At 33.8% G+C, this 142,545-nt stretch overlaps 2 protein-coding genes and 1 long non-coding RNA gene across 4 annotated transcripts; 1 reads left to right on the top strand and 2 right to left on the bottom strand.

Annotated features, from left to right (window-relative positions):
* Positions 1 to 15,843: 15,843 nt before the first annotated feature.
* On the bottom strand, positions 15,844 to 58,499 carry LOC136275023 (uncharacterized). The gene is made up of 2 exons (XM_066083272.1): positions 57,974 to 58,499; positions 15,844 to 16,100 (listed from the first exon to the last, which is right to left on the bottom strand). Exons 1-2 carry the CDS (start codon positions 58,197 to 58,199, stop codon positions 15,844 to 15,846), a joined length of 483 nt encoding a protein of 160 aa, XP_065939344.1. The 5' UTR covers positions 58,200 to 58,499.
* Positions 58,500 to 61,667: 3,168 nt separating this feature from the next.
* LOC136274550 (uncharacterized) lies at positions 61,668 to 77,114 on the top strand. Of its 2 annotated transcripts, none has more exons than XR_010712964.1 (3): positions 61,668 to 62,074; positions 75,606 to 75,672; positions 76,936 to 77,114. It is a non-coding gene; the product is annotated as an uncharacterized lncRNA (long non-coding RNA). The 2 variants fall into 2 exon arrangements; XR_010712963.1 differs by lacking the exon at positions 61,668 to 62,074 and adding an exon at positions 74,799 to 74,889.
* A 31,058-nt stretch (positions 77,115 to 108,172) lies between these two features.
* On the bottom strand, positions 108,173 to 122,511 carry LOC105343632 (MAM domain-containing protein 2). The gene is made up of 8 exons (XM_066083464.1): positions 122,372 to 122,511; positions 122,181 to 122,256; positions 121,655 to 121,796; positions 120,896 to 121,083; positions 120,389 to 120,768; positions 120,068 to 120,208; positions 113,312 to 113,559; positions 108,173 to 108,402 (listed from the first exon to the last, which is right to left on the bottom strand). The coding sequence occupies exons 5-8, from the start codon at positions 120,414 to 120,416 to the stop codon at positions 108,301 to 108,303; spliced, it is 519 nt and encodes a 172-aa protein (XP_065939536.1). The 5' UTR covers positions 120,417 to 120,768; positions 120,896 to 121,083; positions 121,655 to 121,796; positions 122,181 to 122,256; positions 122,372 to 122,511; the 3' UTR covers positions 108,173 to 108,300.
* Positions 122,512 to 142,545: the final 20,034 nt, after the last annotated feature.

Below are 142,545 nucleotides of genomic sequence, written 5' to 3' on the forward strand. Positions count from 1 at the left end.
TAAACCTTTTTTACATTACATGTTTTAACAAAATATTTTCCAGAAAAGAGATAAAGAGAGAAAAACACAAAAATTCACGACGCTTTTTTAATGTCAATTTTCGAGCCATAGCGAGCTTTGGCGCCAGTAGTGCTAAACATACAAAACAACAATCATGCAAAACTTCAATCTTTCCTTTACCTACCGTAAAAATTTGAGCTAAATATCTCTTATAGTTTAGGAGAACAACAGAAGACAAAATACCCATATAAAAATTAAAAAAATCTCAATATCTCAAAAACGGATGTGACGTCATCAATACAAAAAATTTCCAATCAAGTTCAGACCACTATCTATCACATCCTAAAATTTCATTGAGATAGGCCGATCCGTTTCTGAGAAATCGCGTGCACAAAAAAAGGGGAAAAAATAATAATAATAAGAATAGGGAAAAAGAAACCGAAGAATAACAAGAAGGTCTTCCGTTGGAAACGGAAGACCTTAATAATAAGAAACATTACAATCACTATAAGGTCTTCCGTTGGAAACGGAAGACCTTAACTAGAACCGATCTCGTTACGAGTAACGAGTAGGTCTTCCGTTCAATTTTTTAAACGATACCATTAAAATATCAATGAAATTTCAGAATTTCCACTCAACCCCTCCCTTTCAGATAATGTATACGATTGTCGATATCCTTTCATATGCTTAACAAAAAGTTTTGCTTTTTCACAAACAACACATTAAAGATTTAAGATTTTAGTCCCCTAGAATCTGTAATTACATCATCAATGGGTGTGGCAATGAGTATTACAAACTGATATTATTACGATCAACAACTTTACTTCTATAATGCATTACAAAATCTTGATCGTTTTTAAGGTATGTGTACGAGACTTTACGAGTCTCTAGGCCCCTAATTACAGAGGTCAGCCCCTTTTTTTTTAGTTCATTCCAAAGGTCCTACGATTACTAACATTTTTTGTTCTTACAACCATCTAAAATTGTTGTATATTTTTAAGATACAAATGATTGAATATTTGAGGGGTTAGCCCTCTAGATCCTTAATGAGGTCAGACATTGGTGTTTTGATTAATGAAATCGATTAGAATCATCAAAGCAAACATTTTCTCTTCTACAATGCTAAACAAAATATGTCTCGTTTTCTAGATATATTGCGTCATAGTTTAAGTACTTTGGCCCCTAAAAATCCCTAATTGCGTAATAAATGGGCGTGGCAATGATTTTACCTGATAGATATTGTTACGATCAACAACTTTGCCTCTATAATGCATTACAAAATCTTTATCGTATTTAAGTTATTTGTAATAGAGTTTACGAGTGTCTTGGCCCCTAATTTAAGGGACCAGCACCAATTTCTTGGTTATGTTGTAAAGAACTTTAAATTCTTTACCACTTTTATTATATATGTCTAAAAGGCCGAACATTTTTACCGGGTGGTATATCTCAGGTGAGGGCGGGGCTTAATTATTAGAGGTGTGAAAGCCTCCGGGGCTTGCAGTCTACCTGTGGTCGTGAACGCTGCTAATCGCTATACACAGGAGGCAAATTAATACACAGGAAATAAAGAATTAGTCAGAATTGGTCTTAGTTTAAATATCTCATTGTTCTAATGACCATACAAAGCGATTTTATACGGAAATGGTATGTGTCGTCCGAATTTTCTCTAAGCACACGTGTGTAAAGCACAATTGAAAAAATGCAGTAAATTAATTCTGCTATAAAAGTATAGCTCAGTACATTGTGTTTAGCACTTGACATTGTTTAAAAGTAAATTTTAACAATTAAAATAGTACAAGAAAACCATACGATCACTAAGAATGTGGAATGTAAGGACGTCGACAATTAATGGAGTTCGTTTTCCATGGAGTGACGTTTACATGCACAAACTTCCAACTGAGTGAATTGCCAGTAAATATAGCTTTAGTAGCATAGTGGACGTTTGTTGTAAAAATTTTTTTTTATATATTTTGTAGCTGTCCATGCATTTTCGTGGAATTTATTAGGTCACACACATTCAACATAATTCAAATATAAGTTGTGCGTATTTCAATCACTGAATAATTATTTTTCATAATCAATTTTAATACTGGTAATGTTTATAAATCAATTTTCAATTCCCCCTTTTTCATACATGACGGAAGATATCAAAGATAACGTTGTTATTTGCTAGTAAACAGAAATCCGCGGACCTGGCAAGATCACGCTCGGACGATCACGTCAATCAAACTGGGTGCTATTGTTTCAAACTTGATTGACAAGCGGCATCATTTTGAAGTTTGTACAGGTAAAAAAGGGGGCGTTTGTAAAATTAAGAAAATATCAACTCATAAAAAGATACAGATCAAAACGTATGAAAATTTTGATTCAAAATTCGTATCCAATTTTCGAGCCAAGGCGAGCTCCTAAACTTTGCGCCACTGGCGTAAGAAAAATGCATTGTGCACAACTTCAAACTATGGTCTACCTATCCTAAAATTTTTATATTCACATCTCTGATATTCTCTGAGTTTATGTCTGCACAAAATTGGTCGTAAAAATTTACAAAATCGGCCATAAATGGGAACCGGAAGTGACGATTTCAAAATTTCAAAAAAATTCTAGAATTATGACCGCTGGCAATCATCTGTGAAAAAATGGTTGAAATCGGCCGAATAGTTAGTTTTTGAGATATCGCGTGCACATATTTTGTGGAAAAAAAACTAGATACGACCTCGTTACGAGTAACGAGTAGGTCTTCCGTCCGATTTTTTTTTTGAATGATACCATGAAATATCGCTACAATTTAAAACTTAACACCCCCCTCCCAATTTTAAGATAATGAATAAAAATCTTTAACTACGTCAAACATTGGCCTGATGATGACTTTTTCAAACAGATATTGTAGCGATCAACAATTTTGATTCGATAATGCATAACAAATTATTTATAGTTTTCAAGTTATTCGTATATATATGTTTTAACAAAATATCAACCGATCAAAAGATGCTGATCAAAACGTATGAAAATTTTGATTCAAAATTTGTTCCCATTTTCGTGCCTAAGCGACCTCCAAGGAATAGCGCCATTGGTGCAAAACAACTATATAGTGCACAACTTCAAACGGAATCCTTAATAATACTGTATTGCCAATTTCATAATATGTCAGTCAAAAATGATTTCTATGAAGTCAAATTAAAGGTTTTAGCTAACAATTTTAATTTATTTTATTTTCTGCAAACTGTCATTTTTTTCGCTCACTGTGAGCTTTTCTGATCACATTTTGTCTGTCGTCCGTCTGTCCGTCCGTCTGCCCGTAAACTTTTAACATTTTCAACATCTTCTCAAGATCTACTGGGCCAATTTCAACCAATCTTGCCACAAATGATCCTTAGGCAAAGAGAATTCAAAGTTGTGAAAATTCAGGGCCACAGGGAGATAATTGGAAACTAATGAAAAATGTTGAGAATTTGTTTCAAAATCTTCTGAAGAACCATAAAGCTATGAAAGCTGAATCTAGTGTGGAAGCACCCTCAGGTAGTGTAAATTCAAATTTGTGAAAATCATGACCACCCGGGGGTAGGGTGGGGCCACAATGGGGGGTCGAAAATAACATAGGAATATATAGAGTAAATCTTTCAAAATCTTCTTCTCAAGAACCATAAAGCCAGGAAATCTGACACTTGTGTGGAAGCATCCTCAGATAGTGTAGATTCAAAGTTGTGAAAATCATGACCCCTGGGGGTAGGGTGGGCCACAATGGGGGGGGGGGGTCGAAGTTTTACATAAGAATATATAGAGTAAATCTTTAAAAATCTTCTACTCAGAAACTAATCAGCCAGGAAAGCCACAATTAGGGGTTGCATTTTTACATAGGAATATGTAGAGTAAATCTTTTTAAAAAATCTTCTTCTCAAGAACCATTTAGCAAGGTTAGCTGTAATTTGTGTGGAAGCATTGTCATGTAGTGTAGATTCAAAGTTTTTACATTATAATGAATATATTGACTAAATCTTTAAAATCTTCTATTCAGAAACCATTAGGTCAGGAAAGTAGGCCACATTAAAGGGTTCAGTTGTACAAAGGAAAACATTTTAATTATTCACAAAAAATGAAATATTGTTATATATGCTTTCATTTATATGCAAGCATTTATGTATAATGCTGATTCTTTAAAATTGTTTAAACTTTGGACCCTGGACGTTTCAGGTTCAGAGTTTGATGTAGGTTTATATCCTTTTAATAAACAATTTTAAGGGTCTTTTTGAGAACTGCAATGCTGAATGTGATATGACTATAAAGTCATCAGGTTAGAAAAGGGACCTGATTATAGATATACGAATAGCCATGTGGAGACAGATTTTTTTGTATAGGATCTACATGTATTACATCACACTGTCCAGATATTTTGTATTATTACTCCATGAAACTGATTTTATCATACCTATTGTTGCTCAGGTGAGCAATGTGGCTCGTGGGCCTCTTGTTTATTTTAAGCAAAAATGAATGTAAGTTTTTTTTAAATTAAAAAAAAAACCGTCGTTTTATTTACAGTTTAAGGGGGAATAAATGATCATTTTCTGCTACTTTTTGACTACCAGGATCAAAGGACTATATTTGGTATGGTTTAATATCTGCCCCCAATTTTAACCAATTTTTAGATAGTATTTTATAAAAATAAAATTTCCATAAATAATGTGTACAAAGGATGCTTATCACTTTTATATTGATTTTAGTCGTCATTACTCATTCGTTATTTATCTATGGCGTCACCTAAATGAACCAAATCCCGCCATTTTGCAAAAAATGAAAATATTGTAATTTTTTCTTTGTATTTTGCATTCGGAAGTATAGAGCGCAAGTCTGCTTAAGTTCAATTTTAACGTATGTTTTTCATCCTATAATTATACACATTATATAAAAGATGGTACTTGAGCAAGCCTGCGCTCGATGTTTCCTAGTCAAAAAACCATCATAAAACACCCATATTTTGCTTTATGAAAGTGAAACCAACTTCATGAAGTTATTTCTACATTATGACGTCACTGTGGCGATAACTTTTTACACACTAATTTTCAATATGATTTCAACTATCTGCAAGTTTTTAAAAAGTTCTACAAAAAACGTTTGGGGCAAAAAATGCATAATATCGAAAATAGCCCTTTTTACTCCTGAGATTGCTACTTAATTGTTTTTACTCAATAGTTTTACATAGGAATATATAGAGTAAATCTTTCAAAATCTTCGTATCACGAACCATAAAGCCAGGAAATCTGAAACTTGTGTGGAAGCATTCTCAGGTATTGTAGATTCAAAGTTGTGAAAATCATGACACCCAGGGGTAGGGTGGGGCCACAATGGGGGTGGAAGTTTTACATAGGAATATATCTAAAGAGTAAATCTTTCAAAATCTTCCTCACAGAAACTAATCAGCCAGGAAAGCTGAAACATGTGTGAAAGCATCCTCAGGTAGTGTAGATTCTAAGTTGTGAAAATCATGATCCCTGGGTGTAGAGTGGGTCACAATGGAGGGGGGTCGATGTTTTACATAGGAATCAATAGAGTTAATCTTTCAAAATCTTCTTCCCAGAAACTAATCAGCCAGGAAAGTTGAAACTTGTGTGAAATCATCCTTAGGTAGTGTGAAAATCATGACCCCTGGGGTAGGGTGGGCTACAATGGGGGGGGGGGGGTTGAAGTTTTACATAGGAATATATAGAGTTAATCTTTAAAAATCTTCATCTCAGAAACAAATCAGCCAGGAAAGCTGACACTTATGTGGAAGCATCCTCAAGTATTGTAGATTCAAAGTTGTGAAAATCATGACCCCCGGGGGTAGGGTGATGCACAATGGAGGGCCGAAGTTTTACATAGGAATATATTGAGTAAATCTTTCAAAATCTTCTTTTCAGAAACTATTGAGCCAGGAAAGCTGAAACTTGTGTAAAAGTATCCTCAGTAGTTTAGATATAAAGTTGTGAAAATCAGGATCCCTGGGGGTAGGGTGGGCCACATTGGGGGGGGGGGGGGGGGGGGGTGTTAAAGTTTTACATAGGAAATTATAGAGTGAATCTCAGAAACTAATCAGCCAGATGATTCTTTATAATTTTTAAGACTTTGGCTCCAGAACAATTCTTTGGGCTCACAAGAAAGTTCAGAGTTTGATGTAGCTTTATATCTCAAATATAAACAATTGTTAAGGATCTTTTTGAGAACTGCTATACTCAACATGTGATATGACTATAAAATCTTCCTGTTAGAAAAGGGACTAATGATTACGCGGGTATGATAAGGCAACTTACAGCGATCAAATTCCTCTGATCGATATGACGTCACAATAAGCAGCATGATGTCATATTTTACTCAGAAACATGTCGATTTTAACTTTATCTTTGGTTTAAATTATAAAAACTACAGACATAAAATATCACTAGAAACTCTTCTAACTGAATATATCTTCGATTTCTCTCTATAACGTATAATTATCATTGATGACGTCACAAGCATGTTTAAAAGAGAAGATCATGTCGGGAGACAAATTATCGGGACGCAGTGTAAACAATGCCGAAATAAGACTTATTTAATACAGATACCTAAGATTTAGATGAGTGTCAGTTAGAATATAATCAGGATAATACAGGCATGGATATTTTGTTTAATCAGCGAGTGTTATAAGGTACGCGGATCGACATTTATATGGCTTGACCAGCCTTTCCTCTGTCAGTGTGTACAAAAAATGGCAAAAGTGTAACACTACCCCGGATATTAGGAAAGATGATTTTGGTAAATATCAACTGTATATGACCTAAACTACCTGAAAAGTGCTGCTAGAATCCTGTGATTTGTTGTTTTAAACGAAAAATACGTAGTATTTTCAATGAAATTTTAGAAGTTGAGAGGGTTTCCGATAAATATTTACAATATTTATTTTATGCGATGTACAATATGATTCTAGCAGTAATACTAATAAACATGAACTAATTGCCAATCGAATTATTATAACAAACATACAAATGAACGTCGGGGTAGTGTTACACTTTTTGATTTTTTGTTAAGGTAAAAAAGTGATCTATTTTTAACTGTCACGTGATACCATGGCTCGGCAGCTTCAAAAATTGAGTCGATTCCGAAGTAGAAAAATAATATCTTTTTGAACTCTTTCACTTGGTATTAATATCCCGCGCTGTTTTTATAAAAATAAACATTTTTTAAATCGATCATAATTTTGACGGTCATTAAACTCGGAGTTGCCTTAACCTACCCGCGTATAAACATAAGAATATCTAGGGGGAAAAATGGATTTTATTTATACAGGATCTACATGTATAATTGTACATTGTCCAGATAGTTTGTATTATGACTCCATTTAGCTGATTTTATCAAAGCTATTGTTCTTCAGGTGAGCGATGTGGCCCAAAGGCCTCTTATTTTATTTTTTATTTTATAAAACCGTATAGGCCTAATAGTTTTTATAAAACCCATGAACAAACCAACTCAGGACAATTTAATGAGGGCATATCATTAGATACTAAATTAAGGAATAATACTCTATACAGATTTTAGTTATGAAGTAATCATTACCTTAAGTGGAAAATATACACGACAAATAATATAAAAATCCAAAAAACATACATGGTAACTTCTTCATTTGATTGCAGAAATAAAATCGAAACAATTATCAAAAAGGAAATTTGATTTACCTTCCGACGGAAAGAAAGTATAAACTTGCAAAATGGTCTTCTTCCTTTTCCTTTACTAATTCTACTCCAACAACTAATCTCTAAAGCCGAGATAAATGGAATGTGGGAAAAAGAAAAATTGACTTGATGATATAGATAATTTTTTCTGTGCTCATTGTGCTTTGCACACGGCTTACTAAATGTATGTATTTGGGCCAGCCAGATGTTTAAAACGTATTATATTTCTTTCAAATTCGGAACAAATTTAGCTCAAATAACAAAAGGGTGAAACATTGTAAGATATTAAGGCGCCATAATAAAAAAATCCTTTCAAAAAGTCTGTAACACGATATAGTAATATTAAGAATCTACTCCGTAATTTTATCAACACCTAAATTGTTTACATTTCCATCTGTAATGTGACGCAACATATCCAATTGTAATGTGAATAGATCAAGTTTTATGATAAATTTATGAAACTTTTTCTTGTGAGAATTTGTTTTTTTTAATACCATATTTTAAACACAATATTCTTTCACTTTCATTATCATTGATCCAGTTTTTTTTCCTACCTGTACTATATGCTTAAGTGAGCTTTTCCGATCTCTTATTGCTATGCATACGTCTGTCTGTCGATCTGTATGTAAACTTTTAACATTTTTGGAATCTTCCTCAGAATCACTGAATCGGTTTTAATCAAACAATGCACGAAGTAACCTTAGGGAAGAGAACCTGCAGTTTGTTATGATAAAAGTATAACTTAAACAATAGCATCCATGACCATTGTGTGGATAACTTAATTTGCGTCAAATAAAAAACCAGGTAAACAGTGTCATTTTCATACATTGTTGAAAAAATACAAGCAGTTCAAGCATATCTTTTTTCTACATACACAATGGCATAGCATTGTAATTTCATAGCATAGCACTGGAATCTCATACCATTGCATACAATCTCATTCGGTATAGCAAACAACATGAGTTTAAATCGATTTAAATATTCTTTTTAATTAAAAGAATGTTGGCATTGCAGATGGCTTCGTATCATTTTTCTTTGAAATAACTCCAGTGTATCCAGGCGTTTTTGTTAAATCTCATAGCATGCTATGCAAAAAAAAATGATAAGAAATCATAGCATACCATTAATCTGCAATATTAACATTTATTCTTTAAATTCTTTAAATAAAAGCATTTTAAACCGAGTTAAAATCATGGTGTATGCTATGCTTTTGTATGATATGACGAATGAGAATATATGAGATTGTATGTTATGGTATGAGATTCCAATGCTATGGTATGAGATTCTAATATTATACTATGAGATGTCAATGGTTTGTTATGCTATGGCGTATGTTGTAAAAGATATGCTTGAATTTATTGTACATAATATAAGTATGTATCGGGATATATTGTGGCACATTATTTGATAAAGATTTGAGATTCTATCAAATGTTATATGTCTTACCCATTATAAACTAATTGAAAAATTCGGGTGTAAATCATAAGTGTCGTACGAGTTACATGTAACAACGGGGGTTCAAATTTTCATCTGTTAACTCGAACGTCATTTTTAATTATCTATCAATACAATCGGGCGTGTACTGACAGTCGATTGATTACTTTAGAGCGATCGGCCGCATTGTCAACCCCTTCTTTAAGAATGTGAACTAAAACTGTTTGTAATGTAGTTGTTTTTATACCTGCACTTTCTAAAGAAAGTTCGGGTATATTGTTGTTACCCTGTTCCGTCCGTCCGTCCGTCTGTCACGTTTTACTTTCTCAAACTGCTCTTACATCTTATAAACCAGCAAACTGAACTCTTGGAGTTTGATTTGGGGTATCATGTTGTTTTGTAAAAAGGTTTCAAAAATTCTCTGTTAGTCCTGGGGGTCAAATAATTGGTAAAAAATGACGTTTTTTCACAAAAAACCTTCTTCCTCTAACTCCTCCCACATTTTCAACAGTAGACAAATCATTTCTTGGAAAATGTTTTAGGGTACCCTATAGATGCGCAATAAGGTTTCGGAATTTTCAATTATGTCCTGGGGGTCATTAAATGGCTGAAAAAGGACGGTTTTTTGTTTTTGTTTGTTTTTTTTTTTTTAACAAAAAAACTGGTTTCAAAAACGTCATTTTTTTTTGGCAGTAGCTAAATGATCTTCTAGAATATGATTGGGGGTGTCATATTGAAGTGTGATCAGATTCCAGAATTTGTTTCTATTAAGGGGATCAGTGGGCAACAAAAAATGACGTTTTTTTGCAAAAAAGTATGGTTCCGAGAACTCCTCTTACAACTTTTGGAGTAGCTACGTCATCTTTTGGGATATAATTGGGGCTGTCCTATAGATGTGCAATAAGGTTTTAAAAATTTAAATTTCATCCAGGGAGTCAAAAAGTAGCAGAAAATTGACATTTATCACTAAAAAAACAACATAGATCCAAGAGCTCCTCTTATGATTTAATGGATAGACACATCATATCTTGGGATATGATAGGGACTGTGCTATGGATGTGCAGTAAGGTTTTAAAATTTTAAATTTCATCCAGGGAGTCAAATAGTAGCAAAAAATTGACGTTTATTACTTAAAAAAAACCCCATAGATCATAGAACTGCTTTTATGATTTAATGGATAGACACATCACATCTTGGGATATGATAGGAACTGTTCCATAGATGCGCATTACGGTTTTGAAAAATTAAATTTAACCCTGAGGCCCATTACCTACCAGTACATACCTTTTGATGCCTTTTAAGGATCAAGAATATATGGTTAAGGGGTAGGGATTTCAACCGTTTTCGAGATATTCGTGCACTTCCTGTTCGAGGGGGGTCATGACCACTCCCGGGGCCCATGACCTACATACCGTTTGATGCCCCTAGACACAAGGAACAAGAATATATATGGTTTAAGGGTAGGGATCTCAACTGTTTTGAAGATATTAAGGGACTTGCTGTTTGAGGGGGTCAGGACCACCCACAGGGCCCATGACCTACAAAACATTTGATGCCCCTTGACATCGGAAACATGAATATATATGGTTTAGGGGTCATGATGATAACAGTTTCTGTGATATATGGTAATTTCAAATTCCTGGGGGGTGGGGGGTGACCCCAGGAGTCAGATCTAATAAACCCTATATATTGCCAGTAACAGTCAATATATGATTATATTTACATCCACCAAGCATAATTTCCTCTATTTCTTACGGAAACTTTAATTAAATCATAGCTCTATAGAAAGAGCCAGACTGAAATCTACACGCCCTATTTATCCTATTTATCGATTGGTTTTAATCTACAGCGTGGCTGAAAAAGACAGGACTGAAATTGACACGCCCTGTTTATCGATTGGTCTGAACCTACAGCGACCTTAGTAAAATCCCGGACTGCACGAACTAATCATGACTATGCCAGACTCAAAGTCTCACAGGAGACGATTTGGCTGTTTCTCTTAGCTAACGTACTTTTTTACATTAACAGTAATTTAGTGAATTTTACTAACTTTTCATAATCAGTTTATTAATTAGTTAAAGAAAGATGTTAATATAAACAATAAAATGCTTTCTTTGATGATTCATGCGGGTTATGAAATTTATCATTGCAGGAAAAATTTACATAACCTGCTAACGCAGGTTATGCATTTTTCAATGTCGCTACCTTCATATCCCAAATGAATCACCAAAGAAAGCATTTTATTGTTTAAATGAACACCCTTTTATTATTATCTTTGTCCGTTTTCAGTTACCATTTACAATAGAGTCTACGATTCTTCCTACAAGGTTCAATGTTAGACCCCCCACCTTTTTAACTCCCCGTTTTGACAACCCCTCCCCCCACACCCCCCCCCCCCTCGAAAAGTGGTTGTCTAACCCAAAATGAGAAAAATCAAACCAGGGTGCACATCTACATATGCAGGCCTATCATATCCTAGAGTTTTGTAAATTCTGTTCAGCCATCTCTGAGAAACAAGTTCAGAGCGGGAAAGAAGAAAAAGATGAAGAATAATAATACATGTATTAAGAACTGTACAAAAACAATAAGTATCCAAATTTCATTCGGAAAACTTAGTAATAAAGATTGAATAGAGATAGGATCATCAAACATCAATAATTTAAAGATAATTGACAATTTCTGAATCTAAGGGGGTCAGGGTGACCCCTTAGGGTCATGACTTACATGCCATAATGATCTGATGCGCCATCACCTAAGGAGGAATAATATCTTTGGATCAAGGTTGGGATCACAATGGTTATTATGATATTTGATAATTTCAGGAAGAGCACTTGGGATCATGACCTACATACCATCTGAAATGCCTTGAACAAAGAAACAATAATATAATATGTACACGATATATGATTCAATCTAAGAACCCAGATATAGATCAATCATCTATGTTTTGTAATACTTCCTATGTATATATACATGTATTAGTTTGTGTTTTGTTCTATACTATTCATATTCATGACTGTAGTAGGGCTTAGTTTTATTTTAAATTACATTAAAAAATTGTCAAGTATATGACTTGGAACCCCCGCCCCAAACAAACTCAAATATAAATTGTTCTCCCCCCCCCCCTTAATTGTCAAATAATCTATTAAAATAAAAATATAATTTGGGTGTCTAAAAATTTTTATAAACTGGTAAACAATGTTATTCTTTAAAAAAAATTACATTACACTTTGCATAATTAACAAATGATCTATTGAGATATGATCAGAGGTCATATTTCTACCTTGGGATCAATGACTAGTATTCATTGACAAGTTAAAATTAATAACAATAAATGATTCAAATTATAAATGTTTATACTCCACATTCACCCCCCCCCCCCATCTAACCTTGTTCTAGAAATTCAGTCTTCTTAATACAGTCTTACATGTGTACAGTAGCAAATTTTAAATCATTTCTTAATTGCTTTTTCTCTCCTGATGCACATTAACATTTTGGAAATTGCTTAGTTCAATTTTTAAGATTTATAAACAAAATGTTATATGCATGTGTATTCGCCTATTTGGGGCAAATGTAAAGTCTCCTAAACAAAGCAGTGTCATCATTAGGCTAGGCATTACCCACATGGATCAAACACTACATATGAATATGGGGGGAGGGGGGGGGGTTAAAGACAACACCTGGGGGTCATTAATGTACTTTACACCATTTGATGCATCATAATGACATTAAAAGATATTTTGTATTTTCCTGTTTCGTGGGGTCATAAAAGTCCCATAAGGTCCTAACCTATATTGTATTTGATGCATTATAATACATTAAGAAAGAAATACTGTTTCCTTCCTATTATAACTCATATAAAAATGATAAGTTCCACACTTACATGTAATACACAAATTTAATACGAAATTGTTTATACAGGGTCAAAAGGGGGTCAACTCAATAGTGCAAGTCTGACAAATGAAAAAAATAACTTTTGCAATTAAAATGACAGAAACTCTACAAATGCGATAGGATAGGTAACGATGATAAGCTTATTTAAATATTAAAAGATTATGATACAGTATGCTGTCAAAGGGAGATTTCATTTAGAAAGTCAAAGTAGAACTTAAGTATGCTGGCATCTCATTATATTGTGCTACTGCTACTACATGTATTATGCTTACCTATATTTGTCAACATCATAATGATAATCCAATTAAAACACAATAATGGATTTCTTTAGATGACCTTAACTAATCCTTTTCTGCATATGGAAAACACATACATGTATGTATATACACGTGAAACCTTCTAATCGATGAGCTGGGTAAAACTACGGTAGTACCCACTAATGAGACCTGCAGACCTGAGTTACGTACGTAACTTCAGACAAAGATCAGTTATTTGTAATATGCATGTATTTTTATGACCTATTCTTCAAATCCACTTGCACTATTTCATTAGGTAAATAACAGCTTTAAGGTGGTGCAGGACACCTGCATATTGTGATGTATACTTCCTATTGAGATAAACAATAAAGTATATTAAATATTAATTAAATATTTACCCCCCAAATAATGTTACCTAAGATTGAAGCGCAATGGGTTAGAGCGTTTACATGTCTGTAAGAGCATTGGGCTCCAAGGTGTATTTTTGGTAATAAATGAATTTTCATGGGGGGGGGGGGGGTCTGGACCCCTCACTCACTGGAACATTTTGAAATTATTTTGGCACTTCTTGTTTGAGGGGGCCAGGACCATCCCCGGGTCCCATGACCTACATACCATTTGATGCCTCTTAACACATGGAACAAGACTATATATGGTTTAGGGGTCAGGATTCTAACAGTTTCTGAGATATATGGTCATTTACAATTCCTGGGGGATGGGGATGACCCCAGGGGTCAGATGTAATAAACCATATATATTGCCTGTAACAGTGTATGATTCTGAAAACCCTATATTATCATCTTTGTCCGTTTTCAAGTTATAACCATTTTTAATAGAGTCTACAGTTTTTCCCATAAGGATCAATGTTAGACCCCACGACCTTTTGACCACCTAGAAAAGTGGTTGGCCAACCTTAAATGAGAAAAATCAAACCAGTTCGCACATCTAGATATGCAGGCCTATTGTATCCTAGAGTTTTGTACAATTTTGTGTAGCCATCTCTGAGAAACGCGACGGACAATTTCAGAGCGGGAAAGAAGAAGAAGAAGAAGAAGAAGAAGAAGAAGAAGAAGAAGAAGAAGAACCGTATAAAAACAATTAGTCTCCCAACTTCGTAAGGGATACCTAATATAGTCCATTCCCCCCTCCCCCTTAATATTCTTATGTTTATAATCATTAGTCCCTTTTCTAACAAGATTTTAGTCATATTTAATGTTGAGTATTGCAGTTCTCAAAAAGATCCTTAACAATTGTTTATATATGAGATATAAACCTACATAAAACTCTGAACTTTCTAGTGAGGCCGCAGAATTGTCCTGGGGCCAAAGTCTTAACAATTATAAAGAATATTTTTGCTGATTACTCTCTGAGAAGAAGAATTTTAAAGATTCACTCTACATATTCCTAAGTAAAACATTGACCAACCCCCCATTGTTGGCCCACCATATCCCCGGGGGTCATGATTTTCCCAAATTTGAATCTACACTTCCTGAGGATGCCTCCACACAAGTTTCAGCTCTCCTGGCTGATTAGTATTTGAAAAGAAGATTTTCAAATATTATCTCTATATATAGTCCTATGTAAAATTTTCAATCCCCATTTTGGCCCCACCGACCCCCGGGAATCATGTTTTTTGCAAATGTGAGTAAACATTACCTGAGGTTGCTCCCACACAAGTTTAAGCTTTTCTAGCTGATTAGCTTCTGAGATGAAGATTTTGAAAAATTTACTCTATATATTGCTATGTTAAACTTCTACCCCCATCCCCGTTGTAGGCCCCAACCAACCCCCAAGGGTCATGATTTTCAAAACTTTGAATCTACACTACCTTAGGATGCTTCTACACAAATTTAAGTTTTCCTGGTTGTTTAGTTTCTAAGAAGATGATTTTTAAAGTTTTACTCTATATATTCTTATTAAAAACTTCGACCCCCCATTGTGGCCCCACCATGGCCGTTCTTGGTTCAGAACACAGACAAGGGATATCAATTGTGTTGTGATAACAATTATAGCCCGTCTGTCAATTAATTGAGATTTACCTGTATTTTTATAGGAGTGTTATATTGCATGTAATTAATTCCCACAGATCTAAAGGTGGGGATAATTTAATTAAATAACTTTTATGCCTTTAAAGGCTTTACATTACCGCCCTTGCATCCACCATAATTAAATATCATTTTTACTACTCTTGAATGAAAGTTTTACGTGATATTGTTTGATATTTTCCATTCTCATATATTCATGAAGTAATGATAATGCTTTAATAGAAACCATACTTCATGACCAAATATTCATATACGAAACACCAACTTAATGTTTTTCCCATTGAAACAAAAACTTTGATCGCAATTTCTACTTTATTTCAATCCTTTTTATGTCAACAAAATCACATCTTAAAACAAAGAAAACATTTTTGTCAACTGTATTACATGTTATCACTAATATCACACATACAAATTCACTAGACATAAATGTTTTTAGTCACACGGCAAAACCACATTAGTTATATATTATCACAACAACGAAGAAATCATATCACAGAGTCAATCGGTCCATACAGTATCACTACCACAACCGAAAAATTACTCGAACGGAGCAGCATGAATGGATCCACAAATCGTCAAGTACGCTCCAGATGAGATTTCCTGAGCCATGTAGCGGTCTGCTGCTGCTGTGATTTTCTGCTGCGTCAGGTGGCTGGTTCTTCTGACGTCGCGCTCTAGATCCGATGCAGCAATCCTGGTTTTTACAATGTCAGCCTCTCTCTGAAGAAGGGGGACCAGCTGGTAGAAGGACAATGATATACCTCTTGTCTTAGAGTTCATTTTGTGGTGCCAACCTGTTAAAGATAACATTAACTAGACTCTTGTTGCTATAGCAACAAAAAGGTCTTCCGTTCCTCATGTATTAATCTGCACAAAAAATCCAGTTATCTTGTAAACAGAAAATGGATATAATATATAAATAAGTTTTGTGTCTTGATCTATCACAGTTTCTGAGATCTTATTCATACTTTGTTTTTAAAAAAGAAGGCTATCTGAGATATATGAGATGTCTCACCGGAAGTAGAACTTTTTTTTACCATGTGTAGATGACTTTTTGTATTTCTATAGCTAAACTGTTACTTCAATGCTAAATAACCAAAATATTTTTAAAAATATCAAAATTGGAGTACTTCCTGTGACGACCGGAAGTTACGCCGGATTAAACAAAATAGTGTTAACACATGTAGATACATAGGTCTATCATCCCACAAAGTTTGGTTGTTCAAGTCGTTCCCGTTTTTGAGATCTCGTCGAAATAAGATTGTTGGTCTCTGGACAGGAAACGGGCAAACGGAAGTGTTCAATGTAAATTGTATTAAATATTTCTTGTATACTTGCCTTTTGTACATTATTTTTCATTTATCTAACTAAAATATGAAAGGAAAATAGTTAAACTGATAAACAGCTCGATTTGTTTGACCTCTTCCGGTGTGGACCGGAAGTGACGGAAGACAAAATGAAACCGGTTAAACACATCTTCAATCAAATGTCTATCATCCATCAAAGTTTCGTGTCTTGATCACTTATAGTTTCTGAGATCTCGCGGGTACAAAATGTGTTTTAAAAAACCTACCTGAGATGATTGAGATGTCTCACCGGAAGTAGAATTTTTTTGTTGATTTAACATCGCATAGATGACATATGTAAGGATCTATACTAATATCTTTATTTTACGGAAAATTAATTAAATACGTAAAAACAAAAAAAATTCAAGAGCTTCCGGTGACGACCGGAAGTTACGCCGAACAAAACAAAAATGTTTAAGCACATCTACAACTATAGGTCTATCATCCCACAAAGTTTGGATGTTCAAGTCTTTACCGTTTCTGAGATCTCGTTGGTACAAGCTTTTTCAACGCGGGACAGGAAACGGACGACCAGAAACGATTTTTGACAAAATGAAAAAAAACGCCTCGAGATATTGTCATTTTCTTCCATTCCAGAAATGTTCACATAAATCTATCCAGTCATTTCTGAGAAATCTTGTGGACAAAAACTTGGAAAAAAATAATTATAACTAGACTCTTGTTGCTATAGCAACAAAAAGGTCTTCCGTTCCTCATGTATTAATCTGCACAAAAAATCCAGTTATCTTGTAAACAGAAAATGTATACATGTACATTTTGTCTTTCCTCAAAGTTTGGATGTTCAAGTTTTCGTTAGTTATAATATCTCGTTGAAAAAAGGTTTTTATCTAGGGACCGGAAACGAACAAACGGAAGTGATTAAAAAAAGGAAAGTAGATACATTAGTTCATTTACCTATGTACGTTACTGTTCATCAGATTAAGTTAAATGTTTTTAAAAAAGTTAAAAGTTTTAAAAAAAGTTCTATTGCTTTTGAACATTTCAAGTATTAACCGGAAGTGACGTAGGACCCAATGAAACCCGTTAAACACATGTTCAATCAATGTCCATTATCTATATAAGTCTTGATCTATCACAGTTTCTTGTGGGTACTTTGTTTTTAAAAAAGAAGGCTACCTGAGATATTTGAGATGTCTCAGCGGAAGTAGATCTTTTTTTTACCATGTGTAGATGACTTTTTGTATTTCTATAGCTAAAATGTTACTTCAATGCTAAATAACCAAAATATTTTTAAACATATCGAAATTGGGTGTACGGTCCGGTGACGACCGGAAGTTACGCCGGATAAAACAAAATAGTTTTAACACATGTACATACATAGGTCTATCATCCCACAAAGTTTGGTTGTTCAAGTCGTTACTGTTTTTGAGATCTCGTCGAAATCAGGTTTCGGGCAAACGGAAGTGTTCAATGTAAATTGTATTCAATATTTCTTGTATACTTGCCTTTTGTACATCTAACTAAAATATATCAAAGGAAAACAGTTAAATGATTAACAGCTCGATTTTTTAACTCTTCCGGTATGGACCGGAAGTGACGGAAGACAAAATGAAACCGGTTAAACACATCTTCAATCAAATGTCTATCATCCATGAAAGTTTCGTGTCTTGATCGCTTATAGTTTCTGAGATCTCGCGGGTACAAAATGTGTTTTAAAAAAGCTACCTGAGATAATTGAGATATCTCACCGGAAATAGAAATTTTTGGTTGATATTACATCGCAGAGATTTCCTATGTATAGATTTATTCTTATATATTTATTCTATTGACCAAAAATTTGATGCGTAAAAAAATTATTTTTTAAGTGCTTCCGGTGACGACCGGAAGTTATGACGAACAAAACAAAAGTGTTTAAACACATCTACAGCTATAGGTCTATCATCCCACAAAGTTTGAATGTTTAAGTCTTTACCGTTTTTTAGATCTCGAGGTGACAAGCTTTTTGTGGCGGGACGGGAAACGGACGACCGGAAGTGAATTTAGAACATTTGTAATTAAAATCCTCTAGATCTTTTTATTTTCTGTCATTCCTGAAAATTTTATAAAAATCCATCAAGACATCTCTGAGAAATTCACGAGAGAAAAAGGGGAAAAAAATAATAATAATAAGAAAGAAAGAAAAAACCTAACAATCACTATAAGGTCTTCCGTTGGAAACGGAAGACCTTAACTAGACTCTTGTTGCAAAAGCAACAAAAAGGTCTTCCCTTTTGATTTACATGTATCAATTTAACTGTAAGACATTACTTCTCTCACATAGAAAAAATAGTGGATGTGATAATTATTGTGAATGATATATCCAGACGTTACTTCTATGTAAAACAACCGGAATAAAAAAGAAATCAGTTTTTGCAGTACTTTCTGTGACGACCGGAAGTAGCGACGAACTAAACAAAACATGTTAACCAGTTTTACTATCATAAGTCAATCTTTCGTCAAAGTTTGGTTGTTCGCATCTCTGCCAAATTTGAGATATCTTTGAAACAATGTTTTCTGTCTCGGGACCGGAAACGGACGAACGGAAGTTTTTAAAAAGGGGCTCGTATTTCGCATACATTTGCTTAGCGTGCATCACTGTTTATGGGGCTAGATAAAACACACAAGAAGGTTAGTTAAACTTGTTAAAAACATGATTTGTTTGAACCCTTACGGTGGGAACCGGAAGTGACAGTTGACAAAATAAAACCCGTAAAACACATTTTCAATTAAATGTCTATCATTCACGAAAGCTTTGTGTCTCAATCACTTACAGTGACAAAAATCTCGCGGGCATCACATTTGGAAAAGCTACATAGAGACATTTGAGATATCTCAACGGAAGTAAAATTTATTTGCTAATTTAACATTATATATATGTAATAACTAAGAGTGTATACTGATATATTCATTCTATGTCTTATATATAAATTAAGAAAAAAAATTTGATGAGCTTCCGATGACGACTGGAAGTTACGCCGAACCAAACAAAATAGTGTAAACACATGTACATACATAGGTATATTATCCCACAAAGTTTGATTGTTCAAGTCAATACTGTTTCTGGGATCTCGTCGAAATAAGGTTTTTTTGTCTCGGAACAGGAAACAGACAAACGCAAGTGCTCAAAGTTAATTGTATTAAATATTATTTGTATACTTGTCCTTTGTACTTTATTGTTCATCGAGCACACTACAGATGTCAGAAGAATTATGTTAATTTGATTAACAGCTCGATTTGTTTGAAGTCTTTCTGTGTGGACCGGAAGCGACGGAAAACAAAATGAAACCAGTTAAATACATTTTCAATCAAATGTCTATCATCCATGAAAGTTTTGTGCTTTGATCACATTTAGTTTCTGAGATCTCGTTTGTACAAAATGTGTTTTAAAAAAGCTACCTGAAATATTTGAGATCTCTCACCGGAAGTAGATTTTTGTTGTTGATATAACATCGCATAGATAACTTATGCTTAAAATCTATACTTATATATTTATTTTATGAAAAAGGAATTAAATGCGTAAAAGAAGTTATTTTTTTATGTGCTTCCGGTGACGACCGGAAGTTACGCCGAACAAAACAAAATAGTGGGAACACATCTACATACATTGGTCTATCATCCCACTTAGCTTGATCGTTTAAGTCGTTACCGTTTTTGAGATCTCGTCGAAACAAGGTTTTTTGTCTCGGGACAGGAAACGGACGACCGGAAGTGCTCAATGTAAATTGTATTTAATATTTTTGTTGTACTTGCGTTTTCTACTTAATTGTTCATCGACTTCACTACAAATATAAAAGAAAAACAGTTTAACGGATAAACGGCTCTATTTGTTTGAACTCTTTCTGTGTGGACCGGAAGTGACGGAAGATAAAACAAAACCGGTTAAACACATCTTCAATCAAATGTCTATCATCCATTAAAGTTTTGTGCTTTGATCACTTACAGTTTCTGAGATCTCGTTTATACAAAATGTGTTTAAAAAAAGCTACCTGAGATATTTAAGATATCTCACCGGAAGTAGAATTTTGTTGTTGATATAACATCGCATAGATAACTTAAGCATAAAATTTATACTTATATATTTATTTTATGATAATGGAATTAAATGCGTAATAGTAGTTATTTTTTATGTGCTTCCGGTGACGACCGGAAGTTACGCCGAGCAAAACAAAATAGTGGGAACACATCTACATACATTGGTCTATCATCCCACTAAGTTTGATTGTTTAAGTCGTTACCGTTTTTGAGATCCCGTCGAAACAAGGTTTTTTGTCTCGGGACAGGAAACGGACGACCGGAAGTGCTCAATGTAAATTGTATTTAAAATTTCATTTGTACTTGCGTTTTCTACTTAATTGTTCATCGACTTCACTACAAATATAAAAGAAAAACAGTTTTATGGATAAACGGCTCTATTTGTTTGAACTCTTTCTGTGTGGACCGGAAGTGACGGAAGAGAAAACGAAACCGGTTAAACACATCTTCAATCAAATGTCTATCATCCATGAAAGTTTTGTGCTTTGATCACTTATAGTTTCTGAGATCTCGTTTGTACAAAATGTGTTTCAAAAAAGGTACCTGAGATATTTGAGATATCTCACCGGAAGTAGATTTTTTTTGTTAATATAACATCGCATAGATAAGCTATGCATAGATTTATACTTAAATATTTTCTTTTTATTGAAAAGGAATTTTATGCGAAAAAGTAGTTATTTTTGAAGTTCTTCCGGTGACGTCCGGAAGTTACGACGAACAAAACAAAAATGTTTAAGCACATCTACAGCTATAGGTCTATCATCCCACAAAGTTTTGATGTTGAAGTTTTTACCGTTTCTGAGATCTCGTTGATACAAGCTTTTTCAATGCGGGACAGGAAACGGACGACCGGAAATGATTTTTGACAAAATGAAAAAAACGCCTCGAGATATTGTCATTCTCTTTCATTCTAGAAAATTTCATATAAATCTATTCACCCAACTCTGAGAAATCTTGTGGACAAAAAAAGGAAAAAAAAAATAATAACTAGACTCTTGTTGCAAAAGCAACAAAAAGGTCTTCCGTTTTGATATACATGTATCAATTTAACTGTAAGACATTGCTTCTCTCACATAGAAAAAAAGTGGATATGATAATTATTGTGAATGATATATCCAGACGTTACTTCCAATAAAAACAACGAGAATAAAAAAGAAATCAATTTTTAAGTACTTTCTGTGACGACCGGAAGTAACGCCGAACTTAACATCAATGTTAATCATATGTACAATCACAAGTCAATCTTTCCTCAAAGTTTGGTTGTTCATGTCTCTGCCAAATCTAAGATTTCTATGAAACAATATTTTTGTCTCGGGACCGGAAACGGACAATCGGAAGTGATTAATAATAACAAAAGCTAGTATTTCTCATACATTTGCTTAGCGTACATCACTGTTTATCAGGCTAGATGAAACACCCAAGAAAGTCAGTTAAACTTGTCAAAAACATGATTTATTTGAATCCCTCCGGTGAAAACCGGATATGACAGTTGACAAAATAAAACCCTCTAAACATATCATCAATCAAATGTCTATTATTCATGAAAGCTTCGTGTCTCAATCACTTACAGTGACAAAATTCTTGCGGGCATCAAATTTGTAAAAAGGAAAGCTACATAGAGATACTTAAGATATATCACCGGAAGTAACAGTTATTTGAATATTTAACATTATAAGGATGACACATCTAAGATTGTATACCGATATATTCATTCCATGTAAACGAAATAAATCAAGAAAAAACAAAATGGTTGTAGTGCTTCCGGTGATGACCGGAAGTTACGCCGAACAAATTAAAAGAGCGTAAAAACATGTACATTAATAGGTCTATCATCCCACAAAGTTTAATTGTTCATGTCGACACTGTTTTTGAGATCTCGTCGAAATAAGGTTTTTTGTCTCGGGACAGGAAACGGACAAACGGAAGTGCTCAATGTAAATTGTATTAAATATTTTTTGTATACTTGCCTTTTGAACATAATTGTTCATAGACAACCTATGCATACATTTATACTTATATATCTATTTTATGGAAAAGGAGTTTTATGCGAAAAAGTAGTTATTTTTTAAGTGCTTCCGGTGACGACCGGAAGTTACGACGAACAAAAAACAAAATAGTGTGAACACATCTACAGCTATATGTTTATCATCCCACAAAGTTTGGATGTTCAAGTCTGAACCGTTTCTGAGATCTCGTTGATACAAGCTTTTTCAACGCGGGACAGGAAACGGACAAACGGAAGTGCTCAATCTAAATTGTATTTAATATTTATTGTATACTTGCCCTTTGTACTTCATTTCTCATTCAGCACACTACAAATATCAATGGAAAACAGTTAAACTGATAAACAGCTTTATTTGTTTGAACTCTTCCTGTGTGGACCGGAAGTGACGGAAGACAAAACGAAACCAATTAAACACATCTTCAATCAAATGTTTATCATCCATGAAAGTTTTGTGCTTTGATCACTTATAGTTTCTGAGATCTCGTTTGTACAAAATGTGTTTCAAAAAAGCTACATGAGATACTTGAGATATCTCACCGGAAGTAGATTTTTTTTGTTGAGTTAACATCGCATAGATAACCTATGTATGTATTTATACTTATATATTTATTTTATGGAAAAGGAATTTTATGCGAAAAAGTAGTATTTTGACGAACAAAACAAAATAGTTTAAACACATCTACAACTATAGGTCTATCATCCCTCAAAGTTTGGAGGTTCAAGTCTTTATCGTTTCTGAGATCTCATTGTCCATAGCTTTTTTTCGCGGGACAGGAAACGGACGACAGGAAGTGAATTTTTAAAAAATGAAAAAAACGCCTGGAGATATTATCATTTTCTATCAGTCCTGAAAATATCAAGAGAATCTATCCAGCCATCTCTGAGAAATCTTGTGGACAAAAAACGGACAAAAAAAAATAATAACTAGACTCTTGTTGCTATAGCAACAAAAAGGTCTTCCGTTCCTCATGTATTAATCTGCACAAGAAATCCAGTTATCTTGTAAACAGAAAATGAATATAATATATATAAGTTTTGTGTCTTGATCTATCATAGTTTCTGAGATCTTATTTATTCTTTGTTTTTAAAAAAGAAGGCTATCTGAGATATATGAGATGTCTCACCGGAAGTAGAACATTTTTTTACCATGTGTAGATGACTTTTTGTATTTCTATAGATAAAATGTTACTTATACGCTAAATAACCAAAATATTTTTAAAAATATCAAAATTGGGTGTACTTCCTGTGAAGACCGGAAGTTACGCCGGATGAAATAAAATAGTGTAAACACGTGTCCATACACAGGTCTATAATCCTACAAAGTTTGGTTGTTGAAGTCGTTACCGTTTTTGAGATCTCGTCGATATAAAGTTTTTTGTCTCGGGACAGGAAACGGACAAACGGAAGTGCTTAATGAAATTTAAATTTTTTATATCTTGTTACTTTCCTCTATTACATTATTATTCATCGAAGTAGCTAAAACTATCAAATTAAAACAGTTTAACGGATAAACAGTTTGATTTGTTTGAACTCTTCCGCTGTGGACCGGAAGTGACGGAAGACAAAATGAAACTGTTTAAACACATCTTCAATCAAATGTCTATGTTTAGTGAAAGTTTCGTGTCTTGGTCACGTACAGTACCTGAGAACTTGCGGGTACAAAATATGTTTTAAAAAAGCTTCCTGAGATAATCGAGATATCTCACCGGAAGTAGAATTTTTTTGTTTATTCAACATTGTATAGATGGCATATGTAAGGATCTATACTAATATCTTTATTCTATGGAAAATAAATTAAATACGTAAAAACAAAAAAAATTGATGAGTTTCCGGTGACGACCGGAAGTTACGCCGAACAAAACAAAAATGTTTAAACACATCTACAACTATAGGTCTATCATCCCTCAAAGTTTGGGTGTTCAAATCTTTATCGTTTCTGAGATCTCGATGTGACAAGCTTTTTGTCGCGGGACAGGAAATGGACGACAGGAAATGAATTTTCAAAAAATGAAAAAATCGCCTAGAGATATGATCATTTTCTATCAATCCTGAAAATTTCAAGTAAATCTATCCAGCCATCTCTGAGATATCTTGTGGACAAAAACTGGGAAAAAAATAATAATAATAACTAGACTCTTGTTGCTATAGCAACAAAAAGGTCTTCCGTTCCTCACATATAAATCTGTACAAAAGATCCATTTCTCTTGTAAACAGAAAACGGATATAATTTATATTGCAAAGGAATTCCCAAGAAATAAACAAAACAAAAAGACAAAACGTCATTTTTTGAGTACTTTCTGTGACGACCGGAAGTTACGCCGGATCATACAAAACATAGTAAACATATCTTCATACATTGCCTTGTCTTTCCTCAAAGTTTGGATGTTCAAGTTTTTGTTAGTTATAATATCTCGTTGAGAAAAGGTTTTTGTCTCGGGACCGGAAACGAACGAACGGAAGTGATTAAGAAATTGAAAATACGTATTTTAGTACATTTACCTATGGTACGTTATTGTTCATCACATTGAGTAAAATGTTAAAAAAATTCTAATGTAAAAACAAAACAAAAAATCTTTTATTGCTTGAACACTTCGAGTGAAAACCGGAAGTGACGTACGACCAAATGGAACCCGTTCAACACATGTTCATTCAAATGTCCATTATCCATACAAGTTTTGTGTCTTGATCTCTCACTGTTTCTGAGATCTTGGGGGTAGTTTGTTTTTTTAAAAGAAGGCTTCCTGAGATATTTGAGATGTCTCACCGGAAGTAGAACTTTTTTTGTTTTTTTTTTACCATGTGTGGATGACCTCCTGTATTTTTGTAACTAAAATGTTACTTCCATGCTAAATAACCAACATATTTTTAAAAAATCAGAATTTGGTGTACTTCCTGTGACGACCGGAAGTTACGCGGGTTAAAACAAAATAGTGTTAACACGTGTCCATACACAGGTCTATAATACTACAAAGTTTGGTTGTTGAAGTCGTTACCGTTTTTGAGATCTCTTCGATATAAGGTTTTTTGTCTCGGGACAGGAAACGGACAAACGGAAGTGCTTAATGAAATTTAAATTTTTTATATCTTGTTTAATTTCCTATTTTTCATTATTATTCATCAAAGTAGGTAAAACTATCAAAATAAAAACAGTTAAACGGATAAACAGTTTGATTTGTTTGAACTCTTCCGCTGTGGACCGGAAGTGACGGACGACCAAATGAAACTGTTTAAACACATCTTCAATCAAATGTCTATGATTAGTGAAAGTTTTGTGTCTTGATCACGTACAGTACCTGAGAACTTGCGGGTACAAAATATGTTTTAAAAAAGCTTCCTGAGATAATCGAGATATCTCACCGGAAGTAGAACGTTTTTGTTTATTTAACATTGCATAGATGACATATGTTAGGATCTATACTAATATTTTTATTCTATGGAAAATAAATTTAATACGTAAAAACAAAAAAATTTGAAGAGCTTCCGGTGACGACCGGAAGTTACGACGAACAAAACAAAAGTGTTTAAACACATCTCAAACTATAGGTCTATCATCCCTCAAAGTTTGGATGTTCAAATCTTTATCATTTCTGAGATCTCGATGTGACAAGCTTTTTGTCGCGGGACAGGAAACAGACGACAGGAAGTCGATTTTGAAAAAATGAAAAAAATGCCTCGAGATACGATCATTTTCTATCACTCCTGAAAACTTGAAGTAAATCGATCCAGCCATCTCTGAGATATCTTGTGGACAAAAAATGGGAAAAAAATAATAATAAAAAACATTACAATCTCTATAAGGTCTTCCGTTGGAAACGGAAGACCTTAATAATAAACTAGACTCTTGTTGCTATAGCAACAAAAAGGTCTTCCGTTCCTCATGTATAAATCTGTGCAAAAGATATATTTCTCTTGTAAACAGAAAATGGATATAATTTATACTGTAAAGGAATTCCCAAGAAATAAACAAAACAAAAAGACAAAACGTCATTTTTTTAGTACTTTCTGTGACGACCGGAAGTTACGCCGGATCATACAAAACACAATAAACATTACCTTGTCTTTCCTCAAAGTTTGGATGTTCAAGTTTTTGTTAGTTATAATATCTCGTTTAGAAAAGATTTTTGTCTCGGAACCGGAAACGATCGAACGGAAGTGATTAAGAAATTGAAAATACGTAGTTTAGTACATTTACCTATGATACGTTATTGTTCATTACATTGAGTAAAATGTTTAAAAAATGCTTAAGAAAAAAAACCTTTTATTGCTTGAACACTTCGAGTTAAAACCGGAAGTGGCGAACGACCAAATGGAACCCGTTAAACACATGTTCATTCAAATGTCCATTATCCATACAAGTTTTGTGTCTGTATCTCTCACAGTTTCTGAGATCTTGAGGGTAGTTTGTTTTTTTAAAAGAAGGCTACCTGAGATATTTGAGATGTCTCACCGGAAGTAGAACTTATTTTTGTTTTTTTTACCATGTGTAGATGACCTCTTGTATTTTTATAACCAAAATGTTACTTCCATGCTAAATAACCAACATATTTTTAAAAAATCAAAATTTTGCGTTCTTCCTGTGACGACCGGAAGTTACGCCGGATGAAACAAAATAGTGTTAACACATGTCCATACACAGGTCTATAATTCTACAAAGTTTGGTCGTTGAAGTCGTTACTGTTTTTGAGATCTCGTCGATATAAGGTTTTTTGTCTCGGGACAGGAAACGGACAAACGGAAGTGCTTAATGAAACTTAATTTTTTTATATCTTGTTTACTTTCCTATTTTACATTATTAGTCATCGAAACAGCTTAAACTATAAAAAAAAAAAACCAGTTTAACGGATTAACAATTTGATTTGTTTGAACTCTTCCGCTGTGGACCGGAAGTGACGGAGGACAAAATTAAACTGTTTAAACACATTTTCAATCTATGAGTGGTGAACGTTTTGTGTCTTGATCACGTACAGTACCTGAGAACTTGCGGGTACAAAATATGTTTTAAAAAAGCTTCCTGAGATAATCGAGATATCTCACCGGAAGTAGATTTTTTTTGTTTATTTAACATTGTATAGATGACATATGTAAGGATCTATACTAATATCTTTATTCTATGGGAAAAAAATTAATTATGTAAAAACAAAAAATTTTGAAGTGCTTTCGGTGACGACCGGAAGTTACGCCGAACAAAACAAAAATGTTTAAACACATTTACAACTATAGGTCCATCATCCTACAAAGTTTGGATGTTCAAATCTTTATCGTTTCTGAGATCTCGTTGGTACAAGCTTTTTCAACGCGGGACAGGAAACGGACGACCGGAAACGATTTTTGACAAAATGAAAAAAAAGCCTCGAGATATTGTCATTTTCTTCCATTCAAGAAATTTTCATATAAATCTATCCAGTCATCTCTGAGAAATCTTGTGGACAAAAACTGGGAAAAAAATAATAATAATAAAAAACCTTACAATCACTAAAAGGTCTTCCGTTGGAAACGAAAGACCTTAACTAGACACTTGTTGCAAAAGCAACAAAAAGGTCTTCCGTTTTGATATACATGTATCAATTTAACTGTAAGACATTGCTTCTCTCACATAGAAAAAGAAGTGGATATGATAATTATTGTGAATGATATATCCAGACGTTACTTACATGTAAAACAACGAGAATGAAAAAGAAATCAATTTTTGAAGTACTTTCTGTGACGACCGGAAGCAACGCCGATCTAAACAAAAATGTTAACCATTTGAAGAATCATATTTCAATCTTTCCTCAAAGTTTGGTTGTTCACGTCTCTGCCAAATCTAAGATCTCTTTGAAACAATATTTTTTGTCTCGGGACCGAAACGGACGAATGAAAGTGATTAATAAAAACAAAAGCTGGTATTTCTCGTACATTTGCTTAATGTACATCACTGTTTATCAGGCTAGATGAAATTCCAAGAAAGTCAGTCAAACTTGTTAAAAACAGGATTTGTTTGAACCCTTCCGGTAATAACCGGAAGTGACAGTTGACAAAATTAAACCCGTTAAACACATCCCAAATCAAAATTCTATCAATCATGAAAGATTCGAGTCTCAATCACTTACAATGACGAAAATCTCGCGGACATCAAATTTGTAAAAAGGAAAGCTACATAGAGATATTTGAGATATCTCACCGGAAGTAAAATTTATTTGCCAATTTAACATTATATAGATGACATATGTAAGATTGTATACTGATATTTTCATTTTATGTAAAATGAATAAAACAAATTTTTGAAGTGCTTCCGGTGACGACCGGAAGTTACGCCGAACAAAACAAAATAGTGTATACATATGTACATACATAGGTCTATCATCCAACAAAGTTTGATCGTTCAAGTCGTTACTGTTTTTGAGATCTCCAGGAATCAAGGTTTTTTGTCTCGGGACAGGAAACGGACAAACGGAAGTGCTCAATGTAAATTGTAATTATTATTTTTTTTGTACTTGCCCTTTCTACTTAATTTTTCATCGACTACACTACAAATATCAAAGGAAAACAGTTAAGCTGATAAACAGCTTTATTTGTTTGAACTCTTCCTGTGTGCACCGGAAGTGACGGAAGACAAAACGAAACCGGTTAAACACATCTTCAATCAAATGTCTATCATCCATGAAAGTTTTGTGCTTTGATCACTTATAGTTTCTGAGATCTCGTTTGTACAAAATGTGTTTCAAAAAAGCTACCTGACATATTTGAGATATCTCACCGGAAGTAGAATTTTTTTGCTGAGTTAACATCGCATAGACAACCTATGCATAGATTTATACTTATATATTTATTTTATGGAAAAGGAATTTTATGCGAAAAAGTAGTTATTTTTGAAGTGCTTCCGGTAACGACCGGAAGTTACGACGAACAAAACAAAATAATGTGAACACATCTACAGCTATATGTTTATCATCCCTCAAAGTTTGGATGTTCAAGTCTTTACCGTTTCTGAGATCTCGTTGATACAAGCTTTTTCAACGCGGGACAGGAAACGGACAAACGGAAGTGCTCAATCTAAATTGTATTCAATATTTCTTGTATACTTGCCCGTTGTACTTCATTTCTCATCCAGCACACTACAAATATCAATGGTAAAAAGTTAAACTGATAAACAGTTCGATTTGTTTGAACTCTTCCTGTGTGCACCGGAAGTGACGGAAGACAAAACGAAACCGGTTAAACACATCTTCAATCAAATGTCTATCATCTATGAAAGTTTTTGGGGTTGATCACTTATAGTTTCTGAGATCTCGTTTGTACAAAATGTGTTTCAAAAAAGCTACCTGAGATATTTGAGATATCTCACCGGAAGTAGAATTTTTTTGTTGAGTTAACATCGGATAGATAACCTATGCATATATTTATACTTATATATTTATTTTATGGAAAAGGAATTTTATGCGAAAAAGTAGTTATTTTTGAAGTGTTTCCGGTGACGACCGGAAGTTACGACGAACAAAACAAAATAGTTTAAACACATCTACAACTATAGGTCTATCATCCCTCAAAGTTTGGATGTTCAAGTCCTTATCGTTTCTGAGATCTCATTGTCCATAGCTTTTTTCCGCGGGACAGGAATCGGACGACAGGAAGTGAATTTTGAAAAAATGAAAAAAATGCCTAGAGATATTATCATTTTCTATCAGTCCTGAAAATTTCAAGAAAATCCATCTAGCCATCTCTGAGAAATCTTGTGGACAAAAAAAGGAAAAAAAAAAATAATAATAAGAAACACTAGACTCTTGTTGCAAAAGCAACAAAAAGGTCTTCCGTTTTGATATACATGTATCAATTTAACTGTATGACATTGCTTCTCTCAGTATTTCATAACCATTAGACAACAGGACTTAATTGACTATCAATTTGTCTTACTTTGTCAAACAGAAGCAGTAAATCTCTTAAACAACATGAATTGTTTGAACTCTTCCGGTGTGGACCGGAAGTGACGGTTGACAAAATAAAAACGGTTAAACACATCTTCTATCAAATGTCTATCATCCGTGTAAGTTTTGTGTCTTGGTCACTTACAGTTTATGAGACTTCGCTGTCATAATATTTGTTTTAAAAAGACTACCTGATATATTTGAGATATCTCACCGGAAGTAATTTTTTTTGTTTATTAATCATCGGATAGATGACATATGAAAGCGTTTATACCTTTATATCATTTCAGTGTTAAACAAATAAAATGCGTAAAAACATAATTTTGGAAGTGCTTCCGGTGACGACCGGAAGTTACGACGAACAAAACAAAATAGTTTAAACACATCTACAGCTATAGGTCTATCATCCCTCAAAGTTTGGATGTTCAAGTCTTTATCGTTTCTGAGATCTCATTGTCCATAGCTTTTTATCGCGGGACAGGAAACGGACGACAGGAAGGGAATTTTGAAAAAATGAAAAAAGTGCCTAGAGATACTTTCGTTCTCTATCAGTCCTATAAATTTCAAGAAAATCCATCCATGCATCTCTGAAAAATCGAGTTAAACTTTTAAAAAACTTGATTTGTTTGAACTCTTCCTGTGTGGACTGGAAGTGAAGGTCGACCAAATAAAAACGGTTAAACACATCTTCTATCAAATGTCTATCATCCCTGTAAGTTTCGTGTTTTGATCACTTACAGTTTCTGAGATCTCGGGGTTCAAACATTTACTTTAAAAAAGGCTTCATGAGATATTTGAGATATCTCACCGGAAGTAGAATTTTTTTGTTTATTAATCATCGGATAGATGACATATGTAAGCATTTATACTTATATTTCAATTCTCCGAGAAATATATTAAATGCGTAAAAGCATAATTTTTGAAGAGCTTCCGGTGACGACCGGAAGTTACGACGAACAAAACAAAATAGTTTAAACACATCTACAACTATAGGTCTATCATCCCTCAAAGTTTGGATATTCAAGTCTTTATCGTTTCTGAGATCTCATTGTCCATAGCTTTTTGTCGCGGGACAGGAAACGGACGACAGGAAGTGAATTTTGAAAAAATGAAAAAAACGCCTGGAGATATTATCATTTTCTGTCAGTCCTGAAAATTTCAAGAAAATCCATCCAGCCATCTCTGAGAAATCTTGTGGACAAAAAACGGACAAAAAAAAATAATAATAACTAGACTCTTGTTGCAAAAGCAACAAAAAGGTCTTCCGTTTTGATATACATGTATCAATTTAACTGTAAGACATTGCTTCTCTCAGTATTTCATAACCATTCGACAACAGGACTTAATTGACTATCAATTTGTCTTACTTTGTCAAACAGAAGCAGTAAATCTCTTAAACAACATGAATTGTTTGAACTCTTCCGGTGTGGACCGGAAGTGACGGTCGACAAAATAAAAACGGTTAAACACATCTTCTATCAAATGTCTATCATCCGTGTAAGTTTTGTGTCTTGGTCACTTACAGTTTATGAGACTTCGCTGTCATAATATTTGTTTTAAAAAGACTACCTGAGATATTTGAGATATCTCACCGGAAGTAATTTTTTTTGTTTATCAATCATCGGATAGATGACATATGAAAGCGTTTATACCTTTATATCATTTCAGTGTTAAACAAATAAAATGCGTAAAAACATAATTTTTGAAGTGCTTCCGGTGACGACCGGAAGTTACGACGAACAAAACAAAATAGTTTAAACACATCTACAGCTATAGGTCTATCATCCCTCAAAGTTTGGATGTTCAAGTCTTTATCGTTTCTGAGATCTCATTGTCCATAGCTTTTTATCGCGGGACAGGAAACGGACGACAGGAAAAGAATTTTGAAAAAATGAAAAAAGTGCCTAGAGATATTTTCGTTCTCTATCAGTCCTATAAATTTCAAGAAAATCCATCCATGCATCTCTGAAAAATCGAGTTAAACTTTTAAAAAACTTGATTTGTTTGAACTCTTCCTGTGTGGACCGGAAGTGACGGTCGACCAAGTAAAAACGGTTAAACACATCTTCTATCAAATGTCTATCATCCCTGTAAGTTTCGTGTTTTGATCACTTACAGTTTCTGAGATCTCGGGGTTCAAACATTTACTTTAAAAAAGACTTCATGAGATATTTGAGATATCTCACCGGAAGTAGAATTTTTATGTTTAGTTATCATCGGATAGATGACATATGTAAGCATTTATACTTATATTTCAATTCTCCGAGAAATATATTAAATGCGTAAAAGCATAATTTTTGAAGAGCTTCCGGTGACGACCGGAAGTTACGACGAACAAAACAAAATAGTTTAAACACATCTACAACTATAGGTCTATCATCCCTCAAAGTTTGGATGTTCAAGTCTTTATCGTTTCTGAGATCTCATTGTCCATAGCTTTTTGTCTCGGGACAGGAAACGGACGACAGGAAGGGAATTTTGAAAAAATGAAAAAAATGCCTAGAGATATTTTCGTTCTCTATCAGTCCTATAAATTTCAAGAAAATCCATCCATGCATCTCTGAAAAATCGAGTTAACTTTTTAAAAAACTTGATTTGTTTGAACTCTTCCTGTGTGGACCGGAAGTGACGGTCGACAAAATAAAAACGGTTAAACACATCTTCTATCAAATGTCTATCATCCCTGTAAGTTTCGTGTTTTGATCACTTACAGTTTCTGAGATCTCGGGGTTCAAACATTTACTTTAAAAAAGACTTCATGAGATATTTGAGATATCTCACCGGAAGTAGAATTTTTATGTTTATTAATCATCGGATAGATGACATATGTAAGCATTTATACTTATATTTCAATTCTCCGAGAAATATATTAAATGCGTAAAAGCATAATTTTTTAAGAGCTTCCGGTGACGACCGGAAGTTACGACGAACAAAACAAAATAGTTTAAACACATCTACAACTATAGGTCTATCATCCCTCAAAGTTTGGATGTTCAAGTCTTTATCGTTTCTGAGATCTCATTGTCCATAGCTTTTTGTCGCGGGACAGGAAACGGACGACAGGAAGTGAATTTTGAAAAAATGAAAAAAACGCCTGGAGATATTATAATTTTCTGTCAGTCCTGAAAATTTCAAGAAAATCCATCCAGCCATCTCTGAGAAATCTTGTGGACAAAAAACGGACAAAAAAAAATAATAATAATAATAACTAGACTCTTGTTGCAAAAGCAACAAAAAGGTCTTCCGTTTTGATATAGAAGTATCAATTTAACTGTAAGACATTGCTTCTCTAACATAAATAAAAAATGGATACGAAAATTATTGTGAATGATAAAAATATCAAAATTGGGTGTACTTCCTGTGACGACCGGAAGTTACGCCGGATAAAACAAAATAGTGTTAACACATGTACATACATAGGTCTATCATCCCTCAAAGTTTGGTTGCTCAAGTCGTTACTGTTTTTGAGATCTCGTCGAAATCAGGTTTTTGGTCTCTGGACAGGAAACGGGCAATCGGAAGTGTTCAATTTAAATTGTATTCAATATTTCTTGTATACTTGCCTTTTGCACATTATTTTTTATTTATCTAACTAAAATATATCAAAGGAAAACAGTTAAACTGATAGACAGCTCCTTTTTTTTTAACTCTTCCGGTATGGACCGGAAGTGACGGAAGACAAAATGAAACCGGTTAAACACATCTTCAATCAAATGTCTATCATCTATGAAAGTTCGTGTCTTGATCGCTTATAGTTTCTGATATCTCGCGGGTACAAAATGTGTTTTAAAAAAGCTACCTGAGATAATTGAGATATCTCACCGGAAGTAGAAATTTTTTGTTGATATTACATCGCAGAGATTTCCTATGAATAGATTTATTCTTATATATTTATTCTATTGACAAAAAAATTGATGCGTAAAAAAAAATATTTTTTAAGTGCTTCCGGTGACGACCGGAAGTTATGACGAACAAAACAAAAGTGTTTAAACACATCTACAGCTATAGGCCTATCATCCCACAAAGTTTGAATGTTTAAGTCTTTACCGTTTCTTAGATCTCGAGGTGACAAGCTTTTTGTCGCGGGACAGGAAACGGACGACCAGAAGTGAATTTAGAACATTTTTTATTAAAATCCTCTAGATCTTTTTATTTTCTGTCATTCCTGAAAATTTTATAAAAATCCATCAAGACATCTCTGAGAAATTCACGAGAGAAAAAGGGGAAAAAAATAATAATAATAATAATAAAAAGAAACATTACAATCACTATAAGGTCTTCCGTTGGAAACGGAAGACCTTAACTAGACTTTTGTTGCTATAGCAACAAAAAGGTCTTCCGTTCCTCATGTATTAATCTACACAAAAAATCCAGTTATCTTGTAAACAGAAAATGGATACATGTACATTTTGTCTTTCCTCAAAGTTTGGATGTTCAAGTTTTCGTAAGTTATAGTATCTCGTTGAAAAAAGTTTTTTATCTAGGGACCGGAAACGAACAAACGGAAGTGATTTAAGAAACGGAAAGTAGATATTTTAGTTCATTTACTTACGTACGTTACTGTTCATCACATTGAGTAAAATGTTTTTGAAAAAGTTAAAAGTTTTAAAGAAAGTTCTATTGCTTTGAACGTTTCAAGTATTTACCGGAAGTGACGTAGGACCCAATGAAACCCGTTGAACACATGTTCAATCAATGTCCATTATCTATATAAGTCTTGATCTATCACAGTTTCTGAGATCTTTTGGGTACTTTGTTTTTGAAAAAGAAGGCTACTTGAGATATTTGAGATGTCTCACCGGAAGTAGATGTTTTTTTTACCATGTGTAGATCTATAGCTAAAATGTTACTTCAATGCTAAATAACCAAAATATTTTTAAAAAATCAAAATTGGATGTACTTCCTGTGACGACCGGAAGTTACGCCGGATAAAACAAAATATTGTTAACACATGTACATACATAGGTCTATCATCCCACAAAGTTTGGTTGTTCAAGTCGTTACTATTTTTGAGATCTCGTCGAAATAAGGTTTTTGGTCTCTGGACAGGAAACGGGCAAACGGAAGTATTCAATCTAAATTGTATTCAATATTTCTTGTATACTTACCTTTTGTACATTATTTTTCATTTATCTAACTAAAAAATATCAAAAGAAAACAGTTAAACTGATAAACAGCTCGATTTTTTAAAACTCTTCCGGTGTGGACCGGAAGTGACGGCTGACAAAATGAAACCGGTTTAACACCTCTTCAATCAATTGTCTATCATCCATGAAAGTTTCGTGCTTTGATCACTTACAGTTTTTGAGATCTCACGGGTACAAAATGTGTTTTAAAAAAGCAACCTGAGATAATTGAGATATCTCACCGGATGTAAAAAAAAGTTGTTGATATAACATCGCATGAATAACCTATGTATAAATTTAAACTTATATATTTATTCTATGGAAAAAGAGTTTAATGCAAAAAAATAATTATTTTTGAAGTGCTTCCGGTGACGACCGGAAGTTACGACGAACAATACAAAATAATTTAAACACATCTACAGCTATAGGTCTACCATCTTACAAAGTTTGGATGTTCAAGTCTCTACCGTTTTTGAGATCTCGAGGTGACAAGCTTTTCGTTGCGGGACAGGAAACGGACGAACGGAAGTGAATTTTGAAAAACTTTTATCACAAACCTCTAGATGTTTTTATTTCCAATCATCCCTAAAAATTATATGAAAATCCATTGAGACATCTCTGAGAAATTCACAAGACAAAAAGGGGAAAAAAATAATAATAATAATAAAAAGAAACATTACAATCACTATAAGGTCTTCCGTTGGAAACGGAAGACCTTAATAATAAGAAACATTACAATCACTATTAGGTCTTCCGTTGGAAACGGAAGACCTTAACTAGACTCTTGTTGCAAAAGCAACAAAAAGGTCTTCCGTTTTGATATACATGTATCAATTTAACTGTAAGACATTGCTTCTCTCAGTATTTCATAACCATTAGACAACAGGACTTCATTGACTATCAATTTGTCTTACTTTGTCAAACAGAAGCAGTAAATCTCTTAAACAACATGAATTGTTTGAACTCTTCCGGTGTGGACCGGAAGTGACGGTTGACAAAATAAAAACGGTTAAACACATCTTCTATCAAATGTCTATCATCCGTGTAAGTTTTGTGTCTTGGTCACTTACAGTTTATGAGACTTCGCTGTCATAATATTTGTTTTAAAAAGACTACCTGAGATATTTGAGATATCTCACCGGAAGTAATTTTTTTTGTTTATTAATCATCGGATAGATGACATATGAAAGCGTTTATACCTTTATATCATTTCAGTGTTAAACAAATAAAATGCGTAAAAACATAATTTTTGAAGTGCTTCCGGTGACGACCGGAAGTTACGACGAACAAAACAAAATAGTTTAAACACATCTACAGCTATAGGTCTATCATCCCTAAAAGTTTGGATGTTCAAGTCTTTATCGTTTCTGAGATCTCATTGTCCATAGCTTTTTATCGCGGGACAGGAAACGGACGACAGGAAGGGAATTTTGAAAAAATGAAAAAAATGCCTAGAGATATTTTCGTTCTATATCAGTCCTATAAATTTCAAGAAAATCCATCCATGCATCTCTGAAAAATCGAGTTAAACTTTTAAAAAACTTGATTTGTTTGAACTCTTCCTGTGTGGACCGGAAGTGACGGTCGACCAAATGAAAACGGTTAAACACATCTTCTATCAAATGTCTATCATCCCTTTAAGTTTCGTGTTTTGATCAGTTACAGTTTCTAAGATCTCGGGGTTCAAACATTTACTTTAAAAAAGGCTTCATGAGATATTTGAGATATCTCACCGGAAATAGAATTTTTATGTTTATTAATCATCGGATAGATGACATATGTAAGCATTTATACTTATATTTCAATTCTCCGAGAAATATATTAAATGCGTAAAAGCATAATTTTTGAAGAGCTTCCGGTGACGACCGGAAGTTACGACGAACAAAACAAAATAGTTTAAACACATCTACAACTATAGGTCTATCATCCCTCAAAGTTTGGATGTTCAAGTCTTTATCGTTTCTGAGATCTCATTGTCCATAGCTTTTTGTCGCGGGACAGGAAACGGACGACAGGAAGTGAATTTTGAAAAAATGAAAAAAACGCCTAGAGATATTATTATTTTCTATCAGTCCTAAAAATTTCAAGAGAATCTATCCAGCCATCTCTGAGAAATCTTGTGGACAAAAAACGGACAAAAAAAAAAAAATAATAATAATAATAAGAAACATTACAATCACTATAAGGTCTTCCGTTGGAAACGGAAGACCTTAACTAGACTCTTGTTGCTATAGCAACAAAAAGGTCTTCCGTTCCTCATGTATCAATCTGCACAAAAAATCCAGTTATCTTGTAAACAGAAAATGGATACATGTACAGTTTGTCTTTCCTCAAAGTTTGGATGTTCAAGTTTTCGTTAGTTATAATATCTCGTTGAAAAAAGGTTTTTATCTAGGGACCGGAAAAGAACAAACGGAAGTGATTTAAAAAACGGAAAGTAGATATGTTAGTTCATTTACGTTACTGTTCATCATATTGAGTAAAATGTTTCTAAAAAAGTTAAAAGTTTTAAAAAAAGTTCTATTGCTTTTGAACATTTCAAGTATTAACCGGAAGTGACGTAGGACCCAATGAAACCCATTAAACACATGTTCAATCAATGTCCATAATCTATAAAAGTCTTAATCTATCAGTTTCTTGTGGGTACTTTGTTTTTAAAAAAGAAGGCTACCTGAGATATTTGAGATGTCTCACCGGAAGTAGATCTTTTTTTTTTACCATGTGTAGATGACTTGTTGTATTTCTATAGCTAAAATGTTACTTCAATGCTAAAAAACCAAAATACTTTTAAAAATATCAAAATTGGGTGTACTTCCTGTGACGACCGGAAGTTACGCCAAATAAAACAAAATAGAGTTAACACATGTACATACATAGGTCTATCATCCCACAAATTTTGGTTGTTCAAGTCGTTACTGTTTTTGAGATCTCGTCGAAATCAGGTTTTTGGTCTCTGGACAGGAAACGGGCAAACGGAAGTGTTCAATGTAAATTGTATTCAATATTTCTAGTATACTTGCCTTTTGTACATTATTTTTCATTTATCTAACTAAAATATATCAAAGGAAAACAGTTAAACTGATAAACAGCTCGATTTTTTTAACTCTTCCGGTATGGACCGGAAGTGACGGAAGACAAAATGAAACCGGTTAAACTCATCTTCAATCAAATGTCTATCATCCATGAAAGTTTCGTGTCTTGATCGCTTATAGTTTCTGAGATCTCGCGGGTACAAAATGTGTTTTAAAAAAGCTACCTGAGATAATTGAGATATCTCACCGGAAGTAGAAATATTTTGTTGATATTACATCGCACAGATTTCCTTTGTATAGAGTTATTCTTATATATTTATTCTATTGACAAAAAATTTGATGCAAAAAAAAATTATTTTTTAAGTGCTTCCGGTGACGACCGAAAGTTATGACGAACAAAACAAAAGTGTTTAAACACATCTACAGCTATAAGTCTATCATCCCACAAAGTTTGAATGTTTAAGTCTTTACCGTTTTTTAGATCTCGAGGTGACAAGCTTTTTGTCGCGGGACAGGAAACGGACGACCGGAAGTGAATTTAGAACATTTTTAATTAAAATCCTCTAGATCTTTTTATTTTCTGTCATTCCTGAAAATTTTATAAAAATCCATCAAGACATCTCTGAGAAATTCACGAGAGAAAAAGGGGAAAAAAATAATAATAACTAGACTCTTGTTGCTATAGCAACAAAAAGGTCTTCCGTTCTTAATGTATTAATCTGCACAAGAAATCCAGTTATCTTGGAAACAGAAAATGAATATAATATATATAAGTTTTGTGTCTTGATCTATCATAGTTTCTGAGATCTTATTTATTCTTTGTTTTTAAAAAAGAAGGCTATCTGAGATATATGAGATGTCTCACCGGAAGTAGAAATTTTTTTGACCATGTGTAGATGACTTTTTGTATTTCTATAGCTAAAATGTTACTTCAATGCTAAATAACCAAAATATTTTTAAAAATATCAAAATTGGGTGTACTTCCTGTGAAGACCGGAAGTTACGCCGGATGAAATAAAATAGTGTTAACACGTGTCCATACACAGGTCTATAATCCTACAAAGTTTGGTTGTTGAAGTCGTTACCGTTTTTGAGATCTCGTCGATATGAGGTTTTTTGTCTCGGGACAGGAAACGGACAAACGGAAGTGCTTAATGAAATTTAATTTTTTTATATCTTGTTACTTTCCTCTTTTACATTATTATTCATCGAAGTAGCTAAAACTATCAAATTAAAACAGTTTAACGGATAAACAGTTTGATTTGTTTGAACTCTTCCGCTGTGGACCGGAAGTGACGGAAGACAAAATAAAACTGTTTAAACACATCTTCAATCAAATGTCTATGTTTAGTAAAAGTTTCGTGTCTTGATCACGTACAGTACCTGAGAACTTGCGGGTACAAACTATGTTTTAAAAAAGCTTCCTGAGATAATCGAGATATCTCACCGGAAGTAGAATTTTTTTGTTTATTCAACATTGTATGGATGACATATGTAAGGATCTATACTAATATCTGTATTCTATGGAAAATAAATTAAATACGTAAAAACAAAAACATTTGAAGAGCTTCCGGTGACGACCGGAAGTTACGCCGAACAAAACAAAAATGTTTAAACACATCTACAACTATAGGTCTATCATCCCTCAAAGTTTGGATGTTCAAATCTTTATTGTTTCTGAGATCTTGATGTGACAAGCTTTTTGTCGCGGGACAGGAAACGGACGACAGGAAATGAATTTTGAAAAAATGAAAAAATCGCCTAGAGATATGATCATTTTCTATCAATCCTGAAAATTTCAAGTAAATCTATCCAGCCATCTCTGAGATATCTTGTGGACAAAAACTGGGAAAAAAATAATAATAATAATAATAACTAGACACTTGTTGCAAAAGCAACAAAAAGGTCTTCCGTTCTGATATACATGTATCAATTTAACTGTAAGACATTGCTTCTCTTACATGCAAAAAAAAAGTTGATATGATAATTATTGTGAATGATATATCCAGACGTTACTTACATGTAAAACAACGAGAATGAAAAAGAAATCAATTTTTTAAGTACTTTCTGTGACGACCAGAAGTAACGCCGATCTAAACAAAAATGTTAACCATTTGTACAATCATAAGTCAATCCTTCCTCAAAGTTTGGTTGTTCACGACTCTGCCAAATCTAAGATCTCTTTGAAACAATATTTTTTGTCTCGGGACCGAAACGGACGAACGAAAGTGATTCATAAAAACAAAAGCTGGTATTTCTCGTACATTTGCTTAATGTACATCACTGTTTATCAGGCTAGATGAAATTCCAAGAAAGTCAGCTAAACTTGTTAAAAACAGGATTTGTTTGAACCCTTCCGGTAAGAACCGGAAGTGACAGTTTACAAAATTAAACCCGTTAAACACATCCCCAATCAAAATTCTATCAAACAATCTATGAAAGATTCGTGTCTCAATCACTTACAATGACGAAAATATTGCGGACATCAAATTTGTAAAAAGAAAAGCTACATAGAGATATTTGAGATATCTCACCGGAAGTAAAATTTATTTGCCAATTTAAAATTATATAGATGACATATGTAAGATTGTATACTGATATTTTCATTTTATGTAAAATGAATAAAACAAATTTTTGAAGTGCTTCCGGTGACGACCGGAAGCTAAGCCGAACAAAACAAAATAGTGTATACACATGTACATACATAGGTCTATCATCCCACAAAGTTTGATCATTCAAGTCGTTACCGTTTTTGAGATCTCCAGGAATCAAGGTTTTTTGTCTCGGGACAGGAAACGGACAAACGGAAGTGCTCAATGTAAATTGTAATTAAATTTTTTTTTTGCACTTGCCCTTTCTACTTAATTGTTCATCGACTTCACAACAAATATCAAAGGAAAACAGTTAAACTGATAAACAGCTCGATTTGTTTGAACTCTTCCTGTGTGGACCGGAAGTGACGGAAGACAAAACGAAACCGGTTAAACACATCTCCAATCAAATGTCTATCATCCATGAAAGTTTTGTGCTTTGATCGCTTATAGTTTCTGAGATCTCGTTTGTACAAAATGTGTTTCAAAAAAGCTACCTGAGATATTTGAGATATCTCACCGGAAGTAGAATTTTTTTGTTGAGTTAACATCGCATAGACAATTTATGCATAGATTTATACTTATATATTTATTTTATGGAAAAAGAATCTTATGCGAAAAAGTAGTTATTTTTGAAGTGCTTCCGGTGACGACCGGAAGTTACGACGAACAAAACAAAATAGTGTGAACACATCTACAGCTATGGGTCTATCATCCCACTAAGTTTGGATGTTCAAATCTTTACCGTTTTTGAGATCTCGTTGATACAAGCTTTTTCAACGCGGGACAGGAAACGGACAAATGGAAGTGCTCAATCTAAATTGTATTTAATATATCTTGTAATCTTGCCCTTTGTACTTCATTTCTCATCCAGCACACTACAAATATCAATGGAAATAAGTTAAACTGATAAACAGCTCGATTTGTTTGAACTCTTCCTGTGTGGACCGGAAGTGACGGAAGACAAAACGAAACCGGTTAAACACAACTTCAATCAAATGTCTATCATCCATGAAAGTTTTGTGCTTTGATCACTAATAGTTTCTGAGATCTCGTTTGTACAAAATGTTTTTCAAAAAAGCTACCTGAGATATTTGAGATATCTCACCGGAAGTCGAAATTTTTTGTTGAGTTAACATCGCATAGATAACCTATGCATAGATTTATACTTATATATTTATTTCATCGAAAATGAATTTTATGCGAAAAAATAGTTATTTTTGAAGTGCTTCCGGTGACGACCGGAAGTTACGACGAACAAAACAAAATAGTTTAAACACATCTACAACTATAGGTCTATCATCCCTCAAAGTTTGGAGGTTCAAGTCTTTATCGTTTTTGAGATCTCGTTGATACAAGCTTTTTCAACGCGGGACAGGAAACGGACGACAGGAAGTGAATTTTGAAAAAATGAAAAAAACGCCTAGAGATATTATCATTTTCTATCAGTCCTGAAAATTTCAAGAAAATCCATCCCGCCATCTCTGAGAAATCTTGTGGACAAAAAAAAGGAAAAAAAAAAATAATAATAATAAGAAACATTACAATCACTATAAGGTCTTCCGTTGGAAACGGAAGACCTTAATAAGAAAGAAAGAAAAAACCTAACAATCACTATAAGGTCTTCCGTTGGAAACGGAAGACCTTAATAATAAAAAACATTACAATCACTATAAGGTCTTCCGTTGGAAACGGAAGACCTTAACTAGACTCTTGTTGCTATAGCAACAAAAAGGTCTTCCGTTCCTCATGTATTAATCTGCACGAAAAATCCAGTTATCTTGTAAACAGAAAATGGATACATGTACATTTTGTCTTTCCTCAAAGTTTGGATGTTCAAGTTTTCGTTAGTTATAATATCTCGTTGAAAAAAGGTTTTTATCTAGTGACCGGAAACGAACAAACGGAAGTGATTAAGAAAACGGAAAGTAGATGTGTTAGTTCATTTACCTACGTACGTTACTGTTCATCACATTGAGTAAAATGTTTTTAAAAAAGTTAAAAGTTTTAAAAAAAGTTCTATTGCTTTTGAACATTTCAAGTATTAACCGGAAGTGACATAGGACCCAATGAAACCCGTTAAACACATGTTCAATCAATGTCCATTATCTATATTAGTCTTGATCTATCACAGTTTCTTGTGGGTACTTTGTTTTTAAAAAAGAAGGCTACCTGAGATATTTGAGATGTCTCAACCGGAAGTAGATCTTTTTTTTTACCATGTGTAGATGACTTTTTGTATCTCTATAGCTAAAATGTTACTTCAATGCTAAATAACCAAAATATTTTTAAAAATATCAAAATTGGGTGTACTTCCTGTGACGACCGGAAGTTACGCCGGATAAAACAAAATAGTGTTAACACATGTACATACATAGGTCTATCATCCCACAAAATTTGGTTGTTCAAGTCGTTACTGTTTTTGAGATCTCGTCGAAATCAGGTTTTTGGTCTCTGGACAGGAAACGGGCAAACGGAAGTGTTCAATGTAAATTGTATTCAATATTTCTTGTATACTTGCCTTTTGTACATTATTTTTCATTTATCTAACTAAAATATATCAAAGGAAAACAGTTAAACTGATAAACAGCTCGATTTTTTAAAATCTTCCGGTATGGACCGGAAGTGACGGAAGACAAAATGAAACCGGTTAAACACATCTTCAATCAAATGTCTATCATCCATGAAAGTTTCGTGTCTTGATCGCTGATAGTTTCTGAGATCTCGCGGGTACAAAATGTGTTTCAAAAAAGCTACCTGAGATAATTGAGATATCTCACCGGAAGTAGAAATTTTTTGTTTATATTACATCGCAGAGATTTCCTATGTATATATTTATTCTTATATATTTATTCTATTGACAAAAAATTTGATGCGTAAAAAAAATTATTTTTTAAGTGCTTCCGGTGACGACCGGAAGTTATGACGAACAAAACAAAAGTGTTTAAACACATCTACAGCTATAGGTCTATCATCCCACAAAGTTTGAATGTTTAAGTCTTTACCGTTTTTTAGATCTCGAGGTGACAAGCTTTTTGTCGCGGGACAGGAAACGAACGACCGGAACTGAATTTAGAACATTTTTAATTAAAATCCTCTAGATGTTTTTATTTTCTGTCATTCCTGAAAATTTTATAAAAATCCATCAAGACATCTCTGAGAAATTCACGAGAGAAAAAGGGGAAAAAAAAATAATAATAATAATAAGAAAGAAAGAAAAAACCTAACAATCACTATAAGGTCTTCCGTTGGAAACGGAAGACCTTAACTAGACACTTGTTGCAAAAGCAACAAAAAGGTCTTCCGTTTTGATATACATGTATCAATTTAACTGTAAGACATTGCTTCTCTTACATGCAAAAAAAAAGTTGATATGATAATTATTGTGAATGATATATCCAGACGTTACTTACATGTAAAACAACGAGAATGAAAAAGAAATCAATTTTTGAAGTACTTTCTGTGACGACCGGAAGTAACGCCGATCTAAACAAAAATGTTAACCATTTGTACAATCATAAGTCAATCTTTCCTCAAAGTTTGGTTGTTCACGGCTCTGCCAAATCTAAGATCTCTTTGAAACAATATTTTTTGTCTCGGGACCGAAACGGACGAACGAAAGTGATTAATAAAAACAAAAGCTGGTATTTCTCGTACATTTGCTTAATGTACATCACTGTTTATCAGGCTAGATGAAATTCCAAGAAAGTCAGCTAAACTTGTTAAAAACAGGATTTGTTTGAACCCTTCCGGTAAGAACCGGAAGTGACAGTTGACAAAATTAAACCCGTTAAACACATCCCCAATCAAAATTCTATCAAACAATCTATGAAAGATTCGTGTCTCAATCACTTACAATGACGAAAATATTGCGGACATCAAATTTGTAAAAAGAAAAGCTACATAGAGATATTTGAGATATCTCGCCGGAAGTAAAATTTATTTGCCAATTTAAAATTATATAGATGACATATGTAAGATTGTATACTGATATTTTCATTTTATGTAAAATGAATAAAACAAATTTTTGAAGTGCTTCCGGTGACGACCGTAAGCTACGCCGAACAAAACAAAACAGTGTAAACACATGTACATACATAGGTCTATCATCCCACAAAGTTTGATCGTTCAAGTCGTTACCGTTTTTGAGATCTCCAGGAATCAAGGTTTTTTGTCTCGGGACAGGAAACGGACAAACGGAAGTGCTCAATGTAAATTGTAATAAAAAAAATTTTTTGTACTTGCCCTTTCTACTTAATTGTTCATCGACTTCACTACAAATATCAAAGGAAAACAGTTAAACTGATAAACAGCTCGATTTGTTTGAACTCTTCCTGTGTGGACCGGAAGTGACAGAAGACAAAACGAAACCGGTTAAACACATCTTCAATCAAATGTCTATCATCCATAAAAGTTTTGTGCTTTGATCGCTTATAGTTTCTGAGATCTCGTTTGTACAAAATGTGTTTCAAAAAAGCTACCTGAGATATTTGAGATATCTCACCAGAAGTCGAATTTTTTTGTTGAGTTAACATCGCATAGACAATCTATGCGTAGATTTATACTTATATATTTATTTTATGGAAAAAGAATTTTATGCGAAAAAGTAGTTATTTTTGAAGTGCTTCCGGTGACAACCGGAAGTTACGACGAACAAAACAAAATAGTGTGAACACATCTACAGCTATGGGTCTATCATCCCACAAAGTTTGATCGTTCAAGTCGTTACCGTTTTTGAGATCTCGTTGATACAAGCTTTTTCAACGCGGGACAGGAAACGGACAAACGGAAGTGCTCAATCTAAATTGTATTTAATATATCTTGTAAACTTGCCCTTTGTACTTCATTTCTCATCCAGCACACTACAAATATCAATGGAAATAAGTTAAACTGATAAACAGCTCGATTTGTTTGAACTCTTCCTGTGTGGACCGGAAGTGACAGAAGACAAAATGAAACCGGTTAAACATATCTTCAATCAAATGTCTATCATTCATGAAAGTTTCATGATTTGATCATTTATAGTTTCTGGGATCTCGCGGGTACAAAATGTGTTTTAAAAAAGCTACCTGAGATAATTGAGATATCTCACCGGAAGTAGAATTTTTTTGTTGATATAACATCGCATAGATAACTTATGTATAGAATTATAGTTTTAAGTTTATTCTATTGAAAAGAAATTCAATGCGTAAAAACAATAATTTTTGAAGTGCTTCCGGTGACGACCGGAAGTTACGACGAACAAAACAAAATAGTTTAAACACATCTACAACTATAGGTCTATCATCCCACAAAGTTTGGGTGTTCAAAACTTTACCGTTTTTGAGATCTCGAGGTGACAAGCTTTTTCAATGCGGGACAGGAAACGGACGATCGGAAATAAATTTTGAAAAAATGAAAAAAACGCCTAGAGATATTATCATTCTCTCTCATACCAGAAAATTTCAAAAAAATCTATCCTGCCATCTCCGAGAAATCTTGTGGACAAAAAAAAGGAAAAAAAAAAATAATAACTAGACTCTTGTTGCAAAAGCAACAAAAAGGTCTTCCGTTTTGATATACATGTATCAATTTAACTGTAAGACATTGCTTCTCTCACATAGAAAAAAAAAGTGGATATGATAATTATTGTGAATGATATATCCAGACGTTACTTACATGTAAAACAACGAGAATGAAAAAGAAATCAATTTTTGAAGTACTTTTTGTGACGACCGGAAGAAACGCCGAACTAAACAAAAATGTTAAGCAATTGTACAATCATTTGTCAATCTTTCCTCAAAGTTTGGCTGTTCACGGCTCTGCCAAATCTAAGATCTCTTTGAAACAATATTTTTTGTCTCGGGACCGAAACGGACGAACGAAAGTGATTAATAAAAACAAAAGCTGGCATTTCTCGTGCATTTGCTTAATGTACATCACTGTTTATCAGGCTAGATGAAATTCCAAGAAAGTCAGTTAAACTTGTTAAAAACAGGATTTGTTTAAACCCTTCCGGTAAGAACCGGAAGTGACAGTTGACAAAATTAAACCCGTTAAACACATCCCCAATCAAAATTCTATCAATCATGAAAGATTCATGTCTCAATCACTTACAATGACGAAAATCTCGCGGACATCAAATTTGTTAAAAGGAAAGCTACATAGGGATATTTGAGATATCTCACCGGAAGTAAAATTTATTTGCCAATTTAACATTATATAGATGACATATGTAAGATTGTATACTGATATTTTCATTTTATGTAAAATGAATAAAACAAATTTTTGAAGAGCTTCCGGTGACGACCGGAAGTTACGCCGAACAAAACCAAATAGTGTATATACATGTAGATACATAGGTCTATCATCTCACAAAGTTTGATCGTTCAAGTCGTTACCGTTTTTGAGATCTCCAGCAATCAAGGTTTTTTTTGTCTCGGGACAGGAAACGGACAAACGGAAGTGCTCAATATAAATTGTAAATAATATTTTTTTGTATTTGCCCTTTCTACTTAATTTTTCATCGACTTCACTACAAATATCAAAGGAAAACAGTTAAACTGATAAACAGCTTTATTTGTTTGAACTCTTCCTGTGTGGACCAGAAGTGACAGAAGACAAAACGAAACCGAGTAAACACATCTTCAATCAAATGTCTATCATCCATGAAAGTTTTGTGCTTTGATCACTTATAGTCTCTGAGATCTCGTTTGTACAAAATGTGTTTCAAAAAAGGTACCTGAGATATTTGAGATATCTCACCGGAAGTAGAATTTTTTTGTTGAGTTAAAATAGCATAGATAACATATGCATAGATTTATACTTATATATTTATTTTATGGAAAAGGAATTTTATGCGTAAAAGAAGTTATTTTTGAAGTGCTACCGGTGACGACCAGAAGTTACGACGAACAAAACAAAAAAGTGTGAACACATCTACCGCTATGGGTCTATCATCCCACAAAGTTTTGATGTTCAAGTCTTTACCGTTTTTGAGATCTCGTTGATACAAGCTTTTTCAACGCGGGACAGGAAATGGACAAACGGAAGTGCTCAATCTTAATTGTATTTAATATTTCTTGTATACTTGCCCTTTGTACTTCATTTCTCATCCAGCACACTACAAATATCAATGGAAAAAAGTTAAACTGATAAACAGTTCGATTTGTTTGAACCCCTCCTGTGTGGACCGGAAGTGACGGAAGACAAAACGAAACCGGTTAAACACATCTTCTATCAAATGTCTATCATCCATGAAAGTTTTGTGCTTTCATGACTTATAGTTTTTGAGATCTCGTTTGTACAAAATGTGTTTCAAAAAAGCTATCTGAGATATTTGAGATATCTCACCGGAAGTAGAATTTTTTTATTGAGTTAACATCGCATAGATAACGTATGCATAGATTTATACTTATTTATTTATTTTATGGAAAAGGAATTTTATGCGAAAAAGTAGTTATTTTTTAAGTGCTTCCGGTGACGACCGGAAGTTATGACGAACAAAATAAATTAGTTTAAACACATCTACAGCTATAGGTCTATCATCCCACAAAGTTTTGATGTTCAAGTCTATGCCGTTTTGGAGATCTCGTTGATACAAGTTTTTTCAACGCGGGACAGGAAACGGACGACCGGAAATGATTTTTGAATAAATCAAAAAATCGTCTCGAGATATTGTCATTCTCTTTCATTTTAGAAAATTTCAGATAAATCGATCCAGTCATCTCTGAGAAATCTTCTGGACAAAAACTTGGAAAAAAATAATAATAATAATAAAAAACATTACAATCACTATAAGGTCTTCCGTTGGAAACGGAAGACCTTAATAAAAAACATTACAATCACTAGAAGGTCTTCCGTTGTAACGGAAGACCTTAAAAAACCTTACAATCACTATAAGGTCTTCCGTTGGAAACGGAAGACCTTAATAAGAAAGAAAGAAAAAACCTAACAATCACTATAAGGTCTTCCGTTGGAAACGGAAGACCTTAATAATAATAAGAAACATTACAATCACTATAAGGTCTTCCGTTGGAAACGGAAGACCTTAATAAGAAACATTACAATCACTATAAGGTCTTCCGTTGGAAACGGAAGACCTTAATAATAATAAGAAACACTACAATCACTATAAGGTCTTCCGTTGGAAACGGAAGACCTTAACTAGACTCTTGTTGCAAAAGCAACAAAAAGGTCTTCCGTTTTGATATACATGTATCAATTTAACTGTAAGACATTGCTTCTCTTACATAGAAAAAAAAGTGGATATGATAATTATTGTGAATGATATATCCAGACGTTACTTACATGTAAAACAACGAGAATGAAAAAGAAATCAATTTTTAAAGTACTTTCTGTGACGACCGGAAGTAACGCCGATCTAAACAAAAATGTTAACCATTTGTACAATCATAAGTCAATCTTTCCTCAAAGTTTGGTTGTTCACGTCTCTGCCAAATTTAAGATCTCTTTGAAACAATATTTTTGGTCTTGGGACCGAAACGGACGAACGAAAGTGATTAATAAATACAAAAGCTGGTATTTCCCGTACATTTGCTTAATGTACATCACTGTTTATCAGGCTAGATGAAATTCCAAGAAAGTCAGTTAAACTTGTTCAAAACAGGATTTGTTTGAACTCTTCCAGTAAGAACCGGAAGTGACAGTTGACAAAATTAAACCCGTTAAACACATCCCCACTCAAATTTCTATCAATCATGAAAGATTCGTCTCTCAATCACTAACAATGACGAAAATCACGCGGACATCAAATTTGTAAAAAGGAAAGCTACATAGAGATATTTGAGATATCTCATCTGAAGTAAACTTTATTTGCCAATTTAACATTACAGTAAAACACGCTTATAACGAAGTCCCAGGGACGGCCAATTTAACTTCGTTATAAGCTTAATTCGTTATATCCGTCAAGTTTACAACATGAAAAAGAGACTTGGGGGATGAAATTCACTTCGCTGTAAGCGTCAATTCATTATAAGCGTGTTCGCTATAACCGTGTTTTACTGTATATAGATGACATATGTAAGATTGTATACTGATATTTTCATTTTATGTAAAATGAATAAAACAAATTTTTGAAGTGCTTCCGGTGACGACCGGAAGTTACGCCGAAGAAAACAAAATAGTGTATACACATGTACATACATAGGTCTATCATCCCACAAAGTTTGATCGTTCAAGTCGTTACCGTTTTTGAGATCTCCAGGAATAAAGGTTTTTTTGTCTCGGGACAGGAAACGGACAAACGGAAGTGCTCAATGTAAATTGTAATTAATATTTTTTTTTACTTGCCCTTTCTACTTAATTTCTCATCGACTTCACAACAAATATTAAAGGAAAACAGTAAAACTGATAAACAGCTTTATTTGTTTGAACTCTTCCAATGTGGACCGGAAGTGACGGAAGAACGAAACCGGTTAAACACATTTTCAATCAAATGTCTATCATCCATCAAAGTTTTGTGCTTTGATCACTTATAGTTTCTGAGATCTCGTTTGTACAAAATGTGTTTCAAAAAAGCAACCTGAGATATTTGAGATATCTCACCGGAAGTAGAATTTTTTTGTTGAGTTAACATCGCATAGATAACCTATGCATAGATTTATACTTATGTATTTATTTTATGGAAAAGGAATTTTATGCAAAAAAATAGTTATTTTTGAAGTGCTTCCGGTGACGACCGGAAGTTACGACGAACAAAACAAAATAGTTTAAACACATCTACATACACAGGTCTATTATCCCACAAAGTTTGGATGTTCACGTCTTTACCGTTTCTGAGATCTCGTTGATACAAGCTTTTTCAACGCGGGACAGGAAACGGACAAACGGAAGTGCTCAATCTAAATTGTATTTAATATTTCTTGTATACTTGTCCTTTGTACTTTATTTCTCATCCAGCACACTACAAATATCAATGGAAAAAAGTTAAACTGATAAACAGTTCGATTTTTTTGAACTCTTCCTGTGTGGACCGGAAGTGACGGAAGAAAAAATGAAACCGGTTAAACACATCTTCAATCAAATGTCTACCATCCATGAAAGTTTTTGGGCTTGATCATTAATAGTTTCTGAGATCTCTTTGGTACAAAATGTGTTTCAAACAAGCTACCTGAGATACTTGAGATATCTCACCGGAAGTAGAAAATTTTTGTTAATATAACATCGCATACATAACTTATGTATAGATTTATACTTATATATTAATTTTATGGAAAAGGAATTTAATGCGTAAAAGTTATTATTTTTAAGTGCTTCCGGAGACGATCGAAAGTTACGACGAACAAAACAAAATAGTTTAAACACATCTACATACACAGGTCTATCATCCCACAAAGTTTGGATGCTCAAGTCTTTACCGATTCTGAGATCTCGAGGTGACAAGCTTTTTCAACGGGGGACAGGAAACGGACGACCGGAAATGATTTTAGACAAAATGAAAAAAACGCCTCGAGATATTATCATTATCTTTCATTCCAGAAAATTTCACAAAAATCTGTCCAGCCATCTCTGAGAAATCTTGTGGACAAAAAAAGGAAAAAAAAAATAATAAAAAACACTAGACACGATCTCGTTGCGAGCAACGAGGAGGTCTTCCGTCAGATTTTTAGAAGGTGAAATGACGTCATCGACTTTAATTTTTGACAACAAAACATGATATGGAAATAGGAGTGAAGTACTATTTTACAGAACGTTTTTTACGCGATTGCAGAGCGCTTCTTTTGGGAGAAAAACAGTCCTAATCAGACAGCAAATACATAATACAGCATACAGACGTTTTAATTAATATAAATATATATAATTTATGTATCAACTATTTAAGTGTGCTTGAATATGCAAATTTTAAAGCCAATTCGATTTGTATTAGACAATTAATTACTAAGTAGTATTTTTAACCATGTGTTTGCTACTCGATCTTCAACTGTTCGAATACAATCAAAACTTTTACAATGAATGTACACGTAAATAAAAAAATTTTAACTCACATATTCTTTCAAAATCAAAAAAAAAAAAAATAAATGAATAAATTCAGCAATGAGTTTGCTTTTTAATGAATCTGACTACCATTGAGAAGAGGTTATACCAATATTGTGACCCTTATTATTTTACGGCCCGAATAAATAAAACTTCAGCTTGTTGAAAAATAGTTATTTTTATTGTGCCCGTACCTACCGCAAGCATGTAACATTGTACTTCTTAAGGTGCCTTATCTCGAACTCTTTTTAAATACCGGTATATTTCAACTTTTACTTACTACATTCTGCTTAACTCTCTCTCTCTCTCTCTCTCTCTCTCTCTCTCTCTCTCTCTCTCTCTCTCTCTCTCTCTCTCTCTCTCTCTCTCTCTCATAACACATAAAATATTATAATATTTTGTAAGCCAAATGAAGTATCAAATTATCATTGATTACAGATATTTATGTGAATATCGCCTATATTTTGTTGAAATTGGTAGTGTAATGCATTTAATTCTCAGCAGCAAAATGTCACATACGGACACAAATGAATTTATTTACATTTCAAATCGTACGACTGTAAAACGTATTATATTCATTGATGGCAGCTTTTTCCTTTATTATACGAGCTATGATTTAAACCAATGGTTTGATGCATCGTTAACCAATATAATTGGAAATGAAAATAACAGCGAATCAATGAACATTGGAATGTGTGATAACGTATAAACACGAGAAGCATGAGTCCTACAGCGAATCGGCTGTCCACTAGCGCGGCATCTCCTCGGCCGTGTTATGAAATTGTACACTCAACGTGGTGGGTTTGAAATGTTTGCAGTTTGATAACTGAATTTTATTTTCCAACAAAAAAACTATTTCATGACATAGACAAGATCACAAAGAACGCCCTTTTTCAATGACAGTCATACTTTCTATTTTGTTTTTGAATTACCAGAGCAAAACAGCAATACTTTGTAGGTAATGGTACAATCCTTTTTCATTTACTCTTTTATTTCGTTAAAATCTGAATTCTTTGTGTTTGCAGCAACATAAATAAACCCGTGTGTGCATTACAGCAAGGTGCATATCTTGAGCATTGGATAACGGTAAACCACTCGCTAGTCCAGCCTCGACCCATTTCCTCGGCCGCTGGCAAGGATCGGATACGTATAATTGTTTACATACATGAAGCCCGGAATACAGCTAGCTAGATTTTAAATGCGACTCATTGTATAGAAGCAATTCTTTTACCCATAATGTGTTTCCCTAGAAAAAAATTAAACTGTTTAAACACTTTCCAAACGCAAGCTAGTACACTTGTCTATGGTAGTAGGTAAAGGATTTACTTTTAAAATCATTAAAATCGGAATTTTTGAGTTTGCAGCTACATAAATAAAACCCATGTGTGCATTATAGAAAGACGCAAATCTTGTGTATTAGATAACGGCAGACAGTTTGCTAGTCCAGCCGCGACCTATTTCCTCGGCCGCGGGCAAGGGATCGGATACGTAATTGTTCACATACACAGCTCGGAATTCAGCTGAATTTTAAATGTGACTCAAATGCATTACATAGAAGCAGTTCTTTTATCCATAATGTGTTTCACTAGAAAATAACTACAATGTTTATACACTTTCCGTATGTAAAGTGGTATCCTTTATGTCAGTTATACGCACAAATATCCCGTTTATTTGCCAAATAAAACACAAAAACATGGTAACAAGTTTAGCTTTTTGCACTCACATTACGCAATACACGAACAAAATATTATTGTTACGACATTAATAAGATCATAATGAACATATTTTGCAGCGACAGCCATATTGAAATCTTAACCGCTTTTGAGTTATAGAGCTAATACTTTCAAGAACTCTACGTCCCTAATTTGAGGGGCCAGCCCCTTTTTCTTGATGTTAAATAAAAGATCTTTTAAACATAAATCTTTTTTGTTCTACATGTCTTAACAAAATATTTCCGAAAAAAAAGATAAATTAAGAAAACCATGCAAAATCACAACGCTTTTTTATCTCATTTTTGGAGCCCAACCGAGCTTCGGCGCTTTTTGCGCTGAATAATTATAAATGCCCTATTGCAAATCTACATTCTTTGGACTATCATTCCTGAAATTTTGAACTCAATATCTTTTTTAGTTTATGAGAACCTTCGTGGACAGGCCGACCCTATAAAAATCGTTGAATTGTTAATATCTCAAAACCGGAAGTGACGTCATCATTAAAAAAAATTTCCAATAAGGTTCGGAGCAATATCTATCAGATCTGAAAGTTTCATGTTGATCGACCGAGTATTTTCTGAGAAATCGTCTGCACAAAATATGTAAGAAAAAAAAAGAATAGGGAAAAAGAAACCGAACGAAAACAATAAGGTCTTCCGTTGGAAACGGAAGACCTTAATTACAATCACTATAAGGTCTTCCGTTGGAAACGGAAGACCTTAACTAGACACGATCTCGTTGCGAGCAACGAGGAGGTCTTCCGTCCGATTTTTAGAAGAAAATATGACATCATCGACTTTGATTTTCAACAACAAAACATGATATGGAAAAAGGAGTGAAGTACATATGCTTCATTGCATCGCTTTTTATAAGTTCTATTATATTGCTTTTTTCAATGCTTGCATTTCCTTCAATCAAGATTGAAAAGAATAATTTTGTTTACATCTGGTCCCTAAAAACCCTATTTGGGTAACGCAAGAGAAAATCATTATATTGTTAGGATATAGAAACGTATTATACCTAATCTAGCATTAATAACCTTTCACAAAATGGCTCTCATTAAAGGGCTATAGATAAAAAAAATTTAGAGCCCTTTGATCCCCTAATTTAAGGGGCCAGCCCCTTTTTCTTGGAATCAAATTAAAGGACATTTAATTCTGAAAACATTTTGTCAACAAGTGTTTAAAAATTCGTTACTGTTCTGGAGATATATGAGAAAGAAGGCTTAAGGGGCCGATCCGTTATCTCCTTATAGGGTCCGTTTGGCGAAATTTTGAAGATTGCATATGGTTAAGAACATCTTTTTGAACAACTTTTCTTCGGTATTGCATTTCAAAATATTTTTCATTTCTGAGATATGGGTGATCAAAATTTTGGACTTTTGGTTCCTAAAAACCTTTAATTACGTAATACATGACAAAATCATTTCATTGCTTGGATACATAACTGTAAGATAAACATATTTGCTTTTATAACCTTTCACAAAATATCTCTCAGTAAAGGGCTACAGATTAAAGACTTTAGAGCCCTTTGGTCCCCTTATTTGAGGGGCCAGCCCCTTTTTCTTGATATCAAATGAAAGGTCATTTAATTCTAAACAAATTTTGTTCAAAAAGTGTTTAGAAATTTGTTACCATTCTGGAGATATATGAGAAAGAAGGTTTTAGGGGCTGATCACTTATCTACTTATAGGGGCCGTTTAACAAAATTTTGAAGGTTGCATATTGTTAAGAACAATAATTTGAACAACTTTTCTTCTGTGTTGCATAACAACATATTTTTCCTTTCTGAGATATGGGTGATCGAATTTTGGACTTTTGGCCCCTAAAAACCCTTAATTACGTAATACATGACAAAATCATTACATTGCTTGGATACAGAACTGGTAGATAAACATATTTGCTTCTATAACATTTCACAAAATATCTCTCAGTAAAGGGGTACAGATTAAAGACTTTAGAGCCCTTTGGTTCCCTAATTTTAGGGGCCAGCCCCTTTTTCTTGATATCAAATGAAAGGTCTTGTAAATATTAACTTTATTTGCATTACATGTGTTCACAAAATATTTTTCATAAAAGAGATAAACTAAGAAAACCATGAAAAATTACAACGTTTTTTTAGTCTCAATTTTCGGGACCGGGCGAGCTTTAACGCCTTTTGAGCATGACAAATATAAATGCCAAATTGCACATCTACAATCTCTTGTCTACAATCCCTGAAAGTTTGAACTTAATATCTTTTACCGTTTAGGAGGAGATCCCTGGACAAGCCGACCCTCTGAAAATCGCTAAAACGTCATTTTCTCAAGAACGGAAATGACGTCATCAAAATAAAAAAATGTATATTAAGTTCGGTCTAATATCTATTAGACTTGAAAGTTTCACGAAAATCGGTTCAGCCATTTCCGAGAAATCGCCTGCACAAATTTTGTAAGAAAAAAAAAATAATAATAATAGGGAAAAAGAAACCGAACGAAAACAATAAGGTCTTCCGTTGGAAAACGGAAGACCTTAATAAAAAACCTTACAATCACTATAAGGTCTTCCGTTGGAAACGGAAGACCTTAATTATAAGAAATGAACTAGACTCTTGTTGCGATAGCAACAAAAAGGTCTTCCGTTCCTCATGTGTTAATCTGCACAAGAAATCCAATTATCTTGTAAACAGGAAATGAACATAATATATATAAGTTTTGTGTCTTGATCTATCATAGTTCTGAGATCTTATTTATTCTTTGTTTTTAAAAAAGAAGGCTATCTGAGATATATGAGATATATGAGATGTCTCACCGGAAGTAGAACTTTTTTTTACCATGTGTAGATGACTTTTTGTATTTCTATAGCTAAAATGTTACTTCAATGCTAAATAACCAAAATATTTTTAAAAATATCAAAATTGGGTGTACTTCCTGTGAAGACCGGAAGTTACGCCGGATGAAATAAAATAGTGCTAACCCGTGTCCATACATAGGTCTATAATGCTACAAAGTTTGGTTGTTGAAGCCGTTACCGTTTTTGAGATCTCGTCGATATAAGGTTTTTTGTCTCGGGACAGGAAACGGACAAACGGAAGTGCTTAATGAAATTTAAATTTTTTATATCTTGTTACTTTCCTCTTTTACATTATTATTCAACGAAGTAGCTAAAACTATCAAATTAAAACAGTTTAACGGATAAACAGTTTGATTTGTTTGAACTCTTCCGGTGTGGACCGGAAGTGACGGAAGACAAAATGAAACTGTTTAAACACATCTTCATTCAAATGTCTATGTTTAGTAAAAGTTTCGTGTCTTGATCACGTACAGTACCTGAGAACTTGCGGGTACAAAATATGTTTTAAAAAAGCTTCCTGAGATAATCGAGATATCTCACCGGAAGTAGAATTTTTTTGTTTATTCAACATTGTATAGATGACATATATAAGGATCTATAGTAATATCTTTATTCTATGGAAAATAAATTAAATACGTAAAAACAAAAAAATTTGAAGAGCTTCCGGTGACGACCGGAAGTTACGCCGAACAAAACAAAAATGTTTAAACACATCTACAACTATAGGTCTATCATCCCTCAAAGTTTGGATGTTCAAATCTTTATCGTTTCTGAGATCTCGATGTGACAAGCTTTTTGTCGCGGGACAGGAAACGAACGACAGGAAATGAATTTTGACAAAATGAAAAAAACGCCTAGAGATATGATCATTTTCTATCAATCCTGAAAATTTCAAGTAAATCTATCCAGCCATCTTTGAGATATCTTGTGGACAAAAACTGGGAAAAAAATAATAATAATAATAATAATAAAAAACATTACAATCACTAGAAGGTCTTCCGTTGTAACGGAAGACCTTAATAATCATATCGATTCATACTCAATGTTTACTCATTACATACTAATGTCAAATCAAATATCTAGTATACGCGAAATTCTCTTTATTTTATTTAATAACCTTCTACGTCATTGTTCGTTCTGATGGCGAACTGGTAGACACTCCAGGAGCGGATGGGGAAAACTGGATTTTGGATCCACTGGTCCCTGACGTACTGCGTGAGTGGCTGGAGGTTGGCTGGGGCTCGTTCCTCCATCACTCGGAAGACATCCTCAACGTGATTCCATGGGAGGAATGGCAATGCCAGGAGCTGCTTAATGAAGCTGTGAACACCTTGATAATTCATAATGACTTAATTAGTTGTACAAATAATTAAATGAACTAATTGTGGTGTGATTTCAGAGAAAAATTAGCATGGTCTTCGAATTATCGCTGGTATTACTGTTCTAGTAATTATAACATTAATTAATCTGTTAATTGAATATATTGTGCCATATACAGACACTTAAAAAAATATTTTTAAAAAAACCCTTAAGTATTTTTATTTCGTAAATACTTCACATTTACATGTATATGTTTCATAAAGATTAAGAATGTATTCGAACGCTTTTCCGAGGGAGGTGCGAAACATCGAGGTGCGAACCATCTCAGCGCAAAACAGGTATAGGTGCAAAACATCCCGTACCCGCCCCACCCTACCCCCGGGGTCATGATTTTCACAACTTTGAATCTAAACTACCTGAGGATGCTTCCACTTTAATTTGAGCTTTCCTGGCCTAATAGCATCCCTGGCTCATGAGTTCATGGGAAGAAGTTTTTTTAAAGATTTACTCTATATGTTCCTATGTAAAACTATTGAGTAAAAACAATTAAGTAGCAATCTCAGGAGTAAAAAGGGCTATTTTGGATATTATGCATTTTTTGCCCCAAACGTTTTTTGTAGAACTTTTTAAAAACTTGCAGATAGTAGAAATCATATTGAAAATTAGTGTGTAAAAAGTTATCGCCACAGTGACGTCATAATGTAGAAATGACTTCATGAAGTTGGTTTCACTTTGATAAAGCAAAATATGGGTGTTTTATGATGGCTTTTTGACTAGGAAACATCGAGCGCAGGCTTGCCATAGGTGACGCCATAGATAAATAACGAATGAGTAATGACGACTAAAATCAATATAAAAGTGATAAGCATCCTTTGTACACATTATTTATGGAAATTTTATTTTTATAAAATACTATCTAAAAATTGGTTAAAATTGGGGGCAGATATTAAACCTTACCAAATATAGTCCTTTGATCCCGGTAGTCAAGAAGTAGCAGAAAATGAACATTTATTCCCCCTTAAACTGTAAATAAAACGACGGTTTGTTTTTTTAATTAAAAAAAAACTTACATTCATTTTTGCTTAAAATAAACAAGAGGCCCACGAGCCACATTGCTCACCTGAGCAACAATAGGTATGATAAAATCAGTTTCATGGAGTAACAATACAAAACATCTGGACAGTGTGATGTAATACATGTAGATCCTATACAAAAAAATCTGTTTCCACATGGCTATTCGTATATTTATAATCAGGTCCCTTTTCTAACCTGATGACTTTATACAGTGCTGCTATCCTGAAAGTTGACAAGGATAGGATAGGATAGGATGCAGGATGCACGATACATGATAGAAATATAAAAGTTAAGTTCTATCCTATCCTATCCTATCCTATCCTGCATCCTGTAGCCAATCAGATTCAAGTATAAATTTCAGAGTAATTTTGCGAAACGAAAATTGGCTAAACAATGTATTTTCAATGTGAATTTAATACGTTTTACAAGTTAAACCATTTAAGAATAATTATTATATCAAGAACGCGGTGCTTAACATCAATGCGCGCTAAAATGTCGGCGCTACATCTTTGTCAATTCGTACGCAAGTACGGAGTTACTGCGAGAACTCGATGCAACATTTGACAACGTCAGAAATAGATTTCTGTATTTACTTCATTTAAAGTCTACAAATTAATCAAAGCTTGAATTTATAAACGACCAATTTGGCATTTTAAAAGATAAACATGTATACAAGAAACAGACATTGCTTCACGTTTCACATAATTTCTTCGATGCCCAATACATGTAACAGGGACGCATATTTCTGTCCGATATTAACCTGAACATATCGAATTAATAAATGTTAGCTAGCTATAAATGTTTAAGAATTTATACTTTAAAAATAACTCCGAGTGGTTTAACTATAAACGATATAAACGTCCTAAAGAAATTATTTATTTCCAGATCGTGTTTACATTTATCGCCGAAGGAATCGCTCGAATAACGAGAATTACGCTCAGTTATATGTGATAAGAAAATAATTTGATAAAAATATGTGACTGAACAGTTCCTCAATAAGTGCATCGAAGTTATCTATCTGTTTTGTATGCATAAATATGATTAAATCAAAAATCGAATCATTTACCTGTTTGTTTACGTTATTGTGTCCATCCCGCGTACGATTTAATTTTACCGTAGCACAGGTAAGTAAATTATCCCGCTCGATGAATATTCGGTTTTAAGATTTAATTATTCATTTTGAGTACTACATTAATTGATAAAATCATTTTTTCTTAAATTTCGTTTCATTTAACTTGCATTCCTATATTTTGAAAGTATGGGATAGGATAGGATAGGATAGAGCTTATTTGCAGGATAGGATGCAGGATACAGGATATAGGATAGGATAGGATAGTTTTGTCAACTTTCACGATAGCAGCACTGTAGTCATATCACATTCAGCATTGCAGTTCTCAAAAAGACCCTTAAAATTTTTTATATACAGGATATAAACCTACATCAAACTCTGAACCTGAAACGTCCAGGGTCCAAAGTTTAAACAATTTTAAAGAATCAGCATTATACATAAATGCTTGCATATAAATGAAGCATATATAACAACATTTCATTTTTTGTGAATAATTAAAATGTTTTCCTTTGTACAACTGAACCCTTTAATGTGGCCTACTTTCCTGACCTAATGGTTTCTGAATAGAAGATTTTAAAGATTTAGTCAATATATTCATTATAATGTAAAAACTTTGAATCTACACTACATGACAATGCTTCCACACAAATTACAGCTAACCTTGCTAAATGGTTCTTGAGAAGAAGATTTTTTAAAAAGATTTACTCTACATATTCCTATATAAAAATGCAACCCCTAATTGTGATTCCATCCTACCGTCGGGAATCTATACTACCTGAGGAAGCCTCCACACAAGTTTCAGCTTCGTGGCTGATTAGTGTTAGAAAAGAAGATTTTTAAAGATTTACTCTATATATAGTCACATGTAAAACTTTGATTTCCCATTGTGGCGAACCCTACCCCCGGTGTCAGGATTTTAAAAACTTTGAATCTTCACTACCTGAAGATGCTTCCACACAAGTTTCAGCTTTCCTGGCTGATTAGTTTCTGAGAAAAAATGTTTAAAAATTTACTCTATATATTCCTATGTAAAAATTTGACACCCCATTTCGGCTACACTGTACCCCTGGGGTTCATGATTTTCACAACATTAAATCTTAACTACCTGAGGATGCTTCCACTCAAGTTTCAGCAATCCTGACTGATGAGTTAAAGAGAAGAAGATTTTTAAAGATTTATTCTATATATTCATATGTTAATCTTCGACCCCCCCCCATTATGGCCCCACCCTACACTGGTGGTCAATATTTTTACACCTTTGAATCTACACTACTTGGGGATGCTTCCACACAAGTGGGTATATCCCTCTAACTATTTTTAGAATCGGTAGGACAACAAAGCAAAATAGTCCCTATACTTGCAGAGTGTATATACATTTATTGGGACATTTTAGATCAGAATGCTTGACACATGTCAGAAAAGAGGATTTGCAATTTTTAAAACAAGTGTCAAAATTGAATTATCATTTGAAGAAAAGAATTGAAATTGTTTGATGTACACCCTTTCCAAAACTGAGAAATTCCCTACTTTTACTTTCATTTTCAGAGTTTTTCAATACAGACGCATTTTGCCGGAAAACGAATCTGACTTCAAACCACGAAATTTTAACAGGAAAGAGACAATTTGATGAGCTTTCATTCAAGAGGTCCCTCGTTGCTGAACGAAAATTAGGGCCGGAGCTATGAACCATAACGTTAACATTACCGCCTATGGAAAATGCATTAGTGGACTATACCCATATTGAGCTCCATGCTGGTAAGGCATATTTCTTGTTTATTTGCAATTATTATGATAAACGTGCATTTTTCTTTTGTACATTTTCTCATTTATGTGAATAAACTAAATTTCCAACAAGTTCAACAAGTTTAATCATTTTAATAGCATATTTTCCAAGAAAATATCCATCACAACACCCCCCCCCCCCGGGATTTTCAAAAAACCAATTAAATTAAAGAATTTGTGATTTTAACTTGAATGTAATTTATTTTGAGTTTTTACATTTAAAAAAATGAAAATGTAGGCGTGTTTCTAATTATATATGAGTTTAGAAGACATTTTTATAAATTTTGAGACCAAATATCACTTCGGGTTTTTAGTGCAATCATTTCAAGCGAGCAAAAGTGAAAGTAGAAAAGCAGAAAGTTCCTGGTGAGGAAAAATACTTCATTCTAGCAGTGTCCAGCTATCTAAGATTAGTTTGCATTGTAAGGGAATTGTATTAGTGTCCGGTAGGTTCCAATTGTATATTTATGATGATAGGTTTGCATTAAATTGGAGTAAATTAATTTGTCATGCATGTGACATGACTATGCACTCTTTAACCTGTAGAAGCCTACCATGTTGGTTAGTACTTTAAAATCCACAAAACCTATCTTTTTTTATCATAATCAAAATTGAATGAAATTATCAGTAATCATTTTAAGTAGATATTTACTAGTATTTATTTATTCATACTATTGAAAAAATAGATCAATATGTTGGGGTGGGGGTTGATATTGAATGTTATTGGGGGGGGGGGGTGTTGGTCTTTAGGCTGTATAGATGTGTTGTGCATGAAGATGTAGTTATTGTTGCCTATCTGTTCTCTCTTTCTGTATCTTTCCCCTCTTTCTAATTCTCTATGTCTCTCTCTCTCTGTCTCTCTCTGTCTCTCTGTCTCTCTCTCTCTCTCTCTGTCTCTCTCTCTCTCTCTCTCTCTCTCTCTCTCTCTCTCTCTCTCTCTCTTTCTCTCTCAACATATGGCTGCTTTTGATATGGAATTGCAAATGTTGGGAATAGTGTTGGATAATGTAGAATTAATTAATTCAAAACATTTCATTTTAGATAACATGTAAATTGAAATGGAAGTCTTCTTCAAAGAATAAAAACACAACAATGAGCCACACTTGATGTAAGTAAAATTTATTTTTGCAACTTCACTCGTCCAAGTTTAAAAGAAGGAACCTATCAAAACTATATACCCTGCATGGCCAGTATTTTACATGCAGATAATTTAGAATATTATAGATACTGGGAAACTTTACATTGATTATACATATTTCACAGTCTTTGTGGGTATTTCTTGTTCTTCTGGATTTTGAACTTTAGTTAAATGTAGACTCTCTTCCACAGGATATGTCTTTTGATAATTTTTGTTAAATTTGTTACCATGGTAACAATATACAAGAGTAAAAGAAAAAATCCTTATTAGCAAGTTTCTTTTCCCTATGACATATATTTAATGAGTTAAGTCATGGTTTGTTCCGAAATTAGGCTTAAATAAAAGTTCAGCAAATATTACACTTATATGAGTAAAAACAACTCATCACTATGACGTTATTATGACGTCATAGGTGAGGTAATCTCAAGCTAGCATCAAAATGGAGCAAAAACTGAAGTGAGGGCCTCACATTATAGAGTCATATAACTTTATTATTTATAAACCAATATCTACATGTAATACCTTGATGGATAGGGAAATTCCTATACTTTTCTATTGTACCTTTTTCGTGGTGTTTGAAAACAATTCTTTTTTGTAACTAAAGAAAAACTCATGATTTTTACGACAACAATTTTATAAAATCATACATAATTGAGCTTTTTCATAAGAATATGAACAAAATAAATTTGGTAAAATATTGAATGTTTATGTTTTACATGTATTTTAATCCTTGAGATTAAAGTTTCCTCAATTTATGCAATTTGAAGAGCATCGAGTGCCAATGAGCTATATGTTGTTTAGGTAAATTATGACTGGACTGTTTTTTCAAATTTCATGCATGTGTATCAATGCTGCAAAATCCATAGTTATGTATTGAATTTTTCCAAATTTGGAATCATGGTTCTTTATAGTGTCTAGAGTGAATATATAAGCTAAGAATTGTACATAACCACAATGACTGTTTTATATTGAGCTCCATGCTGGTAAGGCATATTTCTTGTTTATTTGCAATTATTATGATAAACGTGCATTTTTCTTTTGTACATTTTCTCATTTATGTGAATAAACTAAATTTCCAACAAGTTCAACAAGTTTAATCATTTTAATAGCATATTTTCCAAGAAAATATCCATCACAACAGCCCCCCCCCCCCGGGATTTTCAAAAAACCAATTAATTAAAGAATTTGTGATTTTAACTTGAATGTAATTTATTTTGAGTTTTTACATTTAAAAAAATGAAAATGTAGGCGTGTTTCTAATTATATATGAGTTTAGAAGACATTTTTATAAATTTTGAGACCAAATATCACTTCGGGTTTTTAGTGCAATCATTTCAAGCGAGCAAAAGTGAAAGTAGAAAAGCAGAAAGTTCCTGGTGAGGAAAAATACTTCATTCTAGCAGTGTCCAGCTATCTAAGATTAGTTTGCATTGTAAGGGAATTGTATTAGTGTCCGGTAGGTTCCAATTGTATATTTATGATGATAGGTTTGCATTAAATTGGAGTAAATTAATTTGTCATGCATGTGACATGACTATGTACCGAAGATGTAGGTATGCACTCTTTAACCTGTAGAAGTGTAACCACGCCCGGATGTCTGGTACATAACTAGGCGATGGTGCACGTTCATTTGGGGAATTAAGCTCAAGGGGAATAAGTAAATTAAGAATACACAAAGTCCAAATGGCAGGATATGAGAAATGTTTTATTAAAGATTGAATGTTAAATAATCCAATCTACACACGCAGGTAACAACATTAATGAGCAAGTCTTGTTCCTAACTGTAATTTAGAGGAGGGGGCCTAAACAGATGAATTAGAAATTTGTCTCCTAACACTCTACATGATTTCCTGGCTTCGTCCTACATCCTTTCAGTCCGAAGTCTCAAAGCTAACTCTCTCTAAAAGAACTCATGTACGAGAATTAATTTTCTCTATGAATTGCCTAAGGTAAAGTTGTCACTTATGGCTAATCAAATAATTAAGTTATCAGTGTCATCCCTTTGATGTGAAGAAGTCAAAGTGGTTTTGTTTACCCTAACTAACACCTATGAGTGCCCAGTGCCATGAGCAGTGTCACTGACAATAAAGATTAACAATTACTGTGAAATCACTAAATATTCTAGGGGATTAAGAAGTAAACAACAGCTTGGACAACCTTAAGAAATAAATAATAAGGAATGCTTTAGATGTCAATAAGCAATTGCTAAGTATGGGAACATATAAGATAAGAATAAAGTAAAATAAAGTAGACTATGAAAATATATGCTAAAGTTATCAAAAGTGAAATGGATGTCATTTCACTGGTGATATGCTCCCCCTACTTCACAAAAAGATTTCTCCTGAAATCACAGAATACCATAAGTCAATCCTGCCTTTTTTTTCTTCATAAATTGCAAAATTAATAACACATATTATCTGATACATGTAGCAGGTCAATTACTTTTATGAAAATATCATTAACCTAAAGGCATAGGGTCAGTATAGATAATAATATCCTAAATTTAAGAAATGTCTGAACCAGGAAAAATATACTTTAAAAGTATTAATTCCTAAGGGCGTGGATTTCTTATTAATTGAATGAATTCTAAACTATAGCTACTATATACATGTATATACAAGGGCCCATTATAAAAAAAAAATTGGAGAAAGAGAAAAAAAAAAGATATCAAGACTTGCATGTACAATGCATAAGAAAAATAGTAAACAATAGAGCTATCAAATTTAAAAGATGCTATTTCACTTTACATTGTTCATAATGAAAATATAAAGTCTCTCTGAAAACAGCATCATAAATGTCATACAGTCCATGGAATAATTGGATGAAATGAATAAGTCATGTTTCACATAATCACGAAAGTCTTTGTATTGGTTCTGTATTGGTTTGTTGATTTGCACTTGGTTTTCTTTTGTAATTTGTATTGTTCATTGGATTTGATGTCCTCAGACAGGAACTGCAGCAAGTGGACGTCTCCACAAAGAATTTCTACCAGTAATTGGGAAAAACTGCAACCTGGTTCATGATCATTACATCCCCTGAGGGAGTTCCATCATGATAAACAATAAGTCATGACATCCCCTGAGGGAGTTCCATCATGCTAAACAATAAGTCATGACATCCCACCTGAGTAGGGAGTTCCATCATGACAAAAAAAAGTATATATCAAAAGAGCTATAACATCCCATGTTTGCTATAGGAGTTCCATTATAGCTTATATCAAAGGTTTTCATGGCATTGGAAAAAGGATGTCATCGGTTTATGTTGACCTGGAATCTGCAAATTTGGGCATAGGACAAGGCATGATAAATGATCAATCAGAAAGCACAACCACAAGAAATCAACATGTGACACAACGGAATTACCTATAATTATAGATTACCTATTTATAGAAAAGAAAAATAAATAGAATATTATTTGAGATACAAAACTTTGGCAAAAATGAATTATGATTTCAAGGTATAAAGAAAAATTATTCTGATGGAAAAAGTAAGTTTACTTGATACTGAGATAGAGCATTACGCCGTTCCCCAGCAGTTTAAGAAACTACCACAGTTTCCGCTGGTTCATAACTTACAGGCGTTCTAATGTTATTCAGTAAATTAAACAAAATTCAGAATCTTTAAAGAAAAACAGAAGGGAGAATTATTTTTAAAATATTGGGGAAAAAAAAATAAATTTTGAGTTGTGTATATTTATCCTGGGTCCTTTGAATTTGATGATAATGTGCTGCAGTCACACTACCTAGCACTATGTACAGGACACAGAATAAATATCAGCTGACCTAATTTGGAAAATGTAATAGTCTAAGAGTGATTTTTGAAAAATTAATTTGTATTCAGCTGAGAAATTTAGAGGTTTGCATTTGTATGGAAGAGTTTGACATGATCATAGAGTTTTGTTTTGAATGCTAAAATGCCTTCTGGTGAAGAGTTACAATTTTTCAAGAGCCTGGCTTTTGAAGGAGTAAGATGATGCATGAAAAGAGTTGGTCTGTGTTTAAAGAATAAGACTCTGGATACAGGAAAGTATTGGTGGATGTTCCAGTTTACGAACTCGCATCCTTTCCCTGATATACAGTCACTGATTTCTTGTTCAAGTTTTCTGAAGAAAGGCTTGAATAAATGGCTTGGAACTTGATAAGCATACTTTCCGTTTGTAGTAGATCCATCATGATTTTGAAGGTAAAACATGATATGTGTGCCTCTTCGGTCAATGGAAGCAGTGTGGATCTCTTGTTGACTCTTGGGAGGGAGTGAAAGGGCTTGTACAGATTCCTGTTTGTTAAAATGTTTTTTGTTGGGTCGCTTTCTTTTCTTTCCCTTGGCATTGTAGAGGGAATGGAAGGTATCTTTAAAGGATTTTGGGATTTGGTTTCCATCTTGCCATGAAGTTTGAGCTGCACCTTTGAATTTGATCTTGTAAATCGGCTTCCCTTGATATAGGCTATATTCAAGAATTTTGTCTATTTGGTCCGTAGAAAATGGTTTCGATTGTTTTTCATTTGGTTTTTCGCATTTCGAATTTCTTTTGTGTTTGTTTTGATTTTTGGCTTGATTTTGTGGTTTAGAAGATGATGGTTCAGGTGGAGGATTTTGATGCTGGGGATCATGAGCTGCATTTCTGATGCTTTGGTCATCATCATTATCATCATTATTCTCTTCAGCATCATCTTCATGGAGAAGCTGATTTTCATCATCAGCTGAAAGCTGATCAGCATCAGCTTGATGCTGGTCACTTGGAGGAGGAATCTCCTCATTATTTTGGTTGTCCAATTCTTCAGGATTGAGTACAACATCTTGATACTCCGGTAAGAAATAGTGAGGTCTATCCTCAGGACTATGGTAAGTTTTTAGTCTTTTGGCATGTACGAGACTCTTCAGAATTTTGTGGTCTGAATCTCTTCGGAGTTTAAAGGTATGGTTTGGTCCCTGGTAAATTACTGAATATGGACCAACCCATTTTTGTAAAAGTTTTGGAGATTTTCCTTTAGGAACATGGCTGCAGTAGAGCCATACTGTGGAGCCAACCATGAAGTCTGGTTCTTGTGCACGCTTATCATGCTGCTGAGTGTACTTCTGTTGATGTTGTCGAATGTTTTCAGCAGCAACTTCTCTGCATATTTTAAGTTGTTCCAGAACACGCATCAGATGTAACTTGGGTTCATGTGCAATGGATGGTTTTGGTGTCAGAGCAACATCAACAGGAAGGCGCATCTTCTGTCCAAACAACAAGTGAAATGGTGAAAACATTGTTGATTGTGTGGCAGGTGTAGATCTGTATGCCATGAGGACAGCCGGAATAAACTTCACCCAGTCGGATTGGTCCTTGTTACAGTATGATCTTAGTGTTTGGCTGATAAATGAGTTCATCCTTTCACAAGCAGCATTTGTTTGTGGGTGGTAAGCACTTGTATAATGTCTGGTAACTTCAAAGAGTTCACAAAGGGCTTGGACTAATTTCGACATGAAATTTTGTCCCCGGTCTGAAATAAGTGTCCTTGGTGCTCCGTATCTCGCAAATATTTCAGCAAAGAGTACTCTGGCAACCTCAGTGGCTTCCATAGATTTCAAAGGAAAGGCCTCGCACCATTTTGAGAAGCTGTCAACAACTAAGAGAAGGTACCTATCTTTGTTTGGCGTTATGGGTAATTCCAGGAAATCCATGTGCCATCTGCTGAAAATGTCCTCAATAGGGAGTGGTCTCAAAGGGACTGGCTTCTGATGTTTAGAGTTCTTGGACTGTTGACACGTTTCGCAAGTTTTAATGTATTGTTCAATGTCTGAATACATATTTGGCCAGTAGTATTTGGCGCGGATAGCAGCATACGTGCGCTCATGTCCTTGGTGTCCGCCACCAGCAATACAATCATGATATGAGAGAAGAATATCGTTCCGGAGGGGTGAAGGAATGCAAAGTTGTCTAATAAGACTCTGATCAGGAGATTGGTTCCTAGCGCGTTCCTTGTAAAAGTGAAAAAGAAGTCCATTAATAATTTCATAGTGGAAGGATTTTGCGACTATTGCGGTAGCTTGCTTAACATTTTGCGGCAAATTTTCAGTTCTTTTGTAATCGATAATCGCTTGAAAGTCTGGACAATTTTCTTGCAGATGCTGAAGGGTTGGGTTGTCTGAAATATGATCATCATGTTGATCGGCTGTATTTAGGGCAAGAATTTCAGGTTTCCTTGGCTGATTGTCTTCTGGATATTCAAAGGTTGTGGCAATAAACTCTTTTGTGGAAGCTTCAATGGATCCAATGGCTGGCAAGTCATCATCTGATGGAGAACATGGTTGGTCTGAAGGTGGATATTCACGACGAGACAGACAGTCGGCATTCTGGTTCTTAGTTCCTGGACGATGCTGTATCTTGAATTTGTACTGCTGAAGGAATAGAGCCCAGCGTCCTAGTCTGCCTAATGCATCCTTATTGGTATCCAACCAACGAACTGTGATGTTGTCAGTGAAGACTGTGAATTCAGCACTGGTAAGGTAAGCCTTGAAGGTTTTGATGGCTTCAATCAAAGCAAGTCCCTCTTTATGGTTTATATGCCATCGTTTTTCTTGATCCCTGAGTGCACGTCCTCCATATGCGATAACATTCTCAAGTCCTTTTGAGTTTATTTGTCCCAAGACATATCCAATGGCAGCATCAGAAGCATCCACAGACAATACAAATGGTTTGCTAAAATCAGGAAAGACAAGGATGGGTGCTGAAGTTAATTTTCTCTTCAGAAGATTGAAAGCATCAGTGTGTTCTGGTTTCCACTGGAATTTGATATTTTTCTTAAGAAGATTCAATAAGGGAGCACAGATTTTGCTATAGTCTTTGATGAATTTCCTGTAATAGTTGCACATCCCAAGGAAGCTGCGGACATGTTTAGAATTTCGAGGTTGTGGGAAGTCAGCCACTGCAGCAATCTTAGCTCTGTCTACTTCAACTCCTTTCTCAGAAATGATGTGTCCAAGGTATTTTACTTCTTGGGCAGCAAAGTGGCATTTTGTTGGCTGGAGAGTAAGATTGGCTTTACGAAGTTTTTGAAAGATAAGATCTAAATGCTGTAAATGTTCATCAAAACTTTTAGAAAAGACCAAAATGTCATCAATGTAGATAAGAGCAATTTTCCAATTTAGTTCCTGTAAAACTTTTGTCATCAGCATCTGGTAGCTTGTAGGAGCATTTGTTAAGCCGAAAGGAAGTCGTTTGAACTGGTAAAGACCTTGATGTGTGATAAATGCAGTCTTGTGTTTGGTTTTCTCATCCAAGGGCACTTGCCAGAATCCACTAGCTAAGTCTAAGACACTGAAAATTTTGGATTTAGAATCAGCTATTGTGTCAAAAACTTCATCTAATTTTGGAATCGGAAAGGAAACAAGCTCTGTGATAGAATTCAGTTTCCTGTAATCTACTGCAAATCTGTATTGTCCATTAGACTTTTTCACCATAACGACCGGACTTTGGTAAGGAGAAGTTGATTCCTCAATGACATCATTTTTCAGCATTTCTTGAATCTGACGTTCTGTCTCCTGGCGCATCTTTGGATTCTGGGAATATCTTGGGGTGCGGACTGGCTTATCAGTGTTGGTGATGATAGAGTGTGTGTGGAGGTTTGTTTTACCAAGTTCGGTGGCATCTTTGGCAAATACATCTCTGTTTCGTCCAATCAGATCTTGGAGTTGTTGAGTTTGAGCAGGAGAAAGATTTTGTTTTTCGATATGGATTTGCAGGGTTTTGGCGATAGATATATGATCTGTAGTAGAAGCCTTTGACTGACTGGTGTGAGTGTCAGAGGAGTGTGTGTCAAAGCAAATAATGTAATTGTTGTCTATGTTGAACACTTTAGAAACTACAGAATTTGCTTTCAATGGAACTGATTTGTTCAGAGGATTTAGTATCCTATATGGAAGTGTGTTGTTTAGACATGTAGCAATGCATTTGCTTCCAACCAGATTCTTGTTTGTAAGAAGGTTGACTGGTTCAAGGAAGACTTGTGAACCATGAGGGATGTTCGAGACAAAGAGTGAAAGTGTGCTTTCTGAAAGGGGTGGTAACATAATATCTGATTCCGTTCGAGCAAGAGAAACATGTTTCTGGTTGTCATGTTGGATATCAGGTGTTGAAATAGAGGCAATGGTTGTTTCATTGTGAAAAGACACATATTTATGGGTAAGATCTATTACAGCGTTGTTTTGCTCTAAAAAGTCTTGGCCTAAAATGATAGCGTGGGGCAAATTTTCCAAAATATGAAAGGTATGGGGCATTTTTAAACCATTGACATCTACTTCAAGATCTGTTTGACCAAGAATAGCATGTGATGTGTTGCAAACACCTGTAACAGCTGAGCGATTTGATTTGTAAATATGGGGATTTTTGAAAAGTTTCCTCAAAAATTTGTTGCAAACAACAGAAATATTAGCACCGGTATCAACAAGGGCATTGATATGAAAGTTAGAGAGCTTGATTTGAATTTTGTTCTTATTGGTAATTGCAGCTGAAATAGTAGCCAAAAAGTTGTTGGGATTTGAAGTTTGTTGGGACATTGATGGGATTTCAAGTGAAGGAGCCATTATCAGTGATAAAAACAGCTAAACAATAATCAATCTATAAATGTCAAAAATAATAACAATAGAAAGTTATCTAAACTGTGTCACATGTGATAAAAGTGGCTGCACTCACCAACAGGAACTGGCACGCTGTCTCTGTATGGATTGGTCTTCTTTTCTTTTCATAAGAATGTTAGAGTCACAAATCACAGTTTTTGACAGCAAAGAAATCCTGCAGAAATCCAAAAAGACCCGGAATGTTTACTTCAGTTCAGTGTGAGAGGAATTCCATAAGATTCGAACCGGATTCTCGACCACTCTGTAACCACGCCCGGATGTCTGGTACATAACTAGGCGATGGTGCACGTTCATTTGGGGAATTAAGCTCAAGGGGAATAAGTAAATTAAGAATACACAAAGTCCAAATGGCAGGATATGAGAAATGTTTTATTAAAGATTGAATGTTAAATAATCCAATCTACACACGCAGGTAACAACATTAATGAGCAAGTCTTGTTCCTAACTGTAATTTAGAGGAGGGGGCCTAAACAGATGAATTAGAAATTTGTCTCCTAACACTCTACATGATTTCCTGGCTTCGTCCTACATCCTTTCAGTCCGAAGTCTCAAAGCTAACTCTCTCTAAAAGAACTCATGTACGAGAATTAATTTTCTCTATGAATTGCCTAAGGTAAAGTTGTCACTTATGGCTAATCAAATAATTAAGTTATCAGTGTCATCCCTTTGATGTGAAGAAGTCAAAGTGGTTTTGTTTACCCTAACTAACACCTATGAGTGCCCAGTGCCATGAGCAGTGTCACTGACAATAAAGATTAACAATTACTGTGAAATCACTAAATATTCTAGGGGATTAAGAAGTAAACAACAGCTTGGACAACCTTAAGAAATAAATAATAAGGAATGCTTTAGATGTCAATAAGCAATTGCTAAGTATGGGAACATATAAGATAAGAATAAAGTAAAATAAAGTAGACTATGAAAATATATGCTAAAGTTATCAAAAGTGAAATGGATGTCATTTCACTGGTGATAGAAGCCTACCATGTTGGTTAGTACTTTAAAATCCACAAAACCTATCTTTGTTTATCATAATCAAAATTGAATGAAATTATCAGTAATCATTTTAAGTAGATATTTACTAGTATTTATTTATTCATACTATTGAAAAAATAGATCAATATGTTGGGGTGGGGGTTGATATTGAATGTTATTGGGGGGGGGGGGGTGTTGGTCTTTAGGCTGTATAGATGTGTTGTGCATGAAGATGTAGTTATTGTTGCCTATCTGTTCTCTCTTTCTGTATCTTTCCCCTCTTTCTAATTCTCTATGTCTCTCTCTCTCTCTCTCTGTCTCTCTCTGTCTCTCTCTCTCTCTCTCTCTCTCTGTCTGTCTCTCTCTCTCTCTCTCTCTCTCTCTCTCTCTCTCTCTCTCTCTCTCTCTCTCAACATATGGCTGCTTTTGATATGGAATTGCAAATGTTGGGAATAGTGTTGGATAATGTAGAATTAATTAATTCAAAACATTTCATTTTAGATAACATGTAAATTGAAATGGAAGTCTTCTTCAAAGAATAAAAACACAACAATGAGTCACACTTGATGTAAGTAAAATTTATTTTTGCAACTTCACTCGTCCAAGTTTAAAAGAAGGAACCTATCAAAACTATATACCCTGCATGGCCAGTATTTTACATGCAGATAATTTAGAATATTATAGATACTGGGAAACTTTACATTGATTATACATATTTCACAGTCTTTGTGGGTATTTCTTGTTCTTCTGGATTTTGAACTTTAGTTAAATGTAGACTCTCTTCCACAGGATATGTCTTTTGATAATTTTTGTTAAATTTGTTACTATGGTAACAATATACAAGAGTAAAAGAAAAAATCCTTATTAGCAAGTTTCTTTTCCCTATGACATATATTTAATGAGTTAAGTCATGGTTTGTTCCGAAATTAGGCTTAAATAAAAGTTCAGCAAATATTACACTTATATGAGTAAAAACAACTCATCACTATGACGTTATTATGACGTCATAGGTGAGGTAATCTCAAGCTAGCATCAAAATGGAGCAAAAACTGAAGTGAGGGCCTCACATTATAGAGTCATATAACTTTATTATTTATAAACCAATACCTACATGTAATACCTTGATGGATAGGGAAATTCCTATACTTTTCTATTGTACCTTTTTCGTGGTGTTTGAAAACAATTCTTTTTTGTAACTAAAGAAAAACTCATGATTTTTACGACAACAATTTTATAAAATCATACATAATTGAGCTTTTTCATAAGAATATGAACAAAATAAATTTGGTAAAATATTGAATGTTTATGTTTTACATGTATTTTAATCCTTGAGATTAAAGTTTCCTCAATTTATGCAATTTGAAGAGCATCGAGTGCCAATGAGCTATATGTTGTTTAGGTAAATTATGACTGGACTGTTTTTTCAAATTTCATGCATGTGTATCAATGCTGCAAAATCCATAGTTATGTATTGAATTTTTCCAAATTTGGAATCATGGTTCTTTATAGTGTCTAGAGTGAATATATAAGCTAAGAATTGTACATAACCACAATGACTGTTTTATATTGAGCTCCATGCTGGTAAGGCATATTTCTTGTTTATTTGCAATTATTATGATAAACGTGCATTTTTCTTTTGTACATTTTCTCATTTATGTGAATAAACTAAATTTCCAACAAGTTCAACAAGTTTAATCATTTTAATAGCATATTTTCCAAGAAAATATCCATCACAACACCCCCCCCCCCCCCGGGATTTTCAAAAAACCAATTAAATTAAAGAATTTGTGATTTTAACTTGAATGTAATTTATTTTGAGTTTTTACATTTAAAAAAATGAAAATGTAGGCGTGTTTCTAATTATATATGAGTTTAGAAGACATTTTTATAAATTTTGAGACCAAATATCACTTCGGCTTTTTAGTGCAATCATTTCAAGCGAGCAAAAGTGAAAGTAGAAAAAGCAGAAAGTTCCTGGTGAGGAAAAATACTTCATTCTAGCAGTGTCCAGCTATCTAAGATTAGTTTGCATTGTAAGGGAATTGTATTAGTGTCCGGTAGGTTCCAATTGTATATTTATGATGATAGGTTTGCATTAAATTGGAGTAAATTAATTTGTCATGCATGTGACATGACTATGTACCGAAGATGTAGGTATGCACTCTTTAACCTGTAGAAGCCTACCATGTTGGTTAGTACTTTAAAATCCACAAAACCTATCTTTGTTTATCATAATCAAAATTGAATGAAATTATCAGTAATCATTTTAAGTAGATATTTACTAGTATTTATTTATTCATACTATTGAAAAAATAGATCAATATGTTGGGGTGGGGGTTGATATTGAATGTTATTGGGGGGGGGGTGTTGGTCTTTAGGCTGTATAGATGTGTTGTGCATGAAGATGTAGTTATTGTTGCCTATCTGTTCTCTCTTTCTGTATCTTTCCCCTCTTTCTAATTCTCTATGTCTCTCTCTCTCTCTCTCTGTCTCTCTCTGTCTCTCTCTCTCTCTCTCTCTCTCTGTCTCTCTCTCTCTCTCTCTCTCTCTCTCTCTCTCTCTCTCTCTCTCTGTCTCTCTCTCTCTCTCTCTCTCTCTCTCTGTCTGTCTCTCTCTCTCTCTCTCTCTCTCTCTCTCTCTCTCTCTCTCTCTCTCTCTCTCTCTCTCTCTCTCTCTCTCTCTCAACATATGGCTGCTTTTGATACGGAATTGCAAATGTTGGGAATAGTGTTGGATAATGTAGAATTAATTAATTCAAAACATTTCATTTTAGATAACATGTAAATTGAAATGGAAGTCTTCTTCAAAGAATAAAAACACAACAATGAGCCACACTTGATGTAAGTAAAATTTATTTTTGCAACTTCACTCGTCCAAGTTTAAAAGAAGGAACCTATCAAAACTATATACCCTGCATGGCCAGTATTTTACATGCAGATAATTTAGAATATTATAGATACTGGGAAACTTTACATTGATTATACATATTTCACAGTCTTTGTGGGTATTTCTTGTTCTTCTGGATTTTGAACTTTAGTTAAATGTAGACTCTCTTCCACAGGATATGTCTTTTGATAATTTTTGTTAAATTTGTTACCATGGTAACAATATACAAGAGTAAAAGAAAAAATCCTTATTAGCAAGTTTCTTTTCCCTATGACATATATTTAATGAGTTAAGTCATGGTTTGTTCCGAAATTAGGCTTAAATAAAAGTTCAGCAAATATTACACTTATATGAGTAAAAACAACTCATCACTATGACGTTATTATGACGTCATAGGTGAGGTAATCTCAAGCTAGCATCAAAATGGAGCAAAAACTGAAGTGAGGGCCTCACATTATAGAGTCATATAACTTTATTATTTATAAACCAATACCTACATGTAATACCTTGATGGATAGGGAAATTCCTATACTTTTCTATTGTACCTTTTTCGTGGTGTTTGAAAACAATTCTTTTTTGTAACTAAAGAAAAACTCATGATTTTTACGACAACAATTTTATAAAATCATACATAATTGAGCTTTTTCATAAGAATATGAACAAAATAAATTTGGTAAAATATTGAATGTTTATGTTTTACATGTATTTTAATCCTTGAGATTAAAGTTTCTTCAATTTATGCAATTTGAAGAGCATCGAGTGCCAATGAGCTATATGTTGTTTAGGTAAATTATGACTGGACTGTTTTTTCAAATTTCATGCATGTGTATCAATGCTGCAAAATCCATAGTTATGTATTGAATTTTTCCAAATTTGGAATCATGGTTCTTTATAGTGTCTAGAGTGAATATATAAGCTAAGAATTGTACATAACCACAATGACTGTTTTATATTGGGTATATCCCTCTAACTATTTTTAGAATCGGTAGGACAACAAAGAAGTGCCTTTAAGCAAAATAGTCCCTATACTTGCAGAGTGTATATACATTTATTGGGACATTTTAAGTCAGAATGCTTGACACATGTCAGAAAAGAGGATTTGCAATTTTTAAAACAAGTGTCAAAATTGAATTATCATTTGAAGAAAAGAATTGAAATTGTTTGATGTACACCCTTTCCAAAACTGAGAAATTCCCTACTTTTACTTTCATTTTCAGAGTTTTTCAATACAGACGCATTTTGCCGGAAAACGAATCTGACTTCAAACCACGAAATTTTAACAGGAAAGAGACAATTTGATGAGCTTTCAGTCAAGAGGTCCCTCGTTGCTGAACGAAAATTAGGGCCGGAGCTATGAACCATAACGTTAACATTACCGCCTATGGAAAATGCATTAGTGGACTGTACCCAAGTTGCAGTTTTCCTAGCCATATGGTTCTTGAGAAGATTTTTTAAAATTTCTCAATTTTTTTCATTAATTTCTAATTATCTCCCCTTGAAAGAGGGCATGGCCCTTAATTTTCACTTTGAATCCCCTTTGCCCAAGAATGATTTGTGCCAAGTTCAGTTGAAATCGGCCCAGTAGTTCTTGGGAAGATGTTTAAAATGTGAAAAGTTAACAGACAGACAGACGGACAGACGGTCGATAGCCAACATGTGATCAGAAAAGCTCACTTGAGCTTTAAGCTCAGGTTAGCTTAAAATGGCATATAATTGATTTGAGTCACAAATAAAACAAGAGATGTTTGTGAAACTTTTATGCCCCCCTCCCTTGGAAACATCCACAAAGAAAATGAACGTAAACTGCAAATAACTGGTATTTTTCTAAGTTCAAGGACTCTGTCGAAAATTGCTCTATCATACCCAATATCAAAATTGACCTAGATATTATTTAGATAAATCTGTATATCAAATTTCATATCCATATGTGCACCCTCTGCGAAGAAAATGAGCAGAAACTGCAAATAACTGGAATTTTTCTATGTCCAACAGGCATAACTCTGTCGAAAATTGCTCGATCGTACCCAATATCAACCTTGACCTAGATAGTATCATGATAAACCTGTATACTAAATTTCAATTCAATATGTTCATCCTCTGCGAAAAAAATGAGCGGAAACTGCAAAAAACTAGAATTTTTTTAAGTCCAACAGGCATACCTCTGTCGAAAATTGCTCGATTGTACCCAATATCGAACTTGACCTTGATATTATCATGATAAACCTATATACCAAATTTCATTTCAATATGCTCATCCTCTGCGAAGAAAATGAACGGAAACTGTTGGTGGACCGACCGACGGACCGACCGACCGACAGAAAGCAGCAAAGCAATATGCCCTCCCTCCTTCGAAGGGGGCATAATAAATGAACATTATATCCAAGTGGTTTTTGGACATTACTATTATTTCAGGTGGCAACCTTCTGAATTACCATAAATTATTAAAATTAAATGTTCATCCTCCACCACCTCTCACCCCTCGCCTAATCAAACCTGGTTCTAAATAATATTTATTAATTATTTAATTAATTAATTTTTACATTTGTACTGTAGCAAATTTCAAATCATTTCTTTATTGGCATTTTTTTCTCTGGTTGCACATTAAGGTTTTGGAAATAGGCTTTTAATCTTTAAGATTTATATAAACGAAATGTTATATGTATTCGTCTTTTTTTGTAATTGTAAAGTCTCTTACGTCCGAAACAGAGTAGGGTTATCATTAGGCTAGAAATTATCCAGTTTTAGAAGGTCCGAGTGTCTTACAGGGGGCATGATCTGTATACATGTATCATTTAATGATATGCAAGAATAAATATGGCTCAGCGATGGAAATCTCACAAGTTATCAAAATGTACAATATATCATCACTTCCTATTTCAGAAAAGGGGGGGGGGTGTTTAAAGAATACTCCAGAGGTCAAATATTAGAATGAAACAATTTGAAAACGTTTGTGAACCTGCGTGAAATATCCATTACTTGTCAATTGTTCTACATTTTGTTTATCTACAACCTTAAAAGTTGAATTATTTCTCCCAAAGTTCCGTTTAAGGTATTTCGATTTGGAGGTTTTTGAATACATCAACCAACTCAAACTATTACCAGTAGACAAATGATGTCGTTTGTTAATATAACATTTATAATATAATAAAATTGCTTCACAATCCAATCGTAAATAATGAAATATTTGTATAATCTAATATAATGACACAAATAGTCTATATAATACTATAAAAATGTTAACTAGCTCATAGGAAATGATTTACGACATCAACGAAATACGGTGCCAATTTTTGGTAAATGATGATAAATGGGTAGTAGCAGTATAGGTAAAATAACAGTTTAACAAATTAATGAAATTATTATTATATGATTGGTCTAATATTTTTAACTAAACGGAAATAATTCATAACATTTACTCTGTAGAAAAACACCCAGCAGCATCTGGTTTTTTTTTTAGATATACTTGATAAAATTTATGGATATTTAGCCATATTCTTACATTTTGGATTTATCATCAATAAAGAATTTATTGGAAATGCAAGTACAAATTAACTAAACAAATCGGCTGATAGTATCTGAACGTTGAAAATGAGGTGAAAACACATAGAAATTTGGTTTAGTTTTAAGCTTCCTCAAAAGTTAATATATGTATCTTATAATATATTAAAAAAAAGAAATACAGATCACAGAAAAAGAGGCATATTCAAAAGTATTGAATACTTTAAAGAAACTCAACAAAAATTGTATAGCATTTTATTTTCCATATTATGAATTTTTGATTATCTACATCCAAACATGTGTTTTGAGATTTCATTTTAAGAATCACTTTAATTTAAAATATTTTAATTGAGACCGGGTATGTTAAAGTCGAAATGATGAATTTTTATAATTTTTTGGGGGTTATTATCATGCCATTTTTTTTCTTCTAAAATGCCAGTCAAATTGCTGAAAACTTATAATTAGAGTTTTCAGATGCTATACCTTTGTAAAGGCAACGGTATTAGAAACCAACATAAAACCAGATCAATTATATATTTATTTTAAGATCTTTTTAATATTTAAAAAAACCCAACAATCAATTGATCTATTCAACATAAACAACAGCATTTCTCAAAATAAGATAGTCAAACAATACTGCAAAACACCTGAATTATATACATTACAGACAATATCGGAATATATACATATCCCATGATATACATGTATACCAAGTGAGGCTGTGTTTTTCATATACATTGTACATGTACATTGTACATCCATAAGGGCAAAGACGCTCATACCAATTATCAATTTGTTCAAAGAATGGCGGTAATGAAGGAATAATCACCGCACCATTTAACAAACATTTAATTAATTTTTATCACATAACTGAATTAATTTCAGAAGAAGGCATGTCATCTGCGTATATTGATCTTAAGACACGTCCTCTGGGCTATAGATGGAACAAATGCAAGTGAAGCTATTTAAAACTTTAAAACAAAAATAATAATAAAAATGCGACATTTATTTCAATATTTAGTGGCATTTCTACATGGAATGACAATTTCGCATTTAAAAAATGGGATGAAACTTATCCCACAGTCCGAAAAAATAATTTACACAATATGTCAAAAGGCCCAAACTATTGTAAGTGTTTGGATATGTGCTTCCCACTAAAGGTGTTTTCGCATTTGTATTATCAGATGATTGTTTATAACTTTCGTGTGCACTTTTTATTTCACTTTTATTATCCTCAGTAAGAAAGTCGTCTTTGTTCGTTTTCAAAAAAACCGAAATTGCGTAAGGACCAATAATAATTAGCAAGAACTCCATCATATCTTTGAAATTTGTCCCTGTTAAATATTGAGCATTTGTTAAATACGTTTCCATAGTGATTATAAGATACATGATAACAACGATCATTTTTAGGGACAGAAAATAGTAACTTTTTTTAACAAACATTAGTTTATCATATATATAATCAAACATCCCCTCGTCTATGCTTTTAAAATTTGAATTTTCTTTTCTGTATTTATTACTTGCGTCATTATCCAAGAGATTTGTCTGTTCTTCTTCAAGTTTGAAAATATAATTCAAAATTTCCGCATTCATATTTATTATCTCATGAAAGTATCTTAAAAAATAGAAAATTGTAGTGATAAAAATCAAAATTATTCGCATTATATGTGCACGAATAGGGAGTGCCACAAAAACAAAGTAAGTAAATGACCGAAATAAAAATGTTAATGTCGAAATTATTGGACGTAAGCAAAATAAATATGATATGATAAAACAACAGCAGTTCAAACAAAACTGCATGGCTCGTTTGCATGCCCAAATTACACAATGGCAAATTGCATTACAACAGTTACTACAACTATCGAAAAAGCTGTTCTCAAAGCAAAATCTACATCTACTGCAATATCCACTGTGGTTACAACAATAAGTATTTGTTCTATTACAACAGCCGTCTTTATTACATGTTCCTGCACCACAACGCTGAATTATATTATTGGGATTATTCCTTATTCTCAAACATATACCCCCATCCCAACATTTTTCTTTACACCACCTGATAAATTGTACACAGTTAATAGAACAAGCATCAATATGATTGAATGCAAATATTGGAAAAAGACAGTATATTAACCCCCCAATACATCTAATGATATTTACGAGAGAAAAACGAATGCAATTGCTGCAGTTTTTACTGCAGTCACTGCAAGCAGCACGACAACTTTTACAATCTTTACAGTTACTTTTTAAAGAGGTCAATTGTAACGCTTTGCAAAATTGATAGCACCGAAATGTAAATCTATCACTTACTCTTGTATTATTTTCAATCAATGTTTGGTCCTCCTCAGAAAAGGAAGAACATATTTTCAAATTATCTTGGATAAAACTTTCATGAGCCGTGTGTCCAAGAAAGATAAAGAACAATGGACAAACTATTGCCCACAAAAAGTCTAATACGACAATTGGTACAACAGGAGACAGCGGAAACATATTTAAAATAGGTTCACTGGGTCCAACAATACTCATTTCGTTAAAGATAGGCCTAAGCACGGTTTGACAAATACCAAAAGGAACCAAAATAAAAAAACCACATCAGAAATATTAATCTCCTTGTCTGATCAGTACAGCAACAGCAACATTTGCAAGATAATAATTTTAAGAAAAACCGCTTTGGACCGTAAGGTCTGTCTCTTTTTAAAAAAGGAAAAGTGAATTCCAAGGTAGGTGTTTTAGCGGGTAGAATCGGAGTAGACGTTTGAGCAGTTAAATCATAAGTAGATTTCTTATCAGATGAGGTAGGTGATACATGTATGTTTCTGTTTTTTATATCTAACAATGCAAAGATCCAAACAAACTGTAAAGAAAGCAAGAAACATATTATGGAAGTACCGGGGAGATCTTTTATTACTTGAAATTCGTATGAACCGTGTTTTGAAGACATTTCGGAACACGTCAAATCATATCCAACCCATATTGTTGTTAGGTAATATTGAAATGTGCGCCAGACACTTTCCTCGTAATACCTGTTACATAAATAATATTTTGTGTCATTAAAAAAAAGTTCATTCCATAATAAAAAGCGAATAGAGAGTAGTACTTTTGAAAAGTCATCTTGGAAGCATTTGGAATTATTGTTATACATCAGTTTAACTTCTAACTTTGTTTCCTCCTTGTCTATATAAAGCAAAGTAAAAGTAATAAGATCAAAGTCAACAGGCAACTGAACAAGAATCTTTTCCTCCTTTAGAACATATTGCCAATGCAATAAGGCATCCCAATTTTCTTTCGGAAAGTTTGGAAACCTGTCCATATTCAATTTAACACGAAACAAATAATACGGTTTTGACAGTTGTTCTCTTGCTTTAATTAAGCTTTCACTGTCAAAAGAAATATCACACGTTTCTCTATTTTTTGTTGGTAGGTCATTCGAGTAAGTTTTAGTTTGATTCCCACTTACAGAATATAACTTCTTGTTTGCTATGATAAAGTCGTGAAGATTGTTTTGCATCCTTTTCTCAGCTCTAGTAAAAGGCAAATATTTGGCGTTTAAATCTCGTTTTGTAGTCTTATACAGCTGAGTTGTGTTGAGACTAACAGTGGTTTTTGGTAGATGGTAGGCCTTTTTTGGTTTTATTGATCTACTCTTTTTCAAATGGGCTAGACCTGTTGATGCTCGCCTGTTTCTTTCGAACGTAGGGTTAATGTTTGTGTTATTTCTTGACAGGGTTCCGACATCAGATTGTTTCCTTTCTTTGACTTCATTATTTTCAAACTCGGATGGATTTATCTGACCATTCGATATGGTGAGTAATAAGTAGATAAGTGTTGCAATTTCTATCAATACTAGAGCTGTTAAATACTTCCAAACGTGTTCCATGTCTGTAAAAAGTATAATATTGTAGTCTCGGCTGCTTATACCGATACATAAAAATTGAAATTAATATATAAATAAATAAATCAATCAATCAATCAATCAATTAATGAATATATTATGGTATCGTATTTCTCCGAGGCATATGATTGGGTGATTGCTATTACGTGACCAAGCTATAAATTCTGCAAAGGACTATACATGGTTTGAGCCTAAAATGGCCCCTAAAATAAACATTGTCATTTTACTGTAATTCTTTGTTTTATTTGTACAAATATACATTCGAAGTTTTTTTCATAATTTTCATTTTAATTTTAAAGCCCACAATTAAAAAATATGACATAATGAAGTTTATCTTTTCTCGCCATTTTTTGTAGCAAAAAACAGCATATTTTGAGGAAGATTTTCTTTAAGGAAACATTGAGCGACTGCTTGAACAAACGAAATATTTTCACTAAAGATATATCTTCCAAATACTTATAAGTGACAAAAAGTTCGTTCTTGTTCAAAGAATCGCTCTATATTTCCCATTCGAAAAAAGATACGAAAAATATCAATTTTTGATTTTGATTGAATTATAAAAATAGCGTCACTTCTGACGTCATAAACAACCAGTTAGTGCATATAAATCAAATAAATAGCTGAAAAACATATTTCATATCATCTCTTTTATAAAATAACACAAAAAATTAATGTACCCGAATCATTTTAAGAAAAACAACGTATTTTGGGGGCCAAATTTGACTAATATCATAAACCTAACTATACTAAAAAAAGATTTTCATATACTAATACTAAAACACCGGTTTTGGACATTGTGATGTCACAGTAGCGAAAGCAACGCCTAGACATAAGGAACCATTGTACTCTTTTAAAAGAGAATTAGTTCTTGGTTAATTATAATAAAACATTTTCTTTTTTATCGGTCAATACAAGGTTTTATAGATGTGATAGGAGTACATCAACTTCGGACTTCCTGTTTGGTCGATACACTCTCTTCAAGCCTATAACACCATGTACTGATCTCATCAAAAGGCTACAACTGTAATAAACAAATACAAATAAATAATAAGATAAATAAATGAAATCAGAAATTGTTAATTAAAAGTAGATCCAGTGTTCTGTGATGTAATACTTTTTTGTAAAACTTCTTTAAAATTTGTGCAAGCTAGTTTTTCTTATTTTATGTGAATATAATCACATGGATGTAATTAGAAATACCATAAAGTTCAAGATATTTTTGCAGCTTAATTTTATCCTAAATTTCCAATTCTTAAATACATTTGATTGATGCTAATGGGAAATAACTCTTTTTCTGACTTTTCTATCAGTTGTATGTCTAAAAGCCATAGTTTGGTTTTTTTTTATCCAAACGATTAATTTTAAGATATTTTTGTAGTTTTAGTTTTCTGATAAAGTTGACAATAAAATTAAACAAGATAAACAAATTTCTGCATACTAAATTTTCATTTTTAACAAAAAAATACGGTTTTCAGATGCTAAAATATGCTTTAGGTAATGATTATATGGCATCTCAAAAAGTGTTATGACATGCAAATTTTTTCCTAACAATTAATGAAATTGTAAGTCTAATAAGTTGGAATCAGTTCGGTTTTTCAACTTTCATCAGAAAATTTTACGAGTATGGAGTTACCTTAAAATAGATCAAAATATTCCCGCTAATGCTAATACGATAAATACCCATCGCGGCCAGATAGCACTTAAAAACAAGTCTTCTTTTTAAAGGAATGGTCGGCAATAATGATATATTGATACCTAGAACCAATCAACATAATCAGTTTGATGTAAAATAATTAAAAAGGTACTGTATTTTTACAAATTGGAATATTTTGAATCTGTACACCATAATTTTATCATAACAAACCGTCAACAAATTTAATTTTGAAATTAATTTGGGGAAAGCCGTTCGTGAACTTCTTGTCTTGTTTTATATTTTTAACGTAATGAGTAAATATTAATGTATCTTCTTCTTCTTCTTCAGAATGCTGAGTAGGGCTCTTCAAAGAGCATTAACACGTATACAAAGAAAGAGTTGTATTAAAACAATTTAATGCGACTGAAAAGACATTGAATGCCATCATAACTTGCTATTGAGGTCGCATTATAACGTATCCTTGTTTCTTCCTAGCTACTATTATGCAACATCAATAGATCGAGATCAGAGGATCATCTTCTTACGATTGAGGTCAGTTCATCGAGGTCAACTGCATTACTGAATGAATCTTTCGATCGAAATTCTTACGCGTGAGACAAAATGTGAATTCTTGAATTAACAGGTCAAACTGTATTTTATGTATGTTTGCATCTCGTAAGGTAAATGAATTGAAATAAAACTTAGTAAAATGATATATAAATACTAAGTTTTTATAAGAACTATTATGCAAGCGGTATGTGTGCGCACGTGGAATCATTTGCCAGATGCCTCATATGGACACAACAGTGAACGGCCGAAGCCGATCACAAAAATATGTTATCGTGACCAGACTATACTCAGGTGACAGTGTGAATCTACTTTCAATATAGGCGCCGCGAAGTTGTTCTGCTTCACGTCGATCCACAGTCTATTAAAATAACCCACAGGTGAAAGTACTATGCATTTTGAATATGTGTATATAATTTAGTCCACCAAATATCCATATAATGGGTCATACCAAAGCATTTAAAAATGTTAACTTATTTATCATAAATATATAACGATTTATCGAAGTAAAATCACAGGTTATCAGACTTCGTCAAAACCGAGGATTAATTAAATGTAGAATTGTAGAAGTATACTTATCGATAAATACACATGAGGCACCAATACATATATAGATCTATTTTTTTTTTAATTTTACCTAATACATAGCATTGGACCATAACAAATAATGCAGAATTTTTAAAAAAGTTATATGATGTATACTTGATAAAAAAATGTACTAAAAAACTGAAAACAATATACTAGTAAAGGACTTAATATTCATTCATCTTCGATTAACAGAGAAAACTGCATCTTTATTTCAGCACATTCACACCAAACATGCACAATAATAAAAAAAAACCCGCCAATTATGATCTTTTAAAAGACTTATTTTATATCAAATCAACAAGGCTGTAGTTATTTTTGTTACGCAAATGAAAAGTAAATGATGAATTGGATTGTAAACATAAAAATAACATCCCGACCGACTTAAGGAACATTTCAAGCTATATTCAAAATGTCATGGAAAAATATTTTTTTACATACCAACAGGCAGATTGGATAGCAAAAAAATATGCAAGAGATTCTTTCCCTCCTTCGTCTTGGCTTGCAATATGAGAATAGATTGGGTGCAATGAAGATCGACCCCCTTTATAGTTAACATGTTGAACACACAACGGGGTTTTTTAAAATAGTTATGGATGTAAACGGGCCTGTTATTTTACAGCTCAATAGAAACTGAACACATGTTTAAAGACAAAGTTAAAGATCGCTGCCGCATTGATTTATACAAAGATAATAAGGCGCCAATGCGAGAATCATTCAAAGATGTCAGTAAAAGATTGCGTTTACTTTAGAATTTAAAATGTCTTGATAATTTAATTATAAAGTTTTACAATAATGACATACTGATTCAATAATAGTCGTCTGTGGTATCTCCGAAAAAAAACTAGAAGGCACGTGATGTATAAAATGTGGTGATAACGAAGTGTTTAAAATCAAAAATCTAAAATAATAATAATAAACTAGATACGACCTCGTTACGAGTAACGAGTAGGTCTTCCGTCCGATTTTTTTTATTCTAAAGGATACCATGAAATATTGATACAATATCATAATTAACACCCCCCTCCAAAAAAAAAAATTAAAATATTGAATAAAAATTCCTAATTACGTCAAACATGGGCCTGACAATGACTTTTTTCAAACCGATAATGTAGTGTTCTACAACTTTGATTCTATAATGCATAAAAAAATATATATCGTTTTCATGTTATTCGTAATAGACTTTACGAGTCTCTTGGTCCCCAATTAAAGGGGCCAGCTCCTTTTTCTTGATTTTATTGTAAAGAACTTTTGATTTTCTACCACTTTTGTTATATATTATTTAACAAAATATCAACTGATAAAATGATACAGATCAAAACGAATGAAAATTTTGAATGAAAACTCGTACCCAATTTTCGTGACTAGGCGAGCTCAATGAAATGGCCCCACTCGCGTAAAACAATATAATATATACGGGCATATACAAAGTTCCTTGGAAGTTGTAAGTATCCATTTCTGATCTGTATCTGATTTTCACCGCTTCTTGAATGTACTGTTGCACAATAGTCTTGCTGTTAATATTTTAGTAAGGAGTAAAGAAAGAGTTTTTGTAGAATATTCACTGGAATCCTCTATGTACCTTTTATTGTCAGGACTTGCCACTTGCAAAATTAAATCTAGGTTCTTCTTAAATACAATTTATATTATGACCCTTTCAAACAAAGAGAATGTTGTTTCCCTGTTTGTCATTGAACACTTTTAATCCATTCTGACAACGTTTCAAGGTCTTTCTTTTTCATGTTTGGCCCATCGTTTAGCGTATACTCCTACAGAATTCATAACAGTTATAAAATATTAAATTAAATGCTAGTTGAAAGATTGGGGTTCCCTAAATAAGTGATTTAAGATCAATTGCGAGCTGCATACTATACAAACATTAATCGTTTATTTTGTCATGCTCAGTAACTATTCGAGATGTTTAAAATTCATTGTAAAACATGTAAGATATTTCCTAATAAGCCTAATAAACTTTTCCAAGGATTCAAAAGATAACAACATGACCAAAAAATAGTAGGTCCCAAAACACTGTTTCCTCAGTATCATACGATAAATTTGAACATAGTTTGAATTTGATAGCTTGCGCTTTGAATGAAAAAAGGGAATAAAATAAATTTTACTTGTTATAAATAGTATAATGCATTTTAAGAAACGTAACGAAACGGACGGACACGACCTATTTATTTTTGTACATATCAGTTGATATTGTTTTTTGTCACTGTTAATGTCGTTAAATAAAAACTTACCGGGGATAGTAACTGTTGCCAAGACTTCAATCTTTACCAAGTTAAATCATCACCATTTCACTTCCAATACCTCACCATTACATTTAATAGTTTTGATACATATTCTAATTTCTAATTTTATACAGAAAAAAAAAATTAATAACTAAAAAAAAATAATAATAAAGACAAGTCTATATGTAAGGAGGTTTAAAATGTTTTTTTTTTATATTAACAATATTTTTACATTACTCACCATTGAAAAATGGTACGGGTTCTCTTAAAGAATCCGCACTCTTCTTACCATATTTAAACCAATAAAAATTTGACATGTCAGTCCGATGAAGCCAATTGATATTAGTAACCAAACGTTATTCCTATCTTTTGTATCTTACAACATAAATGTTTTTTTCCAATGTATGACAAATTACCACAATTTTTTTTAGTTTTATGTAACTTTATGCATCTCAACTTTAAATTATGAGGGTTTATAAATATGTTTTTATTATTTTTACTTGGAGTGTCGTTTTTATGCATTAAGATGTCAAATTTCGCAATTAAACAAAAACTCGGTCCAGAATCGTACAACGAGATAAAATAGCCGTAAATCACACATTCCACGGACCTCTTGTTTTAGTGTACATTATAATTACAATTTTCTACTCAAATGTTCTATTCTTTTTGTAAAATGTGCAGTTATAATAAAATGCAAAAATTACAATCACATGCTATGAATTTATTATTATCCCTAAATTAATTTGAAATTTTTTGAGTTAAAACCCGATTGTCAGTTATCGGTTCCCTCGTCTTGGATTTTTTTCCTGTTTATCAAAGGCTATTCAGATGCAACAGCTATTGAGCTTAACAATCAGTTTCATTGGATTAGTACTAATGTAACATTGAGCGTTTGTTGGATATTACACACAAGTTTATTATTTAATAACAAAACTCCTACAGAATCCCATACGTAATAGAAATATGATAGATGGTAGATTGCATATGCCTGGGCGTATGCTCTTGCAGTTGATTCGAGTGCTGACTATAATATTTCATAACAAGTACGAAGCCACTTTGTTTAGTCTGCCTATACTTATATATACAAGCATTTCTAAGCGTTGGGGAATTTGCTTAATGGATAACATTACAAGTTTTACAAGGAATTCAAGAAATCGTAATTCAAGATGAAAAGTTACAGATATTGTTTAGGTATTCCAAGACTAGTCAATACAATAAGAGGGTAATAATTGCAATAAATAATCACACAGGCAGTAAAAGTCCTGCGTTGATTCATCATTGCCAATGCACCCAGGATATCTGACCCACTATTTTTTTCATTTTGCGGCAAACCAATCACTAAATTAGTATTTCAAAATGGCGGTAAACAAATGACGTCAGACTTACGGTAGCCTACTTCCGCCCAACCATCTATATGAAAAAGTAACAACAAAATTAAAACTAGATGCTGTCATTAGACAGTAATACCCGCACCATGTGTTTGCCCCTAAATAACACTGTTTTGTACCAGTTTAATTAAAAATGAAGGCTATATGCAAGCTCAGGTAATACAATTAAAATTTATAATTTTCCTAACTGAAGGATGAGATCCCTTCCCATATGATAATACACATCGTGACATGAGCAGCACTTTATGTGCAATTTGGGGTAGAACTGTTTGCAGTGAATTTTCAGTTAATCAATAATCTTAACATTTTATGTCATAGAAAGTATAATGGTCTATATAATTATTACAAACAAAATTAAATTATGCCCCCTCCCCGTGGCGGTTGCCGGTTTTAGATTTGCTTCTGTGTGCCTACATGAACATCATCGTGTGCACAGATTTAGAGAAGGGGTGGGAGTGAGGGGTCCAGACCCCCACCCCCCCCCCACCCCCCTCCCCATGAAAATTCATTTATATCAATTGTAAAATTACCAAAAATACACCTTGGACCCCAATGCTCTTACAGGCATGTAAACGCTCTAACCCATTGCGCTTCAATGTTAGGTAACATTATTTGGGGGGGGGGGTAAATATTTAATCAATATTTGATATACTTTATTGTTTATCTCAATAGAAAGTATACATGTACATCACAATATGCAGGTGTCCTGCACCACCTTAAAGCTGTTATTTACCTAATAAAATAGTGCAAGCGGATTTGAAGAATAGTGTAAACAGATAGCCATGCTATGACCTTGAATTGCTAGTATTACATAATGGTCACTATGATATTTATGTGTACCTAGATGCTGCGCACTGAATGCTGTTAATGATAATTGACAGAATGAACTCTGTGACTCTTGTAGCAATGCGTAGTATTCCTAAATGATGTTATGAAACCAGGTCATAATACGGGCAGAATAATATCCAAATTGAGAGTTTAACAACATGTGACCTATTTGGCGATTCTGTGTCTGCAACGAATGCTCTAGTATTCTATATTGAGTCATGTATTGTGTATTCTATATATTAACCTTTGTAACCTTTTATGCCGTGTATGAATGAACGTATTGTGAGTAAGTGATGCCTCATACTAGGTGGGGGGGCTCCGAGACCCAGGACTCGGAGACCCACATCCTGCATCCAGACTCTTTGATTGGCAGTTTTGACGGTTTTGTTACTTTATTTAGAAATAAAATATTAATCTTAATTTTGAACACTAAATGTTCACTCATGATCGTCGTATATGGGCCGAACTAGTCAAAACTGTCCATCATAAGTAAAACCTTATATATACCCATATGAAATGAGATTGTGCAGACTCCTGATTTGGGCTGCTTTAGATTGTTGTAATCTTAACTATACGATCACGCTTAATAAAACCGCTTGAGAAAGAAATACTGGACTTGTCATCCATAAGCTTGAGCTGACCCTCAATAGGATCCTGTAAGACAGAAGGCTTACATGAACTTTCTTGGTGCCCGTGACCAGGACTAAGCGAAGTCAAAACAGAATAAGGTAAGAACCATTTCTATATGTCTCTTATAGCTATCTCGAAGTAAACAACTTTGTCTATGCAACCAATATGGCGACAGGTGATGGGTTTGACAAAAAAGAGTTTAAAAATCAAATGGAGCAATTAGAAAAACAATTCGCGGGGTGGGGTCAGAACAATGAAAATAAAGGGCAAGAAACAGGTCAAAAGTCCCCAGAAAAAGAGCAGATTAAACAAAATACTTTTGAAACATATCATGATGCTAGGCCGTATGAAACTCGTGAAACTCGACACCGAGTCTCAGATCAGGATGATGAAAAAGATTTTTTCATTGGTCAAGTTAAAGCTATAACAGCCGCACTCTCAGTGCCCCTATCTTCTGTGATAACTCCTTTTGAGGGAGATGCTCAAAAATTTAAACAGTGGATAAAGGAAGTTGAAAAGTACAGTGTTATGTCTGGGAAACAAGGTCATGAGATCCCCATGCTTGCATACATAACGAGTAAGGGTTCAGTTGGGGATTATATTAAAAGGTATTTAGATGAAACAAATGCGTCTGAAGAAATCCCATCTTGGAACGATCTTAAGGAATCCCTTAAAAATAGATTTGCAGAAATAACAGATCCCCAACACGCGTTAGCAGTAATGCGTAAGACTCGACAACATTCAAATGAAAGTGTTCAGTTGTTCGCCGAGAGACTATTGCAAATCGCGGAAGACGCCTACAGTAATGACAGACTAAAAGATCCTTTGATACAACAACAGTTAGTAGATATCTTTTGTGACGGGTTGACATTCGACTACCTCAGAATGAAAATTTTGCGAGAAAACCCTAAAGATTTAGAATCCGCAATTCAAATAGCAATGCGAGAACAAAATCTGAGACAAAGGCTAGCGATAAGAGGGTCAAATATGACAGAAGTTGTACAAAGTAATGACAACAGACGAACTCTTTCAAATTTTGATACTACTCTTCCCTTATTAAAGGATAGAGCAGATAATCTTACCTCAGTAGAAACAAGGCATGTAGAACCAATGGAAATTGACCATGCGCGTAATAGTAGGTGTTTTAAATGTAAACAGACGGGTCATAGGGCTCGATTTTGTACTCAAAATAAATTCCAAGTCAGGTCCCGTCCTCAAATAGATAAACGACCCAGTCAAAACAAACCCGTCCATAATATAGAGCAGAAACCCCGTTCGCCTGTGGAATGTTGGAATTGTGGTAAAGTAGGTCATGTGCGTGCAGATTGTTGGGGCTCGCATATGTATCAAAGAACGCAGCAAAATCGGGGCAGACCATCAAATCGTCAAGGCCGAACATATAAATCTAGCGACCAAGTAAATAGGGGATCGTCTCAAAATTTCAAATCACGCTCTTATTTTGACAAACAAAAACAGGAAAACTAAGACGTTCTTCCTTCGTTGAAGCCCGAAGAAAGAACTTTAAACAAAGACCTACATATGAAATTAATTTTACTAACAACCCCAGTAGCTGTTTATTAAAAGTAGGTAAAAATAAATTTAGAGCTTTGGTAGATACAGGCGCAGCCGTATCTCTAATTAGTAAGAAAATGTATGATAATCTATTTCCCCGCCCCAAGTTGTTTAATAATGACATCCCCTCTTTACAAGCAGCAAATGGCAATTCTTTAATTGCGATAGGGTATGTAAATATTTCCTTTAAGATTTCAGGGTTAACTTTAGACCACAAACTTTATGTGACAAAGGGACTCAACCGAAACATGATTCTCGGTCGTGATTGGCTCAAGAAAAACAATGTTCGTTTATACTTTGATCTTGGACTCATGCGTATTGATGGCAAAGTATACGCGGAACTTAAAGAAGATTTACATATCTCAACTATTGTAAGAACTCCTAAGAAACTTATTATGAGACCAAACACGGTGACTGTATTCTATGGAAAAATAAATAACAATTTTCCTCTGGAAAAAAATGACTTGGTTGAAGTGAACAGCATAGACAATAACTGCATTATGGAAGACCCAGGACTATATTTAAAAGACGCCGTTTGTATAGTTCGGAAGGATAAGAAAGTTCCAATGATCTTCGTTAACCAAACTAACAAAAATTATAAAATTCCAAGAGGCTACATAGTAGGACGAATTACCGCATTAAAACAGAAGGAAATCTCAGAAATACAGACTACTCAAGACACAAAAGAAGAAATTGATGTACCTAGAAGATTTGAACACTCAATCAAAAGACTTGTGAGCAAAAACAATGATTTATTTGCAAAGAAAGACAGTGACCTTGGAGTGACTGATACTGTTAAAATGAAGATAGAAACTGGAGATCACCACCCAATAAAGAACAGACCCTACCGTGTACCCTTAAATAAAAGACAGATAATTGACAAGGCCATACTGGAAATGATGGACGCAAAGATAATTGAGAGATCACAATCGCCTTGGTCATTTCCCTTAGTAGTGGTGAAGAAAAAGGACGGATCAGACCGAATGTGCGTTGACTTTAGAAGCTTGAATAAGATAGTGAAACCCGTATCATTCCCGCTACCGTTGATTGATGACATCCTATGTTTACTAGGTAAGGCAAAATATTTCACTGCACTAGACTTAAAGAGTGGATATTGGCAAGTGAAATTAGAAGATTCAAGTAAAGAAAAAACGGCCTTTGCATGTCACAAAGGACTATTCCAATTCAACCGGATGCCATTTGGGTTGAGTAATGCACCAGCAGTCTTTCAAGAGCTGATGAACATAGTTCTACAAGGACAAGAGGAGTTTGCCATCGCATACCTGGATGACATTCTTATATTCTCAGAGACACCGGAAGATCATCTTCGGCATATTCAAGACGTTTTCAACCGCCTAAGGAAGCATGGACTTAAAATGAAGCTAAAGAAATGTAGTTTCTTCAAGGAACAGACAGAATATCTTGGTTTCATCATTGATGAACATGGCGTTACACCTGATCCAAAGAAAGTCGAAGCTATAAGAAAGTTACCAGCGCCCACTACAGTCCGAGAAGTTCGTGGCTTTATAGGTATGTGTAGTTATTACAGGAGATTTATACCGAACTTCTCTAAGATTGCAGAACCATTGATTGACTTAACCAGAAAATATGCAAGGTTCAAATGGACACCATGTTGTCAAAAAGCGTTTGACTTTATTAAAGAAAGTTTAACGGTAGTGCCTTTACTAGCATATCCAGATACTAATAAGCCTTACATCCTGTACACCGATGCCAGCGACAATTGTATTGGAGCGTGCCTTACTCAAAAGACAGATGAGGGAGAAGATAAGCCAATATATTACTTATCCCACAAGCTGAGTAAAACTCAAGAAAAGTGGTCAACCATAGAAAAGGAGGCATTTGCAATCCATTACGCCCTTCAGAAGTTAGACCATTATTTACACGGTGCTCAGTTTACTATAAGAACAGACCATAAGCCGCTCAAGTATATCTTAGAATCTCCAATGCAAAATAAGAAAATTCAACTATGGGCATTAAGTATTGCAGGATATAACTGTAAGGTAGAGTACATAGAAGGAAGATTTAACTGCTGTGCAGATCTCTTATCCCGATTACCGACAGTCAACCTCGAGTGTGAAGAGGAAGAACAATCAGAGCATGATGAACCAGATGTTAAGGACAATTTCTTTGAAGTGAACGTACTTAACTCCAATGCCTTTTCGCCTAAGAGATTAGCCAGATGTGAAGTTAAACAACACGACGAATTGGTCAAACCCTTTATTGATCTACCAGAAGAAATCAACATCAAAGAAAGTCAACAACACGATGAGCAGATCAAGAAACTGAAAAATCGGTTAAATAAAGGAACAGCAACGGCAACCGAAGAAAGGAAGTTTTTGGAAATTGATGGTTTAATGTACTATCTTTCAGATGGAGACTCAGAAGGCCCAAAACTTCGCCTGTATGTACCACGTGAGTTAGAACTTTTAGTAGTGCAGCAATATCATGACGGACTTGGACATATGGGAGTGGACAAAACATATGACGTAATCAGACAAAAGTACTACATACCAAATTTGTACAAAAGGTTATACTCTTATATAGAAGGATGTGTAGTATGCCAAACGAGGAGCAATAAGAAAAATCAGCCTCCACTTCAAGAGACAGATATACCACCTTTTCCAATGGCTAAAGTAGGACTTGATCTATCAGGACCATATCCAACATCCTTGTCGGGAAACAAGTACATAGTTTCTTTTATTGACATCTACTCTGGTTGGCCAGAAGCTTTTCCCGTTCCTGATAAGTCAGCTGACAACATAGTACATCTTATCTTAGAAGAAATATATCCAAGATATGGCTGTCCTCTTCAAATCCTCACAGACAACGGAACAGAAAATGTGAATAAGAAAGTGGAAGAAACTTTAAAAGAATTGAATATCAACCATATCAAAACATCTTATTACAGCCCTCAAGGTAATGGTAAAGTAGAACGATTTCATAGAACTCTACATGACGTGATGGCTAAGAAAACAACAGACAACGCTCAAACATGGGATATTCATCTCAATCAGACGTTGGCAGCCATTCGTTTCCATCCTAACGACTCGTCAAAGTTTTCTCCATATTACCTTATGTACAACAGAGATGTCGTATTACCTCTTGATACGTTGATGAAACCTCGAAGGAGATACGCGGGAGAAGATCAACACAAGATCGCCCTTCAACAACAGCATAAAGCTTTCCTGCTAGTACATCGTAATATGAAGGAAGCCAAGAAGAAACAGAAAGCTCAGGCCGATACGAGAAGCAAAGATGAAAATTTTCAGGTAGGTGACCCTGTCTACCTTAAGAACAATAGGAGACAAAATAAATTAGATAAAAAGTGGCTACCGTATTATCGAATCATAGAGCAGAAAGGACCAGTTAGTTTCGTGGTGAGAGATCAATTGACTGGATTAACCACCAAATGCCATGCACGACAATTAAGACTGGCATATATTTCGCACTGGCCCCTTTCACAAACTACTGAAGATGGTGGAAGAACTCTAAGAAAAACTAACTATGTGGTGCCACCGGAAAATGAATCGTCGTCAGAAAATGAAGACATGCAACCAGAACCATTGGAAAGAGCTATACAGTCCAAACAATGGGAAAGAGAAGGATCTTCAGACGAAGAGGATATTCCCCTAGCAGAACTTCAAAGACGTATAAGAGCTAAGAAAATCATGGATGATCAGCAGTATAAACACGAGAATGATCAGACCGTAGATTCAGAATCGGATGAGACCCATGAGTCAAATCAGTGTGGTGAAAATAGTGGTCAAGACTATGAAATACCCTTAGATAACCCAAATGTACCCTTAGAAGAAAATATGGAAATAGATGAAATAGCCCCTAAAGTAGGTCTAGGCTTCAAACCAATCCCTAAACCCCGTAAATCTAATAAACAAAAATTTAAAGAGGATTGTTTAGTTGTCTTAAAACAGTTAGTAATAGGGTAGATAAAGTATCCTTTATTCTCAGATGTCAGAATCTGAGTTATTGGAACTGAGATTGATGCCCCCTAGTGAACTTTATATTAAAATAAAGTTTGGAGGAGTCACATTGACAGCAACCTTGAACATATATAGCCATTATTTGAGTGATACAGAGCCATACTCTGATATGGTTATGCTAATCATTAGAGGAGAAATCACCTCCGCGAGCGTTAGGAGGGAGGGGGTCACTCGAAACCGAATGTAGATGTAAATAATCTTGAATAAGCTTAGCTTTGTATATATAGCACGCTTTTAAAAAGATATGACAGGATGACCCCCTGTGACATTAAAACATGTATTGAGATACGCCGACTAGCAAACGCGGACTCAGCACCTCGGTTATTTGAAGGTATATGCGGAGTTAAAGAGAGTTTAACATATACTCGAAATACATAAAACAGCGACTAAGTAAAGAAACTGTAAGACTAATTTTTGTAAGTGATTTAAGATAAGTCGTAAAAACAATCAAAATTTTGCGATCAACATCTTGAGTATGGGACAAAGTTGATCAGGTTTTTTATGGTTTAATGTCTTAAGACTAAAGATATTAAAGTTTTCCCTATGAATTCGCTTATGGCGGAATTGCCAGTAACCAATATGCAACTCATGAAATCCTCGTCTGGGGTGGGAAGCCCCTGGTTTTATGTGTGTTTAACTTTGGCAGTAACAATAACGATAGGACTTTGTATTAAGAAACGTAAAACTATTAAAAAGTGGGGTGGCATATGCTGTAGTGGTTGCTGGACAGGTTGTCGAAAAAGGGGTAGTGACGGAGATAAGAAAGGTTCTTCCAAAGACACTGTTTTTGTTGTGAGAATCCAGAGAAAAGGACCTCTAGCGACATTATTGAACTTGAACCAATCCCGAAAGTCACTAGGATCCAAGAGAAACCCCGACGAAGCGGAAGAATCGTAACTCGCAAATTGACCAGTAACACGGGGACAATTTCGACCAAACTAGCACAACAATTACTTGGAGAGGAGAAAAATGAAGAATCTCCATGCACCAAATACTATCGACCGGACCCAGAGCTGGCACGTAAATACCTGGAAGAGAAGGCCGCGATGTCTACGCAACAGAGGAACGCAGGAGACGCTCCGCGAGAAGTCGCCTCGCCATCCGCGCCGACCCTCTATCCACGGGTGCCGATGATGGATGAATAATTGAGCTACAGCCGCGAAGAAGTTGTGTATTCCTTATGAAAGGATTGTGAAATTTAGCGAAAGTTAAAAAAATGTGAAATGTGTAAAGTAGAAATGTACGTTATCTTGTGCTAATGTAAATCTTGTATTTGTTGATTCACTCTGGAAAAATTCAGGAAGAAACCGATGGACTCCGAACTTATGACGCGAACCTCGCCCATAGGAAGGAAGAGATATTTTTGTGAACTTATAAGCATGCACTGACTTTTTATATATATGTGACATCAAGCTTAATCATTCTTAGTATTACTTTGATGATGAATTACGATTATATTCAACTATGGTTATTTCATCTTGGTCATTATTATCATACTTTATTCATTATTGTTTTCATGATTGTAATGCGATATAATCAAGCTATATGATTTTATGAACATGTATACATCCTGGGTATAGATTTGTTTTTATAGATGAATGGTGTTCCAAGCCGGAGGTGGAAACATGTCACTTGTTACTATCTCTTAACATAGATGTTCTGACTGGTATGTCACTAGGAAGTTCGTCTGATCAAGGGTAGATCAAGGACGCTTTCCTATTCCGGGCGCCAGGCATGAGAAATCTCCCTTCGGGATATTTCTTTTGTTTGGGGGACGTATGTAAACAGATAGCCATGCTATGACCTTGAATTGCTAGTATTACATAATGGTCACTATGATATTTATGTGTACCTAGATGCTGCGCACTGAATGCTGTTAATGATAATTGACAGAATGAACTCTGTGACTCTTGTAGCAATGCGTAGTATTCCTAAATGATGTTATGAAACCAGGTCATAATACGGGCAGAATAATATCCAAATTGAGAGTTTAACAACATGTGACCTATTTGGCGATTCTGTGTCTGCAACGAATGCTCTAGTATTCTATATTGAGTCATGTATTGTGTATTCTATATATTAACCTTTGTAACCTTTTATGCCGTGTATGAATGAACGTATTGTGAGTAAGTGATGCCTCATACTAGGTGGGGGGGCTCCGAGACCCAGGACTCGGAGACCCACATCCTGCATCCAGACTCTTTGATTGGCAGTTTTGACGGTTTTGTTACTTTATTTAGAAATAAAATATTAATCTTAATTTTGAACACTAAATGTTCACTCATGATCGTCGTATATGGGCCGAACTAGTCAAAACTGTCCATCATAAGTAAAACCTTATATATACCCATATGAAATGAGATTGTGCAGACTCCTGATTTGGGCTGCTTTAGATTGTTGTAATCTTAACTATACGATCACGCTTAATAAAACCGCTTGAGAAAGAAATACTGGACTTGTCATCCATAAGCTTGAGCTGACCCTCAATAGGATCCTGTAAGACAGAAGGCTTACAATAGGTCATAAAAATACATGCATGTTACAAATGAATGATCTTTGTCTGAAGTTACGTACACAACACAGGTCTGCATGTCTCATTAGCAGGTACTAGTTTTACCCAGCTCTTCGATTAGATGGGTTCACGTGTATACATACATGGGTGTTGCTAAAATGCGGAACGGAAAACGGAACGGAAAGCGGAACGGAAGGGAAAACGGAAAATCTTATCTAATGTTATTTACCTCATAGATTTGTTAATCATGCTAAAACGATATACTTTATGTACCTTTTTATTTTTTTTTTGAAAGATTAGCAATATTAGATTTTTTATTCAAGAATATTTATTTCCTCAAAATTAACAGTACATGCATTGACCACTATATTCTGTCCCAAAATATCCTCGATTCACTTTTTGCTGTATATTTATATATACCTCAGGGTTCAAGCGATTCTCTTTTAGAAGCATTACACATTCTCATTATTCTTTCTTTAAAACGTCCTCTCTAGCTTATCAGCTGGTATAAATACACGCATTTCAACAGACCCGGATTATAGTGTTGAAAAATTGTGCAAGGTCTTCTGAGTGACTTCCAAATGGAGAAAAGATGTCAACATTTTCCATTATAAATCGTCCAAATGTGCTGCATGAATATTTTGGGATCGACATACTATAGTCCCAATATATAATCGTAAAATCAAACCAGGCAACGACTAGAGCTCTTTATTCGGATCATATGTATATAGCTGCTGGAATAAACAACTGTTTAGTAATGCAAACGTAAACAAAATTGCATTGCTAAAAATACTAGTTTCACAAATTACTAGTTTCGCAAATTACCGGGTATATTTTAATGTTTTCTGTGTTTTAATTTTTAATGTCGTCAGTCCTACGGTTTTTTTCTTCCATCTCAATGATACTGTATCGTCTGTATGATAAAAGATCGTCTAGAACACCGACAATTCAATACTGATGTAAGTATATACATGTACATCATCATATTTGAAATATAAAAATACTCAAAACAGGCATAAAACGCTTTCACTAACTGCGTACGTTACGCTGATATGCCAGCAATACCATATAAGAAAAATAAGTAAAAAGTTATAGCTAATTTGCTCGTTTAATCATGTAAATGTTTCACAATTCGTATACATTTGATTTTTCCGTTTCGTACTCAACTAAAGCCGAATGAATACAATACTATAATTGATAGACATTCATATGAATATTAATAAGATAACAACATGTTGATAATCATTCATTAGATATAAATAAAAGATACAAAGTTAATCGTTTCTGGCCAGTCTATACCCTTTTTAAGCGATAAACGTGATGATATTTTCCATTCCGTTCCGCTTTCCGTTCCGTTTTTCATTCCGCGTTTTAGCAACACCCATACATACATGTCTGTGTTTTCCGTATGCAGAAAAGGATTAGGCCCCTAGTTAAGATCAGCTAAAGGAATTCATTATTGTGTTTTAATTGGATTATCATTATGATGTTGACCAATTTAGGTAAGCATAATACATGTAGTAGCAGTAGCGCAATATAATAAGATGACAGCATGCATATATAAGTTCTACTTTCACTTTCTAAATGTGATCTCCCTTTGACAGCATACTGTATCAGTGTATCATCATCTTTTAATATTTAAATAAGCTTATCATCGTTACCTATCCTATCGCATTTGTAAAGTTTCTGTCATTTTAGTTGCAAAAGTTATTTTTTTCATTTGTCAGCAGACTAGACTGCATGATCATGTAGCACTATTGAGTTGACCCCATATTGACCCTGTATAAACAAGTTCTTATTAAATTTGTGTATTACATGTAAGTAGGTGTAGACACTTATCATTTTATATGAGTTATAATAGAAAGGAAGGAGTATTTCTTTCCTAATGTATTATAATGCATCAAATACAATGTAGGTCATGACCTTATGGGACTGTTCTGACCCCACGAAACAGGAAAATACAAAATATCTTCTAATGTCATTATGCATGCATGATGCATCAAATGGTGTAAAGTACATTAATGACCCCCAGGTGTTGTCTTTAACCCCCCAACTCCCATAATAATGTATTTTATCTTATTCATATGTTATACAGTAGTGTTTGATCCATGTGGGTAATTCCTAGCCTAATGATATGTCACTGCTTTGTAAAGGAGACTTTACAATTGCCCCAAATAGGCGAATACACATGGAAGTGATGCATATAACATTTTGTTTATAAATCTTAAAAATTGAATTAAGCAATTTCCAAAATGTTAATCACAAGAGAAAAAGCAATCAAGAAATGATTTAAAATTTGCTACTGTACACATGTAAGAATGTATTAAGAAGACTGAATCTTTTTAACCAGATTAGATTAGGGGGGGTGGATGTGGATATAAACATTTATAATTTGCATAATTTATTGTTATTAATTTTAACTTGTCAATGAATACTACTTATTGATCCCAAGGTAGAAATATGACCTCTGATCATATCTCAATAGATCATTTGTCAATTATGCAAGGTGTAATATAATTTTAAGAATAACATTTTTTACCAGTTTATGTAAGTTTTTAGACACCCAAATTATATTTTGATTTTAATAGATCATTCGACAAGGGAGGGGGGGGGGGGGGAGAGAACAGTTTATATTTGAGTTTGTTTGGGAGTGGGGGTTCCAAGTCATATATTTAACAATTTTTTAATGTAATTTAAAATAAGACTAAGCCATACTACAGTCATGAACATGAATAGTATAGAACAAAACACAAACTAATACATATACATGTATATATACATAGGAAGTATTACAAAACAGATGATTGATCTATATCTGTGTTCTTAAATTGAATCATATATCATGTACATATTATATTATTGTTTCTTTGTTCAAGGCATTTAAGATGGTATGTAGGTCATGATCCCAAGTGCTCTTCCTGAAATTATTAAATATCATAAAAACCATCCCCACCTTAATCCAAAGATATTATTCCTCCTTAGGTCATGCAGGCGCATCAATTCATTATGGCGTGTAAGTCATGACCCTAAGGGGTCATCCTGACCCCCTTAGAATTAGAAATTGTCAATTATCTTTAAATTATTGATGTTTGATGATCCTATCTCTATTTAATCTTTATTATTAAGTCTCCCGAATGAAATTTGAAGACTTATTGTGTTTGTACAGTTCTTAATACATGTATTATTATTCTTCATCTTCTTTTTCTTCTTTCCTGCTCTGAACTTGTTTCTTAGAGATGGCGGAACAGAATTGTACAAAACTCTAGGATATGATAGGCCTGCATATCTAGTTGGCACCCTGGTTTGATTTTTCTCATTTTGGGTTAGACAACCACTTTTCGGGGGAGGGGGGTGTCAAAAGGGTGTGGGGTCTAACATTGAACCTTGTAGGAAGAATCGTAGACTCTATTGTAAATGGTAACTTGAAAACGGACAAAGATAATAATATAGGGTTTTCATAATCATATATTGGCTGTTACTGGCAATATATAGGGTTTATTAGATCTGACCCCTGGGGTCATCCCCACCCCCCAGGAATTTGAAATTACTATATATCTCAGAAACTGTTATAATCATGATCCCTAAACCATATATATTCATGTTTCTGATGTCAAGGGGCATCAAATGTTATGTAGGTCATGGGCCCTGTGGGTGGTCCTGACCCCCTCAAACAGCAAGTCCCTTAATATCTTCAAAACAGTTGAGATCCCCACCCTTAAACCATATATATTCTTGTTCCTTGTGTCAAGGGGCATCAAACGGTATGTAGGTCATGGGCCCTGGGGGTGGTCATGACCCCCCTTGAACAGGAAGTGCAAGAATATCTCGAAAACGGTTGAGATCCCCACCCCTTAACCATATATATTCTTGATCCTTAAAGGGCATCAAAAGGTATGTACCGGTAGGTAATGGGCCTCAGGGTTAAATTTAATTTTTCAAAACCGTAATGCACATCTATGGAACAGTTCCTATCATATCCCAAGATATGATGTGTCTATCCATTAAATCATAAAAGGATTTCTAGGATCTATGTTTTTTTGAAGTGATAAACGTCAATTTTCTGCTACTTTTTGACTCCCTGGATGAAATTTAAATTTTTAAAACCTTACTGCACATCTATATAACAGTCCCTATCATATCCCAAGATATGATTGTCTATCCATTAAATCATAAGAGGAGCTCTTGGATCAATTTTTTGTTTTTTAGTAATAAACGTCAATTTTCTGCTACTATTTGACTCCCTGGATGAAATTTAAATTTTTAAAACCTTATTGCACATCTATAGGACAGCCCCATTTATATCCCAAGAGATGACGTAGCTACTCCAAAAGTTGTAAGAGGAGTTTTGGGAACCATATTTTTTTGGCCAAAAAACGTCATTTTTTGTTGCCCACTGATCCCCTTAATAAAAAAAATTTCTGGAACCTGATCACGCCTCAATATGACACCCCCAATCATATTCTAGAAGATCATTTGGCTACTGCCCAAAAAAAATGACGTTTTTGAAACCAGTTTTTTTGTAAAAAAAAACGTCATTTTTCAGCCATTAAATGACTCCCAGGACAAAATTGAAATTTCCGAAACCTTATTGCGCATCTATAGGATACCCTAAAACATATTCCAAAAGATGATTTGTCTACTGTTGAAAATGTAGGAGGAGTTCGAGGAAGAAGGTTTTTTGTGAAAAACATCATTTTTTACCAATAATTTGACCCCCAGGACTAACAGAGAATTTTTGAAACCTTTTTACAAAACAACATTATACCCCAAATCAAACTCCAAGAGTTCAGTTTGCTGGTTTATGAGATGTAAGAGCAGTTTGAGAAAGTAAAACGTGACAGACGGACGGACGGACGGACGGACGGACGGACGGAACAGGGTAACAACAATATACCCGAACTTTCTTTAGAAAGTGCGGGTATAACAAGAAATCATATTGACGCAAGCGTCTAATGGGCCGCAAAAAATATAATTGTTGTGTGAGTCATTGGTTGTTTACATAAAAACACACCACAAAGAAGAAAATAAGAGTTAGTTGTACTAATTTTTATGGTAAATTTTAATATACTTTCAGCAACTTGTTTTGAAGTTTAACATTTTACTTTTATCATAAAGAATCGAGTTCGTTATTGTTGGCATTTCTAACGGTAAATATATGATTATTGCCATAGTATAAAGTAATGGAGAACACATTGATTTGTACATTACTCTAATACGAAGTTCAACTCATCATTTTTCTCTTAAAGATTACTGTGGAATCATTAATTTTCGTGGGGGCCAATTTTCGTGGATTGCTACAAATTTACAGCTTCGTGGGGACGTAATTTCGTGTATTCTCTCAAACCTACAGAGGAAATATGACTTTATTACCCTAATTTATTATTTCGTGGAGGATGTTAATTCGTTGATGAGAGGTACCCACGAATTCCACGAAAATTGAGCCACCACGAAATCTAATGATTCCACAGTATGTATTTCACACCATTTTGGTTTTTTTGTTGCATTGTATTGAAAAAAAACTTCATCCTTCATCCATTAGTTTATATGATTTCAAGGGAACACATAAAAATATAGAAATTGATTAGTTCAAATTTTCCAGTCAATTCAAATTTTCATTTCTGTCATATTTTTGCGTAAATAATTGATATTGGTGTCATTTCATGATATTTTCTACCACATTTTATATGGAAACATAATAAATACACACACAAAGTCATTTTATTTGACACGGCTCATAGAAATTCAAATATATCATTTATATAAAATTTAATGACATTCAGGTCTTAAGTATTTCAAGTCTTTAGTATCTCCCGTATACCGATCCCGATGTATTGTTCTGAAAAGAATCAAGAACTCCGAAATTTTCCGAATAGATTATACTAGTCTCGACCAATCTCTACCCAGAGTTATCGTTCCTGCTTCGCTCCACTTATACCTCTGTTAACGTCTAAAAAGGAGTGCCACGTAAACATTGGTAATGGAGTATTACTCCGAGAAATAGTTCTTTGTTTGTTACCGTGATATACCAATACATTCTTTTTATTTCAATATTTTTGTGAGGCTTTAACATCGAAATGTAGACTGAATAAATATAAAACTATAATTTATAATATCATGATTGAGAATGAGTTTTGCCAAGATTCTTGGCATTTAGACGTTAACAGAGGTGTTGTAGCGCAGCGTAATACGCCCTCTGGTGAGAGATTGAGTCTCGACAAGTAATACCTTTCCAAAAAGCTTGCCTGACACGGTGTGCTGGAGTATTCTTCTGTGGTCCCATTTGGACTCGGCCACTAATCGACGCGCAAAAACTATAAATGAGACATTTTGGCGCGAAGTCCTGTTTTACCATTCACGCAACGGCTGAGATCTCGATCCGATGGTTTGAATGAACTCATCTATTGGCATTGATCCATGGGGAGGGGGGACAAATGAATTTGTTGACATTTGTTTTGTAACAACTACATATATTTTACTTTGGATCGAATGTTTTGGAAGAAATTTATCGAATTAACACACACACTTGACTACCGATTGTTTAATGAAGTATTGATGTACATTTAGTAACACACGAGTTTTGTGCCTCTATCAAGATGAATGAAATCGCCCAAACGATCAAAAATCGGGTCACACCCCGCTTCGGCGATTTAGTTCCTCCAGTAAACATTCAAGCTATATGAATATATATTTGTTTTAATCCAAACTGACGATTCTTTGGTAATAATGACAATCCAACACCAATTATTACTTACATTGTACCGTAAAAAACAATTTGTATCAACTTGTTGCGATCACACCCCCCCCCCTTTCCACCGTTCAACTACATGTATGGCTACTCTATTTTTAAATCAGGATTACACACGTGCATGGTGAACAGCCCTTTTACTTGAAAACTCTTGCTCACTGATGTTATTACATCTTATATAACATTCTCATCAATTGTGAATGTAAACGCTGACGCATTAAACATGCATCTGTTAATCTTTTTTGTGAAAAATCTTGATATTACTTGCTCCCATTGTCTGCGCTGTTTCGGAGAAGGCAACTTTTAAACCTTAGATATGCCTGACATCATGACGTGATATTTTTTAAAAATCCACATTCTTTTAATTCAAAAAATAAGCATAATATTAATTCTATTAAAAAGAACTATCCCGCAGAAACGCAGGCTATTTACTTTACAAATGTGGATTGATATAATGTTGTTATTGTAGTTGCATTGTTGTTTTTACAAATTGTTTTTGCATCATTCTAGTGCAAGTTTTTACAAATGCTATTCCATTTTGCATGGACTTTTGTTGCTTTTGTGCTCATTTCAAATGATTATAACTGATCGCATTTGTTAAGGTATGCATAATTGGAAAGGAAATATTTTATAAATATTTTGCGAAAAAGTTGTCATGTTTAAAATGTTTTAAAAGTAAGAATTTGGTAATATCTTATTGGTGTCAGATCATATTTTTTAAACTAGGACCTGAACTTGCTTTAAAAAACTTTATAAAACTTAACTCATCTTCTTTCAGCCAGCAATTCACAGATTTAAGACAAGACAAAATAGAACTTGGCGTCTATGCTATTGACCTGCGCGAATGTATTTTGTAGTCCTTTGAAGAAAAACGTAAAAAAAAAAGGCTTCAAATAGAAAACCCACAGATTTTATCGATGCGTTATGCACGCTCTACTTTGAATTACACTGCAAGTTTTTATCACAACAATCTCTCTTTTAAATATGAAAAATGACAATAACAAACCGTGAACAATGTTGATGATGTCCCTGAAAAAAGAACTTGACCGTGAGAATGTCTAACAAGTGTTTGTTCTAAATGCTAACACCGTAAATGTAATAATAAGGATCCACGCGTAAGACGATATTGCACACAATGTCTTATATTTACATGTATATTTCTCTAGCGAATTTATGAATCTATTTCCAGCGTTTCATGCTTTGCTTTATCAACTTTTTATCGTGTATACATAGTTAACATTGTCATCTCGTGGAAACTAGTCCAATATGAATTTTACATTTAATTATTAACCTTGGTATTTTTTGTATGAAAATAAAGCAAGGTCAGGACCTAGTTAACAATTAAAAATGGCTATGTAATTATACAATCATATCTAGTCCTAAGAGTATTCTTTTTTTAAATCAGAGCCTGCCAAACTATTAAAACAATTACATGTATATTTTCTTGCACAAGTCTTTATGTGTATTTACAAAATACAATCTTTTTGCAATTAAACTAATTATTAAAAAAGGCCCATTGACCACATTGCTCACATTTCAACAGTTCTAATAATTTACATAAATTTGAAAATGGGGGAATAAGATGGCGCAAATGCCCACTCGGTTTTGTAGTGAAATACAATTTTGAATTTATTTTTCCCCAATTAAATCAATTCAAATATATTATAATAAAACCACTGAGCCATTTCAGACACAACAAAGTGGGATTTTTAAATATTATGTGTGACTAAGGCCACGAACTACCGGACTTGTATTATTTTTTCAAAACGTTCATTTGTTGGGATACAAAATTATATTTTTAATGTATAGTGGGTCATCTCTCCACGTTTTTGTTGATTGAAATCGGTTTGTTTTCCAATAGACCTTAATTAGACTATGAGAAAAATATGGAGCACAGACCCACTCTATAAAAAAAAATGCCCTGAAGTTCTAAAAAATGACAGTATTTGCAGGTTTTGATACGTACACGCCTGTTTTAGTCAACATATTCCAAGTATTGAACATACCTATATGTTAGAAATCAATGATTCGTTAAATATATATTGTTTTCAATGATTTTAAAAAACCCATCAGATTTATTGATACTTTAATTTTTCAGTAGCCTGTCCGACCGGGTATGGGCATTTTACACGCCTTATCCACCCATCTTCTTATTAAAATGAACGCTTCTAAATTATTTTCTCAAATCTGTTATTGAGACATTGTTTAGATTTCAATCGATCTTGAAAAACAGAAATTGAGAGAGCTTTAAAAAGGTATTGCCTTCAATATGCCCATCCTAATGATTATCAAACTTTGTACATGTAACTTGTTGTATCACAAACCCCCAGTATTTCATTATTCAAAAGAAATACACAATCTTTATGGTCAACAATTTAATTTTTAGTACAAACATTGACAAAGAAAATAATTAATTATACAACATAATTAAACATAGAAGTAAACTTACTAAAGTGATAATTATTTTTAAAATGTTGCATTATTGCCCCCTGCATTTATTATACACTGGACAGTTGCCATACTGGACTTTGACATCATCAATAGCGACTTCTCCTTGCTCGGTGCTTGCTTGGATCAAAATCTGAGGTGCAAAGTTTTATTAGCATGAAAGATAATTCAGATTTTTTTTACAATGAAATTTACTTGAATATGGCTTGTAATACTTCTTTTTTCAAAAATATTGCGTTGTACGTTTAAAACAGTGTGATATGTATTTAAAATCTTTTAATGTACACCATGTTCAATATCTTGTGATGTATATTTGAAAATCTTGTGATGTATGTTCAATTTCTTGTGATGTATACTTCTTAAATCTTTTGATTTACATTAAATATCTTGTGACGCATTTTAAATCAAAATTAAAATGCAAGTTTGGCCCCGGCTTCAGGCCGTATACGTAGCGCGGTGAGTGTGCATATGCATTACAGCTGGCTGCCCGCTGTTCATCCACTGTGCAGGCTGCTGGTCCTGGTACCCCGGGCGCAGAGTTTTTTCATTTCTTCGGAAAGGTCTGCCAGTGGGACCCTGCATAGGGCCAGAACGAGGCCAATGCCAATTACTTCAGGCGGATTGCGATCCGTCCATTGCGCAGAGTATGCGTATCCGCGTCATTATTGGCAAGATCTGTTACACCGAGTGCAGGTTTCGTCCGGTGGGTCTAAATAAACCTTTACACCGAGCGCGGGATTCATCATTATGCTGGACGAATCTGCGTGTAATATGTAACTTGTATATTTTCGATTGAATTTAATAAAGTATGTGGTCTAATTAGTCTTTAGTTGAATATTTCCAACTTCAAATCAGAAAACAAACGTCATTTTAAAGTTGCAAATGTGCATCTGTATGAAGAATTACATTGAAGATCTGCGGAGTTAACTTTAGAGTGTTTATGTCCGAGTTTTATAGATTACACGATCAGAATTACACACATTCAAACTCAGACTCATACCAACACGATTGCATTATCGGATTTACAGGTTTACAGTTCTGGAATTTTAAACACGATTACCCTCCATAGGCTGTGACATTATATAAATAATGCCTGTTTGGGAGGGTAACAGTTGAAATTGACACCCCTCGAAAACCATTGTCAACCCCCGCTTCGCGTCGGTTGACAATGGTTTTCTCGGGGTGTCAATTTCAACTGTTATCCTCCCAAACAGGCACTATTTATTTTGTTATACTGAATGTCTTAATTTTTAAGAAAATTTTACTGCTTTTATATAGGAATAACGTGAATTCTACAGCGAACCGTACGCGCATAATTTTCGCATATGTAACAATTTGTATTGTTATACTTTCATGTTAAATACTGCAATCTGATTGGTTAAGACGCAGTTTATAATCCGTTCTATTACCCTCAGCGTTAGCAACGCACTTAGCAACGGGTAACATTACAAATTGTTACATGCGCGAAAATTATGCGCGTACGGTTCGCTGTAGAATCCACGTTATTCCTATATAAAAGCAGTAAAATTTTCCAAAATATTAAGACATTCAGTATAACAAAAAAAAATAGTTTGGGAGGATAACAGTTGAAATTGACACCCCTCGAAAACCATTGTCAACCTCCGCTTCGCGTCGGTTGACAATGGTTTTCTCGGGGTGTCAATTTCAACTGTTACCCTCCCAAACAGGCACTATTTATATAATGTTACCCGTTGTTAAGTGCGTTGCTAACGCTGAGGGTAATAGAACGGATTATGAACTGCGTCTTAACCAATCAGATTTCAGTATTTAACATGAAAGTATAACAAAAGGAGTTACGTTCTGTCATGTTATAAATGTTGAATATGCCGGGTGGCAGTAAATACAAAATTTACAACATGACAGTTATACAGCATTACAGTTCTGATAACCTGATCGAATGGTTTATCATTTTTTGATTAACGGGTCTGTTTGTTCCTACCCAATCGACAAGATGTTTTTACTCAACAATTTGAATGAAAGGTCTGCGTATTCTGCTGCCCTATGGGTAAATCAGAACAAGAGGCCCATGGGCCACATCGCTCACCTGAGGAACAATAGGTATGGTAAAATCAGCTTAATGGAGTCATAATACAAACTATCTGGACAATGTACAATAATACATGTAGATCCTGTATAAATAAAATCCATTTTCCCCTGGATATTCTTATGTTTATAATCATTGGTCCCTTTTCTAACAGGATGATTTTATAGTCATATCATATGTTGAGTATTGCAGTTCTCAAAAAGATCCTTAACAATAGTTTATATATGGGATATAAACGTACATCAACCTCTGAACCTTCTCGTGAGGCCAAAGAATTGTCCTGGGGCCAAAGTCTTAACAATTATAAAGAATCATCTGGCTGATTAGTTTCTGAGAAGATTTTTAAAGATTTACCCTATATATTCCTTTGTTAAACTTTGACCCCCATTGTGGCCCCACCCTACCCCTGGGGATCATGATTTTCACAACTTTGAATCTACACTACCTGAGGATGATTTCACACAAGTTTCAGCTTTCCTGACTGATTAGTTTCTGAGAGGAAGATTTTTAAAGATTAACTCTGTTTATTCCTATGTAAAACATCGACCTCCCATTGTGGCCCAAACCTACCCCCAGGGTTATGATTTTCACAAATTTGAATTTACACTACCTGAGGATGCTTCTACACAAGTTTCAGCTTTCCTGGCTAATTAGTTTCTAAGAAGAAGATTTTTAAAGATTTACTCTATATAATCATATGTTAAAATTCGACCCCCATTGTGACCCCACCCTACCCCCAGGGGTTATTATTTTCACAACTTTGAATCTACACTACCTGAGGATGCTTCCACACAAGTTTCAGCTTTCATGGCCGATTAGTTTCTGAGAAGAAGATTTTTAAAGATTTACTCTATATATTCCTATGTTAAACTTCAATCTCCCATTGTGGCCCCACCCTACCCCCGGGGGTCATGACTTTTTACAAATTTGAATCTACATTACCTGATGATGCTTTCACACAAGTTTTAGCTTTCCTGGCTGATTAGTTTCTGAGAAGAAGATTTTTAAAGATTTACTCTAATTATTCATTTGTTAAACTTCGACCCCCCATAGTGGCCCCACCCTCAGGTGAGCTAAAAAGGTTAAGTTTACAATACGTTGGTTTCTGGAAGAACAGACTTTGAAAATTTTCTTAATAAATATTGACAAATGTTTTACTTTTTTAATCTTTAGTTTTTAAGATATGTGTACAAACATAGAATTGTGAGCAAATCTTTGTATCTTGCTTATAATTCGAAGCTTAACACTCAAATATGGTTAGTAAATAGAAACTGTAAACAATTAAACACAAGAAACATGCATTACATGTATAACAAATAAAGAACACAATTTATTTTTTCGAAATTATTCATATATATATTACATGTATATACCTACATATTTCCGTCAGCGATATCAAACTCTATTTAAACTGAATAAACTCGAGAAAATGCCGAGCATCTCAACAAAACCTATTGCATTAATCTGCCATTACGCAAAAGATAATGCCGAATTACCGATAGAATAAATTGTATTTCAGTAGGCACCTACCCCTACATCAGATTTTGCTTAATTTGCGCAGGTAAACAGTTAACTGTTTGATTTAACGAATTCTCTGTTTGATTTAATACGTAAAAATCACGAAATACAGACGATAGTTTCCAGGTAACAAAGCATAAATAATGAAAACGAAACGAAAATTAGAACAAGCTAGCACCAACGTCATGTGTGAAAACTGTCAACGCATTGAAATATCTAGCCTCAATTTATTTCACAAAATCGGCAACAATATATTTTGCATGTTTCAAAATTTCCCTTCATACGCGAACTGTTGCACAACAAGCAAATTCATCATAGTCAGATCGAACCTTTTTCGTATAATGTCATGGCTGCTTTAAACAAAGAACCTCGTTTTAGAAGTATGGAATACGAGTCTTGGTAAAATGGGTATGCAAACCCGGGCCGTGGCAAAATAAAAGCCGGGGCAGATCGGCAATCGTCAATTCCAAATACGCATTATTTTGCAGCAATATTTACAGCGAATACAAATATACTAGTCCATCAAATATCCTGAAATTTTAATGAGATTGGCAGATTAATAACTGCTAATATTTTGTTTTACCCAGGCCAAGTCTTGTCTACCCATTTTATTGTATGCCGAACCCGAACCTATTAAACTGATTGAAACACGCCTTTCCTTTATTATTATTTTCGTAATAACTCAGATTTGAAACAGAATTACCACTTAATTTTTGCAATTTATATTTTCCTTCCCATAAGGATAATTTATGCTGAACTACGTTGAATTTGCCTCGGTAGTTCTTGAGAAGAAGATTTTTAAAAATGCACCCCCCTTTTTCTACAATTTCAAGGTTTTCTCCGCTTTGAATACAGATCGGACTTTTATTTCTGCAATTTATATTCGCCCTCCCATAAGGATGCTTTGTGCCAAATTTGGTTGAAATTGGATAAGTGGTTTTAGAGAAGAAGTTCAAAATGTAAAAAGTTTACAGACGGACAGACGGACAGACGGACGGACGGACGGACGGACAGACGGACAGACGGAGAGACGGACGACGGACAAAAGGTGATCAGAAAAGCTCACTTGAGCTTTCAGCTCAGGTGAGCTAAAAACCCGACCGCGATATAGATATAAAGTACTGAGGAATCATATGAAATCGTGGTGGCTTAATCTTCGTGGTAGTCGTAGGTTGCCCTCCCCCACGAATTTAAATTCTCAACGAAAAAAAATTAGAAAGTTATTTTAGTTATGAACCTAAAAAACCGACGAATCCACAAAATTACATCCCAACAAATAAACAAAATACCCACCATCTACGAAAATTGGCACCCACGAATTTGATAATTTCACAGTAAACATCATACAATTATAGAATATACATATCAAAATATAAATTATACATCGCATGGTAGTGAGCATACATCACAAGATTATTATTATCGGACATGGAACAAAACCAAAAAAAAAAAATCATACCCGCCAGGCAGTTGTAGACGTCGTGTTAAACATAGCCTCTGACCACGAGATCTCATTGCTGCCGACGATTTCTTTGATCGTGGCAGTTTGACCAGTGGATGACCCTTTTTTGGAGATGGTTATAGTTGTAGTGTTGAGTTCCATGTAGTAGTACAGGGACACACACACGGGGCCCGGGGATATCTCACGGACACTGACCAGTGAAGCTGTATGGAGTGTGTCCGAACTGTTCAGATACCTATACTTTCCTGTTTGTAGTAAAATACATAAAAATTATTAAGTTCTTTCTCAAAACTTGCTGAGAAAATATTACAGCGCTTCTTTAACCGCCCCTTATACTAAATCATGACTAAAACAAGAGGCTGATTGGCTACATCGCTCAATTGAACAGCAGTTCCTTGTTACAATCATTCTTTTTTGTTTTCCATGTATATTTTTTATTTTTAGCTGGGTTCACAATTTGAATAATTTAGAATATACACTATCTTAGGATACATGCATTGTAATCTAACGAGTTGTAGCACTGTATTTCTTAAGAAAAATTTTTTAAAAACATTTTGCTGTTATACTTTGAACTCCGGATCCTCTTGGGGCTCCAGTATTAGATAGGGGTTTCCGATTTTAACAATTCAGAATCTATATTATTTGAAGATGCAAGCATATTAATATTGTACAATTACTAGTGTTGCTGTTTTTCAGGTCAATGCGATGATTTCGCTACCCGAGACTATTGTGCTTCAAGGGTAGCTAAATCATCGTATTGATCGAAAAAAAGCAATAATTTTTTTATTATATGATTCAGTTGCGCATTGATACATACATAAATTAAATTGAGTGTTATCAAGTAATGTTTTAGTTTGAAGCCATAGCCGAACAAATTGAGACACGCGATGTCATATCACAAATTGTAGCATTGAAGTTCTTGGGAAGAACGTTTATAAACATTTACCCTATATATTTCTATTAAATTTTGAACCCCTCTTGGGGCCCTAATTTGATCTGCGGATCACGATTTTTACAAATTAATATCTGCACTATCTTACAGTGTGTGCATAGTGATCGAAAAAATTGTTGCATTGTAGTTCTTCATTTTCCAATATTTCCCCTATGTTAAACACTTCTTAGAACCCCAGTACAATGCATTTGTTCTACTTTCCTATTTGAACGGTGAGTGAACGGTGAGCGCACTTTAAGGGAACGGCGAGATAGGGTGAGCGGAATTTGGTGAACGCTTATGAACGCAAGATGAACGATCAGTTCGAAGTGCCTCGGGAGTTACATGTGTCCTAGCCTTACATTGTATTTCGTCGGAAATGACAAGTTGAGTTTACCGGGTGGCAGTTAAACATTTTGTATTTACTGCAATCCAGTAAACTCAAAATTTACAACATGACAGCAATCAGGAAAGAATAACAAAGCAACTACATTAAAGAGGCATGGTCACGATTTTGGTCAAAAATTATTTTTCCAATTTTAATGTTTACAATGCTTCATAAAGGCATTTTAATTAGGCAACCATAATTTGAGTGTCATTCGTTGAGTTATAAGCGAGTTACAGAGCTTAAAATTCTTTGCTATGTAAACAAAGCGTTTGTTGACGTGAACATTCCAGTTTTAGACAAAAAATCATTGTGTTAAACATTAGGAACTGTTTATTTTGGCTTAAAAAAATTAAAAAATAGACAAATCGGCTTTAAAAGGATTTTTTACTGGTATATTGAACACATGTAAACAAAAACAAGGAACGAGCCTTGTTTATACGACAAAGAATTGTAAGCCCTGTATCTTGCTAATAACTCATCGGATGACTCTCAAATTTCATTTGATCATTAGAAATGCATTCCTAAAGCATTATAAATAATAACAAGTGAAAAGCTGTCAATGTGACAGCAAACCGGGTTTTTTTTTATGTGAACTGTATCAATAATCCATGTCAACCCGTATCCAGTGAAATGGATAAGGTGAAGAGTACCCTATATGCAATATTTTGCCAAAAAATGACTAAGTTCAAATGCTGGTATTTTTTTCATAAATAACCAGAAATCAAATTCCTAGCAATATGCACACCTCTAATATATGTACAATTGATCTGCAAAAGAACAACTTCCTATCTTGAAAAATGTAGGAGGAGTTATCTGTACAATGAGGGTACCCTATATGCAATATTTTGCCAAAAAATGACTAAGTTCAAAAGCTGGTATTTTTTTCATAAATTATCGGAAATCTAAATCCTAGCAATATGCACACCTCTGATATATGTACAATTGATCTGCAAAAGAACAACCTCCTATCTTGAAAAATGTAGGAGGAGTTATCCGTACAATAAGGGTACCCTATATGCAATATTTTGCCAAAAAATGACTAAGTTCAAAAGCTGGTATTTTTTTCCATAAATAATCAGAAATTAAAATCCTAGCAATATGCACACCTCTGATATATGTACAATTGATCTGCAAAAGAACAATTTCCTATCTTGAAAACTGTCGGAGGAGTTATCCGTACAATGAGGGTACCCTATATGCAATTTTTTGCCAAAAAATGACTAAGTTCAAAAGCTGGTATTTTTTTCCATAAATAATCAGAAACCAAAATCCTAGCAATATGCACACCTCTGATATATGTACAATTGATCTGCAAAAGAACAACTTCCTATCTTGAAAACTGTAGGAGGAGTTATCCGCACAATGAGGGTACCCTTTTTGCAGCCGCCCGCCCGCCCGCCCGCCATTTTCACCATTTTAATAACCGGATTTTTCCGTTGGAAAACCCGGTTAAAAACAGAAAAATAAAATTTGACCAAAATCGGGACCATGCCCCCTTTAAAAGATTGTTATTTGCCTAAATATAAGATTATCCTTGTTGTAAATTACAGTCGTCCTTAGAAGATGGTATAAAGAGTTGAAATAATTTACAGTCCCCGGGTTGTGCACTTCAACTCATTTGTGATTCGTAGAAAACACACATGATGTGAAAATTTACATTAATTCATTGGTTTTTAAATACCGTTCGGTGCAAAGGAGATAATTTTCTGACAATCATTTTGTCATACGACTTAACAATATTCGTAGATTTCAAATCTTAAAGAGTGAGAAAACGAAAAAATTGTTAAAAATTTCTATGTATGAAATTCAAGCTATAATTTTTCAGTACAACTTGATGAAAGCAACATTCTATAATATCTTTTGAATTCTTTTTTCTTCTCTTTTTGTATTGTTTATTCAAATACAACAAATGTGAAAATTTGATACGGTATGGCTAATATCTGTATACAAGTTTGCACATTAGATACGGTAAAACTAATATCAGTAAACCATTAAGATGCTGAATGCAGTGGTGTTAACTTTAATTTTTTTTAATGATAAGATCTTTCCTAAGGTCCCTTTTTCCCTACTATAGTCGATCTCAACTAGGCACGTGATACGTATTTCTCAATTTTCAGCCCGCAGGTTTACAGAACATATAAAAAAATTCCACCTGTAGATGAAGGCAACATTATATAAAAAAAGAATCTTATTGCTGTTAAGAGTTTACTTTTAAGACGGTAAGCTTTTTTAAAAGCTAAACTTGTATCGTTTAGAATTTGACACATACACTGAAATGACCTGCCGTAGATTCACAGTGTACACATAAATAATACTTAGTCAAGTGATTTGCATTTTATATGAATTTTACGTTACTGTAACGTTTTATTCATTTCCAGCTTAACTTGGTATTATGAAGAAAAATAAATAAATCATAGAAACGTGTAGATGTCGAAAATAAATTTACATTACTCGGGAATTACAGAGCCTAGTCATTAACTGTAAACTTGCCTCTTAGAAAAACAAACTGCGGTATTGTTGAAGTCATAAAAAATACAAAACAAAAACAAATCAAAGCAAAAAAATTTACGGACTTGCTAAAAAATGTGTATTTTAAATTCTAAGAATTAGATTCAGATTCAAATGATGTCTCTAATGTGAAATGTAGCTTTCTTTCTACCTTTACGCACGCATACTTTCCTTATTTTCACTTTGGATTTCCGAAAGAAAATAAATGACGAGTGACTGAACGATAAATGACCGCTGAACAAATGACTAGCGCTAGGTGAACGCTTTGTGAACGGTGAGCGCGAACAGAGCGGGGGGCGCAAAGTGTGAAGAGATTTTTAATCATTTTCCCTATAAATGTCTATGTTAAACAGACGGGCAGATGACGGACAGGTGCATGATCAGAAAAGCTCACTTGAGCCTTCGGTTCATCTGAGCTAACATAAAATTAAGATTATGCAAAAAACCAAAAATTCAAACACGAAGATTATTTCGGAATTATTTGAAAAATATCATCTTCCGTATCAACATACAACTGGATTAATTAAGGTCTTCCGTTTCCAACGGAAGACCTTCTTGTTATTGCTTTGTTTCTGTTTCCCTTATTATTATTCTTTTTTTTTCTTACGCATTTTTGTGCACGCGAGTTCTCGGGAACGGCTTGGCTGATTTTAATGAAACTTTCAGAACTAACAGATGTTGATCTGAACCTTATTGGAAATTTTTTACATTGATGACGTCATTTCCGTTTTAGAGATATTGACGTTTTTACGATTTTTAGAGGGTCGGCTTGTCCGGTGTTTTTCTCCTAAACGAAAACAGATATTTGATTCAAATTTTCAGGGATTGTAGACCTATGTTTGTGGATATGACAGAAGCATTTTCATTGTTCTGTGACGAAAAACACCGAAGCTCGTCTGCGCTTAAAAATTGAGATAAAAAGCGTCATGATTTTTTTGTGGTTTTCTTTGAATATCTTTTTTCTCAAAAGTATTTTGTTAAGACTTATAGAACAAAACAACTTTAAAAAGTCAAGAACTTTCATTTGACATTAGAGAAAAGGGGCTGGCCCTTTAAATTAAGGGCCGAAAGGGCTCTAAAGTATTCTTATTATATCTTTTTAATGTGAAATATTTTGTTATACTTTATAGAAGCAATTATGTTCATCGTAACGTTATGTACCTATACATGACAGTTGTTTACTCCTTTGTTATGTATTTAGGGATTTTAAGGGGCCAGCAGTCCGAAATTTTGATCTTATATATCTGAAAATGGAGAGAAATTTTGAAAAGCAATGTTGAACAAAAGATGCTCCAAATAATGTCGTTAACAATTTGCAACCATAATTTTTTTTATTATCCGGTCCCTAAAAGGAGTTATAGGGTCGGCCCTTAAAACGATCTCTTCCAGACATCTCGAGAACGGTACATAAGTTCTGCATACTTGTTGAACAAAATGTGTTTAAAATGACAAGAGCTTTCTTTTTATATCACGAAAAAGGGGCTGGCTATTCAAATTAGGAGCCGATAGAGTTCTAAAGTCTTTTAATCATAACCTTTAATTATGAAAGATTTTGTAATACATTACGGAAGCAATTATGTTAATCGAAATGTTATGTACCTATACATGAAAATTGTTTACTCCTATGTTATGTAATAAGGGATTTTAAGGGGTCAAAAGTCCGAACTTATCATCAACGTCCCAAAATTAAAAAAAAGCAATTTTAAGGAGCAATATTGAACAAAATACGCTAAAAAATGTAATTAACAATCTGCAACCAAAACTTGTTTGTTATCAGTTCCCACGATCTCTTCCAGATAAATCAAGAACGGTTACAAATAACTTTTTACACAAAATGTATCGAAATCAAGAGACCTCTTATTTGATATGAAATAAAATGTGGCTGGTCCCTAAATTGGGGATCCAACGGGGTGTATAATCCTTCATCCATCGCTCTTTTAGATCACATCTGCATTTCCTGATATGTTTCGTTGATGAAGATAAAAGGCAAAGTCATTTCCTCTTCTAAAAATCGGACGGAAGACCTCCTCGTTGCTCGCAACGAGATCGTGTCTAGTTTCTTTAATAATTCGATTGTTCGCCCTCTAGGACGGTTATAATTTTCATATACTGAATATACATGTAAATAAAACTACTATTATGTAATTGATACTAAGTAATATTTTTAAATGTTTTCTCAAATTTATTTATATTTTTTCACCAAAAAGTCTATTATTGCTGATTTAACATAGAATCAAAATAATATGAGTGTTCAATGATGCTTATTAAATGAAGGATATTTTTTAAACCTTCGTTGTAATTATTATAACAGATGATAAGCCATGCAAGCGCAAGAAATGGCAGTTTGCATAGTAATGGGCTTTCTATTTTGAACCATGATTCTTTTTTTTATTTTACACACTATGTTATATATATTGTATTTAAGCTTTTAAAAAACAGTTAAAACATTTTGAAACGTCTTCTCTTTATGCAACTTTCCCGTTTTAAAGCGTATCTCATTTATTCAGAAATATTGATTTCCATATTTCATGATATTAACCGTTATAAGCATGGTATATATTCTATCAGTGCAAGTATTATTATATTTTTATATAAACCCCCTTGGATCCAAGCGTGTCTACCACCTAACTCTATATTCTTTGCTATGCAAGGGTAGTTTATCCAGGTAAACTTCAATTTAAGTATACGGCTATCATCTCACAGGTGATGAAAATGATATCAAATATGCAAACAGTAACTCAGGTGCAGACATTTTGTAGATAATCGGCAAAATGTTTTCATTTGAACATGTAAGTAAAAAAAAATAAAAAATAAACGTAGTTTTATTAAAAAATTAAAAGATTGGCTATCTGTACATAATGACGATAAAAGATAAAAATAATATAATTGCCACCTGATAACGATACTAATGAAGTGTTTTCCTCACCAGCCCCATTAGAGTGGTCCGTTTGTGGGCCTCTCCCAGACACCGGTCCTTCTCTCTCTGTCCACTTGTCACCAGACGATGTCCAGTCATTGACCAAGCCACACAGAGGAAGATCGAACGTACAATGGACTGGGCGGAACACTAAAAAAATCCACCAAAATCTAGTATATAAACTTATGTTTCATTACAATGAGCTTTAACAAACTACATGTTAAATAATGTATATTTCCATCTTTTTGTCTTTTTTCTCTAAAGTGGAGATATAAAAACCTCTCATGATAATAATTATCTTGTTTTCATTCAAAATCTAAATCTACTCACCCTCAAATCCTTGATTGCCATTGTACATTTCTATAAAATACAGCTGGTGTTCAAACAGATGCACACATTTTGATATAAGAAAATTACCGTACAGTGAAATATAGTTGCAACTAATATTACCGTTCTATTAACAGAAAGAGTTTTCTTACCTGGTGGGCAGTCATAGAGAGCTCTTAGTTTACGAACATCGATTATACTTAGATTGTAATGGTCACTGAAATACACCCCTGGGTATTTAGACGATACTGTAGGCTTTCTGGAATCTATTGCATGTTCGAATGGCCCAGCGTGTGTAACAGAGGTAAAATCATACGGCATATGACGGATAATGGGCCAAAAATCATAGGATGATATGTTGTAACGATCATGTCGGTAAGATTCTAAAATGTTGTTGACAAAGAATTGTTACATGTATGATTTGTATGAGTTGGTATAAATGTTTTTGAATATAATTCATATAGAAATGCTACTATTTTAACAATTCAGAAATTAATAGGTTAATCCTACTCTGTAAATTATCCCAGTGTATTGTCAGAAACTTGTCCCTGTCTGGTCGAGTGTGTTCGTCTGGTAATCCCAGGATTCTTGCTAGGCTATACACTAATTTCCTCCGATCAACACAAATATCGTTGACTGGAACATTTATTAATCGCATGCCTGAATATATTCCAGGTTTGGCAATGTTTGCATCACAACTACAAAATAAACATAAAGTTATCATTGCGACACTGGTTTGCTAATGACAAAAAAAGGATTGATTCCAACGAAATTAGAACTCTGTACTAATACATGATGTATGTGTGTCTCCAATTGACTCAAATCTTTATAATTGGAACTTTCAGATTTAATTTGGCTAAACTCATACCGGGATAAGTAGTGCTTGATCACAACTAAGAAAATGATTTGCTGTAAACATCTAGTTGACACCATTTAAACAATGAAATTATAATAATGCTTAATTATATTCATATACATGTATTTGAAACAAAGGTATTGGGATAGATACGATTTCATAATCTTTCACGACTTACAGTTTACTTCATGATGTAAAATAAATTTTAACATCGATAATGAATAATTTGTTTTCATTTAAAATACTTTTTAATGTGGATTATATTTAAACAAATATAATGATCACATTTAAGCTGAACTTTTTAAAAAAAGTAACACATAAAAACCTCGCCACAAACGCTGTTTTTCATAAATGTACAGGAGAATATGCAGCATATGATTCAATGGTTGAAATTTGGTTATTTGTTATACTACCTTCCAGCATAATTGAAATTGACGTATGGAAAATCTCTTAATCCATCCGTAGTTTTAAACTGTATGCATTGCGAGTCGCCAGGGTTCAATAGTTTATTGAAGTCTTCAATCGTTTGTTGAATATTTGTTTTTATACATGGATCTGTGTAATATATATATATATATATATATATATATATATATATATATATATATATATATATATATATATATATATATATATATATATATATATATTTATATATATATATATATATATAATTTGCAGGCCTGTGATTTTATAAGCATTTAAAAGAAAGTACGATAAAGAACATGTAAGATAGAAGATCAACAAATGCTATCATTACTTTAATTCTTTGTATACTTTTTGTGATTTTGTTACTCTGTTAGAGTTATTTGAAATGTTAAGTAACACATCTGATACATTTACTAACAAGTTATTTCGACTCCTAAATCATCTAAGCCAAAACTTTAGTAAATATATTACATAACACATATTTCCTTTATTTTTTTTAAGAAAACCTACCTAAACGATCATTTATTTTATAGTGTAAAGTTCCTCCAAGAGAGCCATCCGTATTTCTCCATAGTTGTATCGTTTCCTACAAAATTAAAGTGCTCTAAAAACTGTGTTTGTATCTAAACATTACATTTTGTAATAATATTTGAAACTGTTGATTAAATGCAGTTTTACATTGTTCATATATCGATACTTACGCATGATAACTTATTTACACATCCTAAGACCAAAACAATATACCCAAAAGAACAAAACGAAATTTGGTCCATGTCTACACCGTAGGACTGCTGTTAAGAGACATGCTACTTCCTGATAGAGATTAGAATCCTACGGCCTTACGTGCATATTTCAAACACTGAAGCGCATATTTAGATAACAAACTTAAACTTTAGAATAACCTTCTGTTCATTAGATAAACACTCTATAGAGATCTATTTTAAAGGTTGAAGACTACCGTATTTTAATAAAATACTCTGACTCATGTTACTGTGTATAAGGGAAGCGATAACAACATCCCCTTTTTACATATATCTCATCGTAGTTTCTCCTAAAATATTTTGCAGCACATTTGGACAATTTTTTGTTCTAAAAAATACACATATTTGTGAAAGAAGTGAACTTGAAATGAATGAAAGGGAGAATATCCAAGATAATTTCATTCACTTATAATCATTTTTCATTCGGAACGAAAGCAGATTTCTTACGGAGATTTACAATGTTGACTTCTTTTTTTCATTCGGAGGTCACTTGAAATACCTCGTACAATTTTTTAACATTATCATGCGGGTCTGTTGCAGTAGAAAATCCACGTTGACATCACTTTTAAGCCGTGTATTGAAACCTGATAAGCTAAATGGGTGTTTCAAAGGAAACATTTTGAAATTTGTTTCATACCTTGTAACGAACATCGCTTAAATAGTTTGAATCCTGAGGTATTTACAGATATCGAGTAATTCAGCAAGAAGTAAATCGAGGATATCTTGGAACAGAGTATAAATACATATTGGTTTATGGCGAACTACTCAAACTACAATGTCTTCTCTTAGTATCACTCTCGGGTGGAAGAAGACTTCGTTATGATGCTACTATAATTCCCTTTGGTCACATTCTTCTTAAAACTCTACAGTTTATATTCACTGTGTTAATGTTCAATTAACGAAATATTTTGAAAAAAAATACTTTTAGAATATACACTTGTATTTTGTATTGCAATAAGTTGTCATGTTATGTTTTACCTTTGCAAGTCGAGGAGTGTTCCCTGTTACCTATTAAACAACGTGGTTGTTTCAAACAAAGTACTCCAACTGCTTAAATACATGTATGAAAATTCAAGAAAATTCAAGAATTATATCTTGATATTGACAATACTGATAAATGTAAGCAAAAACATGTTCTTACGGTAAACCTGAAGTAACAAAGGAGGTTGGCATCTGAAATAAAAGTAAACGAAGGTCAATCATCCAAAAACCACTTGGATATAAAGGTTGGAACCTAAAAAATTCATTTATTTCATTTGTGACCAATGGCACATGTCTTTTTTTTGGAAGTATAGGGCCCCAAACAGATATGAAAATTTTCCTGAAATTTTTGCTAAAATGTGACGTGGAAATTGATAATTTGCCTGAAACAATCGGTATGCATATGTTTGAGTTTTTTTTTTAAATCCCCGAATGGAAATATTTACCGTTACCAAATTTTGGAATAATTGTAAATTTCATAAAAGTACATACGAAATACTTTACGACATCAGCAAGTTACACAACCAGCATAGGCGTCGGAACCGGGGGGGGGGGGGGGGGGTAAGGGGGAGGTGGGTGCTAGGGGAGGCTTATCCCCCCTCCCAACTTTTTTTTGCAAAGTTAGACCTAACCATTAGGCACATAGCATCATAGAGGGTTCAGTCCCCCACTTTTTCTCGCAGCATAGATAACTGTTTCTAAATTAACCTTGAAAAGATAGGAGTATTTGAGTTAAAGATGAATGTTTAAGTTGGTGTCATAGATATACTTGCCCCCCCCCCCCCCCCCCCTTCCCCCACAGATTAGGAATTTCGTAATTTTGGAAAAAAAATTTTGGTAGGTAAGACATTTTTTGGAACTATAGGTCCCCCACCCCCCTCGGATTAGGGTTTTCATAATTTTAGATTTTAGGAATAAGATTATTTTTTGCTTGTCGAGATTTCTGAGGATTAGTCTAGCCCCCCCCCCCCCCCCCCCCCCCCTTCAATTTTCTTCCAACGCCACTGGCCAGTTTTTGGCATATGATGATAAAAAGGCAGTAGTAGTATGTTTAAAAAATCAATTTACTACAGATTGATTTAATCAAACGATAAATTAATTTTAATTGACGTAAACATGTTGTGTGTTAACTAATTATACAGTACCGATCAGACCCAACCTAACACCAGAGTAAACCCAATTTAAACCCTGGGTTTACTTTTTGGGTTTACTTTGGGTTTACTCTGGGTTTACTTTTTGAAAATTTGGGTCAACTCGGGGTTTACTTGGGTTTACTCGGGGTTTACTTTGGGTTTACTTGGATATTGCTTTTGAGGTTAACAGTACGCACTGAAGTGTGAAGCAGACCCGTCTTTTGTCCTACCATCCTTCTGCCTGTAATTTCTGTCCCTTGTATATTCCGAATACACAGTTAGCGTCTGTTTTAAGGGATATACTTCTAACTTGGTTTACTCTCTGTGTCCACTCTGGGCCCGTTTACTTTGGGTTTACTCTGGGTCCACTCTAGTAAACCCGAAGTAAACCCAGAAGGTAAACCCAGTGTTTAGTTGGGGTTCACTTTCTGTTAGGTTGGGTCTGATCGGTACTGTAGAAGCAGTATAAACGTTATTTAAGTCCAAAGTCATCATTTGTATGAGTTACCTTGCGAAATTCTCTTCTTCCTGTTCCGGTAGCTTCGTTTCAGGAGCATTCTTTAACCTTTGGAAATCGCAATCATCGTAATGCTCCAGTAAGAAGAATTACAACCAGATCTTAGTGTGACAGAAATCAAACTTCATATCGCTGGTCAGGTCGTAGACTCTCTTTTCAAGCGTGATATATTACGGCAGACGTATTGTTCGTAGACAGGTTGTCTACAAGCAATTCTTTTGCATAACAAATGTAACAAGCCAAATAGAACTTTTCTTTGGGGTCATTTTCAATTCAGCTGTCTTGGAACCCCTTCCACCTCTTATGACAGAAGGGGGGGGGGGTTAGTCCTGGAGTACTGTGTTATAGTAATTATAGTGCTGTAGTCAGAAACATTCGCCGGGAAACAAGATATAGAGAATCTGATGTTCTTCCGAACTTGCCGATCTCGTAAATAGTTTTGGGGGATCTCCAGCTCCTGAAGAACGCGGGACCATTGGTTTTGCCCGTTACTTCTTAATTGATATGCCAGGTTCTCTTCGGATACGTTTTTGATTGTATGCTAGCATGCATGCAAGACGACCATCCAAAGTTTGTCTGCTTGTTTCATATATATAATTGATCGGTATTTAAATTATTAAATGACTGGTTTGATATTTATTACCAAACAGGAATAATTTATAACATATCGTACGCGTCTTACTGGAAAATCTCGTGTAGTAAGTTGTACATACACGTGGTGATCATTAGTCACGATTTATAAAAAAAAAATGAATAGTTATAAGCCATTGCCTAAATTTAAATTGTGTTTTTCTGAAATCGATTTTATCGATGTAGTATTACATGTAATTGAAATCATCTAATAAGTCCAAAATGATTTTAAACATCTTGTTTATTGACATATGCCTGAAACGATCGGTATGCATATGTTTGAGTTTTTTTTTAAATCCCCGAGTGGAAATATTTACCGTTACCAAATTTTGGCTTTGTTGATTAAAAGAGATCAATCTAATAAACAAAATGTCGCATAAAAATCACCTATCTGAATATTTTTGTCATTTTCTTTGCCTGTTGCGAGCCCCTTATTTTTACTTTAGTACCGATGTAAACTTACTGAATCTCAATTGTATCTCAATAAGAAGAGAAAATAGAGGCCCCAGTGAGTAACAAACATTGTACAGCATGTCAGGGGATACGTTTTTATTGAGAAAAACTGTATTTGCCCCAGTTATACATTGAATCTTCGATTGCTGATCATTGTCCTCATTCGTTGTTGCTGTTTGATGATATTGTGTTCAGGTGGACCATAGAGGAAGTCATTATTTCAATGCTTCAAACAAACGTAATGTAGTGTATTCTTAAGATGTAGGAGGCCATATAGAACCCATCTTCCCAAGTCAAAAGTTTCTGCTCAGCTTTGCTCTACACCAAATCCAAAAACACAACACATATGCGGATTAACGATTACGCCATCTAGTGAAAGTACTGATTTTTAAACTTTTGTGACCTCTTATTCTGACCTATCAGAGAATGCATTATAAACAGGAACAATAGATCTAGAGCAATATGGCTGCCCCCATGTAAAAATTTAAAATTTGTAGAAAATATGAAATCAAAAACTGATAACAGTAAGTCAAATAATTACTAGTCCGTCTCAAAGTTATTGATAACGGTTCAACATTGATTAATTCACAAAATTAATATCATTAATAAAGCAACGTTTTTATTAGATCAAACAAACTTGTATGACACGTACCAGTATGAATTCGTAATTTCATTTTTAAGATATCGGACATTTTATTTTTTCAGTCTACCTCAAGATATTTTGGTTTTGGGTTGGGGGAAGTGTGATAGGATTGTATTTGTACATTACTTAACTTTCAGTCATTATTATCACTGGTATCATAATTTACTTTAATTGTCGACAGGGATGGGGTAATTGAAAAAAGTATTTGTAATTGAGTGTAATTAATTACTTTTTTCAAAGTAATTGGAAGTAATTTGTAATTGAGTCTGTCTTCAATTATAAGTAATTGAATGTATTTAAATACATTCCAAACATATCATGTATTTTCAATTACTTTTCAATTACATTTCAATTACTTTTTTCCAAGTTTAAAATTTAAAAAGATGTCTTACAATTATGTTTAGTTTGTATACCTGTTTGGTATTGGCTTTTGTTTATACAGTAATTAAATGTGTCATCATGTTTAATACCGGTATGTTTATACAGCATGACACACTCACCTCGCAATAGGTAAAGGTCTAATTTTGCTAAAGTAGGAAACCCACTCATACCCATCCCCTTTTTTAGACTTAAGGGAGTCTAAATATTGCATCTACATTAATTTTATTAGCTCACCTGAGCTATTCTGATTCGCATTTTGTCCGTCGTCCGTCTGTCCGTCTGTAAACGTTTATACATTTTGAACTTCTTCTCTAAAAGGTAAATATAAATTGCAGAAATGAAAGACCTATCTTTATACAAAGCTGAGAAAACCTGGAAACTGTATAAAAAGGGGGGGGGGTGAATTTTTTTAAAATCTTCTTCTCAAGAACTACTGAGTCAAATTCAACGTAGTTTAGTATAAATTATCCTTAAAAATGATAATAAGACAGAGAGAATGAGGGTCAATCAGTTTAACAGTTCGGTATTCCATATATCAAAGCCCTCTTTGAAACAAAGAAGCGGCCATTTTGAACGTATAAGAAATGGGCCAATCTGACAAAGATGAATTTGGTTGTTGTGGAACAGTTTGCATGCGAAAGGAATATTTGAAACGTGCAAGATACATTAATGCCGATTTTGTGAAGTAAATTGAGATTAAATATTCCAATGCGTTGACATTTTCACATTTGACGGTGGTTTTAGCTTGTTTTGATTTTCGTTTCGTTTTCATGAATTACGGTTCATAACTGAGGGAACTATCGCCTGTATTTTGTAATTTTTACGTATCAATCAAATATACACATCGGAAAGTAAGACAGCTGACTGTTGCTTGCGGAAAATAAGATACATTATCAGATACGGTACTTAATATAACAACTAAAATACAAATTCTAATGGTAATACGGTATGGTCAATGCGTAATAGCTGATTACTGCAATTTTTTTATTAGGCTAGTTGTAAGTATTTTCTCGTCTATTCAGTCTAAACGGAGATTAATATTGCTGATGGAAATACTAAATGTGTGTACATGTAGCAGAAACATAAATAATTGTTAGCTCACCTGAGGTGAAATATACAGAGAAACATCTTCTCAAAAATCAGTCGGCCAGAAAAGCTGTAACTTGTATGGAAGCATCCTAAAGTAGTGTAGATTCAAGCTTGTCCAAAATATGATCCCCGGGGGTACGGTTGGGCTCCAATGGGGGATCAAATTTTTAGATACAAATGTATGGAGAAAAATCATTAAAATCTTCTTTGCAAAAACCAGTTAGCCAGAAAAGCTGGAACTGTGGAGGCATCTTCAGGTAGTGTAGATTCAAATTTTTTTCAAATCGCGATCCCCGGGGTATGGTGAGGCCACAATAACTGGGGGGGGGGGTGTCGAAATTTTTACATAGGAATACATAGAGAAAAATCTTCTCAACAAAAACCAGTAGGCCAGAAAAGCTTTAACTTGTTTTGAAGCATCCTCAGGTAGTGTAGATTCAAATTTGTTCAAACCATGATCCCGGGGTAGGATGCTGCCACAGTGGGCGCGTCGAATTTTACACAGGAATACATAGCGAAAAATCTTTAAAAAATGTTCTTCTCAAAAATCAATTGGCCAGAAAAGCTGTAACTTTTGTGGAAGCATATTCAGGTAGTGTTGATTCATTCTAGTTTTTTCAAACCATGATTTCAGGGGATAGGGTGAGGCCATCATGGGGGATCAAATTATGGTCGTGCGTGTAATTCGGTATTATCTCTACTTAATAGTTTATTAATGCAAGATGTTCTATTAAGATGTTTAGCAATTTCAATCTAAAGGGAGATTATTCTCGCTGATAGAAATATATAACTTAAGTATATTTATATGATGAAAAATAAATTGAGTTTCCTTATAGTTTTAGTGCAGTTTTCTCTTGTTTTAATTGTTTACAAATTCCTATAATTTTACTAACCTGAGAGTGAAGCATCGATTTATAAGCAAGATTCAGAGCTTTGCGCACAATGCTACTATATGTTTGTACACAAAGCTGAGGTCATGCTTTAGTTTGTTTATATTTGAAATGCAGCTATACTGAATAGGAAATACGAAGTTTAAAATTTTTAAGTTGAATGTAATAAACTCATGTGAACAAAAACATGACTCAAACCAAGCTATGAATCTTGGTTATGATTCTACGATTGACACTGAAATTTTGGTTGATCAATAGAAATGTCTTACCTAAAGGATGATATGCTGTAATTACTTTCTGTTGCCCCTTTTCCAACGATGAATTGCATAAAATCCACTCAAATTTTTGATAGTTTTTCGAACACAAGTAAATGAAAGCAATGCCTTTTAAACAGTTTCCATAGGCCTGACACATTATTATTATGAGGTTAAAAGCATTATCGGTGTTCTTAAAAAATTATTGCAATTGTAAATCATCTTTGTTTGTACACATTTGTTGTTTTTTAATAAAAATGAAAATAATGGAATTTGTCGATGGTCAGGACTACGACAATGTTTTTCCTCGAGTATATATAGTCTCCCGCTTTCCTGTCAGACATATTTATGTTTATAGCATACTTTAAGCAAAACGTAAGGACATTTCTGATTGGTTGTAATCATTCATTTTACATTCGGAAAGTTTAGTAGTTATAAATAGCAATTTGGAAAAACTCCAGTCCGAGGCATAGTTACATTAAGTCATTTTGATTGGTTAAGAGAAACAACCCCTTCCTTCCCCCTACGAACGCAGTGTATATAAAGTTAGAAATTGGCTTAGTCCGGTGTAACGTAGAATTATGACCCCCGTAGAATAATGACCGGGGTCATTTTTCAACGTAGAATAATGACACCCCCGGTCATTATTCTTCGCAGAAAAATGACCCCCGGTCATTATTCTACGTAGAAAAGTTACTATTTTGCCTGAAGAATAAGCTAGTGTCATTTTCATTAAAATGAACCCACTCTACATGAAGAAAAGTGACCCCTGGAGAATAACGATCCCCTTATAGATTAAAGTTTTACAGTATATTTTTTTCATAATTTGTAAAATAGTCTTTACAATATTGTATTTTTTACTGCAATTTATGAAAATAACAGAAATTATAATTCATATTCAAATAAGCTTAAAGTTAAAAAAGGAATGTATCTTAGAAAATAAAAATCCTTCCGTTCTAACAAGATACTGACGTATCGGGGTAATATGGTTGTCTTTTTAACGATTACATTTACATGTTTCTCATTATTTCGGGTGACAACACATTAAAACAAAATTCTGTTTATTGGCGATGAAAAAGTAGACTCGATATTGTTCATGAATTATAGGTGCATTGACGATTTTCCCTTACTAAGAACTGTTGGGTATGCAAGCGCATCACCCAAAATTAATGGTGAAAATTATGAAAAATGTACTCCACTGTTAGGCGTTATAACCAAGCGGAAGTTAGCAGGCAATAACAGCAGCCATTATGCCAGTAGAAGTTAACGGCCAATAAGGAAAATCGTCAAAGTACTGAGATAGGTAAAGCTAGCTACTAGTAACTGGCTACGAGAAGTAAGAAAAACTAGTTACGAGTAACTGGCTACGAGATTTTATAAAAGTTGGCTTCTAGTAACTGGCTACGAGAAGTAAGAAAAGCTAACTAGCTACTAGTAACTGGCTACAAGATAAAAGAAAGTTGGCTACTAGTTATTAGTTACTGTCCAAGTGAGAAAACATACCTAGGATTTCTATTTGTATTCTTAATACGTACATTGCACTATATCATTATTTACTCATATTCCTATCATACTCTCATCGGTAATTGGTGCATTTCGTTTAAACTATCTCTAGTTTAGACAGCATTGTCCAGTTGACTCAAGTAGCTGTACTTATAGATTGAAAATATTAACAAGTGTTGTTAATCATAACAATCTATCATGTCATCCGCTTAATATTACAACAAAATTACCCATATATCTCTCTTAATCTTGTCAGCTACCAGTTCATTTCGTTTCAACTATCTCTATTTCAAAGACAATTTTTTCATGCAACTCAAGCAGGCGGACATAAAGATTGAAGACATCTTCAAGGGTTGTTAATATCAACATTGTATCAGATCATCCACAAGATAATACGATAGAAGTACAGAGATATCTCTCTTTGGGTGCAAAACACAGTTTTATATGTAACGCTATAAGGACGTTTTCAGATGAGGGGAAAGCAACTGACCCCCATAAAAATAAATTGTAAAAACATGTTACATATATATCTAAATATCAATAGAAAGATAAAATTGTGATTTTTTTTAAATATTTAAGAATAATGCTCATGTTAATTAATGCTAGAATTTATTTGACACTCAAAACATGCGGAAAATAGACAAAAGGATGCCTCTATATGCAGTGCATTTTAGGCTCCCCTTAAAAGCAGAATGCAACCAAATCAGCAATTTTAATTTCTGTACATTTTCAAGAACAAGTCCTTAGGCATCGTTAGATAATATTTTCAGGGTACATTCGCCAGCTTTTTAAAGAGCTATGTCACCCGCTAAAAAATTCATGAAATTCTGCATGTGTTAAATCCGGATGTTTTTGGAGTTACCTCCCTTTATTTTAGAGTCTCACAAAATTAATTTAAAAAAAAATTCTACTTACTTTTTTCATGTATTCGACAGATAATCCACTATATTATGCAGCTGAGAATTAACAAAATTAATATTCATGTATACCGCATAAAAATAGCAGGAAAATCCCTACCCATCATGCTTTTCCCGGGAGAAAAACCCCTGGATTTTATACGAAACTGTGTTTAGCTACCTTTGTGAAATCGGGTACTAGTGCATTTTGTCACAAATATCTTTATTTTTTGGCGGTTTTGTCAATATATCTCAAGTAGCTGTATATATAAATTGAAGATATATGCCAGGCTTGCTAATATCAACAATCCTTTAAGTCATCCACAAAATATTACGAAACAATTACTCAGATATCTCTCTTTATGTAGTCAGCTACTAGTGCATTTTGTAACAAATATCTTTATTTTTTGGCGGTTTTGTCAATATATCTCAAGTAGCTGTATTTATAAATTGAAGATTTATGCCAGTCTTGCTAAAATCAACAATCCTTTAAGTCATCCACATGATATTACGACACAAATACTCAGATATATCTCTTTATGTAGTCAGATACTAGTGCATTGTTCATTAAAATATCTTAATTTTGGCGGTTTTGTTAATATATCTCAAATAGCTGTTTATATAGGGGCGCCTGTAAAGTGCGAAACGAAATCGAAACGAAACGAAACGAAACGAAATCGAACGAAACGAAACGAAACCAATCGAAACGAAACGAAACCAATCGAAACGAAACGAAATCAAACGAAACGAAACCAAAAATCGAAACGAAACGAAACGGAATTTAAACAAAACTAATATCAATTTTGACTACATAAAAGTGAAAATAAATTCATTGAAATAAATTTTTGAACCATAAAATATAACTACCTGTATGTTTCAGATTACCGCTGTAAATTTTTAAGCCGATTATCCGATATTTGCAAAAATTATATAATTATGTAAATAAGCAATGTACATTCCTATACCTCTTAATGTTTCTAATTTATTTCATTTAATGATATTCAGACGTTTAGAGAGAGAGAGAGAGAGAGAGAGAGAGAGAGAGAGAGAGAGATATGCCTTAAAACTTATCAGCAAGATCACATAGCAAAGTATATACGCAAGTTTTGGAAGAGAGAGATAGAGATATGATGATGATACTGAAGGGAACATTCTAACAACAAATTTCTTTCTATCGATTTGAAATATTGTTACAATGAAACGATCGAATACAATGTAATTTATAGCATACTGGTTGGTTACCAGTTTCTAACATATAATAAGAAAGTATAGCATGAATTTGGACGTCGTAATTTGACAAAATTAAAGTGCAATATAAAGAGGTTTTTTACCTGTTTTTTCTACCTTAAATCAAACATGATCCCCTCTTTCTCTCCCTTTCACACGCACGCACAATGTATTTGAATCATTTTTACAATATTTCATATCGATATAAAAAAAAATCGTGTAGTTGGAATGTCTCCGTAAATACTGTAAACGCACTATATTTAGGGTGAACAATATTTGGCGTAATATAATTTTTCAACAAGTTAGCATGGATTTGATTTAGCGCATTTCTGAATTTACCTTTTTATCTACTTACATATTTTACATTTGGCAATGTACTTGATTTTGCGGACGCCGTTTTCCGCCAAAAACGCAAAATAGAATACATAGCCAAAGGGGTAAAGGCAGTTTTATAATACGTTTACAGTATAATCATCTTTATATTGCAAGTTAATTTTGTCAAATTACGACGTCCAAATTCATGCTATACATATTACAACAATTCTTATCATATGTTAGAAACTGGTAACCAACCAGTATGCTCTAAATCACATTGTATTCGATCGTTTCGTTTTTACAATATTTCAAATCGACAGAAAGAAAATTGATGTTAGAATGTCCCCTTTAGTATCATCCTCATCTCTCTATCTCTCTCTTTCTTTCTTTCTTTCTTTCTCTCTCTCTCTCTCTCTCTCTCTCTCTCTCTCTCTCTCTCCCAAACTTGCGTATATACTTTGCTATGTGTTGTCGCTTATAAGTTTTAAGACATCTCTCTCTCTCTCTCTCTCTCTCTCTCTCTCTCTCTCTCTCTCTCTCTAAACTTCTGAATATCATTTAATGAAACAAATTAGAAACATTAAAAGGTATAGGAATGTACACCACTTATTTACATAATTATATAATTTTTGCAAATTTCGGATAATCGGCTTAAAAATTTACAGCGCCAATCTTAACATACAGGTAGTTATATTTTATGGTTCAAAAATTTATTTCAATGAATTTATTTTCACTTTTATGTAGTCAAAATTGATATAAGTCTTGTTTAAATTCCGTTTCGTTTCGTTTCGATTTTTGGTTTCGTTTCGTTTGATTTCGTTTCGTTTCGATTGATTTCGTTTCGTTTCGATTGGTTTCGTTTCGTTTCGTTTGATTTCGTTTCGTTTCGTTTCGTTTCGATTTCGTTTCGCACTTTACAGGCGCCCTTTATATAGATTGAAGATATCTACAAGTGTGGTTAATTTGAACATTCTTTAAGGTCACCTACATGATATAATGAGACACAATTACTCAGCTATCTCCTTAAATTTCGTCAGCTACTAATATCTTTATTTTTTGAGGATTTTGTCAACAAATCTCAAGTAGCTGTATATATTAATTGATAATACGTACTAGTCTTGCTTTTTTCAACATTCTGTCTGGTCATAGACATGATATTATGACACAATTACTCAGATATCTCTCTTTGTGTCGTCATCTACCAGTGCAATTTGGTACAAATATCTTTAATTTTTTAGGGTTTTGTCAACATATCTCAAGTACAGTACCGATCAGATCCAACCTAACAGAAAGTAAACACCAACTAAACCCCTGGTTTACTTTCTGGGTTAAATCTGGGTTTGCTCCTGGTTGACTAGAGTGGACCCAGAGTAAACCCAAAGTTAACCCAGAGTGGACACAGAGAATAAACCTGGTCAGAAGTATACCCCTGAAAGAAGACGCTTACTCTGTATTCGGAATACACAAGGGGCAGGAATTACAGGCAGTAGGATAAAAAGATTAAAGACGGTCTGCTTTACACTTAAGTGCGTACAGTTGACCTTAAAATCAATTTCCAAGTAAACCCAAAGTAAACCCCTTGTGGACCCAAATTTTCAAAAAGTAAACCCAGTGTGAACCCTGAGTAAACCCAAAAAGTAAACCCGGGGTTTAGTCGGGGTTTTCTCTGGTGTTAGGTTGGGTCTGATCGGTACTGTAGCTGTATATTTAGATTGAAGATGTCTAAAGGTGTGGTTAATTTGAACATTCGAAAAGGTCACCTACATGATATCATGACACAATTACTCAAATATCTCTATAAATCTCGTCAGCCACTTGTGCATTTTGTTAGAAATATATACATCCATTTTTTAAAAACAATTTCCATATACCTCAAGTAGCTGTACAAATAGATTGAAATGACTACAAGCGTTGTCAATTTCAAAATTGAATCAGGTCATCTACATGATATTACGACACAGTTACTCAGATATCTCTTTAAATCTAATTTAAAGCCAGTCATTTTTAGCCAGTTACTAGTAGCCAATTCTTATTTCATCTTGCAGTCAGTTACTAGGAGCTGGCTTTTCTTACTCCTCTTAGAGATAAATCTGAGATATTGTATCGTAATATCATGTGGATTACCTCCCTCATTAAATGTTGTAAATAACAACACTTGTAGATATCTTCAATCTGTAAATACAGCTACTTGAGGTATATGAACTACACTCTTAAACTTGTAACTTGTAACGACATGCACAGATAGCTGACGAGATTAAGAGCGAAATCTGATTAGTTGTGCCGTAATGTCATCTCATCGAATGTTCAAATACTGGTACATATCATCAATCTATATATACAGTTACTTGAGAAATGTTGACAAAACCCTTAAAAAGATATTTGTAACAAAATGTACAAGTGGCTGATACGATTTAAAGAGATATCTGGTAATTGTGTCATAAAATCATGTAGGCGACTTTATAAAATGTTCAAATTGACCACATTTGTAGATATCTTCAATTTTTATATACAGCTACTCGAGATATATTGACTGCCAAAAAAAGATATTTATAGGAAAATGCACTAGTATGTGCCAATGACCGCCAAAGAATAAAGATATTTGTAACAAAATGCACTACTACTTGAATTCATAAAGAGAGGTATCTCTGTACTTCTATCGTATTATCTTGTGGATGACCTGATACAACGTTGATATTAACAACCTTTGAAGATGTCTTCAATCTTTATGTACGCTTGCATGAAAAATTGTCTTTGAAATAGAGATAGTTGAAACGAAATGCACTGGTAGCTGACAAGATAAAGAGAGATATCTGGGTAATTTTGTTGTAATATAAAGCGGATGACATAATAGATTGTTATAATTAACAACACTTGTTGATATTTTCAATCTATAAGTACAGCTACTTGAGTCAACTGGACAATGTTGTCTAAAATAGAAATATTTTAAACGAAACGCACCAATTACCGATGAGAGTATGAGGGGAATATGGGTAAATAATGATATAGTGCAATGTACAACTTAAGAACACAAAAAGAAATCCTAGGTATGTTATCTCACTTGGACAGTAACTAGTAACTAGAAGCCAAGTTTCTTTCATTTCGTAGCCAGTTACTAGTAGCTAGCTTTTCTTACTTCTCGAAGCCAGTTACTAGTAACCAGTAACTCGTAGACAATTTTGATTTCATCTCGTAGCCAGTTACTAGTAGCTAGCTGTTCTTACTTCTTACCTATCTAAAGTACTGAGAGTACTCGAACAGAAAATATAATTTACTTTATCATCGGCATACTTTAGAATTGAGAGAATTAAAAACTTTGGATGTTGTAAAGATTGTGTGATCAAAATCAAGGGGGGTAAAAACCTCCGATAAGAGCCCGAACCCTTTATCAACGCTTTTAGAAACAATCTCTTCTTATCATAATCGATCAGTGTTTATTATCTTTTTAAGATTTACTATAGTCAGGTACTCTTCAAACATTTGCTCTAAAAAATAAAGTCTATTCATGATCACAAATACAACATATCAACAAATATTAGAACATCGATGTTCATGTCTTACTGAAAATCACTTCCCCCCAGAAATATAGATAAGAAGTATTCATATTCCTAGGTTACCTGCCTCCTTAGTCTTTTTCAATGAAAATATATACATGTATCATTCTTCGATTGACAATTCATTCACCAATGAATATCGCTTATTTTATTACAACAATTAATCTTTATTTCATCAATTAATCTTATTGTTCGTTAATTATTACACAATATCCTCATTGTGTATGAATTTGTTTTTCTTTATTAGCGTCATTTCCCGCCAAACGTGGACGAGAGAAGTGACGTTACTGTTAGCAAACAATTTGTGGCAATGTAAGAGTGCTTTTTGTGTGCTTGCTACGGATATGTATATATACAGCGATTTACTTACAAATTCGGTGTTTATAACTTCAAAATTAGTCAAACACCGTGAAAATTCAGGTAATTTCAAAGTCGTATCTTGGATACGGGGAACCAATTTGTATTTTTGTTTACAGCTGAGCAATTTTTCTAAGAGGGTCATTTTTCTTCATGTTTACCATGAAGAAAAATAACACCTGGGTATTTTTTCTTCAGAAAAATCCAATTATTCTTCAGCAAGAGGTTGGGGGGGGGGGGGGGTATTATTCTACGTCGAAAAATGACCCACGGTCATTATTCTAAGGTGGTCATTATTCTTCATTACACCGGTGTAATTAAGAATAATGACCCCGGTAGAATAATGACCTCCTTAGCTGAAGAATAATTGGATTTTTCTGAAGAAAAATGACCCCCATAGACCCCCCCCCCCCGTAATATGGTTATAATGCATAATAGTGCAGTAAACTTGTCATAATTTTGGTTTCATCATTAATTAACTTGCATACCCAGCAGTTTGTAATAGTGGAAATCCTCATTGCAAGTATTATTTATGAACAATATGAAGAATATAGAAGATGTGACGGCGAAGATGCGGAGACGAAAGTGTTAAGTTGCGAAGGCGAAGAAGTGATACTACTATCGCTTCTTCGCCTTTGCAACTTCGCACTCTCGCCTTCGAATCTTCACGCTTCCGCCTTTTTAGCTCACCGAGACGAAGTCAAAGGGAGCTTATGCTATACCCCCGGCGTCGGCGTCAGGAGCTGGTTAAAGTTTTACTTTCCTATCTTCACCAAACTTGCTAACTTCACCTAACCTGAATGGATGATGTGTCGTATGATACAGATGCACATGACAGGCATGGATGCTGAATCAGAGCCATAGGTTGGGGATGCTGGAGGAGGTAAAGGTTTTAATTGCTGGTGCCCTCTGATGATGATATCTTAGTTATTACTGGTCCTAACTTCACCAAACGTGCATGTATGGTGCGTCTTATGATACTGATGCACCTGACAGGTTTGGATGCTGAATCTGAGCCATAGGTTTATGATGCTTGATGAGGTTTAGTTTTTTGGAACAGGTCACATGTTTTATAGATGATAGCTGGCATAGTTGATTTAACTATATTATAAATGAAACGCAGAGGTTGCTTCAGATGCAGAGCCTGATTTCCATTATCAAAGATGCTAAAGAAAGCTCCTACCTTACTCAAACCTGCTTGATAGATAGATGTGGTTGTTGTTAAATGATATAACATGATTCCTATGATATCGTATTGTATGATAGAAGACACTATTGTTTATTATTATGCCTTCTGTCAGTTTGTCACTATATATTCAATGCTCATCTATTTTCGCATAGTACTAAAGGATTTATATAGCGTAAGCATACTATGCCGAAATAGAGCACCGCAAATGTTTTCTTCGAAAATCTTTCCAGCGCCGACAGCGGGATTCGAACTCACGACGCTAAAACCTTTCAGGCTTGAAGCCCAACGCGTTACCGCTCGGCAACGCGTTACCGCTACGCTAAATTTGCCGTTATTCAAAATGACAGTATTTATATATATAAAATGTAGATATATACGACCGACATCAAGCAATTAAAATTATTCATTTTTCCAAAAACACATCATTATTGACGGTAATTTTAAAGTTAAAGTTTCTTATAAACTTTTGAACAAATTGATTGAACATTTTTCAAAGAAATTCTACATGAGAATCACAAAAACGCTTTTTTAAATGACGCTTGATAAAGAATGTACAAGAAAAAAATTCAATGAGATTTCGTCTGCTAAACATTTCGAGTTTTCTCGGTAAGGCCAAACGTCTCTCATTTCTTGAAAAGAACATTAACATTTGTTGAATTTTTATTGTACAACAACTTGTTGATTAAATAAATAATCAAATCAATTGATTTATTTGAAAAAAACCCAAAAGCTTGCTTTTCCAGTGATAATTTATAGGGACTTGTTAACACTCGAACGACACAGCTACTTAAATATAGCAAAGCACGTCAGTATATTCAACAGTCGGCATAATAATAACAATAGTGTTGTGTTGTGCATGTACTATGCCTAAATAGTAGTCAGGGTTTGATACATAGTGCACTCGCCTCCGGCTCGTGCACTATGTATCAAACCCTGACTACTATTTAGGCATAGTACATGCACAACACAACACTATTATATAAATAGGATTCAATATGATACCATATGTTTTATTGTTAAACGTTATATGATACGATATAATATTGTATCATTTTTTTTTATATTTCATGATATGATATTGTAGCATGATATTGTTATGTATAGTATTGTATATTATGATACAATATTGTATAATATGTAATTGTGTTATTACCTAATTATTTGATCACATGTTACTATTACATATGCTATTGCAAGATATAATATTGCATCCTATGATATAATATTGTATATTATATGATATTGTATCATATGGTATTGTATAAAATGATATTGGTTTCTGTAATATAGAATTATATCAAATGAAATTGTATATATGATATTGTAATATTATAAAATATCGTATCATACGATATTGTATGATATGATATTAATTTATATCATATTATTTATCAAATATGATACAATATCATACAATACAATATCATACTATATTATAAAATATAATAATGACAATAATAACAAATTGCTTTCCATTCTCTTTCTAAATATTTGCAGTTTTTTAATAACATAAATTTCTGAATAAGGAATCTGTCAGCAATTATGATACTCAAACTAAAAAAGTTTTTGGAAAGGTTTGAATTTACAGGAAAAATGTATTGTTTTACAATAAGTATCAATAAGTTCTGAACTCTGTATAATTTATTATTGTTGTATTTACCAAAAAGTATGCTTCTTTTATCAAAAACAAAAGTGACATATTTTGTTAAGAACAGCTCTTCAATTCTATACCATATATCCTTAACCTTAGGGCATTCTGTAAATAAATGTTCTATTGTTTCAATGTTTAAATTACAAAAGCTACAAAGAGGAGAGTCCTTAAGCTTAATTTTATAGAGATAATTATTTGTAGGAACAATTCTATGTAGTATTTGATATTGCATCCACTGGAGTTAAGGTTCAAGAGTAACTTTAAATGGAAGTTCAAATATTTTTCACCAGTCAGATTCAATCATATCATATCCTTTTTCTCTTCAATTTACTACCGAGGTAACTTGCTCTTTCTTTTTTCTAGTAAGTAAATTATACATATCTTTACATCCTTTTTTTCTTTTGTAAAACACTTTTAGGGGCATTGGTATATATGGCTGAATTTTTTGTTTTACTTGTGTCATATTACATGTCCCTATATATTCAAAAATTGCGTTCCTCAGTCCTACATATTCTACATAATTTGTTTTTACCTTTGATTTAATAATTGTTTCATAAGTTATGAAATTACCATTTGCATCAAAAATGTCAAATAATACAAAATTGCATCAAAAATGTCAATAATACAAAATATACCATTATTTAAATATTGTTTTAGAAATACAGATGCCTTGTTTTATTTTTATTCTTGGTTTGGGCTCACAATTCTTTGTCATGTAAACAAGGCTCGTGTCCTGTTGTTGTTTACATACAGTACAGCTCACGGGTATCCCGACAAAAACACCGACCACCGTGTTTGAAAGTCCACGCTGAGCATGGAAGTGTCGGTACCTTTGATCTATTGTTCTCTGTTACGGACACAGAACGAGAAAAAACACGGTGCGACACGGTGCAACGCGATGCAACACGGACAATAACACGGTGTAACACGCGGTATTTACCTGTGAAAAAAGGAGGATTTAGGAATAAAACTTATAAAGAATAAAATATTTATTGATGTACGTAAGAGAATCAAAGAAAAAGACAAAGAAATAGAAATAAATAAAATTCTTATGCACGCAATTTTCAGACGCATGCGATTGACACGGTTGATTTTTGTTAATATTAAAAATCGATATCGCCCACATAAAGGTTTGATCAATTAAAACACTAACACTTTCTTTTCCGTTTTAAAATTCAAATAAAAGGTTCCATAAGTTTTTGTTTCAGTCAGTTTTTAAACGTAGTAGTAATCGTAGTTACTGTAGTTTGGCAGTTTCAATAGTGCATAGAACCATAACTGTGGTCTTTTCTCACGTATACTCTATTCAACGATAACAAATCTAACGGGTTGTTGATAACAAATGAACTTTCTCTAAATAATATAATTATACAGCTTTATATCTAATATATTTTGAAATTGTCTTTCTTTTATACATATGTGTGATGTACTTGTCCATGTAGTACCGCACGGTACATATTCATAGCGCTAAGAATCCGTGGATCGGTACTTGATAATTTTTTATTTCATCATTATAGAAACTTGAGTTTAGAAATTATTTGTGTTCCAAGAAACTACTCAGTATTGCAATAATTGCTGTTTGATTGTTTAATGATCGTCATATAAGAGAGAGAGAGGGAGAGAGAGAGAGAGAGAGAGAGAGAATACCAGTATTATTTAATATAATTACATTTTACTTTTAATTCAGTGTAATAAGTTAGATTTATAGTTTCCATTATATTGAACCCTTTTCCCTTAAATTGCGATAGAATATATGCAGTCAGGGTCCACGTGCTATCCCTGTCAATCAAATCAGCCCGCGAGATAGACCACGTGCTCCTTCCATGATATGGAAAAAATATCGTTCTATTGTTTTTTAAGTCCGCAAAATAGAAAAAATGTTTAACAATGAAGTATTCAGTGTTTGAAATGTTAAGTTTCTGCATTTTTATACTGCATGCATGAGGGTTGGAATATTAAGTTGTAAAATATCTCTCTCTCTCTCTCTCTCTCTCTCTCTCTCTCTCTCTCTCTCTCTCTCTCTCTCTCTCTCTGTGTACTTTTGTGCAATCATTTTAGAATTATAAGAGTTCTATTTGTATGAATTTAATTCATTTATTTTAGATCCATGGTTTTAATAACGATTTCAACACAATGACTAAAAGTTTGTAAAGTTCACGATGTAATAAGATTTTTCGTTAAAATTTCGACGCTATTTCACATCAGTAAAGTTGTGTTTATTCTAAATGCTTGCAAAAAGTTACCGGTATTATCTCATTCATCTTTTTAATCAATCAGGTTTTTTTTGGACATACATGTATGTGTACCCGGTAAATAATTTCTTATCGCAAGTTAATACTTTGTGAAATTCCCGCATTTATAGAGTTGCTGAATTGTTCCCCGGATCCACGCGCCGATAGTCTTACGTGTAGTTGTACAGACAATTTTTTTGTTTGTTAGAGATTAGGAAAAATC

This window comes from Magallana gigas, chromosome 4 (assembly GCF_963853765.1).
Source record: "Magallana gigas chromosome 4, xbMagGiga1.1, whole genome shotgun sequence".
Taxonomy (NCBI): Eukaryota; Metazoa; Mollusca; class Bivalvia; order Ostreida; family Ostreidae; genus Magallana; species Magallana gigas.

Coding starts and splice junctions, on each gene's coding strand:
- LOC136275023 (XM_066083272.1), bottom strand. CDS start 58,199: ATGAATTATCAAGGTGTTCACAGCTTCATTAAGCAGCTCCTGGCATTG. Junction 16,101..57,973: donor AACGAACAATGACGTAGAAG/GTTATTAAATAA, acceptor TATCTTTAACAG/GTTGGCACCACAAAATGAAC.
- LOC105343632 (XM_066083464.1), bottom strand. CDS start 120,416: ATGTACAATGGCAATCAAGGATTTGAGG. Junction 120,209..120,388: donor TGGCAATCAAGGATTTGAGG/GTGAGTAGATTT, acceptor GGATTTTTTTAG/TGTTCCGCCCAGTCCATTGT. Junction 113,560..120,067: donor GGACCACTCTAATGGGGCTG/GTGAGGAAAACA, acceptor TACTACAAACAG/GAAAGTATAGGTATCTGAAC.